This window comes from Lepidochelys kempii, chromosome 9 (assembly GCF_965140285.1).
Source record: "Lepidochelys kempii isolate rLepKem1 chromosome 9, rLepKem1.hap1, whole genome shotgun sequence".
NCBI lineage: Eukaryota > Metazoa > Chordata > Testudines > Cheloniidae > Lepidochelys > Lepidochelys kempii.
The window spans coordinates 7,787,133-7,914,758 of record NC_136388.1 but is presented as its reverse complement, the minus strand read 5'-3'; the positions used below and the strand labels follow the sequence as shown (position 1 = coordinate 7,914,758).

Here is a 127,626-nt window from a genome sequence, read left to right as displayed (position 1 = left end):
CAGCGCTCCTGGTAATCCACCTCCAGGAGGGGATTAGCTCTGAGCGCTGGGAGAGCGGTTCCCAGCACTCGGAGCCTGTCTACACTAGCGCTTTAAAGCGCTCAGACTTGCTGTGCTCGGGGTGATTTTCCACCCCCCTGAGCCAGCAAGTTAGAGCGCTATAAAATGTGAGTGTAGCCAAGCCCTTAATCTTACTAGCAACATCTTCACCCCCTGTTATAAGGTAATATTTAAGTGTTTGCTAAAACTGTAAAACCCACAGTCGGGAGAAGCATTTAGTGTTAAATACTATTTACCTTACCTCCTCCCCAACAAAAGAAGAGCCAGACAAACCACAGTGGAACATCAGTGAACAAAAGACTTTGTTGATGGCTTCCCTCACGCCCATGAAGAGGGTACCTCATCCTATCATAGCTCGAATGCTGGGGGAAGGGAATAAAAATCCCTGTTAAAGAGAAATTATCATCCCTATGCTGCTTGGCATTCAGAAAGGGCAGTATTTCTAAGCATAAGCAAGGGATCCCCAAGCTGTTTAGTTTGGGTTAGCCCTAAAGAACATAGAGAGCTTGCGTATCACCTTTTGGAACCTAAGACTAACTCATTTGTGTGTGTTACGTTCCCCTGCTTTAATCTTGTAAATAACTCATATATTTTCTTAATCTAACTAAAGATTTATTAACTACTACAGGATTGACTGCCAGTGTTGTCTTTGGTGAGAGATCTGGGATGGAATTGATTTAGGGTAAGTGACTGGTCCTTTGGGATTGGGAGTAACCTGAATATTATTGTGAGTTTTGGTAAAAGGGACCAAGGCAGCCTCTCCTGGGTGGCAAGATAGACCAGAGCACCTGCTCAGGGGGACTATGTGTGACTCCATGGGAAGGTTGTTCTAGTGCTGGCAGAGTTCACACTTGTTACTTGGTGGGTGAAATTTAGTTATAGAACACACAGCCAATTTGGGGTTTGTGTCCTGCTTCTTGACAGTCTGCCTTGAGGTTGGCACCCATGTTCGTGAGCTTCTCCAGACATCTTGATTTCCCACCTCCCTTCCCCTGGACTCTGGGACAGCTCCCCACTCCTGAAGACACACAGCTCCCCCAACCCAGTCTTCCCAGCAGCCCCCTACTACATCCACCAGCTCCCTGCACCACCAAATACACATAGAGCTCCATCCGGCTCCAGCTTCCCTACAGTCCCCTTCTATAACCCCAGGGCTCCAGGACAGCCTCCCCCAAGACACACACATACCCACCCCCCTCAGCCCTGGCTTCCAGACAGCCCCCTCCCTTACACCCATCAGCTGCCCCACAGAGGGCTCCAGGACAGCCCCCACTCCTGAACACACATACTTCCCTCCAGTCCCGTCTTCCTGACACCCACTCCTAACAGAGCTCCAGGACAGCCTGAACACACACATACCATTCATCTAACCTGCTCTCAGGCTCCCCTGTAGGCTCCAAACCCTCTCTCCACCCCAGAGCTCTCTCCCCCACCCCAGCTTCCCTCCAACCCCAGCCCCCGCCAAGGGACACCTAATTGCGACTCCTGGTTCTCCTACAAACAAAGCCCCACATGTGTGCACGGACCCTGGGGTCTCCCAAGCTGTCCTTTGACCCCCCCACCCCCTTTCTTTCTCACCCCCACCCCTTTACGATCTCAACCCCTCGCAATCATGTGCCCCCCCCCCCCAGTTCTAACACTCCCCATCTCAGACTCCCTCTGCGTCTCTGACACCTCCCTTCTTTGCTTCTCCACACTCCTTGCGATCTCCTTGGATTTCCCCATTAGTGCCCCTGAGGGCTGCAGGGAAAACAGTCCCCTCCCAGCAGTAGATTCCTCATCAAACGCGTGCAAGTTGGTGGCTGGTTAGGAAAGCTTCTTTCTACCTGAGACCCGGGAACTCCTTTCACCTATGTGACTAATGTTATCCCTTTGAGAAACGGTCTCATTGACGAGCAAAGTTGTAAGGGAGCTGCTGGGAGCGTTAGCCAGTTCTACTGGAGAGGGATTCTGTTGCACTGTCTAGTACCCGCACATGAGGGTGCTGTAGGCAAAACAGTGAAGCCAGGAGAAAGCATCCTACTGCCAAGGGCTCAGCACAGACGAGACTCTGAAAAATCACCCACCGTCAGGGCTAGAATCCCATGTGTCGGGAGGATAAGCTGTTCCCCTTGGAGGGAACAGGCCAGTTTCCTTGGGTTCCCAGACATCCAGGGTGGAATCCCCACTTGATCATTTCCAGGCAACACTGACAAGTCTTGTGACTGTTGCCGATGGGCCTGGGTCACTCAGGCAGTGCTGCTGGCAGGGAGCTGCACTCGCTTGGCTGGGAATCTATTAGCCTGACATTAAGTTTAGCTCCGCACCCCCTGCCAAAAACAAACAAACAAAAAGCCTTCAAGAATAGCTCCTGAGGGTACGACGCCTACAGCAGCATAGCTCTGGCGGTGCACCTGTGCCGATGTAGTATAGATGTCTACTACGTTGACGGAAGGGGGTTTTCGGTCCATCCACCTCTCTGAGAGCCAGGAACTAGGCTGATGAAAGAATTCTTCCGTCGACCTAGCTATGGCTCCAATTTTTCACAGCCCGGCGTGAGGGAGATCAATCTAATATTTAACTGGAGCCCTAAGCACAGAGCAGGAAAAGTTGGCAAATAAGCAGCAGCTATAGGAGGCAGGAAGAGGGGAATGGGTGGTTTTTCCACTTCAGCCCTGGGGAAATTGCCACATGCCTTGGTCTGGAGTTCTTTCTGTAGACAATGGCCCTTCACGCAGAATAGTGACTGGCAGAGGAATGGTCCAACTCCACAGGGATCTTGGCAACAGTCCCAGCCGTGCAATGGTCTAGTTTAATGTGCCCCTTCTCATCGGAGAGTGTCATCAAGGCATGAGGGATCCACTGTAACTGCCCTCCTAATGCAGTGTTAACGCCTCAAAGATATTCAAGGATGTAGCATAACTCTCTCTTCTTGTGTTGTAATGCTCTTGGACATGTGGAGGTCTGCTGTAACAGCTCCCCTCTCAGTGTGTTTGTATCCCCCTATGGTGCAACTTCAGCTCCTGCCTGTCCAGCAGGCGATGCCCTGGGACCATACAGGGAGCTAATGTTAAAGATTTTCCTGGGTGCCCACAGGTGGGGGTGGCTGGTACTGGGAGGGTCATCCTTCTGCACTCCCAACTCCTGGCAGACTCTTTTCTGCTAGGTTTCAGAGTAACAGCCGTGTTAGTCTGTATTCGCAAAAAGAAAAGGAGGACTTGTGGCACCTTAGAGACTAACCAATTTATTTGAGCATGAGCTTTCGTGAGCTACAGCTCACTTCATCGGATGCATGCCGTGGAAACTGCAGCAGACTTTATATACACACAGAGAATATGAAACAATACCTCCTCCCACCCCACTGTCCTGCTGGTAATAGCTTATCTAAAGTGATCATCAGGTTGGGCCATTTCCAGCACAAATCCAGGTTTTCTCACCCTCCACCCCACCACACAAATTCACTCTCCTGCTGGCGATAGCCCATCCAAAGTGACAACTCTTTACACAATGTGCATGATAATCAAGTTGGGCCATTTCCTGCACAAATCCAGGTTCTCTCACCCCCTCACCCCCTCCCAAAAACCACACACAAAAACTCACTATCCTGCTGGTAATAGCTCATCCAAAGTGACCATTCTCCCTACAATGTCCTTTTCTTTTCTGCTAGTAAGGCTGCAGCACAACACGAGGGAGTTTTCAAAGTATTCTCTAGTGGCAGGCTCCTCAACGATAAGGTAGGTGCGGACAGGCCATGTAAGGTTGAATGGAGAAATTAGACTGTACGCACTCTGTAGTTGTAATGTTGCTCCAGCTCCATAGTTCAAATCCTGCAGCTCATATCATTAACAGACTCATTACTGCAGCTGCTTTTTAAAAATAGGATAAGTGATTAAATACTCCCAGCTGATAAACACCGACTTAATTGCTTGCAAAAGTCTTGTTATGTGTGATTCACTCAATGCATGGGAGTAAAGACCCCAGAGCCAAGGAAATTAGGAGTAAGGGACTAGGCTAAGCAAGCCAGTTCCAAAAGGAATCCTTGCTGAACAGACTGTAGGCTTAAATCTACACGAACTACGGGTCCAGGGGTGCTGAGAGCCATGGAACCAAACTGAAACCCTGGATATGATGGAAACCCCTTCAAGTCAGGTGTGGCACCTAGTTCCAGCACCTATGCTGAACTGCCACAGCTGCACCACTGTAGTGCATCATAAGAACATCAGAGCGGCCACACTGGGTCAGACCAAAGGTCCGTCTAGCCCAGTATCCTGCCTGCTGACAGTGGCCAATGCCAGGTGCCCCAGAAGGAAAGAACAGAGCATGTAATCATTGAGTGATCCATCCCATCGCCCATTCCCAGCTTCTGGCAAAGAGGATAGGGACACCATCCCTGCCCATCCTGGCTAATAGCCATTGATGGACCTATCCTCCATGAATTTATCTAGTTTTTTTTTTTAACTCTGTTACACTCTTGGCCTTCACAACATCCTCTAGCAAGGAGTTCCATAGGTTGACTGTGCGTTGTGTGAAAAAATACTTCCTTTTGTTTGTTTTAAACCTGGTGCCTATTAATTTCATTGGGTGACCCCTAGTTCTTGTGTTAATCATAGAATATCAGGTTAATCATAGAATATCAGGGTTGTTTATAAGGAGTAAATAACACTTCCTTATTTACTTTCCCCACACCAGTCATGGTTTTATAGACCTCAATCATATCCCCCCTTAGTCGTCTCTTTTCCAAGCTGAAAAGTCCCAGTCTTATTAATTTCTCCTCATACGACAGCTGTTCCATACTCCTAATAATTTTTGTTGCCCTTTTCTGAACCTTTTCCAAGTCCAATATATCTTTTTTGAGATGGGGCGACCACATCTGCATGCATTATTCAAGATGTGGGCATACCATGGATTTATATAGAGGAAATATATTTTCTGTCTTATTATCTATCCCTTTCTTAATGATTCCCAACATTCTGTTCACTTTTTTGACTGCAGCTGCAGGGTATTTTCAGAGAACTATTCACAATGACTCCAAGATCTCTTTCTAGAGTGGTAACAGCTAATTTAGACCTCATCATTTTATATGTATAGTTGGGATTATGTTTTCCAATGTGCACTACTTTGCATTTATCAACATTTAATTTCATCTGCCATTTTGTTCCCCACTCAGTTCTGAGAGATCCTTTTGTAGCTTTTCAGTCTCCCTGGGACTAACTATCTATCTTGAGTAGCTTTGTGTCATCTGTAAATTTTGCCACCTCACTGTTTATCCCTTTTTTGAGATCATTTATGATCCTATGTTGAATAGGACTGGACCCAGTACAGACCCCTGGGGGACACCACTATTTACCGCTCTCCATTCTGAAAACTGACCATTTATTCCTACCCTTTGTTTCATATCTTTTACCCAGTTACCAATCCATGAGAGAACCTTCCCTCTTATCCCATGACAGCTTACTTTGCTTAAGAGCATTTGGTGACGGACTTTGTCAAAGACCTTCTGAAAATCTAAGTACACTATATCCACTGGATCCCCCTTGTCCCACATGCTTGTTGACCCCCTCAAAGAATTCTAGTAGACTGGTGAGGCATGATTTCCCTTTACAAAAACCATGCTGATTCTTCTCCAACAAATTATGTTCATCTATGTATCTGACAATTTTGTTCTTTACTATAGTTTCAACCAGTTTTCCTGGTACTGAAGTCAGGCTTACTGGCCTGTAATTGCCGGGATAACCTCTGGAGCCCTTTTTAAAAAATGGCATCACATTAGCTATCCTCCAGTCATTTGGTACAGAAGCTGATTTAAATGATAGGTTACAGACAACAGTTAGTAGTCCTGAAGATGCTACCACGCTGATGGGAGAGCTTCTCCTGTTGGTATAGTTAATCCACCTCCACGAGAGGCGATAGCTAAGTCAATGGGAGAAGCCCGGATCTTGACATAGCACTGTCTACACCAGGGCTTAGGTCAGTATAATTGTGTTGCTCACAGGTGTGGATTTTTCACCCCCTCTGAGTGATGTAAGTTTATACTGTAAACACCTGGTCTAAAATTTTGTAGCAGCTAGTGAGCACCACTGCTTCCCATGGTGTAAACACCTCCATAGTCTGGCTACAGGTATTTTTAGCACGTCATGAAAACCTGTTCAGACCAGTCTGTGATGACATAGTGGTAAAAATGGTCGGTCTTGAAGTCTTTAAATCAAGACTGGATGCATCTCTGAAGATATACCCTTGTTCACACAGAAGTTACAGGCTTGCTTGAGGAACCAGTGGGTGAAATTCTCTGACCTGTTTTATGCAGGATGTCAGGTTAGATTATCATAATGGCCCCTCCTGGCCTTAAAAAATACATGAATCTACCACTTCCATCACTCCTAAAAATGGGTAGCTAATTTTACAGCACAGTCAAGACCTCTAAGAAAATTTTTTGCATTCCACCTAACTTCTGATACTAGACCAGAGAAAGCACTAAGCCTCGTCCGCTCTTCAGCATTGTAATTAACTCTTTCATAAAATATATAATTATCTGCCCTTTAGAAGTAAGAGTGTCTGTACTGCACTATGGCTGTCCCTTGGAGGAGGAGATCAAGTATGTTATTTTGAGAAGCCTCCTTTGTGTAAAGCACAGACCTGGAGACAGGAGTACAAAAAAAATCCACTCAGAAGAGCCCTGAAGGATTAGGACAAAGTCTGGCAACATAGGAACATTCTACCTAAATCTCTATTGTATGTGCCTATAACCCCTGGGTGAGAGAGAGGCTCACAACAGTAAGAAATGGGCCACTTTAGCACAGAGAATTCAGGCTGTGAAATGCAGAACACAGAAAGCAGAATTGTTTGTTCCTTGGCACAAAGAATCCAGATCCTCTGCTCAAAACAAGTTAGTTATGCAATTACAAGCAAAACCCATTTGTTTTAAACCATCTTTATACTATTAAAAAAATACTCAAGACATCCAGGGAAATTTTAAGCTGCCTGGATCTTGCAGCTGGCTTGCAACCACACTTGAAAAAGGGCTTTGTTGCCACCCTCTGCCCCTCAAAATCACATAATATCAGGAGGGCATAGTGTTATATACACTTTGTAACTCTCAGCATTGGTTCATTGAGATTTAAGATGCATCTTTGTAACTTAATTCTGAATAAAAGGGAGCCTCTCCCGGCTAGTAGAAAACTGAAGTGCAGGAGTTCTAATCAGGTAAACTGTTCTCCAGCTCCTATCTTAGATGGTGGTATTGCTGGACATGGTTGAACAATTATCCCAATTCCATATTGGGCTGATTTCACATCTGCATATTATAGGCATACTTGGATCCTGTTGAGAAATAAAGCTATTACATAAGTCTCTTCATTAGACTACGTATGAGCCCTGCTCAGGCTTGTGCCATGATCAGAGACATCTGTTCAAAGTAAACAGAGGAGAGAGGTCATTGTTTACACCAGGATGTTTTTAATCACTCCCTGAATTAAATATTGGCAGATATAGAAAGTTCATATATCAGCTATTTTCCCCAACATTTACAAGACTGGGTTCCGTGATGCCAGAAGCCGAGGGCCTTCATGCACAGTCCTGGCAACTGACCCTGTGAGTTCTCAAGTTTGCCCCCTTCCCAACATCCATCTTTAAGAGGCAGCATTTTCTGACCCGCCCTCCCGCACAGATCAATGTCCCCTCATTTAGAATATGTGGCATCATCCAAAAAAACCTTGAGTGGGCAGCTTCAATGTATTCCCCTCACAGAATTTATTCCAGATCCCTCCTAAAAGGACAGTGGCATGGTCAGCATGCTTAACATATGACCTACCTATTAAGGGTCAGCTGATCTGCTCCATTCTTGGGGGAGAACAGGGGCGGGAAGTGGCACAATGACATTTACAAGAATGCTGCTCCCGAGGGCTCTATTACCTGCATGGAGGAGGATGCAGTAGAGGGATGGATGGAAAGGACACATTCACTCCTGCTGCATACCCATGCATTACCCTGCAATTGCTGACCCATAGATTTTTCCCCCAAAGGAGAAAAGCAAAGCTAGCTTTTAAAAAATAAATAAATAAATAAAACACCTGGTTTGAGCTAGTGTGTCTGTCGCTAGCATGGGAAGCAGGATGAGAGAACATCTGGTGTCACAGCTTGCATGCTCAGAACCATGCAAATCCCTGAACCAGGGGCCTTAACAAGAGTCAGGCATCTTGTTCCCTTTTACAAGTTAAAATAAAACCTCACCCAAAGAGCCAGCAACTAGGGTGACAGAGAAGGTAGGTCATATCTGGGGCATAATCCTCTATACAGTACTTTATTCACTAAGTGTGTTTCTGTTATTAGCTAGCCCTCCGTGAGGTAGGAGAGTGAGTATTAGCCCCACTTTACAGAAAGGGAAAGACGCAGAAAGGTTACATGGTTTTGCTATGATCACAGTGCAAGTCCATGTCAGACCCAAGATTTTAACTAGCCAGGTGTGCCTGATGGTAAGAGGTTCTCCCTCCTCGAAAGACAGCACAAGTGCCTCTTTTCATTCCAGGCTGCCAAATGCCTTGGGCTTCCTCTGACAACTGTGCTTTCCCCTGCCAAAGGAGTTCCTGAGGCCCAACCCTGTGCTTAGATCACTAAGCCATGTCTGTCCACCTGCCCTGCCAGTGTCCCTTCAGAAGGGGCTCTCCACGAGTGGGAATGAATTGTCCATTCTTTACAGCTCCAGGAACGTCAGTAACTCCCAATAACCAGGCCATATGACCACATTTACACAAACCAGAAATGGTTCAAACCCCAAGAGTTAGATTTACATGGAATTCGTACGTATTTGCCTGTCACCTCTACATTAGGAGTGAGTGGCTCCCTCCCAACGGATAGCTTATAATACATCACAGACAGGGCACAGAAGGATCTTGGACATTGGTGTCCTGCTTTTCCCTTGTGGGTCTCATGCTGTGCTGTGACTATCCCGCGTAAGATGCCATTTCCGGGGCTGGGAATACACAACAATTAATGCTGGGATTGTCAGTCACTTGGATTTCAGGTCCCACACCTACGCCCCCTGCACTGACATTGCTCTTGCTCTGCCCCCCTTGCCAGGCAAAGCCTGGCCAGTAAGAGATCCCTCCCTCCTCCTCTAAGGGCGGCAGGAGTGCCTCTTCTCATGGCAGGGGGCCAGGTCAGTCTTGGTCGCCCTCGGACGACTCTTCTTCCGCCTCCTTCAGCCACTGGATGAACTTTTGAAGCTGCAGGGACAATGAAATGTAATGAGGAAAAATAAACCCCTGAAAACACCTACTTTAATGAGACAACTGCAGTTTCTTGGCATTTGACCACCTCCACATTAGATGGGGGGGCCGAGGAACAAGGAAAACAGACATAAAAATGGACACTTAAATCCAGGTGGTGTGGGCAGTACAGACTCTTTGGAACCCCCAAAGGAGGCCTCATGGCCAAGGTACCCCCAAAACCCTAATAAAAAGAGGCAAAGTCTGCTTGGGAGAAGGGAAGTTTGGACCCAGAGTTGTTCCATCAAGGGCTCATGAGAAGGAGGCATGACAGCTCCACCTAATTTTCAAGCCCATAAGAGGGGCAGTGCAAGGAAAGCTGCTGCTAGGAGAAACCTACTCCCTGACGGGCTGCTGAGGGTATGTACTTTGCTCATTTTGCCTTCTGAACCCTGTTTAAATAAGCAGCTCCAGGCACGGACAGGTTTTTGTAAAGAGAGTTGACTTCATGTGGGCTCTAAACTAAGCAGATCTGGTCTTTTCCTCAAAGAGGGTTTTCCTTCTGTACTGTTTGTGGGAAAGGCTTTGGAACTGGGCTTGGCCACATCCAGGTACAGAGTTCCTACTGATGGAGAGGAGCTTTATGCTTGTTGCAGCACAAGCCAGTTATAGAAGAGCTATTCTGATATCAAGCCGCTCAGCAGAGCCAGTGCTCAGCGAACCACGCAAATGGATGAGGAGAGAGAGCCAGGTACAGCAGCTTCAAAGGAAACATGTAAGGAGTGATAGTTCATTTCCGTGAAGCCCATTTCAAGTAGTTGCCTAGCTTAGAGAGGCTTCTTCATTACTCAGAGCATAGGGTGCTCCCAGCAGGTTCTCGAACACCTGTCAGTAAACATCTCCCTCTCCCACTTCCTCATCCTTCACCCCAACCAGAACACTCTGGTTACCGCAGAAGAACATGGCAGAAAGCCAGGCTGAGCTGCTGTAAGCCAATGCATTGTGTGTTTCATTACCTGCCCTGCTGAGAACCCAGCTTTACCAGAACCACCCCTGCCCCAAGGCTGACTGCAGCTGCTAGTGAATCCCTCCAGGACTCGAACTTACCTGCTGGTTTTTACGAAGCTGCCTGCCCTTATCAGATGCATCCCGCTGAGAAAACCAGAAGAGAATCATCTCCTCTGCCAGGATTTCCAGCTGGTAAAAGGTCATCAGCACCTGGACCAATCAGAAAACCATAAATGGGGCAACAGAACAGGCAGTTCTTCTGGGACTGGTTCACTTAATAGCCAAAGGCTGTGTATGACAATCTGGGACGCCCACCGCAAGCCTCAGTGGGCGAGAACAGGGTGTATATCATTGTGCTTTTATTGTCCCCAATACCAACACTTTCCCTGCTGACACTGAGCCCCTGAAGTGAGGTAGCTCTGATGCACCCAAGGTCCAAATCACAGCTCCCCTCACGGCTTTCAACTCCAAGGATGCAGGGAGGGGTATTTAGGAGTTGAAAGCAACGAAGGACCCCAAGGGGGCTCCACAAAGTCATCTTCCGCTCCTTGGTAAAGTACACTAACAACAACCACCGAAAGGGATCTTTCAGGAACCCCTTGTGTCCGCAGATCCAGATGCACATAATTCTGGCAGCTGCAGTAGGGAAGAGCACTAACTCTGGTTGTCCTAACCAGCCAGTCCTAACTCTGGTCGTCACATCTGCAACTCAACCCCACATGGCCTTTGCTAAACAGTGCCTTATAGTGGGCGTCAAATGCAATTGAACATTTGTAGAATCAAGCTCTTGCTGGACACCATGATGAGAGGAGGATGCTAATGCACTCTCGCTTGGGGGGACCTCATCACCCCTCTGTGCGCGGCCTGATGAGACACTTTGCAGTCAGTCTCCTCACAGCAGAGGACTGATAAAAGCTGGGCTACATGTGCCAGGTCCAGTAATGAAGTGTCATTTCAACTCCTGGCCACCAGGGAAAGCCAGGCTAGAACAATGGATACATGCCAAACAATCTCTGTCATTCAAGGACATGTTGGCTTACTGAGCTGAAGGCTTTTGGCATCAGTCCAGGCTAAGTGCTCATGCCATGAGGCAGAGGCACTGGTACCATGAGATAAGATTCCTCCTTATTGGGGAACCAAGGTGTAGGCGGGTTTTCAGGACAGCTCTCTTCTTGAAGTGACGGGTGTAATGCTGTGCAGGCACTTGCAGAGGAACTATTCACGGAAAGATTTCTAATTGGGGAGTTTAGCTGCAATTTTAGATGGCAGAAATAATCCATTAACACAGAGGGAGCGCGTGTGTGTGTGAGACGTGGGTTTAACACTTTCCAAGACTGACACCTACAGTGGAAAAGCAGATCAGCCACACACCACCTTCATTTTGTTCATTGATTTCCACCCAGTTCAGCCTGAATAGGAAATCCCACCCTCTTTCCAGCCTTGCCTATCTCCCATCTTTAAGTGTGACAAAAGCCATTTTATACCCCATCGCTTTTGGGTCCAAGGTGGTGGGTTTGGGTGCCTTCAGAGTGTGAAACTGGCTTCTCCTCCACTACAGCACCATGGAAGGGGTCCCTCTGGGTTAGATAGCTGCTAGATAGCAGCTCCAGATTTCATGTCAACCAGTATCCTCCATAGCAGGGCTCAGAGGCCTGGACAGATGCAGAGGAGAGATTTTAATCATGTTCATAGATGTTCTTTCACCCACCCTTCCCAACAGACACACTAGCTTTCCTTTCCTGATAGATGACAAGCTGATGGCACCAACAAACCACAATTCACCACTGAGCTAGTGGAAGAAGAAGTCCTTGCTGCTGTGAGGAACTTACTTTGGCTATGGATGTGTGGAGGCCATCATGTTCCAGGAAGAACTCCTCAATGGCAGATAAGGCATCCAAGTGATCTGATGCCCGCTTTATGTAGTTCTTAAACACCGGGGACCAGTTCTTCAACAGCTGCAGGAGGAATTAGGGTAAAGAACAAATGCTCTTGGATTATGAGACCTTTAAACACAGATAATGTGCATGTTCAATGCAGTTCCTCAGTGGGAACAGACTGGTCTGGGGAAGCAAAGCACTGTAGAAAGCCACTCGCTCATCACTCAGACCACCTAATTACATACACAACACCTTCCCCAAGAGCTGAGTGATGTTAAGGGGGCAGCTGGGGTTATAGCACAGGACTACGAGGTGACAAGGCCACTTGTGTGTCTGTGTTTTCCTGTCTGTAGCATGAAGATGACGTGTAACTATCTTGCTGAAGTGCTTTAGGAGCTATAGATAGAGTGCTAGGTATCACAAATGAGTTCATGGGAGCAGGGAACTCAAAGGATGTCACTTCACAGCAGACAATGGCGAACAGAGGTACATCACTGAGACTGGGACATGATCACTCCGCAGAGCAGCTAGAGAAGGTCTAACTGAAAAGGAGTAACTCTTAAAAACAGAGCAAAGACTTAAGTTATGTCTACACTAGAGATCTTACAGCAGCGCCGCTGTACGGTCTCCTGGGTAGCTGCTCTGTGCTGACGGGAGAGAGCTCCCTCGTCGGCATCATTCAATCAACGAGCAGCAGTGCTATGTCGGCAGGAGACCCAGCGCTGTCCACACTGACACATCTGTCGGTGTAACTTATGTCGGTCAGGGTGGTGTTTTTTCACACTCTTGAGTGACAAAAGTTTTACCAATGAAAGTGCTACTGTAGACACAGCCTTAGTAACTGTACCCTGCACTGTCCGTCCCCTTTAGCTGAGCCCAGACAGACACAGCAAAATGGGCTGCCTCCAGAACAAATGCACCATAAGAGATATTCCCAAAGGCTCAGTCTCCATTTGCTTGTGTTTGTCTGGAAGCTTCGTAGGACACTGCAGCAGCTACTAGAATCTGTTACAGGTAAAGGGGAGGAGAGATGAGAAGCAGGAAGCTGTCACATTACTGGCTGATCCCTCCCCAAGGTTTATTTTTCATTAAACCTTTCGCGTAGTGATTTTGTGCTGCATTTCTAGCTGAGAAACGGGAAAGTGGATGCTGCCTAATGGGGGTCTGGGCTTGGGGAGGAAAACTCGAGGGCAATGCAGGAGGTGCGCATCCTGATCCCAAACCACAAGATCTTTTACAGCAGGGGTTTTCAAGCTTTTTCCTTCCGAGGCCCCCCACAACATGCTATAAAAACTCCAGGGCTCAGTGGCAGGCAGGGGAGCTCCAGACTTCTGCCACCAGGCAGGTGGAGTGGGCCCTTGGGGCTTCAGTCCCATAGTTGTGCCACAGCTTCGGGCTCCAACCCCACAGCTCTGGCTTCAGCCCCAAAGGGGGAGCTGGGGCTCTCCGTGGCTCCACTCCCAGTTTCAGCCGCACGGGGGTGCCAGGGCGCAGGCTTCTGCTGCAGGGCCCCGCAGCCCCCAGAAACCAGCTCACAGACCCCTCGTTGAGAACCAATGATTTATAGCACTAGAATAAGAGAACAACTGAACACGAAGTTGCCTGATTGATAGTGTGATGAGCCAGGGTGTGCAGCTCCCATTAACATGCTGTGGGAAGCAGGATGTTTATGTCAGTGAAAAGAAAAGGAGGACTTGTGGCACCTTAGAGACTAACCAATTTATTTGAGCATGAGCTTTCGTGAGCTACAGCTCACTTCATCGGATGCATACTGTGGGAAGTGTAGAAGATCTTTTTATACACACAAAGCATGAAAAAACACCTCCTCCCACCCCACTCTCCTGCTGGTAATAGCTTATCTAAAGTGACCACTCTCCTTACAATGTGTATGTGCCAGCAAGGCCCCTCTGCCATGTACATTGGTCAAACTGGACAGTCTCTACGTAAAAGAATAAATGGACACAAATCAGATGTCAAGAATTATAACATTCATGAACCAGTCGGAGAACACTTCAATCTCTCTGGTCACGCAATCACAGACATGAAAGTTGCGATATTACAACAAAAAAACTTCAAATCCAGACTCCATCGAGAAACTGCAGAATTGGAATTCATTTGCAAATTGGATACTATTAATTTAGGCTTGAATAGAGACTGGGAGTGGCTAAGTCATTGTGCAAGGTAGCCTATTTCCCCTTGTTTTTTCCTACCCACCCCCTCAGACATTCTTGTTAAACCCTGGATTTGTGCTTGATTATCATACACATTGTAAGGAGAGTGATCACTTTAGATAAGCTATTACCAACAGGAGAGTGGGTTTGGTGGGGGGGGAGGGAGAGAAAACCTGGATTTGTGCTGGAAATGGCCCAACTTGATTATCATACACATTGTAAGGAGAGTGATCACTTTAGATAAGCTATTACCAGCAGGAGAGTGGGGTGGGGGGGAGGTATTTTTTCATGCTTTGTGTGTATAAAAAGATCTTCTACACTTTCCACAGTATGCATCCGATGAAGTGAGCTGTAGCTCACGAAAGCTTATGCTCAAATAAATTGGTTAGTCTCTAAGGTGCCACAATTACTCCTTTTCTTTTTGCGAATACAGACTAACACGGCTGTTACTCTGAAATAAGTCAGTGAGTTCAGTTTCTTTTTACAAGGGTTAATTTAAAAAGAGAGAAACCAATGGCTAAGTTCCCCTGCATGCCCATGGAGCTACACGCACTCTTTTACCATGCTCCAGGGATAGCAGCTCCCTCAGAGAATGAATGGGTCTGAGTGGAGATGACACAGCAGTAATAGGGATTTCTCAGGAGCTTTGGGCAAAGACCTCCCACAGCCATATTCCTGGCTAATCAATACTCACTTCTCCCATCATCTCCTGGGAGGAAGCACCTTTGCCAGCTGGAAAGCTCAGACCTCTTCATTGTCACTGTGACACTGGCAGACCAGGTGCCAGTTCATGCCAAGGCCCTTTAGGCCTCACTGAACACTGACAAATGCAGAGCAGGAAATCAGTCTGGCTCACCTGTGTGTAGGATTGTTAAGACAGGTATTGGACTTATTTCAATGTGTAGAGCGTTTAGACTTTATGAAATGCTTGTATGTTGCCACATACATTAATCTCACTTATAATCTCTATATCCCATGCTACAAGGTAATACTTAAGTGTTTGTTTTATAATTGTAAAATGTTTGTTCTGAAACTACGTAACTTACCAAACAGGAAAAAAAACTTCACCTAATGCAAAATGCTGGATTCCTACAGAAGACGTTGTCTCCTGCCTATCAGGAAGGACTACTGAATCCAAATGGGCCATTGTGGAACAAAGACTTTCCCCCACAGCCCTGAAGAGGGTAAGTGCCCAATCCCTCATCCCATCACAGCCTGAATGCTGGGGGAAGGGAATAAAAATACCTGTTGAGCCAAATGTATTATTCCTTTGCTGCTTGAACTTTGAGGGGCAAGGATTTCTAAGCATATGCAAGGAATCCCCAGCTGTTTTGCCTGGATTAGCCCTAAAGCAGTGGTTCTCAACCAGGGGTCCAGAGCCCCCTGGGGGTCCCTGAGCAGGTTTCAAGGGGTCTGCCAAGCATGGCCTGCATTAGACTTGCTAGAGCTCAGGGCAGAAAGCCGAAGCCCCATCACACAGGACTGCGGCCTGGGCACCGAGCCCCACCACCCGGGACTGAAGCCCAAGCCAGAGTAACTTAGTTTTGCGGTGCTCCCTTTGGCGTGGGGCCCTAGGCAACTGCCCTGCTTGCTACCCCCTGACACTGGCCATGGCTTTTACATACAGAAAACCAGTTGCCGTGGTATAGCCGAGCCATGGAGTTTTTATAGCATGGTTTGGCCGGGGGGGGGGGGGGACGACGACTCAGAAAGAGAAAGGTTGAGAACCCCTGCCCTAAAGGATACAGAGAGTCTGCTTACTATAGAAGTTGCTGTTACCTTTTGAAAACCGACTAACTCGTGTGTGGATGATTACTTGCTTTAACCTTGTAAATAAGAGTCATTTATTTTTCCTAGTTAATAAACCTTTAGTTAGTTTATTACAGGATTGGCTACAAGTCTTTGGTCAGAGATCTAAAAATGCAAATTGACCTGTGGTAGTGACTGGTCCTTTAGGATTGGGAGTAACCTGAATATTTTGTAATTTTTGGTGTAAAGTGACCATCCATCACAGAGTACATCTTGCCTGGGTGGCAAGATAGAGTGGAATGCCCAAGGTGACTGTCTGAGACTCCATGTTAAGGCCGTATAGTGCCTGAGGAGTTTACACTTGTTACTTGGTTGGTGAAATCGAAGTATTTTGAACTCACAACCAGTTTGGGGTTTGTGCCCTGCTTCTTAGCAGTCTGCCCTGAGCTTTGTATTCTCACTCCTGAGCCCCTCCAGGCAGCATGACAGCCACACAGGGGACCCTGGGCAAGTTTCCAAGCCTGCAAAGGCTGTGAATACAGAGCACCCAGAGCAATTCCCAAGGCATAAGGCAACACTGAATGGCTCCGGAGTGCCACATTCCATCTCCTCTGCTGGTGGCAAAGTTTACTACAAAAAGAAAAGGAGTACTTGTGGCACCTCAATTTATTTGAGCATAAGCTTTCGTGAGCTACAGCTCACTTCATCGGATGCATCTGATCAAGTGAGCTGTAGCTCACGAAAGCTTATGCTCAAATAAACTGGTTAGTTTCTAAGATGCCACAAGTACTCCTTTTCTTTTTGCAAATACAGACTAACACGGCTGTTACTCTGAAACCAAAGTTTACTACGACGGAACACGTTCGGGTCTTTGTGACTTCAAGCATCCAGCAGGGGGGAGGAGAGGAGATAGCGTGGGAAATACAAGTAGGATGATTTGTATATCAATGACGATTGGCTCACAGGACAATATCTGTAATAGTGCACAAGGGTAGAGTGGTCCTGATGTTGCAGCTTCACAACTTAAGGCGCTACTGTACTACAAACAATCATCATCGTGGTTTTCTGATCATTTTCCCTCATTGCAAAGCTAATGGAAAAACCATGGGCTCAGCCCCATTCTCATCCACCAGCTCCTCTGACAGGATGCTGCCGTGACGCTTCCATGTCTCTCACTTGCTGGACCAGCAGCTCACTGCAGGATCCAGCAAGGAGCGGCGCTGTATCTTATTCAAACTAGGATCCCAAACAGCAGCAGACTTCAGGCATCCAACTCTCCAGTTGTGTTGCTTTCCACATACAAGGAGAGTCTAGCATCTGCTCCAGTGTGCGCCCCAGTACTCCACTTTCGTTAGGGTACCTTCTGGCCACGAGGAATGGTACATTTTCAATTAAACCTTATAAGGAGAACTGAATTAGTATGAACTGAATTGTTCAACTGCTGCACATTTCCAACAGAAGGCATCTCCCAAAACTGAACTAAGTCACATGTCTGGATCCATCTGGGGAAATGTCTTTTCCCCCACCCTCCCCACCCCACACAATCACACTGCCCCACAGAAAACACAGGAGCTGCCCATTGTTGCTGCCCCTATCCCACAAGAGGCAGAACAATCCAAATCAACCCTTTGCAACTAGGAGCCAGACTTGCTTCTTCTAAAACATGCATCATTGCAAGCACTAAAGGGTCACTCAGTCCAACACACACATGCATCAGAGGCCACAGCAGAAAAAGCGGGAACCTGTCCACCTCCTCCAAACTGAGACCAGAGGTCCTGGAACAAGCTCTCACTGAGGGTCAGCAGGTAACATGGCAGCCCCTTTTACACAGCCACATACACCCAGGGCCTTTCTAGGGGTGAAGCAGTGCCCTGCATCTTACTCAGAGGCAGCCAGGTCCTGCCTCTGTCTCTGCAGTGGACACTGGAAAAGTTACCAGTATTAGATCTGTACTGCAGGCAAGTAGTACTCCTGGTGACTGACCAATAGGACTGTGCCTCTTTTGGATCTATTCTCTAAGGAAGGGATAATATTTCCAGTCCTCACGCACAGGAGACAGAAAGCAGCATATGCTACTTAAACAAAAAAGTCTCTTCCAAGCCAGACACCCAGCTGAGCTTTGTCAAGTGGAGTTAATATTGTTGATAATTTTACTGCTTTAGGAGAATCAAGGGAGGCTCATGAGCCAGCAAGTTCCTTGAATTCCCGACAGGCCAGTCCCTAGGCTCAATGATCCTACAGCCAGTAGGTGGCTGGAGGACCCAGACCCACTCCTATGCACCAGGAGAGAAGTCCCAAGAAAGAACAGATAAGAAGTCGTCTTAATTTTCCATTCCCCTATCTTTTAGCTGCTGCTGAAGCCTCCTGCTCTCTGGCTTTCTTGACTCTCATGTCCCTCCAGCCTCACCAAAATGTACTTTCTCAGGCTCTTTATTTCTTTGTCTTCACTTTCAAGATTGTACCATTCTGAACCGACCTGTATCTTGCCTGCTGGCACAAACTGAAGCCCTGTGCGCTATTGAGTCCTTCTCCCACAAGTGCCTGCCCCACTTACTGCCATGCTGTTGTGTACACTGGGAATGTTCTCCCTGCTTCCGCAGGCCATGCAGCCTCCCAGCTCCTTCAGATCCCACTTCTGAACCCCACACTCCAATGCCACTTTACTAGAAGGGTGTGTCCAGTGCAAAAACCAAGAGACTGCCAAGTGCATAACTCTCCATCCCATCCCCAGCCCTCTTTTAAGGTTCATGTTCAAGTATGGTGCTCAGCACAAAGGGGAACATCCATCTGTTGTTCCTGTAATAGTGCCTGAGATTAGTCTGATTTAACTCAGGGGCAGGGACCAGGGCTCCTCTCTCTAAAACACCATGTCACAGTCAATAACAGAAAATATATGCAAACTGAAAGGAGTGGGGAGGTATACTCACAGGTATCAGCATTACACAGTAGTGTTGGGGGTCTAACTCTGTGCCGAGCTGCTGCAATGGGAACTCCATGACCACCTTACTGAGCACCTGCATCACCTCCTTCAGGCCAATGTTATAGGCATATCTGTAAGGGAAAGGGGAGGGGTTGTCAGACTGACACACCTTCTACAACCATAAATCTGTGCAATCTGGCATCCTGCCTCCAGCCATGGCAAACCACTGAAGTCTTTTCTTCTATTGCAGGACAGGAACTTCTAAGAATTCAATTCAATTTTAACTTCCAAGCCCTGGGCCCAAGTCTTTTTTTAAAAAAAACAACATGTTTAGTGTACACATGCAGTCAGAAACACAGCTGCATTGCAATGGGTCTCATGAAAGACCACATTCCTAAAGACCAAGTTTCAGAATGTAACATGCTGCCTGGACAGGGACAGCACACTCACATTTACTGGTATGATGCAGGAATATGATGGGGAAAACAAGAGAAACAGACTTGTACTTGAGAAGTGGTAGGTAGAACACACCCAGTTAGACCCTGCGCTCCAACCCTCACCAATTTGATAGCTTTCAATGTGAGATAAGCATTACTTTCATCACCCCTACACAGACCTGGGAGACAAACCAGGTCCACTGCCATCTGTGCTCAGGAAAAAGTCAATTGGTTTGTCTGTGTCTCTAGTTTATAGTCTGCTCCCAGTAGAGAGAAGACTTTAATGAGGCCCAGCGGGTTTGTTCTGCCTAATTATTCTCAGTGACAGCAGACAGTGGAAGGTGAATTCTAAAGCATGGACAAGCTGAGGTTACCTAAGCATGTTAGCAGTGGAGATGCTAACAAGAGCAGACCAGAATATCACGAAGGCTAAAACCCACGAGCTGTTGTGTAAATAAGATGGAAATGCCACACCACACACAGATTCTTGGCTCTGGACTTGCTGGTTGAACGTTGCAATGTATGGAAAGCAGCAACACCCTGGGTAAACTAACGTGTGGCTTAGCTCTAAAAGGACTGGTGTCCTCCCATTCCCTTCATAGGCACCCAATGGATATTCAGTCCCTAGACCAAGAGCTCATGGAACAACAGCTAACGCTAGCCGGGGAGGTTATGGAGCGAGAGCACTCTCTTCATCGCCTCATGTCACTATCTTCAGTCATCACTAGCTCTTAAGCCCCACTGCTGAAGAAACTAACTGGATACTGATCGCCACATGGGCTAGTCACATGGTTCCCTTTCAAACCTCTTAGCATCATGCTCATTAGACAAAAGACACTTCAGAGTCAGGCACTGCAGTCCCAGGTGGAGCACTTACTTGAGAGAGTTGATTTCCAAGACCAGATTATCACAGGAGATGTTCTCCTCTTCACCCCTCTGCAAGGTACCCAGAACCTCATTCTGGAAAACTGTCACCAATGAAAGAATAGGCCATTAGATAGGAGAGGGAGAAGTCCAGCATACAGCACCTCTCACTTCAGAGAAACCAGCCCCATGACAGGAGCAGGGACAAGCCTACTAAACAGCTCCTCATTCCCCTCCATAACCCAACACATGCCCACAGTTATTCCACCTGTAAGTAACTGCAGAGTACGAGTAAAAGTAAAGACCTGCCAGATCCCACCAATTTCATCCTTAGGCACCAGTACAGGACTGTCTCCTACTGCACCACGTGTTCTCCAGGGTTGTATGCAGACCTGTTTTAAACGATTCAGGCAACAGGGCTTCTACAACTCCCTTGACAGGCTATTCCATGACCTAAGGGCTCATCTACGTGGAAAGTTATACTGGTATAAGCTAGGGGGGACTTTAAACTCATGTGGCAAGACTGGCATAACTCCCTAAGTGGATGCACTTAAACTGAAAAATAGCCACTCATACCAGAACAACAAACTCTTTCCAAGTCACATAGGCTAAACTGAAAAAGCACTCATACCAAACTAAGAGTGCCACATGGGGCGTAATTCCAGTGTAACTACATTGGCTTAACTATACCAGTAAAACTTTCCCATGTTGACAAGTACTAACACATCTTGTGGCTTCTTGGATGTGCAGCAGGGGGAGAATTACCACAATAAGCTGCTATGGAAAGGGAACAGTCTCTGACAAAGACAGCCTCAAACAACCTTTGGTCAGGAAGAGCGAAAGTCCTTCTCAACCTTCCCACCTGGGCCCCCTGTGCATATACTAACCAGCCAACGGCACGGAAGAGAATATCAAATAACTATAACAGGAACAAGAGAAATGCTGGCCAGGAAGATTGGGGGCCTCTCTGAAGAGGGAGGCGTGAGATGGAGCAAGGCAGGAACTTTCAGTGCACACAGTTACAACAGCACAGGGCTCACCCCACTACCCACAAGGTCAGGGCCCTTCCCTGCCCCTCACAGAATTCCCTCTAGGCCCAGGCCTCTCACCTTTCACGTCATCCAGCTGAGGAGAAACAGTCCGACTGTCTGGTTGCTCAGAGCCCAGGCTCAGGTCACTCTCTGTCTCACTCTCTTCCTCTAGATTCAAGGTGGGGCCTGATAAACACAGGAAAATGTAACCTTTTAAGTGGGAACCCCGAAAGCAGAGGAGCTGCAGTAATTCCCCAACTGACAAAGCTGGAATCCAGGCAGGTTTGAACAAGCTATCCTTGTATGGGATTTGCTACTTACAGATCCAGACATCCACAACCATTGAGTGGGTCCTGCCACTAACTTGACTGGGCTTTGCTAGATCCCTAGAATCAGGCAGCACAGGTCAGTGATTAAAGCAAAAGCATCCCTCCCAGCCAAACTGCTCACTCGTTGCAAGGCAAGCAATGCCAGCAGCATGGGACTCTCACTTGAGCTGGAACCTTGCAGAAAAACAGATGCAGCCTCTGAGCTGAGCAGTTCTGGTGGAAAATGATGATAACATACATGCCTCCCCCATCCCGAGGGGTGACAGCAGCAGCTTGGTGCCTGGAATGTAATGGGCTCCCTTCACCATTTAGACACAGGTTTGAAGTTTGTTATTGTGAGACAAAAGGCTGGAGCAGAAGAGGCAAGATCCGCGACCATCATTCAAAGAGCAAAGAGGAGCGTTTGGTCAACACAGTGCATCCATATACACCGTACTCTACATGGAGCTCAATGGGAGACTTCATGCCACCCAATCCCACACCTATAACTGAGACGCCACGGACTTCGCTGTTTGGCAGCGATGGAATTTGCCACGAGATCCATCCCTGTTGTGGAATTGTGCTCCAGAATCTCAGCTGCCCTTTTTTTTTTTTTTTCCTCTCTTCAATAAAATGTATCTAGCCTTTATGGCTGGGAAGGAAGTTTTCCAAACATGTCCTTAGCAGAACTGGGGGAGTGACATCTGCCTGCGTCTGGAGGCAGTCTGAAACAAGGGCTCCAAGAGGGATGGGATTTCCCCATTCAGCTGGAATGTCAGATTTCTAACCCAAGGTTGTTCCCCCCACTCCCTCTTCTCCAGGGTTTTGTCTAATCTGAGTTTTGACATCTCAGTAATGGACTTCACACCACTTTATTTGGGGAGACTTCCTCAGCCTGGTTCAACACATCACCTTCGATGACCTTAGATACTAATTATTATTTGTATTACTACAGCATCTTGGATCCCCTGTGATGGACCAGGACCTGCCTGTGCTAGGCGCCGCACAAACACAGAACAAAAAGATGATCCCTGCCCGTTATTAATGTCCCACTCAGCAACTCGCTGAAATCGTGTACATGCGTTTCCACTCCCAGCAGTCTACATCAAACCTTTCCTCACCCCAAAGACTCTGTCTCTGTTCTTCCTCATCCGCTTCATTCTCATCATCTGCTTTCCAGAGGTAACCTCTGCCCTCTGACCCCACCTCTGCTTTATTATAACCTGAAAGAAGAAGATGGCGTTTAGAAGGAAGGAAGCACACTGGGACAGCCAACCAACCTGAAATGGATTGGCCTCTAGTGGGGGACTGAGGGTAGGGTCAGAATGACCTGCACCAAGCTGCGTCCCAAATACTTAACCCACGGGGGGAGGGCTGGGTCTCCCATCCATGAATACAGGGTGCTGCTCTCATTAACCTAGCCCAGTAGAAGACGACCATACTGTTCTTTCATCTCGCCCTATAGCAGCATGGCCTGGCTGGCTCGACACACTGACTCTCACACTGAATCCTACACAAGTGGGGACTGACAGAACCAATATCCCATGGGGGAGGAGGATTAAGATCCAGGTACTCCCTGGGGTGCAGTGGAAGAGAAATGAGGGCCAGATGTCTTGGCATCTGTCCTGAATTGAGTAACTGTTCAAGCTGTAGCCTGTCATCTATAGAGAGCTCCTACCCCAAGACAAGCGTCCACAGATCTTTATGATGAAACAGGAGGTTGGATGCTAGAGAGGGCAGGTAGTCACCTGTTATTTGACTTGACTATTAGCTTGGTATACTGGATATCCCCCTTTCCCCACTAAATGGGCACAGATGCCAAGTTTAACATAAGACTTTTGCTACCAGCTTTGCATTTCAGCAAATTGGGACCACAGGCTGGTCCCAGAGGATGAAGCCCCACAAAAGACAGGACCAAAGTGCTCAACAAAAGCTCATGCACCTTTCAGCTTCACTTTGTTCTCCTCCTTGTTCACTCCAGAATCATCACTGAACTCATCGTCGTCCTCCTCCTCCTCATCTGGTGAGTGCAGTGAGATCACTGTGCCCGCAGGGAGGCTGATTTTAGGACCCACCACCACCTAAAAATAAAGGACGTACACATTTCTATAAGGAACAGAAGCACAGCTCCCTCCACTGCCACCTCTCATTCCCCTCCTGTCCCCCCCCCACCCCCAGGAGCCGAGGGCTGCCTCAAAGAGTCTCTCCTGGAACTGCTTAACATTGAAACATATTTGGAAATATTAGCGGTGCCTGGGCATGTAGCCTGCTAAATAAAACAAACTCCTTGCAGAAGGGACAAGGTGAAGGCAGTAGCCTATGCCCCAACCAGAAAAAAAGGCCTGGAGCACCCCTCAATCTAGCTGCTGGCCAGGTCCTCTCAGTTTCATACATTCAATGAGCAAGTCTAATAGCTCTCCAAGGGCATGTGGAGAACCTTGCAACTCACCTGGGAAGTCAGGACGCAGTGAGGATTTAATTTGACCTTCTCCTTCACTTCAGCCTCATCGCAGACAATAGACTGCCAGATCTCCACGCGGTCTGCTATTTGGACACCATTCCAGAGGAATGCTCCATCCAGGATAACTTCATCCCCTATTAAACGCCACCACAAAGATGCTGAGCAGGGCAGATCACAGCTCTCACCCCGGGCTAGCACTTTCCCAATGCTGAATGCACCAGAGAGTATCCAACCCATTAGCTCCAGAACTAGAGGGTACCCTTGTGGCTCAGTGAAGGTTAGACGTCATGGCAGAGCCAGCCTCAGATTTCAGCAGCCACTCCTTAGGCTAAGCCAGGGAAAATAAACTGAGTTAAGGTTTCTGTAGAGATTCAGCAAATGCTGCAGTACCAACAGGCCTCCCACCTACAGTAATTCAGCAAACCAGGGAAAAATGAGACCAGCGGAGCTGTATTCAAGGCCATGAAGCTGGGACACTAGGAGGTTCATGGGGATGAGCATGGGATACAGAGATTTTCATCTCTAGAATACTGGTCTGAGACAAGCCCAGTAAGTTATTGTTTTAACATATGTACACGACCCCTCTTTCTTTTTCCTGCGTGCCAAGTGCCCTCCCTCTCACTTAGCTTGCACTCCTCACTATACTCCCTGCTGTGGCATTAGCTCCCACCACGCAGGCCTGGACCTCTTTAAAAATTAAACACTCAAAAACTGTACAATATATACTAGCTTAACTATTTGTAACTCCTCTCCTTCCACTTTGGTTTCCCTAATAATCCCATTTCACCCACTGCCTCCACTCCTCTCCTCCCACAAAAAGTACCTTCGATCAGAACTGAATTCACTATAATTCCAAACAACATCAGGCTTCTCCTCCCCACACCTCCCATTTATGGCACTCACCTATTTTGCAGTTTTGACCGACGACACTGTTGGTAATGGAGCAGTTGCTGCCAATGACCGTCCCCTGCCCAATGAGGACGTTCTCGTCCAGCACGCTGCCGTGGCCCAGGCTCACCTCTGCCCCTCGGTAGATGTTGTGCTTGGAATGGGTATAGCTCTGTGTCTCATCATCAGTGAAGTTCATCTCTGGAGTCATAGGATAAACCCAGCGCCGGATGATATCGGAACACACAGCCTCGTACATCAGCAGGTTGGACACACGGGCACCATACTCCTCTGCTGTCACATGCATATGGATCTGGTTCCCCAGGACCTGGGAAACAGACAGAAGCGTGTCAAGGGATTCTTTGCAGAGGAAGGCTCCCTGCACCTTAGCAGGGTTCTATGCCATGTTAAATGTCACCCACACACTTTCCCTCCACAACCCACCCCTCTTCTTTGCACTCTTGCTTCCATAAAGACGCCTCTGCTACCATATTCACTAACCAGCCTTTTCAGACACGAAGGGCATTGCTTCCATGACACACTCAGACCCCAGTGACCTAAATCACATCCCAAGTACTCCCAAACTCCAGCCTCCCAAATGCATTACAAGCCACAGTCACTATCACCCCAGTGGCTTTAGGAAGGCATCTCATTTGCACAAGCCTGCTCATTTGTTTCCAAAGACACCCACTACAGAACCAATATGATTAGCGAGGACTGGTATACAAGGAGATGCTTCAGGTCGGGGTGAGGGACATTGGCAGAGCTATATGGGAGGTGGTGGAATGGGAAAACAAGGGTGGTCTTCAAGTCAAGACCCAGGGGCATCAGCAGAGCTCCGTGGAGGCAGCTAGCACACATCTGCTGACATGACGCCTATCTCTAGCCAGGACTTTCAGATCCCCTATAATTGCTGAAATTCAACCAAACAGTAAGTCTGGAAAGAAGAAAGGTCAAGAGCAATAAAGTTTTGTTATCGTTATTTGTATTATGGCAGTGTCCAAAGGACCCAAACAGGATCACAGCCCCACTGTGATGGGTGGTGCCAAACTCAGGAGACAGTCCTTGCTCTGAAGAGCATAATGTAAAACATGGCACCATGTTGGTGAAGCAGTAAAGGCTGTGTCAGTTTCTAATTTAACAAGACCAAGCCTTCATATTTCCTTCCGCATACAAGCTAAACCAGGAGCTGAGAGCAGGTGCTGTTGTGAATCGCAGGAGATCTAGTTCCTAGTTTAACAGAGAACTGTTCCCAGCTCCCCAAGAACTTCCAGTGCCTATCACAACTTAGAACATGTTACAGCCCAGCACGCACAACTAGCTGCACTGACATGGAAACACCTCATCCCAGACAGCACACAAAAAGGTCCCAGCCACCCACTGAAAAGATAAGGGATAAACCAAAGGCCCCTCTCGGGTCAGACAGAAGTGGGTCTCCCGCAATACCCCTCCTTACCTCCTCATTCACCAGCAGGCCACGCACAAAGTCATCCCGAGTCTGATAATCAAAGTTATCTGTGAACAACTCAGCCACCTGGAGACAATGTGAGGGCAAAACTCAGAGGACATTGCCAGGACAGCCCAGTTATTAACCCCGACCAGCCACTCCCAGGGAGCTCAGGAAAGTACAACACAAAAAGACACTGCTCTTGTCCTTCTCCTACTGGCATGAGAAAGGCTCAATCTCTTCCATGGGAGGTGCTGGGGCTTCCCATATCCCCTTCCATAGTGAACATTAGTAGAGTCTGGCTTTCAGAAGGGGTGGGATATTAATTCCAGCTGGTTGGCCCAGTCTAACTTTGTAATTTTGCTTAGCATGAAAGACTGAAGATCAGTTCTCCTCCTGACAGTGGAAGAACAGTTACTGAATCTAGGACATAGCAGGGAACACCCTGAACATTATTACCAACAAGGTACCAGCCAGCAAGAACTGACACTTCACTTGGTCCCCTGCCCCCAGAGATGCCATCTCTGCTATTGCAGCCTGTAACAAGCTCAGCAAGATCAGTTACTTTTCACCTTGTTTAATCTTGGACTAGTTCCTCCATTCATCTCAGACATGGACACACACAGAGGCGCTTCCTTTTGGACCTGTTTCCTCAGCAACAGACACCAGACGCTGAGAGAGCTGGGGCAGCCCAAGAAAGTATCATACTTCCTGTGTCCATGACATGCTCCATGCATGCAAAGTAGCAAAGAATGGGACCGGGGCTCTGGAATCCACTCTATGCTGTAACAATGCAGTGTGCTTCTACCATGTGAGCAGCACTAAACCAGCTACTCAGAACACTTCAGCCCTCCAGAACTACAGCAACTCACCTGTGGGGAGCAGATGCTGATATGGCAGTCCAGCAAGTCATGGCGCACCTCAACCGTCTCAATATTGCTCTGGAACAAGCTCTGGAAAGAGAAGAGAACACAGTACAGCTTGAGTGCTTCTCATGTGGGAGTCAATCCAGAACACCTCTGCACCAGCTGAGGACAACATACTAAGAATGCACTTCAATTGGTTGGAAATCTGGAGAACACTCCACAAGTCACGGCCAGCCACACACACTGCATGTACCATGGGAAAGCGAAAGCGCTTCAGCTCCTGGGTTCTTTGGTAGTGCAGGACACGGTTCGTAGTGCTGTCCATAGCAAGGATGATGTCATCCTCCTGGCACCTAGCACGGTGACCTGGTGAGGACTCTTTGAAAATCATCGTCATCACAGACACGTTCTTGTCCAGCTTACGGCGCATCCTAAACAGGAAAGGAAGAGTTTAAACAATGCCTCTGAAAAAGTGACACCAACGAGCTTGAACAAGCCAGGCCGGTGCGCCTTCTCTCCAGTCACCCACCTGTGCTCCTCCAGAGCTGTGGAAACATTGATGTTGGACACCACATCTCCAGAGACGAGGAGGAAATCAGAGCGGACTAGGGACTTGGCATCGACGTCCCTTAGCACATCACCAAGAGAGCGGTACAGGTCTGAGGTCACAATGCGCACCTTGTTGGGAGAGGTGCAGCGGCACCATTTGGACTTACTGGAGGGGAAGAAAACAGGCCAGAAGGAATGAAAAGGATGATCTTCTACCTTAGGCTAGAATATGGTGCTCCAGTGTGAGGGGTTGTCTGTCCACACATATAAGAAGCAACCATGTTATGATGGCTGGCCCACTGTCACATTTAACCATAGTTATTTCTGTAGCACAGACAAAAGAGGGTAATGCTCTGAGACGATAGCTTAGAGGACAATGACTTTCTTGTGGGCAAGATCTTGTGTAGAGATTCGTAAAAGAAGGGGAAAGACACGAAGCATTTATGCAAAATCAAAGAGAAGAATTTTAACCTGTAGGCAACAGCTGAAACAGGGAAGAGATGAAGCTGTATACTCCTCTTTAGCACACAAGCCTACAGATTATGGAAGCTAAGAACATTGTGTAGCAGAGAGTTGACCCCAGCCTGCTAAGTGCACTTAAAAGTGTTACAGAGCAAGGCCATGACTCCTCAGTGAAAGCCAGTAGTTTAAGGACCATCAGGTATACAGTGTTATTAAATATCTAACCAGGAAAGTTCTGCCTTTAAATACGAAAAAAGAAGACAGTCAAGACCTTCATGTATGCAGTCCTCAGAGAGATATAGCCCACTTACACTGCTACCCACATCCTGCTCTCCAATGGAAGAAATGTTCTCTCTTCACATGTTATTTACCCTGCTGTATTCTCAGCTATTAGCAACAGCTGGTGAATAAGGACATGCAACAAGTATGCTCCCAGGACCAGCAGAAGCTGCTAAAGAGACATTGCTCAAATTATCTCCTCGGGACAATAATGGGAGTAGCATCCAGCTTTCATTAGCCAAAGGGGTCACTGTGATATAAGACCTTGGAAAACATTCCTTTACAGTGAGCCTCAAAGGAAGATGAGGTGTTCCTTACTGTAAATGCTCCTTTATCTCAGCAGACTTCCAGCAGCAGAAGACAAAGGTTTCTTCCACTCCAGTTGCAGTTAGGAACTCCAGGGTGTAGTCAATCATGGCCACGTTTGCCAGAGGAAGGAGAACCTAGGGAAACAGGACAGAGTTAGCTGAACCAACACTGTACACCAAACAAGGTCAGCGACAAGCCAGCTGCAGGAAAGACGACTCAGCCGTGTTGGAGTAATACGGTCACGACTCCTTGTCTCATGCTCTAACCATTAGAAAAAAAATGCCAGACATGAGAGATGAAGCCACAGGAACAATGGTCTTCAGAACAAAATTTAAAAAAACAATTTTTTTTTTTTTTAAAAAACCACAGAACACTTATGCAGGTAATGTCAATACATTCCATCAACTGGAGAGTCAAGTGTTTTCTTGAAGGTAATTTACAACTGAAGGATCACTTATCAATTGTTTTGTATCCATCATTTTCAAAAAGCATCTTTTTCTGACAGTGAGATTAAAATGAAAGAGGATAACTGTTCAACCCCAACTGAGGTACTGCTGTCTCCTATAGCACCAGAGCCTTAAGATTTGGGCAATTAAAGTACTCTCTTCTTTCATTTGCTGATGATTTCATGGGAAACATTGTTGCTGCTCTGGGCAGTGGCTTAGCCTCTTCCCCATTTACCACAAAGGCATTTGTCCCTCCCGTGAGAAAGGCAGCTGCAGTTCCTATATCATCACTAGCAAATGCAAAGCAAACAACCATAATGCTCTCTAGTCCCCAGTGTTATAACTGTTGTAGTTTGGATTTCTGGTTTATTTTTCCTCATTGTGGGGGTGAAAAAAACCCAAAACATTCCCGCAGAAATAGCTGGTATGTATACGCTATGTAGAGTCAAAATCTTTTCACACACTCCCCCTATTTATGACTTACTATAATTCCCCAGGGTCTAGACTGCAAGAGGGCTACAGGAACATTTATTGGCAATGTAGTTCCCTCAAATGAAGCACTATCTTTCATTCACACCCAGGAGAGGCAGCACAAGATAAGAAAACAAACAGCTGCTGTTATTGCATTTGAAAATATTCCCTCCAAATTGTGCACTTCGAACATGTTGTATGTATTAGCTATTACTGTCACCCTTGTCTTCTCCCTCTCCACATTGTGTTCTACCAACCTGTCATGTCTTGTCTGTAGTTAAGACTGTAAGAGCTTTGGGGCAGGGAATATTTTGTTTTAAATTTGTACAGTACTCAGCACAATGGGAATTGTGCTATAACTGAGGCCTCAGCATGCTACTGTAATACAAATAAGACTATTCAAAATAGTTTCAGAGCTGAGTTTGTCATTCTTCACCCACTCTCCTTTCAACAGTTCAGAAATTAATGCAGTGAAATCCTTCACCCCCATCACTCTCCTTTCTCTTTCAGAGTTGAAAGGTGTGCTTTTTGATCTGGAAAAAGGGGGCACAACATGACATCAGTCACATTAACCACTGGACTCCTGTTAGATTGCCTCATTTGAAAGCCTCCTCCATTCATCATAAACTGATCTTACAAGATATTATACATCAGTGTGTGCTCTACAGGTCTCTTTCCTCTCAAGCAGTTTCTTGCTGTATTTGGGTACTTTGCTTCTTAATATACTAAAATCCCTAAGTAAGGATTTAAAAAGAAATTCACAGATTCACCAAATATAAAGCAAGATAAATTTAATCCAGTCACTCCTGTATTGAGCCCAATGACTTGTGTATGGCTAAAGCATGTCTTCTAAAAAGGGATCCAGTCTTGATTTTAAGACATCAAGAGATGGAGAAGCCACCAGCTCCCTTGGCAGTTTGTTCGAATAGTTTATCACCCTCACTGTTAATGTGTGCCTTATTTCTCATTTTTATTTCTCTAGCTTCAACTTCCAGACATTGGTTCTTGTTCTGCTTCTCTTCTCTAGATGAAAGAGCCCTGTGAATGTGCTTATATGCTGTAATCAAGACACCTCTCAGTCTTCTTTTTGATAAACTAAACTTCAATCAACTAAAATTGTCTCCCATAGGTTCCAAAGGGACTCTAACAAATATTTTCTTGTTGGAAGATGTCATGGCAGCTTTCACCTCCAAGACCTGTCACTCCACCAGGAAGATCAAATGGGAGATGGTAATAGCATGCTTTGCATAGCAGGGCCTCTCCAGAACTCTGTATGAGCCTGGACACTTTCAGCACATGATGCAACATCTCTTTATTTAGCTATTTTATTAACTCACAGTGGCAATTAGTCCTTCGCTGGTAAACTACCAATTTCTTGTTCTTCTAGCAAAGCCAGTTAGATTGCTATCAGAGATGCAGAATGAGTGTTCCGGAAACATATTCTATTGAATTAAGGTACGTAAGGTACGTAATCTACAATGGCAGCGCTTTAATGTGGCTTGTGTGGCCGCAGCGCTGGGAGAAAGGGTTCTAAAAAACCCACCCTCATGAGGGGCATAGCTACCAGAGCTGGGAGCGCAGCTCCAGGTGCTGGTCCACTGTCTACACTGGCGCTGTACAGTGCTGAAACTTGCTGCGCTGGGGGGGGGGAGGGAGGGGTGTTCACCCCCCGAGCAAGAAAGTTGCAGCGCTATAAATTGCCAGCATAGAGAAGGCCTAAGAAACAACCAGATTGGAGAATAGTGGGCGCTTTATACTTGCATATAACAAATCAGTATCTCCCCCCCATCACATGCTGTTCCCAGAGAATACCACAAACAGGTATCTCTCAAATTGTTGTCAAAGACCTTTAGGGATACTCCCTATCCTTCCCCCTGGGTATATCAGTACAATTACCCCCCATTTTACAGACAGGGCAGTTGAGGCTTGGATTGCAGAAGGCTTGGGTTGGCCCAGGTTCCACAGCAAAGCAAGGAAAGCGCCAGGAACAGAACCCACGAGTCCTGCCCTCTGATCCCCTGCAGTTCCCTGGGGCTCTCCGGGGCGGGGGGGGGGGTCGCCTTCCTCTGCAGCTTTTGGGGGGTTCGGGAGGATTTTCCCCACAGGATCAAGCTGGCTGAGGCAGCAGAGTTGGAAGAGAAATCAGAGCTGAAATGTGGGCTAGATCCCGGGAGGGGATGGGGAATTCTGCCTTCCCTCTGGTCTTAGGAGGGGCAGCAGCAGCCGATTTGCCCTTCCACCGGGGCGGGAGAGGGGAGGGGGCCGGTCTCTCCAGCTGGGGGGAGGTCCCAGTCGGTCTCTCGGGCGGGGCGGGGGAAGGGTCCCGGATTCTCCGTCGGGGAGGTAGGTCTGGAGTCTCCGGCTGCGGCGGGAAGGGGTCCCGGCCGGCCCCGGTCTCTCCGGCTGCGGCGGGAAGGGGTCCCGGCCGGTCTGTCTCACCCGGGGCCGGTCCTTAGAGACGGGGAAGAAGCGGCGATTGAAGCTGTCCGCGACCAGCACGGCCTGCAGCGGGGGTGGCGGCTCCTCCTGCGGGTCCGGCCCCCGGGCCCCTCCAGACCCGGCTCCCCGCCTCCCAGAGCCCCGGGCCGCCATCATCCGTCTCCTCAGGCACGCACGCGGCCCCTCAGCCGCGTCCGCTTCCGGGCTGCCCCGAGTTCGGATTCCGGAAGGAGACGGCGCCTCGGCGAGGACACACCGCCCCGCGCAGAATGCGAAGGGGGACTCCTGACACGCATGCGCGTGTTCTGGCTGGGTGCCCCTCAGGCAGGCTGCGCACGTGCCCTAGGGGCACCACGTGGGCAGGCCTCCTGGGCCCTGGAGGTGTGCGGGCAGCGCCTGGAGTGAGTGGGCGCTGCTGTTCGCATGGCTGCTCCTCCTGGCTGTGTGGAAGCCTCCAGCCCAGCCCAGCTGGGGCTGCCTTGGCCATGGCCGTGCTGGCTGCTTGCAGGGCATGTCCCCCAGGGCAAGGCCAGGCTGCCTTGGTGCAGCCTCCAGCTCAGCAGGTCCCTGCCAAAGGGGTGTTGTGATTTTCCTCAGTTTCCTCTCAGGGCCTCTCTTGGGGACCTCTCTATTTAACCACAGTGGTCCCAACTCTGGTGATTTTGTCGTGAGTCTCCTGATCACTGTTGTTTTCCTTAGAGCTCCAGCTCTCAGAGTCCAGCGGGTCTGTGTGGATTTCAGCCTTCATTCTTCAAGACAAAGTAAGTTTCTAGCCCTGGTGGCTGTGGAGGAAGCTTCAAAATGTGACGCCAGTGCACGTTAGAAAGCAAAAGGCAAATGAAAAGAACGCTACAGCCATTACTCTTGCATAACTTCCTGATTTGAGAGCCAATCTCCTGCTTTTTGGTGAGCCTGACTCATGACTTTTGAACATAAGGGGTTGGCAGTACTGTGACCACCATATAGGAGGAAGTTGCGCTGTATGTGCTGGGCTATGAAATGCAAACCGTATTGTCGGTGTGCGATGGAAAAGGGAGCACCCCAAAATAAAGGTGTGTGTTTATACACACGCACGTGGACACAGACACACGTGTACATACTGGTGTACAGTCAGTGCTACCTCAAGGCTCATTCATAAAACTGAAGGCTTGTGTATGCCGTGGAGGGCTTTGTTCTGGATTTCTTTCAAATGGTCTATCTATGTTTATGTTAGAGAAGGCAGGTCAAAGAAGTGCACCTTGCACTTGGAGCGGAAGATGGTGAGATTTGTGATGGTCCTTAGTTCCTCAGGGAGTTCATTCCACTGTCTTGGCCAGCCCCAAGAAAGTTCTGTACCCTGCACAGACAGGCTTTACCCTTGTGGTAGAAAGGTTCATTGTGCCAGAAGAATGAGGTTGTGGGAGCCAGGAGCATGGATACTGCCTCAAATACTGTGTTCATTGCTAATCACTCTATCTCAGAAATGATATTGCAGAATAAAGGGGGAGTCAGAGACCTTTGGCAAGAAGGTTAAGGACCTGGAACAACTCATAATGAAGAGTGACTGAGAAGACTGGGTGTGTTTACCTTAGACAGGAGACTTGATACAAAAGGGGGCAAGATATGTAAAATAATCCTAAATGGTTTAGAGAGGGTAGATCAGGAACTTACACCCACTTTGATTCAAAAAACAAGAACTAAGTGATATTCAATGGAATGAAGTGGTGGAAAATTCAAAACTGATAAAAGAAAATACTTTTAAAGATAATGGGCGACAAGGAATGGATCACTTGATGATTACCTGTTCTATTCATTCCCTTTGGGGCACCTGGCATTGGCCACTGTCGGAAGACAGGATACTGGGCTAGATGGACTGTTGGTCTGACCCAGTATTGCCATTCTTATGTTCTCATAATCATCCTATGGAACTCGCTGCCACCAAATATAATTGTGGCCAAGAGTTTAGCAGGATTAAAACAGGGACTGGACACATAGCTAAAAGAGAAATCCAGGTTAAAACAGCAAACTCTAAACAAACAAGAGTTTGAGAAGGGGCATAAACCGTCCTGCTTCGGGACATGAGCTAGCCTCTGACTTGGGGGTCTGGAGGAAATTTCTCCTGGGGACAGGTTATCCCATGCCATCAGCAGGGTTTCTTATACCTTCCTCTGAAGCACCTGCTACAGACCACTGTCACTGACCACTAGATGGACCATCATTCTGATCTAGACTGGCAATTCCTGCATTGCTATGTGGAGGCCTCGCATTGTTTCCCAGTGATTCTGACTGATCACAAGGGGCAATGATGGGTACTGAAGGAAGTTGTGATCTCCTTTGTCAAACTGCTGTGTCTGGGACATGGGCCTGGGGGATCCTCAAGCTCCACCAGAGACATGAAAGTCTTAATCCCACTACTCCTCACTCTGCTCTTTACCATCCCATCACCTGCGAAAACTGAGGGGACCATGGAATCTCCATGGAGCAGCAGGTCTGGGATAAGGAGCAGCCACAGCAGGTGGCAAAGGGGTCTCCTAAGCGCTCTCATATATGTATACCAGTGCTGGTGTGACCTAGTGAAGAACCCACACTCATCCTTGTGCTCGTCACCAGAGCTGGTTTGGCAGCCAGTCTGATGCGAGCCCCAGGTAGGAAGTGGTCCTAACCTCGAAAGGAGACAGGGAGATGCCCAGCAAGTGGGCTCTGACAGCTGGGAAATCCTTTGCTTTGTTGGATGCCATTGTCTCTTTGGTCACTCTGGATATCCTGCAGCCTTCCAGGCCTTTATCAGGCAGGAGGTGTTGGCAAAGACCAGTGTGAGGACTCCTGGGTCCTGTGCCAGCAGGTGGTTCAGGGCCTTGGGGGATATCACTGGGTCAGAACATTGCTGGGCATGTTCTCAATGGAATTAGCAGCATACTTGTACAGCTATGAAGCAAGTAGCAGCATTCAGTCAGGTTTTGCTTTGCTGGTGAGAGAAGCTTCATACAACAAGGTGCTGGAGCGTATGAGTAGCACATCAGGCTCAGAGCTCTGGTGCGAGTAGCCCACGGCTGCTGATGGCCTTACCTCACCTGCATTAGCTGAAACTTCTGTGGGTTCAGATCAATAGCGTCTCGCGGGCATTGGGAGTGAGGGCTTTGTGATGAAACCAAAGTGCTGAAGCACCCACTCTTGAAGAATAGAGACCCAAAGTATATACTTCAGCCACCACTATGGAACAGCCATTTCTGGGGTGAAACACAACAGCTGTTTAATAGCTCACAGTAACACTACACAACAGTTTAGGGCAAGAAGTAAAGAAGAGTATTATATCCAATTGCATTTGCAGGAGGATGTAGGGAAGCAGAATACAATAATCAGAGTTGAAATTTGGCTGTGACCCTGTAGTTAACATCACAACTGTTATGAAAGTGTTATGGGAACTTTTGACGGCTACGGATGGGCCAGAGACTTGGGTTTATTTCCTATCTGCCAAACTCCATGGCATCACCCTGGCACCATTCTGGAGAGAGCTAGTGAGTCCTCCCTTCTGAGTCCTCAGCAGTACTTCCTGCAGCACTGGGTGTTCCTTGGATTTTCAGTGCTGGTTAAAATTTACAACTAGAGCAATAATTAGAAAGATCATTTATTTGTTGCCATCCATCTTTGTTAACGCTGCCAGGATTGCAGCCCAATGCTCCACTGTACATGCTTGGGAAGTTGCTTGACCTCTTAGGGTCTGTCTGCACTGTAATTGAAAACCTATGGCCGGCCCATGCCAGAACACTCTGGTTTGCAGGGCTTGGGCGAAGGGGCTGTTTAATTGTGGTGTAGCTATTTGGGCTTGGGCTGTAGCCCAAGCTTTGGGATCCTCCCACCTTGCAGGGTCCTAGAGCTTGGGCTCCAGCCTGAGCCCGAATGTTGACACGGCAGTTAAACAACCCCTTAGCAGGAGCCCTGTGAGCCCAAGTCAGCTGTTGTGGGCCAGCTGTAAGTTTTTAATTGCAGCGTAGACATTCTCTTCATGCTTCAAGTAAGGATGCTGGCAGGTAGAAATAAAGCAGCGAGGAAAGATGTAGCTGAGAAATGAAGTGCTCTGGAGAAATAAATCACCACCCCTCCTACTAAAAATAGAGGGGAGGCAACACAACATCAGCATATGAGCATCGGCTTGGAGTGAGGCTGCCTCAGCAAACAAACTGCGGATGGAACAAAGGGTCCAGGCTAATGTTAGTGCCAAGGTTACAGCCTTGGGAAGTGATCTAGAAAGGAAAAGGCAGATTTATTGTGACAGCCTTAGGGCAAAGACATTGTCTTCCTTTTTGTGTGTACACCACCCAGTATACAGACAGCTGAAGAAATCTGGTCTATCCCAGCTTCCATCGATATGAGGATTGGGCCCATACAGATTCACAACCAAATTATGGCCCAATTTATGAATTTATCTATTTATCTGTCTATCCTAGAACCCCAGCCATGGGCTAGTGCACCATGGTGTTAGGCGCTGCACAAACCCGGAACAGAGAGTCTCTACCTGCCCCAAAGATAATTCCATCCTATTTTCCTCAAATGCAGCCAACACCTGAGTCTCCAGGTTGGCGCCCTGGAAAACTGGCAGGGGCAGGAACAAGCCACTTCTGAACTAGGGGAAGTTACAAGTAAAACTTTCCACTTGGGGCAATTAGCTGTAACGCCAAAATGGCTTGACAAATCCTCCTCAGACTTGGCCAACCTGTTTTCCTGAGGCGCCAGAGTAAATTTGTAGGCCAAGCATATTTTCCCAAACAAAATGATAAGTGGGGGAGGGGACAGTATTGAGAGAGCTTTTTAATGGAAGCTGGCTGCAGCCTTAACTATGGAGCTCCCAAAAGCTCTTCAGAATAGCAAAGGGTTAAACTGCTGTCATGGTACAAAGTGTCAGCTGCCAGCCAGTTCTGCCCCATGTATCCACTGAGTCACTTGTGCTCTTGGGTTGCCGCCCAGTGGAGGGATAACCTCTGCTCCCGCTCCTTTGTGCTGCTATGGTGGAGTACAGTGGCCATGAAAGCTTCTGGGAGAGAATCCCCCAGCACAGGGATCTTGGTGGACAGCTGTAGGCTGTCCCATGCAGGCTCCCTCCCACTCCCTGGCTAAGGGGGTGCGCCACAGACAGGCTGGGGTGTGTTAGAGTGAGAGGGGATGGGGCTGAAGTCCATGCTGCTGTGGGGGTTCTGGGGAGCTCTAGGTTGTGGAGCTGCCCATAGGTAGCCCTCGGGAGGCTGGTGTAACTTAGAGCTGCTCCCTGGAACTATCTGAGTCATACCACGGGCTATTTCGGTCCCCAGCCATCCTAGACTCCACCTTTGCACCCCACCCCTGGACTGCAGTTGTGTGTGCTGTGCTTCACCCCAGGGTTTCCCTTCATTTGGCCCCACAAACTCCCGAGAGCCACACAAAGGTGGGCTGGGATCTATCCACCTTAGGCATCAGCTACAGAACTGGCAGCTTCATGCGAAGTCTAGGATCGTGGTGGCTGGGGCTGAGGAGCATGAATCTAGCTGGATTGTCAGGTCCCAGGCTGAACCTGCCATCCTGTGCCTTAGAGAAGTGCCACTCTCCTGCCTGGAAATGGAGGAGTAACATACCTTTGGGAATAATTGCCGCTGCAGAGGGGTCAGAGACCAGCGTGAAATGGACTCCCCCAAGCAGGACTAGCAAGGCACAACGTTCCCTGACCAGGAATTCTGTTCTACTCGTCGCGAGCCAGCAGAGTTTAGCTGTGCGACTTCCAATGAGGTCAGTGGGGATCACATAGTTTAAAACCCTGCTGGGCACTTGGAAATAGGGTCAAACTTTTTGAAAGCCCCTGGGTTCCATGTTTGCCATTGGAGGGCCAGGGCTAGGTGGTTGGGAGTTTCTGGGATAGCTGCTAGGCATGGGTGTAGTTTGTGGGAGCATGGGGGGCATTGCCCCCCAAATTACAAGCCTCGAGCAGGCACGGAATTTGCCCCCCACGCACAGCCCCATTGGCCTGGCTGGAGGTGCCCCAAACATAGAAGTCAAACTACAGCTATGGTGCTAGGGGGACCTGTACCAGGCTGTCCACAGGGTGCTGAGTAGATCCAGAAGAGCAGCATGTCCAGCATGATCTCAGTCCATTCAGTCTCGGCCTTCGCTTGCTGCTCTGGATGATTCCCGGTGGCTCACAGACCTCACAGAGCCCCCTCACGTGCATCTCCACAGGGCTGGTTCCTGCACCTCCGGCACAGCTGTCTGCTTTGTGCTGTCTCTTACCCCCATGTTTCCTGCACAAGAAACGGGATGAGGCAGTCACCTGTAGCTCTCCAGATCAGGAACCAGCTGAGTGTAAACTAACCCCTGCCTGGAATTTGGGGCCTGCAGTGTGTGAACTGCCAGCATACACCACTGCAGAGGCATGGTGACTCCTGGGACAAAGCTATCCCCTCCATCCCCTGCTTAGAAATGGAGGGTTACAATTAACAAGCTTTCCCCAGATCTGCATGGAACAATCTCTCCTCCACCAAGGCCTCTCCCCTTCCTTCCTCACCCCTCCCCTCCCTGGGCTGCTCGCTCTCCTCACCCCTGTTGTCTCCACACGCTGGGTGGCTGAACTCCTGTCCTGTCAGGTCTGTGTTCCTTTATGAGCTCTGCAGGGAAAGGACCTTGGGTTGGATTCTCTGGTCTGCTAAGTCCACTCCCATAAGCAGCCCAATATGGGTTTAAAGTGGACAGAGATGGCCTGTGGCGACTTTGTGCAGGGGAACTCTGCCAGCATAGCCGCTTCCTGGACCAGACACCCCCCAGAACCTCTGGCGTAGAAGTGCAAAGCGTGTTGGGGAATTCCAGGTGGGTGGCAAGGGTGCGGTGAAGCAGAAATCTGCTATGCCCAATCCTCCACTGGCATAAGGTCCCTGATTCTTCACCTGCTTAGCTGACAGTGTAATCACTCAGTTCTCTATTCACTTAGGCCTTGCTCCACTCAGAGTAGCTTCCTGGCAGGTCTAACTTTGTGATCCCCACCTGTCTTGGTCCCAGTGGAAGTTGCAGGCTGCTTTCTGATAACCCCTGTCTCCATTGTACCAGAGCAGAGCTCGGGCAGCAGGGCGGATCATTTGCCCTGTAAATCACCACGTGCACTTACCGTGGTCTGGCTAGCATGGAAAGAGGCACACAGAGAAGAGGTGACTTGCCCAGGGTCACACAGCCAGTCAATAGCAGAGCCAGGACTAGAACCTAAGACACTTGACTCCTAGCCCAGCGTCCTCGCTAACTAGCCCATACTGCCTAGCCACAAAGAACCCTGAAATCCCCCCACCCCAACTTTACCTTGTACAGAAGGCCAACCTGGAGGCAAAGGAAAAACTCACAGGTTTGGAGTCCCCCTCTCCCCATTCTCTATTAATCCAGCTATTCTTCATCTTCATCCTCTCCCTTCCTTGCTGCCCTCCCCTTTGCACCCTGGCAATCCTGGGCTAATGGTTTGCCAGCTCCTGCCAACCCCAGTGTCCTGGCTTTGATATTGCAGGTGTCAGCTGCCCTGATCTGCCTCCCTCTAGTGCAGGGAAAGTGAGAGTGCTGCAGGAGAAAATCACACATCCTGCTTGGAGCCGGATGTTCTTTTGAGTCTGGGTGACAGGCAGGAAGAGGTACCCTGCAAATCTGCCCCAGGCTCCAGCCAGGATCTGCCTGCAGACAATGGTCTCCACATTAGTGAAAGCAGCTTGGTGTAGTGGAAAGGGTGATTTCACTCTTACTCCCTATAGACTTTATTTCACAGCTCTGCTGATTCTTCACCTGCTTAACTGAGTTTATTGCTGAAGCATCATTTACTGAGGCCATGTCTCCACTCAGAATGCCCTGCATCAGCAATCAACGTAGCTGCTTCTGCGTGCTGACCCACACAGGGGCAAGTGTGGGCAAGGACAAGCCAAAGTTTGCACTAATTCAGCTGCTGGGGTTTACCCTGACTACACAAGCATGGGGAAAATTCCACCACAAGGTATCTCGGCAGCTCTCACATCTCTCTTCCATTGACCCACTTGCTGATCCTCTCCACTACTCGGCTCACATGAATTCAGCTACCCATCAACTTGCCTCTCTGCTCCTGACCTATGTCTCCAGACCTGCATCTCAACACAGAGCTAGCTGCCCCTGCAGCTTTCCCAGGAAAAGGGAACCCAGAACGGCGTGAAGGGCCGCCTGCCCCAGAGTCCTCTCATGCTTGTGTCTGGCCTTCACAGCCTATGCACTTGGCTCTGCACTAAACCTTGGCAAACCAGGCTTCAGCCTGAGAGCCGATTTGTTTGCTTTGTTAGAACAATGCTGAATTAGCTGAAAGCCTCTGTCTGTCTCTGACCCCTGAGAATTAGAGATCCTGGATGTGTCTCCCAGTCCAATGAAATGGAGGGGGAAAGAAGGAGGCAAATGTCCCACTATAACACCAGCTCAGCCCCCTGTTTCTTAACTGGATAGGCTCCGGGAGCATGGGCGGCAGGTATTATAGGCCAGGGCGGGCTAAGCCTCCCCTGACCCGGGCTGTGGTCCCACCCATGTTGCATTCCGAGGCCCCAACCTCTCTCTCTGGTTGAAGCCAGTGTCACTGGGGTGGAGGGAGTTGGGCCAGCAGCACAGACCCGCTCTGGAGCTGGCCTGGCACTCGGTGGGGTGGGGTTGGCTGGGACTCCTCCAGCCACGGGGGGGTTGTTTGGGGCTCATGTCTGGGATAGATTGTGCCAGCAGGGATTCTCAGAGTGGGCAAAAGGCCTCACTGGTGTGCTTAGAAGAACGCTCTCTAAGCAGGTGTGAAGAAAGCACTGGGGAAGTTTGGATTTCAGGAATACACAATGGCCAAGGAGAGGGGATCTTGAGGTCTGGGCCAGGGGGAAAGGAGACATCATTAGGAGAGCCTGAAAAGACACAAGAGTCTGAGCTTCCAGAGGTTGGAGCAGCGGAAGATGGTGCTGGCACCCACAGTTGCTGCATCCTGAGAGAGGACAGGGGTGTCCAATGCTAGATACACTGCATGTGTTCAGCTGCTACAGGTCTGCAGAGGATTAGAGCAGTGGTTCTCAAACTTTTGTACTGGTGACCCTTTTCACATAGCAAGTCTCAGTGTGACCCCCCCTCCATCCATTAAAAACATTTTTAAATATATTTAACACCATTAGAAATGCTGGATGCAAAGCGGGGCTTGGGGTGGAGGCTGACAGCTCGCGACCCCTCATGTAATAACCTTGCGACCCCCTGTGGGGTCATGACCCCAGTTTGAGAACCCCGGGGTTAGAGAAACAGGAAGGGCAAGTCTGGGCTGTCTTTCCCATTCAGCATCATCAGAGCCAGCCAAGCGGGGAGCCAGAGGAGTTGTCTGAAGACGGAGTTGTCTGAAGACAGGCTTGTCTGGGACAATGACAGAATTGTTCCCTAGAGTCTGGGAACCAGCGGCAGCTCTCTCCCAGGAGAGCCTGAGGGAGCCAGGCTGTGCCCCTGTAGCAGACCCCGCTCGGTGCAGCTGCTCTCCGGCCCTAGCGCCCGTTGTAATCAGCTGGGACCTGGGGACTTGCCTCTTACTGCCTTTTGTCAACCCCTGGCTATCCCCATGGCACATCTTTATCTCACCCGACCGCAGCACTCACCCTTTGCCTGCCAGCCGCTTGTTGGAGCTATTGCTCTGCCTCTGCTGGCCTGTCTCAAAGGCAGGGCTGTTTCACTTCCCCTGTGGGAGGAAGCAGCCCTAGTAGTTTTCTTGTTTGGGGGAGCAGAGGATCCTCCCTGGCTCTGCCTGCCCTTTAGCCCAAGGAGCGAGGCCCCAGATCTCTGAGCGGTCAGTGATGCGGAGGACAAGAGCAATACTTCCCCATTTACTCTGTTCCAGCAGCTGCTGGCACCTGATTTGTCAGTCCAGGATGCAGGCAGCAATGCGCCCTGTCCTTCCTGCTTTTGTCACCTGCGTAGCAGACACCAGGTGGCAGGGCTTGGTCAAGCCAAAGCTGTCTGGGCGTTTCTGAGCCCTGCAAAGTCCTGGATGCTGCCTCTGCTGCAGGGCACCTTGTTCAAAGGAGAGGGTGACTTGGCACCAATATCAACCCCCCCCCCCCCCAGTAATCCCCAGCATTGTGCTTACAGGGCTCAGAGATCTCATTCCAAGGGGCCCAGAACTTAACTGCAGAAGAAGGCCTGAAATCATGATTTTTCAGTAGCCAGGTTGAGCAGATGTTGTTTATTGTCTTGGGACCCACTGAGCTGTGCCCATTATTCGCCTGTGTAACCACTGACCCTGTCACTGTTACCCTTGGCCTCTCCGCCACACCCCGTCTATTGTTCATCACACTCACTCATGCCTCATTTCAAAAGAGATTGTTGCCCCATGGGGCAGGGACTGTGTGTTCCTGTGGGTTTGTGCAGCACCCAGCACACGGGGAGCCTTGTCCTGTACAGGGCCTCTAGGTGCTATGGTAATACAAGTACAATAAATAATAATAGCAGTAAACTTTGATCCTTCGGGCTTGCAAATAGCCATGGCTGGAAACCTTCCGAGCCTGTGTCTCCCTGCAGCAGGTATTAGCACCCGCACCTGTGCACAGTGGATGTAATGACACCCCCATCCCCAGGAGGGAGTGGGGAATTCTGAGTCGGTGGCATCTGACACCTACTTTGCACAGGTGTCAGTGATAACATGAGGTGCAAGGAAGGGCAAAATCTGGCCCACAGACACCAATAAGCATATTAGGTGACATCCAGAATAGAACTCAGGGCCTGCAGCTGTAAAAATGCTAGCCTGCTTAGTAAAGAGAACGGCATCCCACACAGGCAGGGGCTAAATCTCCTCCATCCTGTAGGCAGGCAGAAGTGGTGCACACACAGAGAGGCCCAGCTAAGAGGATGGTCTAATTTTGTCACCCATGAAACAGGCTGTAGGGGTAGAACAGCCTGTGGCTGCAGTGACATAAAGATCACTTGACAGGCAACAGCCCGGATGGAGAACTGGATTCAAACCACTTTTTGCTGCTTCCCTAGCTCAGGTGCGGATGCCCAGCCTGTGCAATGCTGAGTTGGTCCTTTGTCTACATGAGGAAGCCTGAGGTGCTGAGGCCCATACTGCTTGCTGGGGGAGGGGCAGATTTCTCTGAACAGGGCCTGCAGAGATTTGGGACCCCAAGACACTTTTTGTAGAACAAGACTAGATGTCTTGAACCCTCCCATCCAAGACTTCTCCGAGCATGAATGAATTGGGCTTCCCAACCTCCCTGCACAGCAAATCAGCATCACTAGCTTTACTTTGCAGATGGGGAAACTGAGTCTTAGAGAGGAGCCGTGACTTGTTCATGATCAGAAAACAAGTCAGAAGCAGAGCCAGGAACTGAACTAATCTCCTGGCTCCCGGTCCTGTGCTTTAACCACACAAGATTAGCCTTGTCGTGCCTTTATGGCCTTGGTTTTAATGTCCTCCCTGTCCCCAGGCCATAGGGCTATGGGTGCTGGCTACTCCCTGCGCAGTGCCATGCGGCTGGGTATAGCTGTCCTAGTAACCCTTGGGGAGGAGGGGATGCAGAAAGACACACTCAAATGGTTTGATTTTTTTAACACTATAAACACTGCAGGGGCTATTGCTTATTTTAATCTGTCTGGATGCTTCTAGGATTCTCCCCCCTTGCTAAGGATGGGTAGCAGGCCTCATCTTCGCTGCTCCCAGTGCAGTGACTCCTAGCATGTTATAAGTGAGTTGAGAGGGAGCTGGCGATGAGAACCGGTAACCAGAGAACTTTGCTACTAGCTGACCTGGCTAATCCCAGATTACACACGGGGCTTTTTGTGTTAGTGGCTGAAAAATGCCCAGAGGGCTTTTTTCCCAGCGGTATAGCATGTGACAGGACTGCACAGCTCAGCAACATACAGATCCTACAGACCTATGTTTTCCCCATTGAGCTGTTCCTGTAGACTTAACAAATGGTCTCAAGGGCTTGGCCTAATTGGTAATTTCTCTTTGGGGTCTCTGTTCACTGGAGAGTTAGCTGGGGCTCTTATTCAGGTGTTATTCCTATGTCCCCTCCTATCCACACACAAGATTCTGTCAGGTGAATAGGGTGGTACCTTCACTCTGAGCTAGCTGGTTGGCTAGGGGGTGGATTAGAGCAGGGGGTCTGCTTGCATGCTGATAATACACGCACGTTGCAGCAAGTACACAAGCTAAGCACCTGAATGCTCTAGTCCTCTCATGCCTTGTGCCCAGATGGGCAGACAACCTCCCCTACAAGTCACTGGACGCCCGCCCTTCCCTAGCTCCTCACTAGGTACAAGTCACGGGGAAAGCACCATGAAGCAGCTCAGCTCAGCGCAGAGTTAAGGACAATGGGTTGTGCCCTCGGAAGTCCTAGCGACACACACTAGCGAGTGCAGCAACAGTCAGGGCCCGGTAGCTCAGGTGTAGCTTTGCAAGGGCAGCCACTCACACCTGGCCAACCCTGGTCCCACCCTGGGCTATCACTGCAGTGACTCTATAACCTTATTCTCTCCCCCCCCCCCCATCAGCTCCTTGTGAGAGCAGAGAGCTGGGTGACTAAAGAGCTCCCCTATCTCTGACTCAGACTCAGACAAGACTTTGGTCTGGTGTGGAGCTGAGCACAGGTGCTGACAATTGGCCCTGCTTCAGCACCCAGCCACACATGCTTTAAAAGGGCAGTGCACAGAGCCCCTTAGGGCTTAAGGAGACTATAGATAGCGGCTGCTGTTACAAACCTTTACAGACCATTCTACTTGTTCTCTGGAGCCCAGCAGTTCAGAGGCCTGTAGTGGGGGAAGGCAGATGCTTCCCTTTGGCAGCCAAACAAAGTAAGTTTTCAATTGACAGTCCTGTGATTCATTGCCACTCCCTTAAGCAGCTACCTTGTAACTTGTTCAAGTAGCAGGACAGCCCTGGCCATGCAGCCATATGTGGGGAGAGTTGCATCCCTTAAAGGTCTTGCTGTGACCCCAGAGACCCAAGTGTACTTGGGTTGTACCTGTAGTTACAGAACCAGACATACCGTTGCTCCTTTGTTCCTCCCGCCCAGCTATGTGGGGCACTGTTTCCCCCAGGATTATCTTGCTGCCCTTCTGCTTTTTGTCCTGTTTCTCTTCTCCCCTCCCCCCCCCCCATCTTAAATTCAAACTGAAGCTATGCCCTGGCCTGAGAGAGACCGGCTGGGACTTAATTGGGTTCTTCCATCTCTTGTTCTCCTGGTTTTGTGAGTCACACGATGTACTCACCTTATTCTATAGCACCTTGGCTACCTGGCATTCTGGTCCGTTAGTTTGTGCTAGTCTTACAAGAGGCCCCCGTCTGGATTGGGGCTCCATTGTGGTAGGTGCTGTATGAACACATAGCAAGGTCTGGTCCCAGCCCCAAAGAGCTTTCAGTGTAACTAGATGGAAAAAGGATGGCATCATTCCCACTGAAGGACCTTCTGATGAGAGACTAAAGATGCTTCAACTATTAAATTTATCCCAGAGATAGACTTGATCAGTCAACAAGTACCTAGGTGTGGAGAAGATTTCTGATCACAGACTGCTCTTTAACCTAGCAAAAAAAGACATTCTGAGGTACAGTGGCTGGAAGCTGAGGCTAGGCAAAGGCTAGCACTAAGGTATGCATTTTTAACAGTGAGGGTAATTCAAGGTTGGAGCCACTTGCCTAGGGTGGTGTTGGATTCTCCAGCATTTGCAGTCCTTAAATCAAGACTGGCTCTTTCTGAAAGCTCAGCCAGAAGCTATGGGCTGGATGGAGGAGTTACTGATGAAACTGTCTGGCCTGTGTTATGCAGGAGGTCAAACTAGATGATAGTAAAAGTTTTGTAAAATCTCTGAATCTCTTTCCATCCCCCATGCCTCAGAGGTGGCATGCTAAGCCAGCCCTTTTGCTGGGGCTGGACACTGGGAGTGGGCTTGAGCTCTGGGCGATCCTAAGGGTTGGGGGGGTTGGAAAAGGGAAGAGTTCCTGGCTCTAGTTCAAGAGTGGGGCAGAGCATCTTTTGCTCATGGTGGAATGGCCATGCCTGCTGTCCATTTTACCTCAGCAGCTTTGTCCTTGTTCTCTGTCTTTAGCCACTCCCATTCCAGCTGGGTTCCAGGATAATGGTACCTGCTGGTCTCCCAGGACCACTTCTCCTGTAAAATATTTTGCTTCATGTAAAATTAATGTTGCTAATGCAGACCTGGTTTCTGCCTGTCCCTGCCCTGAGTGGAGCTACTGTAATGCTGCTGTGGGTTAGCAATGGAGGTAGCGCTCTGGGAGCTGCTACTGTGGTGAACAAAGAAACCCACCTGCTCTCTCTGGAGGTACCTTCCCGTTGTCCAGAAGCTTCCTCTAGGGGGGTCCAACAGTGCCATGCTGAAACATCATCCCTGTGTCATGGGGGGGGACAGTGAGTTGTCCAAGGTCACGTAATCTTGGCCAAGTTGGGAATAGAACCCAGATCTCCTGAGTCGTAGCCCTGTGCGCTAGCCACTAGACCATGCTGTAGCAGGATTAGATATGTGTGCCGCCTGCCAGTTTGGGGGTAGGGGGAGACTGTTCCGTGTGCCACGCTGGGACTATTCCATTCCAAGTCCTTGTGGCCCACCATCTGACCTACTCCCCTTCTCAGAGAGTGGATGGACAGGTCCTCCAGCTGCTACATCTATTTTCCAATTTATTGCATCCTGTAGCCGTGGTTCTATGTATATTTTAAGGTCACGGTTTCTGACCATCTCTGCTTTTTTGCTGCACAGGGAGGATGAGCCAATCCAGACACCCCACCCCCAGAGCCACATTGCTGCTTGCACCATCACAGCTGTTAACTTCACTGCTGTCCAGTGTGCCTGCATGGAGAGGGGGTGACCCGTGGCTGGCTGCAGCACAGAGGAATGCGGCTGTCAAGTGGTTAACCAGTTGCAATGGGAGGCACATTAATTTCTGCTCTACTGTGAGGAGGAACCCTGTTTATTAAATGGAATGTCACCAGGCCAGAGGGGAAATGTCCTTGTCCAGCCTCAAAGAGGGTGTGCTGGTGAGTAACAAACCCATGCTGACTTGCAAGTGTCCTCTGAATCCCAGATGAGTGGCTTGTCTAAAGCCTTCTGGCTGCTCTGGGTAACTGCACGGGCCAGAGCTTTTAACACTATCCTGATCAAACACAAAGCAACTGCCTAGCTGCAGAAACCTCTGCTGAGATGAGTCTTGTCTGAGTGATTACACCAGTGGTTTTCAGTCAGGGGTACGCCTAGGTCTTCCAGGGGGTACGTCAGCTCATCTAAATATTTGGGTAGTTTTACAACAGGCTCCATAAAAAGCACTAGCAAAGTCAGAACAAACTAAAGTTTCATACAAACTATGACTTGTTTATATTGCTCTGTATACTCTACACTGAAATGTAAGTACAATATTTATATTCCAACTGTTTTATAATTATATGGTAAAAATGAGAAAGTAAGCAGTTTTTTTCAGTAATAGCGTGCTATGACACTTGTATTTTTATGTCTGATTTTGTAAGTAAGTAGTTTTTGAAGTGAGGTGAAACTTGGGATACGCAAGACCAATCAGACTCCTGAAAGGGGCACCGGTAGCCTGGATAGGTTGAGAGCTGCTGACTTACACAGCTGCTGGCTGAAGCAGTGAATTCCAGACTGTGCAGCGATTCAAACACCCCTCCAATAGCCCTGGATGTTGCCGAACAAATCCACATTCACCCAATCTGAGCTCAGGGTTACACCTCCCAAGCAGCCATTATTGGGGGCGGGGGAGTGAAGGTGCAAAGTGCGGGGAGCCCTAGCTGGCACATGTGATCTTTCTGTGTAACCGTCTATGACTTCATGTATTTCCTCTTAGCTGATGCCACCGACTGACTCTCCTGACAATGTTTGTGATCCTCCTATACAGCCCCATCAGGTTCTCCTCCCAGTTACTGGGATTGCTCCATGGCACACTGCTGTTACGCTGCATGCTATGATGGGGCTCCTAAGTCTGGCTGTCATGCCAAGCAGGACTACCTGGAAGAACCTGCTCCTGCAGCTGAGTTACCAGACTGGGAAAATGGAAGCCCCTGGATCCCTAGATGATACAAGAGCACAGTTAAGCTGCTGGGCCTGCCTGGCTAGCTGTCCTAACTTTCCTCCTTCAGGGCAGAGGCATCTCTTTCAGGGCTGGCTCTAGGATTTTGAGGCGTCTCTGCAAGCACCCACCCCATTCCATTCTGTGATGTTTGTAGGGAGGCAGTGGTGCAAGGAGAACCCAGACGTGCTCGGGACTCCAGTGAGTGGGTCAGCACAAGAGACCGGCAGAAGGGGCTCTCTGGTTTTGCTGCTGTCCCTGTGAACTGGCAGCCTTGGTAAATTATGAGTAGAGCCCCACTAAATTCACGGTCCATTTTGGCCAATTTCACGGTCATAGGATTTTTAAAATTGTAAATTTCATGGTTTCAGCATTTAAATCTGGAATTTCATGGTGTTGTCGTCATAGGGGCTCTGTCCCAAAAAGGAGCTGGGGGGTGCAAGGTTATTGTGGTGAGGGTTGCAGTACCGCTACTCTTACTTCAAAACAGCTGCTGGCAGAGCTCTGCCTTCAGAGCTGGGCATCCAGCCAACAGCCGCTGCTCTCTGGCTGTCCATCTCTGAAGGCAGTGCAGAAGTAAGGGTGGCAATACCGGGGCACACACCACCCCTGCCTAATATAACTGCTATCCCCCATTTTGGGTCAGGACCCCTAATTTGAGAAATGCTGGTCTCCCCTGTGGAATCTGTGTAGTATAGGGTAAAAGCACACACAAGACCAGATTTCACGCGGGAGACCAGATTTCATGGTCCGTGACACATTCTTTATGGCTGTGAATTTGGTAGGGCCCTAATTATGAGAATCAGGCTTGTGCTATTTGAGCCTATGCATTAAATTAAAGAATCTGCAAAAGATCCCGTAGCATCTTGGTCTGACCCAGCCAGTAGCTTCTGAATTAGTGTGGAATTTATTTAAAGGGTGCTGGTCTATTTTACACTAGTGTGTGTTCTCCTTACCCCCAGAACACGTACAGGACTGGTAACAGCAACGCAAACTCCCCTTCCTTCCTCTGCCCTGCCAACGTGGTCCAGCTCTGACTTGCATCTCTAGGGGGATGAATTCAGTATCCAAGGTCATTCAGTTCTTGGCTTCTTTCTTGAAATATCCAGCCAACGTGTCAGTTCGTGCCGTTTGGGATGATGGGACATATTTCCACTGCCCAATGAATGGAGACCCACCAAACTGATCTAATGTAGGCTGCCAACAGATGGTCACTGCCAGTGGCACCTGAATTAATTTTGAACAAGGAGCCTGGAGCTGAAAGGCTCTGTATCCTCCAATCACCCAGCAGGTACCAGGACATCTCTGGCTCCTCCTGGGCTTCCCCAGGTACAAAATGCCTGCATCAGCATCTGTCCATATTTGACTGGAGTCTGGCACTTTCCCTTGCAGCCCTGGGGCCTGAGTCACTAAAGATATTGACTCAAATGGCTTCGTATGTGAAGTCTGACTGGCTGCACGGCTACCAGTATCGGCGCCTTGTCTGACGTGGATCAGACACTGATGATGCATTCCTGAGCTCCTGTTCCTCTTGTGGAGCTGAGGTTTCCCAAGGGATCCAGAAAGCTGATTTCGTCCCGCTCCGATCCTCTCAAAGCTGAGATCGCTTTCCAAAACCCAGGCCGGGGTCCCTTCTTTGGAGCCTGAGCCCAAGAGTCTGATATTTCCCCTTCGTGCCCGGGGTCCTGTATGACAGCCCTTGGTTACAAGGTGAGCAGGTGGGGTGAGGGGTGTGACATCCATCCAGGGGTGTGACAGCCATCAGTTTCTGTAAGATGCCCTCAGGAGTCTGACAAAGGTATTAACTAAACAAGCCCCTGATGGATCCCTCCTAGTGCTAAGAGCGCTGTCTGATCAGAGCAGCAGAGTCTCTCTCAGTGGCTCACCACCCAGCCTCATAAACAGAAGCAAAAGGCCCCCTGAGCCTGGGAACCTCCGCTCGATCTGTGGGAAAGGGGCAGGCTGGGGCTGTGCTCAGAGGAATCTGGAGGCACATTGGAGTTGGTAGGCAGCACTGACCAGGCCAAGCACTAGCTACTAGGCAGTCTGCACCCCCGTGGAGGGTTCTAGCCAGGCTGTGGGCTGAGTGAGCAGGGAGAAGCCCATGTGACCTACTGGCTGCAGCTCTGGATGACCCTGAGTGGGGCAAGTCCTGGTACTCTCATAAGTCTTGAGAGGTTAATCCTTTGGGGCCTGTACCCCATCCTGCTGAATGCTGTCTTAACGGTGCTGCACATCAGCTGCCGGGAGTGCTGGTTAGTGACAGGTGAGGCTTCCTTCTGTGCCTTTAGGGTATGTCTACATTGCAAGTAAAACCCCACTGCTGGTCTGTGCCAGCTGACTTGAGCTCCCAGGGCTCGGGCTAAGGGGCTGTTTAATGGCAGTGTAGATGCTCTGGCTGGAGCCTCCACTTGAGGACTCTGTGTGGTGGGAGAGTCCCAGAGCTCAGGCTGCAGCCTGAGACTGAACATTTACACTGCAATTAAACAGACCCTTAGCCTGCATCAGCTGGCATGGACCAACTGCAGGCTTTTAATTGCAGTGTAGACATACCAGCTGAACAAGCCACTAAGGGTAACACCAGTGCTATCTAATAGGATTTTTTGGGCTCTGCCACTCTACTCAGAACCCAGGTGCTGGTTAGGAGGAGGTCCAGAAAAACGTTCTCGTGGTCTCCAAAGTGAACCAGGCCAGCCAAGAAAGCATGGTGCACTTCAGATGTAGCCAGTGAAGAGTGCAAGGCAGGTGTAGGGCCGTCCTGGCTGTTCAGCCTGGGAAGGAGGCAGCAGCAGCTGCCTCCTGCACAACCTAAAGTTTTTGCTGGTGGCTGCTGTAAAAACAGGCCTGAATTTCCAAGAGGGCTCAGCACCCACAATTGGGATTTGAGTTTCAAAAGAGCCTGTTTTTTTCTCTACCTAAAGAAGTGGCTGGATTTTTCCAAATACTCAGCATATTGGGTATAGGTGAGGTGCCGAGCTCTCTTGGAAAAACCTGGCCTTAAGTGTCACAGTGGGAGCTGCCAGGTGCTGAGCACTTGGCCATGAAGCTCAGGTAGGCCTTAATTTGTGCTGGGGCTGAGCCCCGGGGGGCACCTCTAGGCTTGCCACATCAGTCATGGTTTGGTTAAATCTGTATTTTATTAGTGTTTTTCCATAACTTCTATCACAGCAATTCTCAAACTAATGGGGTCACCAGGGTTGGCATTAGACGTGCTGTGGCCCGGGGCAGAGGTCGAAGCCCGAGCTTCGCTACCTGGGGCTGATGTCGAAGCCCAAGCCCCATTGCCTGGGGCAGAAGCCCCCTGGCTGTGGGGCTCAAGCTTCAACTTCCGCCCTAGGTGGTGGGGCTCAGGTTACAAGACTGGGGGGGCTTTGGCTCTGCCCCACCCATCCACCTGGGGTGGCAGGGCATGGGTGGGCTCAGGCTTCGTTTCCTCCCTCTTGAGGTGGTGTAATGAACTTTGAGAACCCCTGGTCTATCACATTGATGGGGCCTGGTGAAGTGATTCTCCTGATTTGAGGAAAGCAGCTGTCAGTTACAAAATCACATGCTGACATGACCTAGCTAAGTAAACTAGCTGCTGTTTTGATTGTCCCTGTGCACCTCCAGAAGCATGAACACCCCTGGCTTGTCTAACCATGGACTCTTGTCTTCTGGCCCTGCTGGAAAAGAGTATGCTGGTACAGGCAGCAGGACTGATTGTAGGAGTCAATGGAAAGGAATAGTCTCTTGTACCATTATCTCTGGCCAAGGATTCCAACTGCTCCTCAGTCTAGAGACTGGTTCTCAACTGATAGCAGCCAGGGCTTGTATTTAGCAATAGTGAGGGAGTTGCTTAGGCCTGAATTGTTTTTTGGGCCCTGGCTGGTTCCAGTGCAAATACAACCTGCCAGAATACAGAGCTGAAAACAAATCCAGGAACATGGCCTCTGGGGACCTGTCTCTTGACATGACCTTTGTCCTCACAATGTAAATTTGCCAAGTGAAAAAACATAGGCAGATCTGGGAGGGATGGGGGAGGTGTGCCCTATGGTTTGAGTGCTAGATATAGGTCCCAAACCAAAACTTCTACTCCACATCCCAGAACCACGGGGAGTGGGGGGAAGGGAGGAGGTAGGGTTTGAATCAGAAGCATCCAATCCAATTTCAAGACCAGCATCTCTGTCCCTTTTTGCTTCAGCCTTGTTAGACTGTAATTCTGTTCATTTACTAACCAACAGCTAGAGGTGGCTAAGCCTTAACTCTTGTCCATTCCTTGCCTGTAAGAACGTGCAGACATCAAACTCTAGCTGTGGAACAGACTTCTAATTTAGCCGTCACTCTGGATCTGGCATGAGCAGTATTAAATACAGGGTCAGCTATTGTTAAGAGGCTGATCCACTGCTGTTGTTTAACATATGTTTTGTCCTTGAAGATATCAGGTTTCCTAAAGATATCAAACAGTCCCACACTCAGTACAGATTAACTGCTCTGGGCTTGTTCCATATATTTAATTTTACTCTTGACTTTGCAATAGTTGACCTTCTGATTCCATTAAATCTGATCCCAGTCAAAAATAGTTTCAAACTCGTGGCTGCTGGATTTAACCAGTGCATTATCTCTTTCACAATAAGGAAAGGGCTCTTGAGGCAAGGTAAAGTTAGATGGAATGCTCTGTCATGTTCCTTACTGCCTGACCTAAACAATAGAACAGGGTGAGCTGTAATAGTGAGGTTCCCCTTTACATATTCACTTTAAACTGGAAATCTCACGAAACCAAAGCTTTCTAACACAGACCTGATTGATACAGTGAGAATAGCCTCTTGCAAGACTTCTGAGCTTGGCTAAAACCAAAGGCACAGAGAAATATCCCAGTAATATGAGGTAAGCAGAGCCTTGTGCATAATGTGATTGTGACTTACATTGCTGCAAAATTGTGGATTATTTTAAATTGCCACATAAACTTTGCTTCAGAAGCTTAACTTTCATTTAAGCAAAAGTAGTAATCCTTGGCCTTTATGGTTGGGGAAAATACTAAACTAATGCTGTGATGTTTGCCTGAATCTGCAGCTCTGAAAAAGTGTGAGCTGCCCAGTTCATTCCAGTGGGGGTTAATTCTGAAACACAATGACAGTTTGAGTGCTAGCATGAACTATTTCACATGGCTGATCACTTTTGCAGAAACATCCAGCTAATGTATGTGTGTGTCAATTTTGCATGTAGGGGCAGATGTCAGGGGAGGTACGCAGTGAAGCAGCAAGTTGCGAGGGTGGGGAACAAGGAATTAAAACTTCCTCCAAGTTTTAGTTCCTCTGCTGCTGCTCGAAAGAGAGGGAAAGAGGGGGTAGATCCCCTCCCCAGCTCCAAAAGCATCACATCCCTCTTGGACACCAAAACCAGCTTCCATATCTTCATGCGTGTCAAAAACCCCAACTGCTCCATGTCCAAACAGATCCTGCTTTCCCGCCCCCCTGCCCCACCTTACACAGCATAGCTACACTGATCTGCAGCATAAGGAACGTTGGGAGCAGCATAAAATAAACTGAATATTGGAATACACCAGTCTCACACACACACACAGAGCCCTGATTGGACTGGGGGGGGCAGTGTAGGAGAGAGAGCTTGGAGGAAGTAGTGATGCACTATTTGGGGTCCCTGGTGCATAATTTAGATCTCATGTGTCCTCATAGGACCTAGGGCCTTGGAAATCCGTTGAATTAACCCACCTTTTATTTGTTTAGAGAGCTCTGGGTTGGTTTTCAGTTGCGAGCTGAGGTGTAGATTGCTTCGATCTGATCCCATCCCCTTGCCTCCACACGACACTTGGTTTAACAAGGGCTTGGGGCAAATCCCAGTTACCGTAGCCCACCAGCTTGCAAGGTGGCTAGCATAGTAGGTAATACTTCCCATCTAAGGGGTGCAAGTTGCAGGGACCATCAGGTCCCTCATGAAAAAGCTGAGCTCCTGAAAGATCTTAACCCTGGCATGAAACTGGAAACTAGCTTGCTGGGAAAATTCCACTGGTGGGTGGGTGTGTAACTGTTTTTCTGCCTGCCCCACTGGGACTTCGTATCTGTCCTGCACTTATCCCCTTAGTACTGGAGTGGCTTACATGAAAGTTGATTGTTGTCTCTGCTGGGGAGAGTGATGCATAATCCTCTTTTGTGTTTATATATTCTTACTGTGAGAAAGTTATGGGGAAGGGCAATCTCTTGCACTCTGTTCTGAAAGCAATGAGATCCATGGTCATTCTAATCTCTTACAGAAGATGTTCTGCATCTGATGGGGCCCTCTGCAAAGAGAGCTCAGATCCCAGTTTTGAGCTCCTGAGACGGCCAGTGTAGCAGAATCTGGCTTTGCAAGGATTTGAAATGGTTAATTTATTGTGAATAGCATAAAACACTTGTGAAGTGTGTTGGTAACTCTCATTTCCCATTGCAAATGGCCCATTAGTACAGTATGTGCCACAGTTTTTCTTAAATTGAAATTGTGACTGTCCCGTTTCCTACCATGACAAAACTGCCACCTTTGTAATGACTTCTTATCACAAGGTTATCCCTAGCTGTTAAACTCGCTGGCTTGTAGGAAAGCAGAAGTGACCTCTGTCACTTGACAATTCCAATCCAGCCTACACTGCACACACACATCCTTTCCAGTGCTGCACTTCAATTACAGGACCTGTTGATATCTGGGTAAATCAGACTGGTGTTCTGGTATTGGCAGATCTGACATGGGTGAGAGTTGAAAAGAACATAAAGTCCCTAGCGTGCTGTTACAACTTACTGAGTGGTGTTCCTGAAACAAGCTGGATAATAGCCAGGACTGGTTCTTGGGGGCTGAGAGATTGATCGGGCACCCCTCTATCAGTGAGCAGAATCTAACTAATAGCAGAAGCTCTGAGAAATCTTCTGTGGAATCAGAAGGGTCAGAAACTGAATGTATGTTCAGGTCTAATAAAAGATCAGCCACCATAAAGTGGATTTAAAAAACCAGGGAACAAGCTGATTGCAATCCCTTCAGCTCTCCCCAGGGCTTGTGCTTTTTATTGGAGCTGGTGGGAACTAGGGTGCCTCAGGCTAGACAGATGGTCATAGGACTCCTGGTTGACGCAAGGAAAAGGAAGTTAATTTCTCAATCCTGTTTGTTTTGTGGCTGAACGCACCACTCGGTGAGAAAGCAAAAGCACAAACTGTTACCGGAATCGAACCTGGGGTCTCCAGAACTGTACACATGAGCCTCTGCAGCTTGAACTGAATTCCCTACCTGGGAGCTGCTGTGGCAGAGTAATAGCCACTGTGGACTGTGCACACTGGGGCCGAGTAACTCACTGAACAATGAGTTGCAAAAGAACAAAACTAAGCAGAGTGCAGGTGGCATCTAGCTTTTAAAGTTGTCAAGCAAGATGCACTCTCATGCATCGTCCTACCTGAATGAAATACAGGGATTGAGCATCCTATTGGCTAATCTTGCAGGATGGGGAGAGGCTGAGACTGGTGGTAACTGTTAGACTAGGTATGCACTAGAAGTGCTTCATTATGCATCTCTGCTATCCTGCAGCATCTCCTGCTATTCCAAAACTAGGTCTCTTGATAGACACTGTCAGTCAGCCCACACTTAGTTAAATTACATTGTTTCTCCTTTGTGGACAAACTTCCTTGGACTAGGAGCACAGCCTCCAACTCATGTCCACTTAGGGCCTTAAGCAGAATTTGCAGTTAGTCGTGCAGCAGAGATAAATTATTGAACTAACCCACTGTCACATCTCCTCCTCTTTTTGTAGCTGATGTTGCCTGGTTTTGTCCAGGGTCTGGACAACATTAAAACTGCAGTCCAATTTTATTTTTGTGCAATTGTGCATGTTACTAGGCTTTCCACTGGTGGGCTGTGGTGTGCTTCTAAAAGGAGATACCATACTGGTGATCCAAACCACATTTGCAGTAATGCTTAAACTAGCATAGGAGTTTTAATTGGGAAGAACTCCTGAAGCACTCAGCAATGTCTGCTTGTTTCTACCCAAGAGACTGAAGTAAGTCTGGTAAGTTCAGGTAAGGTAACTAAGTAATTCTCTGCAACATGTGCTCTGATGCAACGTGCTCTTCAGTGGGTGGATGCAAGTGCTCAGATACAATAGTGATGGATGTGGTGTAAACAGCTGGATAAAGGCCATCACTTCCATACACTGAATGTGGATTTTCTGGGTAACTTGGTGACACTCCACTTATCAAATCCAAATGGCTTAGATCCGACAGTAACTTGGTTTGATTTAAGCTTCATCACCCTCCCTTCTGCGGCTCTGGCACACTTCTACTCCTGATTCTTTCTGCATCTTTGGAGGCCAGCTGTTCTGAGCTGACTTTGCTCCTTCTCTGCACAAGTTCTCAGCTTTTGGCTTGCTTACAGGGTTGGTTTCTTGTTAGTGGGTCTCAAGACATTAAAATAGTGTTTACATTCAAGTGGCAAACAAACAGGTTGGTAATCAGAATGAGGTGATCGTTAAGGTTCCGTATCCTCTAATTGCCAGGGCTAGAAGCAGATACTTTATGTACTCTGAATCCCAGCTCTGATGGTATCCCACTTGTCAGATGATAGCAAACATTTTCTAGAGTTGGTGATTCCTCAGACACAAGTCTCAAAAGCTGTCACTGGTCCCTTGGTTTGGCTATGTCATTTTTTAAAATTCCTGTTCTGGGACTGAATATAGAATCAGTGACATTTTTTAATTCCCTACGTAAAGTCTATCGTTGGTCATTATGAGGGAATGAACCTAGCACTAAAAGCATGAATTTCTGCCACTGGAGTTAAATAAAATAACTCCTCTAACTGGTACATGCATATCCTCTGGACAGGCCACTAGCAGAGACTCATAATGCAGACCTACCAGTGGGTTATGTCTACACCAGTATTTTTCTTCAAATTTCCTATCATTGCACCAGCATGGGGTGTCTATAGTTGTAGGAATGCAAGTGTGAATAGGCTGCTGGTGGTTCAACCACTGTTGCCTTGACCTGACCTGAGCAAAGATAGGTGATTCTGGTTAAAATGTCAGCACCTGTTCTTCTAGTTTTCCTACTATTCCTCCCACCAGTGGAGCCGCCCCTGTGCTAGTGGAAAGGTGGCGGACATAAAGGAAAATGCCAGATAGTCACAGCCAAGCACGCTCTACTTCTGCTTCATTTATTGGGATGACCTCCTCCTCCTCCACTTGTCTTGTCACCATCTCATTTTCAATGGTTTTGGTGTTTTTGCTGAATGTTCAGTCTTTCTGCATGTCTCCAACCAGATGCCACAGAATTGTTGAGCGCTCTCATTTCTTCAACTTAAAAAAAATAAAATTTAATTCTTTTCCTGTTTCTTCCACAATTCAGGCTCCAAAGACTCACTTGAAAGCTACTCTGTGCCCTTCTGGGGTCAGGAAGGCTGAGAATTACATGCTGGATCCCACTGGTAACAAGACTGCAGCATGCAGATTTGTTTAAAAAAGCACAATGCAAGCATTTCTGGATCAAGGGCTACTTCCCCATTTTTGTGCTGGAGGACGAAGTACACTTGTTCCTGGCCTTCTTAGAATTATGACCTTGGAATGAGACTCAAGGCAAACTCCTCATTGGGAAGCCTGTGTAAGGCCCACACTTGGTACAGGATGCCCAGAACTCACAGCTGTGTTAAAATATTTGGCAGGTATTTTATTCTGGTCAAGATGACTCATGTCAACACACTATAAAATAAATTATTTATATTTAATTTAAACCATGCTGGGTTCTTGGATTATTTCTCACCATCAGGGGACTAGAGTAGATGACCTCTCGAAGTCCCTTCCAGTTGATTCCTCACACCCTGTACTACTTTGGTTGTGCTGTTTAATTGCAGCTGTGTGTATTTTTATACCAGAACTTGTGTGTTGTTAATAGGAGTCCAGTTTTATAATTCCATTCAAAAGCGTTTTAGGTTCCCTTTATCCTTCTGGCTCCTGTCCAGATATCTGCCCTTGTTTATAAAACATGGAGTGCACCCTGTCACTTGGTATGAAATAATCCCCAAACACAATAAAATTCCAACCAAACCAGTTTGAAATTGCACAGCTGAGTTCTCAGTGGAATATTTTAAGGGAAGACACATGATTACCCAACATATTAGCCCTGTGCTTTCATGGCTGCCCTGCTGTGGTCATTGCTATTCTTCTTCCTTTGGTCAGTAATTGGCTTGTGGTTCTGCTGTTCCAATATATTAGTGTGTCCTCCATGGAGATGATTCTCAATTTTGCCAGAAATAGTACAGGCTCAGAGTGATGTGAGTGTGCTCATGAATGCTCCTGGGGTTATGTATAGGATGACCCGGAAACATCTGTCAGTGGTGCCATTATTAGATAGAGGCTTGGAAGGATTGACTGATAAAGATCTAATGTTGGTAAATGTCAACTTCATAGGCACAACCAGTGAAAAAATATTGCTATTGATAGACTGAAATGTACGAAAAGGCAAAGAGGAATGGCAATTGAGAACTTAGTCTGATTTAAGGATATTTGTTTTTTTTGACATGTGACGTTGACTATATGTATTTAACCTTTTCCATTTCAACGTCTTCATTAGATTCTGGTCTCTCGCATATTCTCACACAACTGAACATTTAAACAGAGACCCATTTATTAAGCATTTTATCTAAAGAATTTATTAAGTAAGGTTGGCAGAATTCAATATTTTTTATCTGTGCTCTTATATTCTGGACCCAAAACAAACATTCAGGGTCCAGTTTACTTGTTGGTTCCCACATGCCAGTTTTACAGTGAGTCTGTTTCAGCATCCTGAAAAACACCAGCTTTGATGTAGAAAGTTTACTGACAGGAGAACAATTGCTATACAGATGGGCACCTGTTTTATATAAATTGTTTACCTGCGACATCAGCCAAGATTAACTTCTGAAAGTAACATAGAATTGCTGGGCTGGGGTAAGGCTTTTTAAAAACAGAGGAGAAACTAGAGTCCCCTTGTTTTTAAGGGTCTTTGCTAGTGAAAAGCTGCCATCTGTTTCTTAGTGGATGAAGTGTGTTTAGGGATACAGCTGTATTCTTATCTCTCAATCTGTTAATATCCATGAAGGATGTGAGGGGAGAGAAGGGGTTAGTCAGGATGTGGGCGCCTGAAGGTCTGGCTGTGGTAACTGTACCTGTCCCTTATTCATAGGGTCTGTTTCTGCTGCATGTGGCTATGTATTTTGCTATCCTAGGTTGCACTCAGCCCTGGCTGAACGATACTCCAAATGAACACGATGAGACTGCAGATCCTCCTAATGCTTTGTCTGGATGGCCTGCAGCAGGGTCTTTCCCCATGAGACACAACCTCCAGTGGAATCTGTCTTTAAATTTGTGTGTGTGTGTGTGTGTGTGTGTGTGGGGGGGGGGGGGGTGATGGGTTTTTTGTGGGTCTCTCTAAGCTGACCCCCTGCAGCCAGGCCTAATGCAATGTAAATGACCTGGCCTGGGTGAAAGAACAAGGGCAGTGGAAGCCAGGGGCCTCGCTCCAGCTGTGTCTGCCGCCAGAGAGACACATTTCCCCCCCCCCCCCGCTATGGGCCTGGCCCTAGTCCCGTTCTGTAGGGGCGCGCGCCGCCCCGCGGCGAAAGGGGGGGGGGCGGCTCCCGTTTGCAGAGCGTCCTGCCCCCACCCCAGGTCCCGCAGCGGGGTCGGACCCTCCCCCAGGTTCACCCCTCCCCCTTCAGCTCGTGTGGGGGGGGCCCCAGGACCGCGGAGAACGTTCCAGGCCCGGCGGGCGCTGCGGCACCGGCCGGGAGAGTGCGGGAGCCGGCCGGCGCGGGGGCTGCCGGGAATTGTCGTTCCTGCCCCCGAGGCTCGGCTCCGCAGCCTTACCTGGGGGGACTACGCTTCCCGTCGTTCCCCGCGCGAGACTCGGCCCCGCGCCGGCGCAGTGGGGCCGCCGGCGCCGCTATAAGGTTGTGGTTTGGCTGCGGGGGCCGCTGAGTGGCGAAGCCGCAGCAGCGGGGCAGAAGCCGGGCGAGGTAACGGCCCGCGGCGGCGGGGGGCGCGCGCGCGCTTTCCCCTCACACCCGCTCCCCCGACCGTGCGCCGGGGACTGGTGCGGCCGGGCCGCCCGCAGGGCGGGAGCGGGAGGCCGGTGCCCTGGGCACCCAGGCGGCGACCGGGCTGGGAGGGGGCATTACCCCCTGTACCGGGGGGGAGACCCCCCCCCGGGATCCATGGGACGGGACGGGGGGGCGCGCACACCACCTCCCCCCCGGTCCCATGGGGGTGCAGAGGCAGTCAGGGCCGCGGACCCCTCCCTTGTTTATGTGGCGGGCAGGTGCAGCGGCGCGGGGGGGGGCTACACCCGCCCTGTGTTAGGGAGCGGGGGGGGGTGCACGGTGGCTTTGGGGCGCGGGGGCAGCGCGATGAAGAACCGCTCTCGCCCGGCGCAGACAAATAAGCCCCAAGGCAGGCAAGGGTGGGGGCAAGGCGGCCCATGTGTGTTCGGTGGATTCCTGCTCCAGTGGGTGGAGCTCTCTGGAGGGGCATAGTGGGGAACCGTCTGGTTCTCTGTGAGTAAATAGGTTGCGTGGTGGCCGGGGAGGGGTCGCGGGATATTAGAGAGGCGAGGTGGGTGAGGTGATACCTTGTCCTGGACCCGTTTCTGTCTGTCTCTCACCAGCAAAAATTGGTCCAATGAAAGATCTTACTTCACCCACCTTGTAAGTCAATAGGGCCAGTTGTAAATATGAGGCAAAGGGCATGTTACAGAAATAGCCTGGATGATGATCTTTATGCAATTAATATGGGAGGCTTCTGGTCCATTGCACCAGACCAGACCTGCTGCTACATTTTTCTGGCTGCAGTATGATTTAAGCTGACCTTTTCACAGTGACTTGTTTTTTTTAAATCAACAACTATGGAGATATAAAATGTAATGCCGTGGGACAAAGTGACTTTAAGGCCAGCAGCTTTATGGAGAAATTTGCTATTCTAACCTGAAAGACTTAACAGTCTGAAAAGAACAGCAACCCAAAGCGTTTCTTTATAAATAAATGTACAGGCAGGCATGTAATCTAATGCAAATACATTTTAATGCTTGTACAAATTTGTAATGAAGATGAATAGTACTTGTGTGGGAGAAAAAATTATCTTTTTAAGAATAGGCTTTTTTCATAGTGTCTGTGGGCGCTGTAGAGAAGACTGACAATATCTTGTGCTAGATTTGCAGAGATGCATGCTGTATGTCCTATGGGTGTTGAAACTAGCATACTATTTTGAAATGCTAATATGTAAAATTACACAATCAAGAAAATAGAGTTCTAGATGTTTGATATTAAAACATTTTTGAAAAAATTATAATTTGCTAGAATCAAATGACTGATCTCTAGCAATTAAGATTACATAAGGATACAAATACTTGAAAATTATAAGTAGGCTAGATATTATAGTGGCGCTTCCGCACTGAGTCACTTTAGTCTCATGGTTACTTATGGATACCCTTTAACTAGCTTAGCAAGGGGTTCATGTGCTCTTGAATCAGTTCTCCACAAGGCACTGTGGAGTAGTTTGGTCACATGTTATAATAGGATTTCAAAATTGCTGCCCAAGACCTTTGGGTAAAAAGCTTCCTATTAATCATATAGGGTTGTTTAGGGTGTAGGACATATGTTTTAAGTGGGATTTTAATTCTCTTTAGATTTTTCTGAGGTGAAAATACAACTGTAAACCCTGGCGTTTACGGAAGGAGAAGATGAAAGACATCGACCTAGGAAAAGAGTATGTTATACCCAGTCCTGGGTATAGAAATGTGAGGGAGAGAGCCGGCTCGGAGCAGTTCCAAGAGCAGGAAGGGTTGAAATTCCAGCAAGCTAAATATAAGGTCAGTTTCTCTTTTCCACTCTCCATGTCTCTGTGTGGCTGCTTAATAAATTACATATAGCAACCCCTATTTTGCCATGCCAGCTTTGTTACCTTGAAGGTCAATGATGGACATTCTGCGTCTTGCATAGGAGAGGTCATTTGAAGGAACGCTGTACATATATTAACCTCTAGTGCAAAATTGCACTAGTGAGGGAGACTAGTGCTTAACAGATGCTCAAAACTGAAATACATTTTCTCAAGAAGTACTAAATAAACTAAACTGAATTATGCCAAATATTCTGACAGACAACATTTTCTGATGCACATTTATCAGGCCATCTGTATAATTGTGGTGATATAAAGCCAAGAGAAATCTGTAAGCACAAGTCAGGTTTAACCATTGGAATGATGCTTCTGAACACAGAGGCAACAGAAATGACATGAAAACATAAAGAGCTCTTGCTAATCAAGCTTCAGTCAGAGCTAGCAGCTTAAAGATATTCTTAATCATGCACTGCGTTTGTTCTGGATTATTTTCCTGAAGCAGATGTTTAACTTGCCTTAGTAGGAATTGTTTGTACTTAAAGGGATGAATTCGAATCTTTATTATATCCCGTATACCACTACATATCTCTAGTTCTTTACTATTTAGTGCTGATTGTGTTTCCTGTGCTGTACACTGAAGTAGTTAACTGTCCCTGCCAGTTAAGAACCAAACTCTGGCATTGGCACTGCCATTCAGCTGCTGTGCTAGTGTTCTCCAATGTTATCTGGACTGGTGAGTTTGTGATGGGTTAATAAGAATGGAGTTATGCAGATGTATAGCTAGCGGTAACCTTAACAGGAACATAAACACTGCAAGACAAATTGGTGTGCAGAAAAACCCAACTACTCAATAAATCTTGACCATCATGATCCACTTTTGTGAAAGGTGTAGCTCAGAACCAGTTATTTATGCCAATTCAAGTTAGATTAGGGATGTTTACTATAACTACTGACGCTTTTGGAATCTATTGGGGCATATCTTTTTCTCAAGAATTTTTGTATCTAAATGCTAAGGAAGTAAATACTAGTTTAAACAACAAATAAAGTAAGTGATTAATACTGCAAATGTGTCTTGCTTAGGTTTGGATTCTCTGTTATTTGTATATGCACACAATATGAAACTCTAGTAAACATGCTAATTTGTCAGGATTCATAGTAAACACCTTAGAAAGATCAGCTGTCTGAAATCCCCAGTATGAAAAATAGTTACCAGTTACTTTTTTTTTTTTCACGAGAAGTCTATGAATGTTTTAAAGCAAGTATTGAGAATGTTGTTGTAAAGGCAAATATTAAATGTCAGGTAATCTGAACTTGTGTTTTTACATGTAAAGTACCAATAAAGTAAGATAAATGGCAATAAAGTTGTGTTTTGGCAGTTGGTTGTAACCCTGGCTAAAGCATTGCAGTACTAGAGGCTGAATTGTTATAGAATGGTCTGTTCTGCAGTGGGGCAGAATGCCGAGTGTACTTGCATTCTCTGCAGTTCTCTTAGTTTCTGCACAGTCTCTGTGACTCAGCATAATATTGATAACAGACATTGTTCAGGGCAAGTCAGAACATCTGACTTCTGCTTTAATGCGGGCAACGGTAATGAAGCAGGGCCCCTCTGAAGTCATGGTGCAGCGTCTGAGCAGCATTGATTACATTATTATGATTGGCTTACAACCCAATATACATTATCCAGTAGCAACTCTTCACTGTTGAATTGGTGGTGACAACAGTGTTACCATTGGTGGGGAGCCTTGTTTCTTTTCTAGCCAATGGGTTTTTAGTCCAGCTGAAGCCATATTAGGATGGTTCTTCTGATTGGCCTGCATCCTAAGAACATGCTCCTGCATAGGGTAATTCCTGCAGTGAGCCTATTAAAGCTGCTGGGAATGAGCTGCTGTTTACCTCCTTGTAAACTGCAGTTAGTACAGTACCCCTTGTACTGATGGGGGTGTTGTGCTTCAAATTATTCTCTTGGAACAACTGAGAAGAAATAAACTTCATGGTCATTTGCTTTGAAATTCACTTTTGAGCTACATTCAGGATAGTCTTTGGAGATGCACCTCTACGCCTGGTCCCACTGAGGAGTTCCCTGCTGTGGATGGTCAGGAAAGGCCATGCACCCTCTGAGTGTTTGGAACTTGAGGGGTGCCTGCTGTGTGGAACACTCTCTACCTTTCTCAGCCACAAGTGCGGAATTCTGAGTGGAAGGCTGAGAACAAAGGTGGGATGAATCGTCCAGGGCTCCAGGCTGGACAGGGAGCAGTAGGGCTGGGTTTATGTATTTATATATGTTTAAAAACACAAAAAACCCCACGGTCGAAGGGTTAACCGAGAAGGACAAAACAGGAAGCTATGGTAAAAAATCAGAAAACAGGTAAGTCTCAAAGAGGGGACAATAAGATTTAGAAAGTTCTGGTGTAGAACAACAGTGTAAAAAACAAAAAAAACCCACAAAAAAACCCTCAAGTCAGTTCTTGTTTAAAAAAAAAAAAAATCTGCTGGTTGCTTATCTATCATTGTTACTCTTTTTTAGCGTGTGAGAGCATGCGTGTGTGCATGCAGATTGCCTAGCACAGTGGAGCCTGGGCAGTAGTGCCCAGAAGACCCAATCAGATAGTACAAATAAATAACGTGAGGGTCCTGGCAGAGGGCGCTCAAACAATTTTGGTCAGTATTTATTAAATGTAGAACAAACAACCTGTACAGAACACTTTGCTTAGTTTAAAAAAAAAAAGTCAATTTATTTTACTAAACTGCTAAATGTTGCTAATGCTAGCTGGATTGCTCAATATTTGTAGTTTTGTTGTTCCTAATTACAACACAGCTGAAAACGTGAGTTGTGTGAAACTAGAGTTTCTGTTCAACAAAGTTGCCGCTACAAAGAGCTGAAATGAAAATGCTGAAATGTGGACATTCAGAGCTGTACTGCATTGAAACCGAGCCTCAAATGTACCACAGTACACTTGTTGCGAAGTGTGATGCCAGAGAAGTGTTTGCACAGCTTTTTTTTATTCTGAGAGGAAGATGGGGTGTTAATTTCCTCTTGTCCATGCATAGGAGCATGAAGGCATGTGCCTCCTCTTGTCCTGGGGAGCGGGGGATGTCCTCTTCAGTGGCTCTCATAAGTAGTGGGAGCTGCAAAGTAAGTGGAGTGCTGAGTAATGACACTTGGCCTCCTTTTGTAAAGTGCTCTGAGATCTATAGATGGAAAAATGCTATGTAAGAAGTAGGTGGTATGTATGTACGTATGTATGTATGTATTTTTTTTATTAGTCACCAGGTTCTCATGCTTCCAGGCAGGGCTGTAGCTGCATCAGACCAGACTTGCCTCTGAGTGTGTCTTCCAAGTTCTGGTTTCTGCATTTCTCTGTGTGCTAAAAACTGCTTTTAAGAAGCAGTAGTTGTGCACATCCTACTTAGTAAATTGAGATCAGCAAAATGTTCACTTGTCTCCTAAATTAGATCTTTCATGGGTGAAAGGATGGCGTATGAGCCATTGCATAGCCAAGACCCTAGAGGCTACTGGTGGATGTCATGTCAATCCTGGGTCGCTCTCCAATCCCGAGCATGTGAAGATTCTGTGTTGTTTTGCCCTAGGGAGTTCCCACTCATATGCTACTTATTCCATCCGCTCCCAGGGCGTGGCATTGTGGCCTCGAGTCTTCTGTCAAAAGAAGGCTGAAAGGGCTATTCCTAAATCTCTAGGGATGGCTGATACGGGGTAGGTATAGTATTTGCTGAGTGAGTTGCTCCTTTCATGAAAGCTAAGGGTATCATGCTCACAGCACTATCAGATCTTGGCTGTGTGGATAAAAAGATATGGTATTTATCTCAGGCAGGATTCCTGAAATATTAACTCTCAGTGCCCTGTCATACAGGTAAGAATAATCCCCAAGGAAACCTGATGCTACCTGATAGAGGCATTGTCATAGAAACTTGGACCTGTGAAAAGTGTTTTGGGAAGCTAAAAATTAAAAGCAGTATAATTCCAGTGAAAATCTTATTGACCCAAGATGGACATAATAACAATAACAAATAAAAATTATACATGTGCTTTTGCCACACTGGATTTTTAAAAGCCGTGTTGTAGAAGAGACCTTAATATTCTATTTTGTAAGATGCATTAAACACTTAACTTTGCTCCTGTATAAGGAGATGCTGTGCTAATTAGCACCGTTGTGTTTTATAGTGTTTAATTTCCTGATGAAAGATGCTGCTCTCTGGTGCTAACAAATCTAAAGGTAGTTGCAGGGTTCCACAAACAATCCTTTTACTGATGCTAAAAAGCCAGTGTGTTTTACCAGATTAAATATATTCTGCATGTTTCAAAACATCCCATTAATATCTCACCAGAATTTTAATACATGCGTTAATATCCTTTGTTCTCAAACTTCTTAACCATGTACTTTAAAGAAGTATATCAGAAAGATTGCATTGCTTATATTTCCTTAGCTGGGACCCTATTGGAAGTTGTGTCCATGAAGTCCACTGCAGAAAGAGAGACATTACAAGGAATGGAAAGAATTTGACATTCCAGAAAAGCTTTAAGGGCTATGGTAGGAAGTAATTTATCAGAAAGGCCTAAAAACCAAAAGCATTTTGAAACAGTGATATGTAATACACCAGACCCTCGCTAGAACGCGCGTCTATATAGTGCAAATTCGCATATAACGCAGTTGCAGCCATGGATCCCAAATTTAATTACTTCAATTGCAATTCATTTTAATGTGGTCCCTACTATAATGCGGTTAACGCGGTACTGCGCATGGATCCCAAATCCCGCGTTCTAGCTAGGGTCCGGTGTACTCCTGGAAATTCCTGAATTTGCGGTGTCAGTTTTTAACTTGAAGCAGTAATTAGGGGGTGTGTGTGTGTGTAAGTAATATAGGTTAAAACACCGTAATTTATCTCCACCCTGCCCCAACGCACTCTGCTCAGGCTTAGGGTACACAGCAGCTGGGAGTGTGCTTCCCAGTGTGGGTAGACAAACACTAGCTCCACTTCAGTTAGTGTGTTAAAAATAGCGTGACCAGACATCCTGATATTAGGGACTTTGTCTTAAATGGGCAACCTGTTTATCCCCCTGTCCCATTCCGATTGGTCACCCTAGTTAAAAATAGCAGCGTGGTAGTGGCTCAGGCCATTGGTATATACCCAGAGGGTGGGTTGGGTTTGTGTTCGGGTGGCTAGCTTGAGCCACTGCTGCCATAGTCATTCGGCTGCCTGTAGTATGCTAACTCGAGAAGAGCCAATGTGTGTCTGTCTACCTGTGCTTGGAGGCATGCTCCCAGCTGCCACACAGACATACCCTTAGGGTCTTTGCCACGGGACCTGGATGTGACCGCCTCCCAAACGTGGTGCAAACACTGGTGATTGGTGCTGCACCCACATTGATTTCTTTCTGATCACAGTGACTCATCAATTGAATCAGGTAAAATCCATGTTGTCAAGTTGGAGTGGGTGGAGCCCTAGTAATTCTCTCTTCAGTCTTCTCCCATTCTCCCCATTCCTACTCAGGATTACTTCCTGAATGCTCTATTGGGTGAAGACCGTTTGCCTAGGTAGGTGTGTTTGCAGGCCTTGCAGGGATAGCACTGAACATTCATAAGGCTTAAAGGTCTCAAGAGGGCTGGGATTCAGCACCACATTTTTAGGTCCTGAAACAGACAAAGGTCCTGCCTACACTAGGAAAACTCCTAAAATTTCTCACTGTTGTTGGCACCCATTCACCTCCACCATTGGGCTGGTCTATAGTATTGGGAGCCTGAGTGTAGACTGGCTGATCAGCAATCCACACAATTGCTATTGGACATTAGTAAGACTCCTGTTACATATGCTAGGAGCTCTACAAATGAATCTCGCTGAGATTCAGGTGCTGGGGGGAAAAATGACCAAAATCTGTGGAAAATACTGATACGCACATTTTCCAGATAATCTTTTAAATAGTCAAGCGCTCTATAAAACCGTCTCTGTTCCCATGTAGTCAGTGGACTCAAATGGGCTTTAGAATTTGTTCTGAGCTGGCATTTTTTTATATCTGAAGACGTTCCTATGTGTCTTTAGTTGTAGGTGATGTTTGAAGCTAATCCTGGTGGATTAGCTGTAGAAATAGGGTGAAGCACCATTGGCGCCATTTATCAAGATGACATACTTGGCACAAAGTTCTGAATTTGTTTGCTTAATTGCTGCCCAAGTGAGCAGATCCATCAACATTTGGCTGTGTTGCAGGCGATATACAGGGGCAAAGTAAACATGGCTGTGTTTACATGTATGCTTTTTGAAAACTTGATGATAGCAGTCTGTTCTGCTACTTTTACAACTGTGCTCACCAGCTTGAGGCATTTGTTTGCACATGTAAAATCTCTTATCACATTGGAAGGTATCTTTGTGCATTAACTTGATCCATTTAGCAAGTTCAGATAGAAACTGTTCTAGGATTTGGCAGTTTTACCTTCTCTTCATCTTCTACTAAAGTAAAGTAGAAGTCGAATTCTGGTCACTGTCTCATAGTTCAGTTTACTACGCTAATGTGACCCTTCTGCCCCTCAGAGTTGGCAGCAACAAGGGCCGGGTTCAATATCTAGGGGATCCATTCCAATAATACAATGCAAAACCGGCTCGAGCCCCCACCCAGGGACCTGGGACAAATATATACCACCCCCGCTGGGCGCCTCCAAGAGGCAATACTTCCCCTCTCGCAAGCACAGAGTCTGAGTGTGGCAAAAAGCCTTTTAATAACAGAGAGAAACAATGTGGCATTATGTTGGGTAAACGCCACCAACAGAATTCATAACACAACCCATGAGCAATCCTCCCCCCCCCCCCCCCCAGCAAATTGGGTCGTGTCCTTTCCCTTTGGTTCTTGAGTGCAGCAACCCGAAATCACCCAAAGTCCCATGACGCAAAAGTCTCTGTCCCTGGTCAGGGCAGCCCTAGAGTTCGAAAGTTTATCTGCAGAGCTTTACCTCCCAACCTGGGTGGAAGAGAAGTAAGGGGCACCTTACATGATCTGAAGCTGACTGCCCCGCAGCTCCATAGGGCTCCGCTCCGCCAGCAAACTGCTCCATGTCCCACAAGCAGCTCCCGCCGTCCTATGAACTGCTCTGCCAGCCTGTCCACAAGGCACTCCAGCCGTCCCGCAAACTGCTCCACAATATATCTTCAGGCTCCCCCACTACTTAACACAACGCTCAGTGATTTCAGCTCTTAGTCTGTTCAGCTCTTTGGTGAATTCAGCTTGTAGTAGGGGAGCCTCAGTGCTGGCACCATTAGCCCAAAGTGAGCTTAGCAGCCTGTAACTAGACTCCTAATGGAATCAAAATTAGCTCTGATAATCCACAGTGGAGAGAGGAGGAAGTGCAATCAGCATGTAAGGCCCTCACCAAGAGGCCCATACCACCAAGCATTAATACTTGTCCCCAGTCTGTCAATTCACAGTTTTGGAACCCATGACTCTTGCCTAGCGAGTGCTACTTAGTTGATGGTGAGTCCCTCCATCATAACAAAAGGCCAAGTACAGTTCCAAGCACAGTTCCCATAATCAGGGTAATAGCAATTTATTCTTCCTGCCCCAATAACAGAGACACTGGGGATCCCACAACAGCCAAAGTGACCATTTGGGCAGCTATGGCCTCATTCTAGGCGGGGTGGGTGTGCCTATGCAAATGAGATCGGCCCCTGAAGTTCTTTTCCACAACTTGCCACACCTCACCACCAGATGACAGGGTGGAGCTCATCCTGACTCTGCTTACACTAACATAGAAGAAAAACTGCATACAAGGTACACAATCCCCAAAACCTGCCACCAGAAATCTTAGACGTCACATCCCATACTGTAATAATTAAATTTCTGGGTGTTGGAAATTAATGATTGCATTTTTTTCATTCTGCACTTGGAGATTCCGGGACTGCAAGGAACCATTCATTTTATCTAATCATGCAGTAGGATACTGGGGGATCTAAAGGTATGTCTACACTGCAGTTAAACACCCAAGGCTGGCCAATGTCAGCTGGCTCAGGTTGTGAGGCTGTAAAATTGCCGCATTGACCTTTTGGGCTTGGACTAGAGGGTCGCAGCTTCCCAGGGCTCGGGCTCCAGACTGAGCCCCAATATCTACACAGCAGTTTTACAGCCCAAGACCTGCAAGCCCCAGTCAGCTGACAGTAGTCAGCTGCAGGCGTTTAATTGCAGTGTATACATACCTTAAGAGCTTATCAGAGTGTTGTTAATTTTCATCCATGAGTGGAAAAACACTCATTCTTAAAAACCCATCTTTGCTTCTGCCAGGCAATTAGCCTACACCTCATGTATTGGAGGAGAAATTCCACTTTTGTGCTGTTTCTGCTCTGCTAATGCTGTGAGTAAATTGCTGCAGTAGAGGGGTGCTTACTAGAACAAACATACACAGGGAATCCTGTCACTGACAGCGTGTGTATGGGGAGGAGAGAAAGTGGTTTCTGTGGTCAAGAGGAGGGAAATAAGATACCATCTTCAGAATTTTTATTCTTAAAGCTGTGAGCGTTCCTCTCCCCTCTGATAGAACTATCCCACCAGCCTCTGAGCAGACACAGTAATCTAGGAGGACCTACAGTGTGGATCTCTGAGGCATAGGCAAGTGGGGAATGAGCGCAAGATTATTCAGTTTAGATGTTTGTATTGGCTCAACAAAAACAAGCAACAGACTAAGACACAATCCCCCCCACCCCATTCTGGATGCACTCTTGTCCACTCACCTGCCATATGATATATGGACACAACAGGCTTTGTAAATTCTGTTGAGCCTGATTCGGGACAAGGACCTTACTGTCTTCTGATCAAACAGATTGTTGAGCCTACAACCCATATTATCCAAATTATTATTAACCTCCTGAATCAGGCAACAGATTACTCCCAATCCCAAAGGATCAGCCACTTACCCCAGGTCAATGGATACTCTCCATCTTGTGCCAAAAACTGGCAGCCAGTTTCTCTAATAAACTAACATAAAGGTTTATTAGTTAAGAAAAGAAAATGAGTTAGTGAGAGGTTAAAGCAGGTAAAATACATTAACAGGTGAGTCCAAGGTTGTAAATCAAAAGTGATAGCAGAGATGTAGTGATCTGCTAGTTTTCCCTAAGAGTCTCAGAGTTACCCAAAATAACCCTTTGGAGATCTCTGTCTTGCATCTGGAATGTTCTCTGAAAGTGTCCAAACAGCTCAGAGAGACAAGATCATTCCCTGGATTCATTCGTACAGCTGTTTTCCCTTGAAAGCAATCTGGCAAGTGTTTTCATCACAGCATGGGCTTTTCCTTTGACTAAACGCATACTGGGTCTGTGTGGATTTTGCACTGTCAAACCCAATGACCCATGCTTTGAAGTTAGCATGCATTTACAATTACAAAGTTCCAATCTCGTGATGAGCAATCCAATTACAGAGATGTACACAATGTGTTTAGTTACAAACAATCTTTCATTAGTTTTCATAAAGCTTACACATAAAGTAAATTTTTATCTTTACTCTAACATATACTTTTGATCTAGGTTTAATAAAGTATGGGATAGATGTAATGTGGTGATAAACAGATTATAGGCAAGTGAAGACAAGAACATTAACATTTCTTTGATATTCACATACAAGTGAATTGTCCTATGGATTTGATTTGAGCTGGCCTGTCGGTGTCACAAATAGGGCTGTCAGATTGCGTGGTGAAGCACTCCGTTTTGAAAATGCAGGTTGTTTTATGTACAAACTTAACTCTTCCTCTTTGCACATATGTATTTTTGCCACATTCTTTAGTTACACAATCACACACTACTACTCAAATACAGTGCGTCATCCATTTTTTGCAACTTCAGCCCTTACACAACCGCTAAGGTTTTTGCTGGTTTGCAGCTAAATATTCACAAACAACACAGCATTCCTGAGCTGCATCTCTCAAGTTTAGCAAAATATCTAATCTGTATGTCCAGCTTGACTCCGTGCATCTAAAGGAGTGGTTTTTTACCCACGAAAGCTTATGCCCAAATAAATCTGTTAGTCTTTAAGGTGCCACTGGACTCCTTGTTGTTTTTGTGGATACAGACTAACACGGCTACCCTCTGATACGATGTCCAGGTTGGTGACTTCCTTTTCTCCTGGAGGTTAATAACTTAGTCAAATCAAACCACTTTCCTACAGAATAGGCAGGACTACTGCTGCTCAGTGAGAGATGTTACCATACCAAATTGAAATGTTCAACCCACAGCGATTTTGACAATATGGGGGAGGGATAGGTCAGTGATTTGAGCATTGGCTTGCTAAACCCAGGGTTGTGAGTTCAATCCTTGAGGGGGCCATTTAGGGATCCGGGGCAAAAATTGGAGATTGGTCCTGCTTTAAGCAGGGGGTTGAACTAGATGACTTCCTGAGATCCCTTCCAGCCCTGCTATTTTATGATATACAAGAATGCTAGCAACTCTTTTGTAACAGGATAAACTTTCTTACTCTCTGTGCCAAAGAATGGCTGAACTGATTTTGCTCAAACTTGTGAGGGTAGTGAATCTAGTCAGATACGCCATGAAATTTCAGCCTGGAAACTGAGCTGGCCTGTCGGTGTCACAAATAGGGCTGTCAGATTGCGTGGTGAAGCACTCCACTAATGCAGGTTGTTCTATGTACAAACTTAACTTAACTCTTAACTCTTCTTCTTCTTGATGGAAAATGGGTTACAATGGAAACTGTTATGAAGTCTTAACTATAATTGCTGCTCTCGTACTATATGCCCAAGTGGTTAAGTTTAAATATTAAAACTTGATCCATGCAAATTGTTGGAGACCTAGAATGGAAATATAAATGTTTGGTTTCAGAGCTAAGATGTAGCTTCAAATGTTGTTTTGGGGGGTGGTTCCATAAAATATAATGCTTCCCACCAGTAATCTGTAATTGGGAATGGAGCTGGTCTACATCTTCCTCTCTTCCCCATCTATTTTTTTAAGACCTGGAATTTTAAAAATATATTCATCTGTGAGGCCTGTGTATTTTCTTTGTATCCGTGTTACATAAATTAGTGATATAGTGAATGTTATGGATAAGTCTGGTGTCAAAATGTTTATTAAAAAAAATCGACTTGTCTCTGATTATGTATGTAGTGGCCAGGGCCTAGGTATGTATTTATACTTTTGGTTTAAAGACCCTGTAGAAAGCAGTTAATATTTAAAGGCCATTTCTAAACACACTCAACTCACAAAAAAAACTGGTCAAACATATTACAGCTTTAACTTACTCCCTGATTCTTAGCTAGTATGATGTGAAAAATCATTTGTTTGTAGACTCCTGCAGTACCTATGTATAGAGTGGGTGTGTTAACCTAAACCTGCATTTACATGTCCGTAGTTTAACATCGGGTGTGTATGGTTTTGTAGTGTAAGCTTCCACTTAGCCAGGCTCAGAAAATGAGCAACCACATGTAGGAAGAGGCTTTGTGTAGTGATGGTGATCCCCAAATCGCATGTACTGGCAGTGTGTGGGATTATAGAGGGTGATTGGATTTTCAGTAGCTGTGTCTCGGGGGAGCTTCCAGGCAAATCAGAGTTAATCAGTTCTAAAGTCACTCGCTTGGGTAGAAAAGTCACATTTGTCTCTGAATTGAGATGGGTGGTGGAGCAGGGAGGAGCTGTTTTTCATGTCTTCTGCAATGGAGCAGCTCATACTAGGAGGGACCCTGAAATTTTCATGCATTCTTCCATTACATGTCACTGGCAAGGAAGTGAAGTGAAAACCTGTTTCAGAGTAACAGCCGTGTTAGTCTGTATTCACAAAAAGAAAAGGAGTACTTGTGGCACCTTAGAGACTAACAGGTTTATTTGAGCATAAGCTTTCGTGAGCTACAGCTCACTTCATCGGATGCACATCACGAAAGCTTATGCTCAAATAAATTTGAAAACTTGTGTAACCAAAGCTGCATCTGTCAGAGGAATTGCAGGTTATGTGACTGCTATGATGCCTAGGACAAACCAAATCAAGGAATGAAAGTCTGTCTCCTCCCCTTTCATACATACCATTAGGTGAATGAGGTGTTCCTGTGAACTACCAAAAACATGCAAACATTAAACTCACACCCATTGTGTCGCAGCACCTTGCTGTGAATGTATTGTGGGTTGATGGGGAAGTATATGTGCTTGAGTGGCTAAATCGCATGGGGGAGGGAGGAAGAAGAGGGAGGAAACTGGAAACAAATTATTTTTAAAGTGCCTCCCCTTTTTCCCACTGAGGCACTTGGAAGTGGGCTATACAGCAGGTTGATCTTTTTACAAATATATAATTAAATACAAAGTATGCAATGAGCCTGTTGAAACCATCCTGTTCTTATAGCTACAGCATATATATACTCAAAGAAAATTGGCAGGGAGGTGAGGACAGACTGATGCAGATGTAAGCTTGCACAGTCTGGACAAAGAAGGAAATCCAGGCAGGGGAAAAAGTGCAGCATTAATCTTAGAAAAATGTAATTGAAACACTTCTCTGCCCTCAGGCAAAACAAACTAATGTTGGTTTTAAACCATAGCCAAGTAAGGCAGTGGGCAGTAGGAGCTTCTGTTAGTATCCTACACTTGAAGCACTGTTCGTCTCTGAGTTCTGCTAGTACACAGGGTACATTTAGAGTACAGTCAGGGCTTATGAGTCTGATGTCGTACGGGCAGATGAACCATCCCATTCTGTTCCTTGCAGTATATGCTGCTCTGCCTGTGCACTTAATCCTGAGCCATAGTCTTGCTGCTCTTAGTCCTTGTTTGACCCCTTTTACGTGGACTCCTGGTGCAAGAGTGAGCACACAGATGTCTCTCCTTTTGTGTGAGAACTGGTTCAGGGGAATGCTACTCATATCCATTCTCGTTTCTTGTTAAAAACGCTGCTTGATACACCCTTGGTTCTGAAAAAATAAGGGAATTGCATTCAGCAAAATATCTGCTTCTTCCTGTTACCCTGGAGCTGTCCTGGGGACAAATTAATTTAAGTAACTGACTATACCTGTAAACTATTCAGGTAAAAGCTCACATATTCCAATCTCTTAACTGCAGAAAAGATCCCAGAAGAATTCTGTACGCAGACTAGTTCTCCATTTTGGCCAGGAAACTCCCCCAACTTCTTTCTAACTTTTTGGGTCGCATGTATATTTGGGTTTTTATATACATTTAAGCACATCAAACTTTCTTCTCAAGCAATTTATATATCGGGGTTCTGAAACTTAGGTGACCCACCAATTAAATTTTTTTTTGGGTGACCCGCCACTACATCTATGCACTGTCCACCCTGGCACTGCAACCCCAATCCAAGACTGGTGTGCAGGGAAGGCCCAGGATGGGCACGGGGGAGACGTTTTGGAGAGCAAGCCTTCCCTACACTCACTCTCCAGTGGTGGCTCATGTTCCAGCCCCTTCTGAGGGTTGTGACTTGGTGCCCGGCTGTCCCAAACCAGAGTGATACTGTGATTCCAAGCACCAGGTCAGGAATGGGGAGAAGATTCCTGGGCTGGGCTTCCCCAGCCCATAGGGGGAATGGGCCAATGGGGCTATCTTGGGGAACCACATGGGGCAGGAGCTCTCTCAAATCTAGAGGTGAAGAAGAGATCAGGCTGGGTTTCCCAAACCCACCACCTGGACCCAGTGGTTCATCCTGCTCTGAATCCCTCACCCCCTTTCTGGAAAAACAGCCTTCTCCTGCTGCCAACTTAATGTAATTAGTCCTGTAGTTCACGTGGTAGTAGTCTGTGCTGCAGTGTTGAAGGTTCAGGTTTCCAAACTTGGTGTTTAATTTTGAGGGGTGCTGTTTTATTACAGTTGCATGTAGTATAATTAAAAAACACAGCATCCCCCTTGCTGGGAAATTACATAAGTTATCTTATATATATTTTTGGCTGCAGAGTCAAATACCTGAAAGTTGGGAAATGCTACACAGAAAGGGTGTCTGTGCAATCTTAATTTGTCTCCCTTGTGCATATAGATTATGATACTTTCCTTAATTATTTGAGAACATATTATCACAGGTCCCACTTTACTCAAGTCACAGGATGGATGTGCAAAGGGCATCTATAAACCTGTCGTTTCCTAATCTTTGAGTGCTTGACTTTGCAATCTAGATGTGCTTTTATTGTATTTGTATTTTAATATTAAATAACCCCCAATGCTGCATTAGCAAGATAGTGAATTAGAAAAAGTGTGGTAGGAATTGCCCCATTTATTGGCATGCATGCGTGTAGAGAGTGTTTGTCGGGGCTCGTCCCTCTCCGGGGCAGCAGGGAACCACACCACCTCCCTTAGTCCCTGCACTGGCCCCTGGGGAATCAGTCATGCCACAGGAGTCCTGGCTCAAGCCAGCCGACAGGGGATGAGCAAACACAGGTAACAGCAGTTAACAGGCCCAAGCCCTAGGTCAGGGCAGTAAAGAGTCACAGCTCAGGCCCTTGGGTAGGGACTGAGAAAACACAGGTAGCAGTTAACATGGCCAGGCTGTAATGAGCTCAGGCCCCCAGGCAGGGGCTGAGCAGCGCACACGCACGCAATGAGTCTATGGGCTTGGCTACGCTTCCAGATGTAGAGCGCCAGGAGTTAAACCAGTCTTCGGAGACTGTAGCAGGGAAAACGCTGCTGTGTGTTTACACTGTCAGCTGCAAGTGCACTGACGTGGCCACATTAGCAGCTCTTGCAACACCACAAAGAGCAGTGCATTGTGGTAGCTATCCCAGTGTGCAAGTGGCTGCAGTGTGCTTTTCAAATGGGGGTGTGTGTGGAGTATGATGGAGAGTGTGTTGTGTGTATGTGCGGGGAGAGACTGTTTTGGGGGGCAGAGTGTGTGTCAGCATGCTGTCTTGTAAGTTTAGACATTAGCAGACCCGCCTCTCTCTCTCACACACTCGCAAAAGCAGCATTTTCACACTAATGGTTGCTTTGTCCCAGAGCAGATAAGCATGCCGGCTGTCAGAAATGGAGCTTTGAAAGGGAATATCCGCATGCCTGCAGCCAAGTTCAAAACAATGACAAGAATGGCCAGCTGACTTCAGGGGATTATGGGACGTTTCTAGAGGCCAATCACAGCGCAGTAATGCAACACGTTGTCCACACTGATACCCGGGTGTTTCAGCCAGGGTGCAGCAAGCTTTATGCTTCTCGTAGAGGAGGATTACCAGGAGCGCTCCAGGTGCAGAGTCCATGCGCTCTAGGTGCCTTGCCAATGTGGACACCTCAGGAGTTAGGGCACCCGGGCTGATTTAATGCACTCTAACTTACAAGTGTAGCTAAGCTCTCAGGCTCAGACCCTCAAGCAGGGGCTGAGCAAACACAGGTAAAGAGCACACCCAGGCTTCAGGCTCTAAGCCGCCTGGGAGAGGGGGAGACTGCCACCCAATGCGTGGGTGGCCGGGGGAGATTCAGGCCCTCCACTCCACTGCGTCCCTAGCAGCAGCCAAAGGCCCACTGCTGCGTCTGGGAATCCTAGCTGCAACACACTGACGTGGGTTCTGGCAGTGTTGCAGCTAGACTCAGATCGGCTGCCTCTGGGCTACTTCCCAACTTCCCCTCTGGAGATATCTTGGTCAAGGTGGTGTCCTCAGGGAGGTCGATCACCATTGGATCCTCGGGGTAACTGGAGAGGGGCAAGCTCAGCGACTCTTCCGGGTAGCTGGTGAGGGGTAGGCTTGGCAACTCTCCTGCACACTGGTCCGCGTCAAGGATCAGCTGGTCAGGCCAGTCTCCAGATCTGCCACTGGTTGCTGGAGTGTCCGCAGTGGGAGCTGGGCCAGAGACGTTTGTTCCTCTTGAGTGAGTGCTGGGGTTGGGCTCTTATACTTCCTATCTGGCATCTGACCCTCTCGGGGGTGAGCTTGGAGTGCTCTGGTTCCACCCACTCTGGTGTCCGGCGGAACTCGTCCCTCTCCGGGGCGTTGGGAACCACACTGCCTCCCTACAATGCTTACAACTTGGATGTCATTGAATCCAGTAGATATGAGTTGAAGCCTGTTATTTTATGTATTTTCTGATGTACATGCTAGTTTACTTACCAAGTGAAATAAAAGAAACCTATGCAACAAGGCGAGATCTGCACACTGTCAGTGCTGGACAAATGATAATATAAACTGAGAGCTCAGAAGCCTTGGACATCTGAATTTGATATTCACTAAAAACACTGCTAAGTCTGTTGCTGTGCATTGATGATATAATCAATGTGTGTGTGTTGTAGAAGTCTCATTTCACTGTGGCCTTGTCTACACTGGCAGAGTGAAGCTGTTGTGTGTTCACACTGTCAGCTGCCTGCGCAATAGCATGTTCACACTTGTAGTGGCATTCAGAGTAGTGCACTCTAGGCAGTTATCCCACTGAGCATCTCTTCCTCTTCTGCCGCTAAGAGTTGTGGGAAGGTGGAGGGGGTTGTGGGGCATCCTGGGTCCTGCCCAGTGCCCAATGATGCATTGCTTCGCATCCCAGCAATCTCTGTGCTACCGTCTGCATTTGGCACCATCTTTCAACGTTTGTGTACTGCACGCTCTGCATCTTCGGTCTGCAGGAATGGATCCTGCACTGTTGACCAGTATGCTGCTCGCTCTGACTAACGTTGTGAGTGGCAGTGGAGTTATTCCTTAAACTACAAAGGCAAGAGGTGTCCGACATTGATCTCACCACGCATAGTAGCAACAACATGAGATTGCTTGTGGCATTCACGGAGGTGCTGAGCCCAGTGGAATGCTGCTTTTGGGCTCAGGAAAGAAGCACTGGGTGGTGGGATCACATCGTCATGCACATCTGGGATGATGAGCAGTGGCTGCAGAACTTTCAGATGAGGAAAACCACGTTCATGGGACTGTGAGCTTGCCCCAGCCCTTTGGCTCAAGGACACGAGAATCAGAGCTGCCTTGCCAATGGAGTAGTGTGTGGCAATTGTACTGTGGAAGCTGGCTACTCCAAACTACTACCAATCGGTCACTAACCAGTTCAGAGTGGGAAAGTCGACTGTTGCAGGGCCATTAATCTAATGCTGCTCCAAAAAATCATGACTCTGGGCAATGTGCATTTCACTGTGGATGGCTTTGCACAAATGGGTTTCCCTATCTGCGGAGGAGTGATAGATGGCACGCATATTCCAATTCTGGCACCAGACCACCTAGCCACAGAGTACATTAATTGGAAGGGGTATTTCTCTATGGTTCTCCAGGCACTTGTGGATCACAGTGGGCATTTCACAGACATTAACACAGGCTGGTCCAGAAAGGTGCATGACTCTCACATCTTTCGGGACACTGGCCTGTCCAGGAAGCTGCAAGCAGGGACTTTCTTCCCAGACCAGAAGATCACCATAGGGGAAGTCGAAATGCCCATTGTGATTCTGGGAGACCCTGCCTACCTCTTAATGCCGTGGCTTATGAAACTATACATGGGGCACCTTGACAGCAGCAAGGAGCTGTTCAACAACAGACTGAGCAACTGCAGAATGACTGTTGAGGGTGCTTTTGGCTGTTTAAAGGCCCGCTGACGCTGCCTATATGGGAAGCTGGACCTGGCCGATGACAATATTCCTATGCTTATGTGTTGTACGCTCCATAATACTTCTGAAGGAAAGGGTGAAAGCTTCACTCAGGGCTGGACCGCTGAGGCTCAGCACCTGGAGGCTGAATTTGAACAGCCAGAGACCAGGGCTGTTAGAGGGGCACAGTACAGGGCCATAAGGATCAGGGATGCCTTGAGTCAGCAATTTGAAGCTGAAATCTACTAATATTTGTTGCTGTGCTCAGGAGTGCAGTGCTTATAATGCTAGGAGGTGATTGTGATTGGTGCAGATGATGCATTATGAAGGTTTAAGAAAATTGCCTTTTGCTTTGCAGGGCTCTGTTTGCTTTCAATTAATGGAATAAAGATTGCTTTCAAACCAAAATTAATGCTTTTATTAAAAAATAACAACCGGAGGGGAGAGACAAAAAAACACATCAGCACTGTGGGGGATGGGGGAAGGGAGGAGTTGGAGTCCCGGGACGGTTAAAGATCTGTGTATGTCCAGGTATCATATTCAGCCTTGTCCTTTGGAATACAGCGCAGCAGGTACTGTACTTCAGCAGGGCCAAACTGCAGAGGGATGGGTCTTGAGTGCAGTGGGTACTGGGAGTCTGCAGGGCTGGACTGTGATGGGGCAGGAGTAGAATGCATCAGGTACTGACCAGAGCAAGGTTGTTAAGGGTGTGTTGGTTGTGTCTGGGGGGCGTATGGGAAAGAGTTTTGTGATAGCAGCTGCAGGGGAGGGAGCTTCTCGGTTTATAGTGTTAGGAACGCCTGGAGCGTGTCTGCTTGGCGCTCCATAACTTTTAAGAGCCCCTCTGTGGCTTCGTTTTGGTGCTGCGTTCTCGTTTTGGTCCCTCTTTTCGCTGTCCCGCCACTCCTTTAATTCTTGTTTTTTGGCCACGCAGTGCATCATGACATCACGCAAAAAGTCCTCTTTAGTTCTTCGTGGCTGCTTTCTAATTGTGCGCAGCCGTTCAGCCGGCGATAACAAAGCAGGAGGCTGGGCTCCCAAGGTCATATCTGTGAAGCCAAAATGCAACATTTTACAGAAGCAGTATTTGCAACACACAGACCACTGATTCTATTCACATACCTGTCACTAATTGGCTGACTTCAGACAAGCACACACGGGCCACAAGACCCCCAAAATGTTGAGTAACTGCAGGGGCAGGGGAAATGAATGTTCCAGAACCGTACTGTACACTGGCACGTGGCTCCTCTGCCTCTGGGATGGTGTTGCCACCGAGTATTGCGTCCAACTCTTCGTAGAACCGGCAGCTTGTGGGCACAGCACCGGAGCGGCGGGTTGCCTCCTGCGTCTTGTGGTAGGCGTTCTGTAGCTCCTTCATTGTGACCCTGCACTGCATTGTGTCCTGATCATGGCCCCTTTGTCATGCATCGTTAAATCTGTCCGTAAGTATCATCATTTCTATGGCTGGAGTGCAGCTGAGACTGCACAGCCTCCTCTCCCCAAATGCTGATGAGGTCCAGCAGCTCAGCATTGCTCCAAGCGGGGGATCGCCTGGTGCACGAAGCAGGCATGGCCACCTGGAAAGATACGCTGAAACCACTGCATGCATCACCGAGCAAACAGGAAGGGGACTTTCAAATTTCCAAAGGAATTTAAGGGGTGGGGCTGACGGTTGGTCACCTGAGGGCAGGGCAGTAGAGTTCAAACTGATGACCAGAGAGGTGAGAACAGGCATTGTGGGACACCTCCCAGAGGCCAGTCGCAGCGCTGTAATCGACCAGGGTGTCTACACTGGCACTGCGGCGCTGTACCCCGGCGGAGAAATCTCTACATCTCTCATCGGGCTGTTGGTTTCTTTGTTTTGTTTTAACAGTGCTGCAACTGGGCAGTTTCTGCGCACTAAGTGGCGTGGCAGTGTGTACATCTCGGGAGTCGCACTATAGAAAGCTGCTTTCCTGTGCCGAAACTTGCCTGTGTAGATAAGACCTAAGGCTTTATCTACACTTCAACTGCTATAGGGGCACAGCCGCAACACTGAAGTGCTTCAGTGTAGCCACTGAGTACAGTGACTGGAGGGGTTCTCCCGTTGCTGCAGTTAATCCGCTTCCCTGAGAGGTGGCGGCTAGGTCAGTGCAAGAATTCTTCTGTCAACTTAGTGCGGTCTACACCAGGGACTAGGTCAGCTTAACTACATCGTCCAGTCCACACCCCCTGAGCAGTGTAGCTGGATCATCTTAACATTTTAGTGTGGGTTTGGCTTAAAACTGCATGCTTTTAATGGCTTTTTTTAATATGACACAGAGCTGCAGACCTCGTTATTATACAGCAGTGTGGTGCACTGCTTTCTGGTGACTCAAATCTGGCATTTACAGCAACTCATCAAGCTTCTGTCTGCTGTGCCAACACCATGAGATGCATTCTCCTCTTGCTGCCCAGGGGTTTACACACACCTTTCCCCTTGTGTATTGAGAAGAATATAGACTCCTTTCAAAACCAGTTTCCTATTCATGTACCATTCAGTCACTTCTAGGCATGTGAGAGAAATTCTGTTGAGTGGCAGCTCAGGATAACCAAATTGTTTACATAGGGTGTGCTTTAGAAAGAAATCTTTGGATTGTCTAAAAGTTGAGAGACCGGGGTGGGTGGGGCGAGTTAATTTGGACCAATTTCTCTTGGTGAAAGAGACAAGCTATTCAGCTTACAGAGGCTCTTCTTCAGGTCTGGGAAAGTGTCACAGCTAACTACAACGTGGACCAGAGTGTTAACTCCTTATGTTTAACACATGTTGCAAGAGGCCGTTGGAGGCAGTTACGACATGGACAGCCACAGGACAAAGGAGGGTTAGTGAGTTAGATTGTTGTAATGGGCCATATATACAGTGTCTTTACTGAGTCCGTGATTTTTAGTGTCTAGCTAAGTTCTGAATTTAAGCTCCCAGACTCCTCTTTTGAAGGTGGTGTGCAGGTTTCCTTTGGTAGAAAAACTGAGAGATCAAATAGGCAGTGATTGTTTTGCGAAAAGTGTTTACCCATGATTGATATGGTGTGTTTTGTCATTTGTGATTTATCTGTGTGAGTTCATTCGGAAGCATGAGCTTTATCTGCCAAATACAGCTTCTTTGGTTTTATTTAGATTGTTGAATTTTAAGTGATTGGTTATTAATATTTGCTCGTTACAAGACTATCCAGCTTCCAGGTGTATATTGCAACTGTGGCCAGTACATTCTAAACTCTCCTCTCCTTGCCAGACCTGCTATTGGGGCAGTATACGGTACATTCTCTGCAGCACTGGCTTTACCTTGGGGCTAGTCTACACTGGGAATGCTCCACCTCCACGAGAGGCATAGCTACCAGCCCGCTCCCAGCGCTGGTGCACTGTTTACACTGGCGCTTTACAGCGCTGAAACTTGCTGCGCTTGGGGGTGTTTTTTCACCACCTGAGTGAGAATGTTGCAGCGCTGTAAATTGCCAGTGTAGATAAGCCCTTGGAGACAGCAGCTAACTCTACAGTGAGAAGTGCTGGTCCCGAGAATTTGATCAGTGTTGAGGTGCTCGGACAGCTCTGTCTGTGTCTTGGCAAACAGAGGCAGCAGGGCATCATTGGCTAGGGATTGCACTGCTGGATCCAGTTGGGGAAACTGTGCCAAAATGGTTCCTATTGGGATCTAGGAGCTGCCAACTCAAGTCAAATCTTCTTCAGTGTTCCATGAGATGTTTGCTCCTGTAGAAAAGCTTCTGTGCCCAGTGCATTACACCGGCTAGGCTTGTGTCCTCTTCATGTCACGTGGGCCACAGAGAGGGGCCCAACTGTCAGGTCTGTGCTGATAACTGGAGGATGCAGCGGTAAGGTGGGTCCAACAGACCTACTTGCTTGGCTGTCACTTTTTAAGCGAATGGTAAATGTTGATTTGGGTAGGCTTAGTAGGAAGGCATTGCCCATAAGAAGTGAGTCAGTTACATTATATTAAATAAAATCTTAATTCAGTCTTCAGTTTGTACATATGCCTGAGTCAACGCACATTTGTTTAGATTTAGATGGTAAGCTCTTTGGTGGTGGGACCGTGTATTTTTGGTTTTCTGCAGGGTGCCTGGCCTACTTTGGGGTGCTATTTAAATAAATGAAAGGTGAATTTATGCCCCTCTGAATTTGTCCTTGTCTCTTGTACACATTGGGGTATATGGAGGCCTAATAATACCATAATGCTTTGCATGTTAATGGACTGTGAGCCTGAATCCCAGACAAATATCAATACTTCTAACACAGTCATATAACCAGAGAGAATGGGAATCAAATACTTGGTATTGATGGCCTTTTAGGACCTTTAACCCAGAGGGCATCATGCTTCAGGAGACTACTAGCTAGCTACAGCTGATATTTTCAGAGAAGTAGAATAATCTCACCATTGATAGGGCAGTTAACGGGGAAATGTTGCATGTTGTATCCGTGTGAAAAGTGGCAAAGATTTTAAAGTCAGGATGCTGTACAAAGCATACTGGTCTCTCTAAGACCTAGAATATTCAGTATCACTTTTTTCATGTAAACGGGCCTAATCCTGCTCCCATTTAAGTTATTGGGGTCAGTACTGAGCACTGGGCTTGTGTACACTTTGGTACTATGTCGCCTGGTACCCTTGCTATGTCTGGCCCCTCAATAAAGGGAGTTTCATGAGACTCTCTGACATGTTGTATGTCCAGAGTGCTACTTTCTCCTCCCTTCTTTGGAACTCAATTCCATCTTTTCAGACAGCTGTGAAAATATCTCTTGGCCAAGATGAGGGTAGCGTATTTGCTTCCTCGGGAGGTGCCATGAAGCAATGGGAAAGGGATTTTCTGCTCTCAGGAGGCTCCTCTGTGAACAAGTGTAATTGCCTTTTATTGGATATCCCTGTTCTGTATTATGAGAAAGTAAATGGCAACGGTTGTGAATATCAAAGGAAATACTTTTTCACACAATGCATATTTAACTTGTTGAACTATTGTAGGGTATTTTTGAAGCTTAGAGCTTAATAGGATTCTGAAAATGATTATACCTTCGTATGGATACAGATATCTTGAATTACACTAAATAGGATACAGGTTAATAAGGTATGTTAGCCTTCATGTTTCAGAACATAAGCCAATAACCAACTGCCTAAACTTTGGAATAGTCCTCTCCATTGGGCATGGTGTTACCTAATTGTCCATCATGAGCATTCTACATCTTTCTCTGAGCATTTGGTACTGGGCCAGAGACCAGTCACAGGGCAGGATGGACCATTGTTCTGATCTAGTCTGGGAAGTCTATGTACTTAATCCTCTGTAACCCAAAACATATGGATACCATGCTACTATTTGAGCTCCACCATTCTAGAAATCCAGAGAGCTAAAGTGGATCTAGACTATATGGGACCCCCGCGTTGATTTGCTGCCCCCAAGCTATCAATTTGTCCCCAGAGATCTTTAGTTACAGTGATTGCTCTACATTATCACAGTGATCAACAGCAGTAACAGGTATGAAGTTGCTGGAGACAGAAATGATTGATTTTAAGACTATCGTGGGACTCTTGAATTTCTGACTCCATTGTCTTGTTTGTAAAAGCAGGTGGAATGTCAAGATGCCTTGGAAACAGCAGCACGGGCAGAAGGCCTTGCGCTGGACATCTCCGTGCATTCCCAGCTGAGAATGTTGGATGAGCAGCATCACAAGGGCAAATATCACCATGGCTTGAACTTGCTAAAACCCATACGGACTACTTCCAAGTAAGACTTTGTGCTAAAAAAGAACTGATCTGGCAACCTCAGCCTTCTTGAAAATAGACTGTCAGAATGTGATTGCAGCTCTTAAATTTGTTGGTTGATGCTGAAATGTCATCTTTGAAAATGTATTTAGCAAGTATTTATTTGTGTAGACCATGCAGAATTCTCAGATGATGATTGTATTTGGAGGGGATTTTGTTTTTCTTAAAGGTTATTGCAATAGTTTCTCTTTTTCATTTCATTGTAATTTCTCCCTCGTCTTTTAGACACCAGCACCCAGTAGACAATGCTGGACTTTTCTCCTGCATGACCTTTTCATGGCTCACTCCTCTGGCCCGCACAGCGTACAAGAAAGGGGAGCTGTTTATGGACGATGTGTGGCCTTTGTCAAAGCATGAGTCTTCAGATGTTAACTGTAGAAGGTAGGGATATGCTGGTCCATATTATTTCCCTTGTACTCTAGCCCTTTGCAGCCTGGTATATACTGTAGTCTGGTATTTTTGAAGATATTTGCATGTGCTAATATTGAAAAAGCAGCTCTTAAATCCTTTCTATCAGAGGAGGGGATCTTAAACTTATTTATCCTGGGGCCAGTTTCTTCTGAGATACACTGGTGTTTCAACCTCACTGACTTCAGTGGGGTCGCACTGCTGTAACTGAGCAGGTTTTATCCCCATGGGTGTTTCATAACTGCTTTTCCGCTTTTGCTCCTTATCAGAACTATTTTTATGTTTTTAAACAAGTTCTGGGGGTCTCAGCCCAGATTCTGAACATGCAATGCTGAGTTAATGACCAGATAACAATGATAGTAACCGAATATGGTCTGATTACAGGCCAGATCCTGCAGTCAGGCTAAACTGTTGTGGTCAGTGAGATATTTGCTCAGGGCAAGAGCTATAAGATTTAGCCCCAGGGTTTTATTGCAGGATAGAACAGAAAAGGGGAGGAGGTGGTGAGATTTGTGTTCCTAATAGGACTCTGGATAAAGTAAAAAGCATTCTAACTTTTTCAGTTCTGCTCAGTGTAGAAGCCTCTTTGCACAGAAATTCAGGATAGAACTATTTTCCCTGGCTGTGTAGAAGATGCTATCCATGTTATGAAGCTTGATGGTTTGTGTTGCTCACAGTCGTGTGTCTAATGAGACGTTTATCAGAGAATAACCTTTGAGATATAGCATCTGTTGTCCAGTAGAAAGATTTGTAACTCCTGGTTTGTGCTTCTTTTAGGTTAGAGAGACTATGGCAGGAAGAACTGAAAGAAACAGGACCTGAGGATGCTTCTCTCCGGAGGGTTGTATGGATCTTCTGCCGCACCAGGCTCATAATTTCCATAGTGTGTCTGATGATCACGCAGCTTGCAGGCTTCAGTGGACCAGTAAGTAATATCCATCCTTTTTTTAACAACCATAGAGGGCTCCATCCCATGGCCAGCTCTAACATGTTAAGGTTTCATTGCAGGGTCACTGACACAGTATGATTAGTTAGAAATATTGGTCCTTACAGTTTGCTGAGAGAAGATGATGTTTCCAGAACGAAACAGCAATGCAAGATAGCTTTCATACGGCTGGTGGATCATTTACTGATGGGGCCAGGTTTCTGGAGAGGTAGTGGGTTTAGGTGTCCTGAAAGAAAAACACACTTGGCTTTTCTCTCTCGTTTTGAGTGTAGCTTAAAGTTCCTCCTTAACTGGTGTGATCATATTGCACTAAATTCTTGCCTAAAGTTTTTTGCTTTTAGATAGGTAATTATTTTGGAAGTAAAATTCAAACTGGCAAGACATCACTTTGTAGAGCATTCGCATTAATAGTGCAGTCTGCAAGAAATGAAACTGAGTGGTGGTGTTAGATCATTATTTAAAAACCAAAGGAAATGGGGCTCAGGAGAAGTCTGCAAACGTGGGTATCGATGCTACAAGGATTGATCAGGCGGGTTACGTTTAGAAGCATTAGAATATGGAATTGCCATTAGGAACTGCTGCTGCTTGCACTAGTTAGTAATGAAGATTCAACGTATGGGCCTTGACATTCACACCATTTTCTTGTCACCTGTTTGTTGCACATGTTGTGCAGATTTACAGTTGCGATCTTGACTAAATTTATTCTCTACAAATTTCCCTTGAGGAGTAGGAGCAGTATTACTGCTTGTAGTACATGTTTCAGTGTGCTGTTAAGATGGAGGTTCATTACTTGGGTAAGTACAACGGGGGTGTGTTGTTAGGTTTAAAAGTCTTCTAAAAATGTTTTTCTTGCTTTTTGAACCTTTTAAAAGTTTGCCTTGTTTCTTGTAATAGGAATAACAATAATTGTTCTCTTGGTATTGTTTCACAGTAATAACTAATTAATGATAATAGCTTGTGGTAATTATGAAACACTTGGACAACCTGTTGAGTGCACTGTTGATTATCAAAATGTTGAAGTATTAAGGTTTTAACAGAACCAGGTTCCCCCAAGAAGAGCTTCTGTCATTGTTTCACTACAGGGCCCAATAGCTGCTCTTATCTTTAGCAGAGAACTTACAGCAGGGTTGTCCCTAATTTCTTTAGAATAATTGTATCTATTTGTCAGAGCCAAACTGCTGAGTGGGAAGAAACTTCAATAGGTTGGGTTTTTAGGTTCCAATTCATGCTCAGTTTGGATGCTTTAAAGTTATCCTTCAAACATTTGCCTATATCTAGTCAAGATTGGACTGCTCTCTGAATAAGGAAAGTGCCCTTTTGGGTTCCATCACTTGGAATGAAAGATGAGTCTTTACCACCCTCCCCATAGTGATACACCTATGCTGTCTCCTCTGAAGTATCAGTGCTTTCTTGTACTGATGCACCTTTTCAGTCACATTGAAATGAGAAGGGAGATCTGGAAAAGCACTTAGCTTGTCCACATGTATTGGTGAAAATTACCAAAATGGAGTTAAACATTTTCCCAAACTTGAAAATTCTGAATTGAACTTCCATGACATTGGAATGCTAGTGGAAATGGCGTAGTGGTGGTCTCACTAATAAGCATTGTGATGGTTATAACTGAGGGGGTGCTTATTGGATTTCATATTTGGGCTTTTTGATATCCTTCAGGAGTCTTGCACATCTGGCACAATTTCTAACCTTGTAGCCTGTTCAGAGACTGCTTATTTTCCTGTGTCAGAATACCTTCTAATAACCATCAGAATGCACGAGTGCAGGTGAGATACTTCTCATCTCCAGTTGATACAGTTGCTGCCATTTAACCAGCTGCTAAACCTTTTATGTTCAGATGGAGGGGAGGGGCAAAGAATATTTCTAATTTACTAAACAAAATCAGTTTAACTCCAGGCCTGAACAATTTGTATGTTTGCTCAGAACTAGCCTTCCTGTTTGGGAGATGGGGAAACTTGCTATCTTAGTGGAGTACAGCTTGACCGTTCAGACAGTTATTGGAGGGGGGAGTGGTAAGCCGTTTGAGGTAAGTTTCCCACTCTTCTAGTTCCGCTCCAGTCGCAGCTTGCTTTGTGCTGTCAGATACTGGATGTGGGTGGGGAATCTTTCTCTGTAGTGGAACCAATGACAGAAGCTGTTCTTTAGAATTTTCAGGATGGCTGTATTCTGCGATCAGAATGAGACAGTCAAGCTGGTCAGAATCCAACGCCAAGAGTAAAGGTAAGGTAATGTTTATTCAATGGGAATGCTTAAGACAGCCGAGCAGCTAATACCAATTACTATGGTAACAATCGCAGGAGTCCCTTTCCCCACTTAGTTTAAATTAAAATTTTTAAAGCTTTAACTCCAATTTTGTAAAGAACTTTGCTGGATTTCTTTTTTTCATTAAACTTCTTCAAATGGAATGTTTTGAAATGTAAATGCTAAATATTGTGACTTCTTTTTCCTTTTTCAAATTCTTTAATCTGCTGTTTCCTCTTTTTTTTTTTCCGTTTGAAATGTTTTTTTTTTTGTTTTTGTTTGGTATAATGTAAGCATTGTCTTTTATCTCACCACGGGAGATGCTGATTCTATAGAACAGTGCTGAAAAATTGCACTTAAAAGGTTTTGGGAGGAAAGAGACCCCAGGAAACATCTGCTATCTTTACACACCTTCCCTTGGAGACTTTCAGCAGTGCTGTGGGGTGCGAGAAAATGCTTGCTGTGCTGCGATCATGCTGAGTTACAGCTCGTGAGGAAAAGGGGGGCTTTTGACTCCCACTACTCAGTGACTCAGTTGTGTATGTTGGATTGAAAACAGGAAAAGAAGCCAATCTTCTCATTAGTAACTGCAAACCAACTGTATACAGTTGTGGCCAAAACAGTTGATGTAAAGCTAAATGTAAGTGAGGAAAAAGCTGGAATACAGTAGTTCTGTGAATGTGAGCTTCTCACATTTGATCAGGGACTAGTGTGTAAATTTCTCGATGGGCCATTCCAGAACCTGATGGACATCTGGCTTTAATTCACACTTCGAAAGTGAATAAGCAAAACTATATACAGCATGTTTCCTTGGTTCTGGGATACAGAATCAGCCACTTCAGGACAAACGCATTCAGCCTCCATTTTTATCTGTTGTTCGGTGCTGGGCTATAGCTGCTGTTACCTTTGCTGAAGTAGTGCCTTTTTGTTTTTCCTCCCTGCTCACGCTATGCAGAACTCTTATTTGCAAAACCTGTTTTAGCCAAGAGGACTTCAACAGACTGTGAAAGGCTTTCCAAATCATTTCTTTGATCTCACATTTTTGGCATTTTGTTGTGTTGTGGGCAAAGGTAATTCTCAGCTCTGTATTAAAGTACCAACGTCTAACCGTATAAACACCAGCGTCTTTAAGCATCTTTGTCGAAAAGCCTTCTTTAGGGAACCTCCATTTGTTAGCTGTGAGGCCTTACTGTAGCATACCTCTTAAACCAAATTTAAGAATCCATGCACCCTCGGGAGCCTGCCTGACTAGCACTGCAAGTTTCACTTCTTCTCGGACTTTGTGAACATATATCGGTTCTGTTTTTGTATCTTTAATTTTGTGTGTGTAGTTTTAACTTAGTTCGCGTCAGAGGCTAGACTGTTTGTTAGATTCTAGCCTTTTATAATTCTCTTGTATGTTCAGATTGTATGTTTATGCGATGCTCTTCCTGTTGTACAGTGTTTGTGAGATGTTACCCATTTTAACATGGCACTTGATTGTTTTTAAATAAAAGACTGTTATTTCTCAGTTGATAGTATTTAATGCTGCTGATGAATGTGATTTACATGATGATATACTATGCTGTTGGCTAACACACAACTGGAGGTGGGAATCAGTGGTTCTTGGGGCTGTCCTGTCTTTCGGCAGGTGATGTTTGAAATGTGATTCCTGAGGTAAAATATTTTTGTTTTTGGAGGGGGGAGGTGGGTGGTGGGGCAAAGCATTTTTTTTTTTTTTTTTTAATAGTCTGGTATCACTTACCTGTGTTTTCTGCATGTTCTTTTCTTTACTATTAAACTGCTGATGTTTATTTTCAGGAATGTTTTGCAAATGCCCTTCTCACTCTTCCCCAGTACAACTGTAGGTACATTGTTCCTTTTTATCAAATAAGCACGTTTGACGCAAACAAAAAAGGTCTTAATGTCACATAAAGGAATGTCTCTTAATGTGTTCAAATGTATAAATACAGACTATTTTTAAAAACTTTTTTGTATGATAAAGCATTGCTTTCAACTAACTGACAGATTTATGTTAAGTTAGAAGACCTAAAGAATAAGAAGTTTTTATTGCAAGGAATAAGATTCCAAATTTCAATTCCCCATACCTGCTAAATTTGACTCTCTGCTCTCAGCAGGGCTTTGTGTAACAGTACTGTGTGTTTTGACCATTTTTATTTCTAGAAAGAAGATTCCATGTAATACAAATCGCTCATTGACAAACGAAGCAGCCCACTCATTTCTAACTTAACATAAGTTGTTGCATGGTGCCTCTGGTACATTGGGGTGTTCATGCGAGTTTGCATTTCTTCCTGTAGGCTTTCGTTGTGAAACACCTTTTGGAATACACGCAGCAAAGTGAGTCCAACCTGCAGTACAGCTTGTTGTTAGTTTTTGGCATCCTAATGACGGAAATAGTGCGCTCTTGGTCTCTGGCCCTAACCTGGGCTTTAAATTACCGCACTGGGGTCAGACTGAGGGGAGCTATCCTGACAATGGCATTCAAGAAAATTCTCAAGCTGAAGAATATCAAGGACAAGTCTCTGGGGGAGGTGAGCTACAGTACCCTGTTGGAAATTACCGTACAAAAAAGGATACTTGTTGATTACCTCCTTCTGAGGATAATACTTATGTTGTTTGTATTTTTCAGCTCATAAACGTATGTTCCAGTGATGGGCAGAGAATGTTTGAGGCTGCAGCAGTTGGCAGTTTGTTGGCTGGGGGCCCAATTGTTGCCATTCTAGGCATGGTTTATAATGTAATTATTCTAGGCCCAACAGGCTTCTTGGGATCTGCTGTCTTTATCCTCTTCTACCCGGCGATGGTGAGTAAGCGGCATTCAAACTCTTATACAAAATAGTTTGGAAATATTCTTGAAATGTGCTTCACACCTCACTCCAAGAATATCCGTGTCTGTGTACTGAACAGAAGATGTTGATAGATACTGGACTAAGTCCCTTTAGGGTCCTGCATGTAATTTAAAAGACATTGAAAAGTAAAAGTTCAGAGGCAAGAAATTCAGATAATAAAGGGAATTAGAAATAATAATAGAAGTGACTGATGGAAATAAATTTTGGTGAGATGGAAAATTGGCAACTAAATCATGGAGTGATACGCTTCCAGGCTGGATTATTGTAATTCACTGGATTTGGTACTGAAGGTGAAAAATGCAGGGTGTCCAGCTTGTTCAGAACATGGTGACTTACCTCAGCAGCAGGCTGGGAAGCCAAGAGCACACCACTTCTGTGCTCCTCATCCTCTGTTGGCTTCCAGATCACTTCTGATTAATCTTCAAGCCTATGGTTCTGATCTTTAAATACATGAACCGATCAAGACCCAGTTACATCAGAGACAGTCTCTCCATCCATGAACCACGAATGCATTTCCATTCCTCTGTGACAAGAGAGCTGACATAATTAGGACAAAGTGTGCTGCACCTGGAGAAAGAAGTGTTATTGGCCAAGGCGGGCGGTTGGGGAAAGAGCCACCAGGAAAATAGACAGAGCCAAAATCTGTTTGTCTGTAGACCACACTGCAAGACTGCTGTAATTTTCCCATTATAATAAAAATGTATTTTTTTGAAAAAGTTACTCATGAGTGAAGGGCAGAATCCTGCGAGATCTCCTATGGTCTAATTTATCTGCTCAATAGTAAGGGAATAGTGATGAGTACAACAGGTAAATAATTGGATTGTGACGGAAGGGGTGGAATTTAATAGCCTTGACCAACTATTTTCACTATTCACCTCTCTCCTCCTTACTGCTTTCTGTATCTGAGAGGGATTAAAAAAGGAGTAAGGATGCTTAAGATGGGACAAACAGTTGAAAACTGTTTAGTGAGGTGGGTTTTCTTCTGGGTTTTAGGAAAGAGAAGGGGTAAATGTCACTGACTGTTGACAGAGTGAGAAATGTCTATGAGGACATGGCTACCATCTTGTCTTAGACCTGATTAGTAAAGGTGCAAATATATTGTTTTACCACCCTTATACAGTAGTGTTGCTGTAAGATTTGGTATACTAAAGAAATTGCTCGGCATGTGCAAGGCCCATCTCTTTCTTGGGCCTTAGGGGGGGAATGAGTATGGGATGTGGATATGTTGGGTACCTTGTATTCTTCTGGTGTGAGGGTTCGTTTTATTTGAGGCTAGTCTGTATTTTTACTTGAGGGATTTTAAAGAAATCTAGTTTGGTTAAATATTAGTAAAAGCACTGAGAGCCTTTTGGAAATCTGAATAAAACTAACCCAGTTGAGAATAGAACTAGAGAGAGAGCCCAGTGTTCAGTGCATTTATGCTTGCTAAATGAAGTGTGATGCTCTGAAGGGGCGTTTCCAGCTCATCACTTTGGCCAGGGAGGGTATCCGGTTGTCCTGTCGTTGATGTCCCTTTATCAGACTACTTGCTTTCTTCTATAGTTAGTGGAATTGGATGCATTTGCCATTTCTGAGTTGCTGCTAAGATGTATGGTGCCTCTTCTTGTTTCAGATGTTTGTATCACGGCTCACAGCTTATTTCAGAAGGAAATGTGTGTCAGCGACCGATGAGCGTGTGCAGAAGATGAATGAAGTTCTTAACTACATTAAATTCATTAAAATGTATGCCTGGGTCAAAGCATTCTCTCAGAATGTTCAAAGTGAGTACAGACACTCTGTAAACGCATCTCCCTTTAAAAAACACGCCACCCAGCCACATCCTGCTGGATCCTCCTAGTTCACTTCGGTAGATGCTCTTGCATGTGTGGTGTGCTAGATCATCCATCCCTCGGACGTCCTGCTATTCTTCTTTACAATGGGCTGGCATGGCAATCTCTGTTCCAAAGTCTCACCTTTTAGCACAATGCTTCCCTCTAACTTTTGGGCTTAAAGACCTTTATTAACATTGGAGTGGCTTCTACTATGAGTACTAATCTTGACTGACCTAGTACAAATTGGTCAGTTTTTAAATGTAATAAGAGTGATCAGGATGCCAGCCTCACTGAGTTACACGTACGCTTATTTTTCTACCCTCCTGTAAAGGTAGCTCTTTCTAGAACATGAGAAATGCTAAAGCAGAAGAGGGTAATTCTCTCTTACTCCTAGTGTTCCCAATGCATTAGTTGTGCCTGCTGCATTTGTATCTGTCTGAATTGCACCTCAGATGTGGTGGTGGTTTTTGTATTTCTAGAAATCCGAGAGGAAGAACGTAAAATCTTAGAGCGTGCAGGTTACTTCCAGAGCATCACTGTGGGAGTGGCTCCAATTGTTGTGGTTATTGCCAGTGTCGTGACGTTCTCTGTCCATATGATCCTTGGCTATGATCTCACAGCAGCTCAGGTAATTGACTGGCTCATCACAGAATGTTGCTTTATAATATCACTCCTGCAGTAGCCTTTCTTGGTTAAACTGTTGTAATCCTAAGTGGGTGCAGTTCAAAATACCCCAGATCTGTGAGAGTCTTCTTTATTTTGTGGCTTGGCTCACAGAAGTGAGTATTTGATGGCACAAAGTAGAGGCAGGAGTTACGCAATCTTCCTGTGCACAGGTTGGCCAATGCTATTAAGTCCTGGCCTCCCAAGAGCAGGGGCTCAGGGCCAAATTTTCATCTGGGAAGAAGACCCAGTATCCTCGTTTGTGGGCATGATCTGCACCTGTGTTCTCTTGGCAGAAACAGGCTTCTGCAAAAAAGAGACTGGGACACTAGAGGTTTTTGCTGAAGTTGTGCAGCTGGATGTAGGAGACCAGTTTATCTTCCCTTGTGACCTAAGGTAGAATTTGAACCCAGGTCTCTAGAAGTGAGAGGCTAAAGCCGTAACCTGCAGCACCCTGTAGGTCTTCTGGTTATGTCATTTCCAATGGAACTACAAACACTTGGGCTATATCTCCCCATTTAGTTTATTCTAAAACTCTGTGATGGGGAGGAACCTGCCTTTTCCTGTATCAGGTTAGAGTATGTTATATTTAAATGGCTCGTCTGGAATTGCAGACCTTTCCTTCTCAAGTGGAATGGTCTTGAGTTGCTGCTGTTGATGGAACTTAATCCTTGGTGGTTTGGAATTGTTAATGGCTACTGCCGCCAAAAGCTTTTTGTTTTGTGTCTGTCCTGTGTTTAGGCTTTCACAGTGGTCACAGTCTTCAATTCCATGACGTTTGCTCTGAAAGTAACCCCTTTCTCCGTGAAGTCTCTATCTGAGGCATCTGTGTCTGTTGACAGATACAAGGTGAGTGGTCTTTTGGCCATATAATTTTATCCTTATGTGTGGAGCATCTCTTACAATACATGAATGCAGTTGACTATGCTAAGGAATCATTTTAATGCCAAGGATATTTTGGAGCAGGCCAGAGGTTGTTCTCTGGTTATATGTGCAGCTCTTACTCCCTGCAGAAAGGGTATAAAACCTCATACTCGGGGCTTAAGCCAATCGCAAACTATTAGGGGTTAAGATGACACCTTCCTGAGGAGCAGGCTGTCTCACATCTGATGACTGCAGGATTTCTTGCACCTTGCTGTGAAGCACCGGTGCTAGACACTATTGGAGACAGGATACTGGACTAGGTGGGGACCACACATCTTATCTAGTACAGCAGTTCCTATACTGTCTTTTAAGAGCAGTCTCATAGAGGAGAATTCACTGTAGCTAGAACTCAATGGTATATTTCCTCAGTGAAACCCAGCATGTGTTACATTTGTACTTCTGCAGACTAACTTTCCAAGAACTGGGAATACATTTTTTTATTTGTAACCAAAAAAGGTTTGTGGTATTGGAATTCTGTTCCATTAAAAGAAAAGGAGGACTTGTGGCACCTTAGAGACTAACCAGTTTATTTGAGCATAAGCTTTCGTGAGCTACAGCTCACTTCATCGGATGCATCCTTATCCTCAAATAAATTTGTTAGTCTCTAAGGTGCCACAAGTACTCCTTTTCTTTTTGCAAATACAGACTAACATGGCTGCTACTCTGAAACCTGTTCCATTAAAGCATCTGAAGAGTAATCTGTGTCCAAGGTGTAAGTCTTTAGTGAGCATATGAGTCTTTGTCACTATGATCATTTTTGAATTTTAATTTCTTGATTTTTAAATTATTTAAGGTCCTTTTGATCACTTCTTTCTCTGCTCCTTGACCACCAGAGATTGGGCCCAAGCTAGAATATCTGGACCTGTATACCTGAAGTTCAGGTGTCCTGATCTGGAATGCTGATTTTGATCCATCTGTACATTAACATACATTTAAATGGCAGAGAAATGGGAGAATTCCTAACCTATGTGTATATAATAGACCTTCTCTAATATCCAGTATTAATCAGGCCAATGGTCTGTCCTATCAGCTATCCTGTCACCAACAATAGCCAGTATAGCAAGTGCTTCAGAGAAAAGTGCAAGAAAGTCCATAATGGAGAATAAAGGAATGTTTCATCCTAACCTCTGGCAGTTATTGGTGGCCCTATCGCCCTTCTGTCCCATGATATATGTAGCCCAAAATTGCACTGTTTTTTCAGCCATATGGTACCACCAATACATGTCCAATTTGCTTAGGTGGTTGTTCTAAACCTATGTTAGTGGAGGTTTGCAGCTGCAGAGCAGAAAATGTAATGGATGCTAGAAATGTGTGTGGAGGGGAACAGAACAGGAGAGAGCAGTGACTTTCAGTTTCCTCACATACGAAGTACATGTAGTTGTCAGTGACAAAGCCTCAGACTCTCTACTCTTGCTTTAACTCTAACTGCCAGAAAGAAAATGCCTAACCCAAGGTGGTTGTTGCTTAGATAGATGTATATTCATGTGGCATGAAGAATTTTGGGAATAAAATGTAACATTGCAGTCTGTCTAAACTAAATCTAAGGCAGTAAACTTGCAGTTCAGATCACAGAAACACTCTTCTCTCACCTCTCAATCTCTGAGAGCACACTTGTGTTTGTGCTCTCCCAGTGCAAACTCCCTGGACAAGCCAGTGATCTGTTTTATCTCTTAGATAGTTCTAGGCTTTTAACATCTCACTGATGTTTCCAAACATGACTGTGTATCCTGAAGTCTGCATACAGGTAATGTCAGTTAGATGGACTTCATGTAATCAATGGCATGAAAGAAGCCTGTGCCTAAGTACAATCAGACAGCGCAATCTACAGTGGAATACCTGGGAAATCCAAAGGCTCATGAGGCACCTTCTTCATTTGATCCTAATTTTGAATCGCCCTAAAATCAGACTTCTTTAAATTCAAAAACACTGAAGGCAGTGTCTTTGTGACGAGGGGAAGGTGTGAGGTAATATCCCTCAAGTTCTTTGAGGCTCCTACTGTCACCTGTGCAGAGGGTAATGGGCTGGCTGTGGTGGTCGGTAATACTACAAATAGAAACGTAGCTGACTGCTTGGCTCTCTCCTGTGTCTGACGCTTTCTTGCAGGTGCATGATTTAGAGGGATGACTCACGAGTACTAGAGTGATTCTTGTTGGCAGTTTAAAATGCTCCTAGTTGAAAAGTGCCTGTTCAGTTCAAAATGCAGGTTGTCTAATTGAAAGCTGTTTTATCGTGTGGATTTGGTAACTGAACTGTGGGGAAAACCTCTACAGAATCTGTAACTGTGGTCTTAAGGAGAGATGGATGTGGTGGAAAACTATACAGTGGACTTTCTGTGTTAGTTGTTACTGCTGCACATTCCCAAGACTTCACAAATGAGCTAACTTTGTCTCAGGTGGCTTTTTCCAGCAGAAATTATACCTCTTCTGCATGTGGGTGCAACAAGCCATCCCATCCCTTCTAGTTATGGGAAAAGTCTGTAAGGAGTTGTTGTGCTAGGCATGTGAGCATCTTTCCTTCATTCTCATGCCCTCTGCTATTATGCCTTATATTTGGAAATATAATGCAAGCAACTGCAAACATCTTTAAAAGTGCTAACCTCCCCTCCCACTCCACCCTACAGCATACATATCCGTGTCCAAAATATAATAATTCTGTGAAAGTCTTACAGTATCTAAGAGCTTCCACCTCATTCAGGAATGCTCAGGCCCCTTAGCAGGCCTGGAGTTAATTTACACTAATGAGCTACCTTTTGCTCTTCAGCTTCCTCCTACTGTACAGCCTGATGTGTTTTGCTGCATGAGTGTGCCATAGGCTTGTCCCCAGTCTTGACCAGGTGTCTCATCTTTACACCTCTCTCACAACTTCTATCAGAGTTTGTTTCTAATGGAAGAGGTTCATATGATAAAGAAAAAACCAGCCAGTCCTCACATCGCGATAGAGGTGAAAAATGCTACCTTGGCTTGGGAGTTCTCCCACGCCAGTGTCCAGAGCTCACCAAAGCTGACCCCTAAAATGAAAAGAGACAAGAAGGTCACCAAGGGCAAGAAGGAGAAAATGAAGCTACAGCATGAGGGACCGCAAGCGGTGCTGGCTGAGCAGAAGGGCCATCTTCTAGTGGACAGTGATGACCATCCAAGCCCTGAGGAAGAAAACAAAAACATCCATCTAGTTAACTTTCGGCTTCAGAGGACTCTCTACAATATCGACCTGGAGATTGAAAAGGTGAGGAGAAAAAACTATAGCATATCCCAAGAACCCTCCTGACCTGGCATTCCTGTGGAAAAGGCTGTCTTAATTCGTATTAAATGGAGCAGATCACTGCTGCCATCTCTCTCTAATATGCATGTGCAGCCCATGACAACTGTAAATACCAGTATGTAATGTCCCATCTTGATCCAAGCAGCTGTGCCACTTTTATCCACCTGGATCATTGCAAACTGGTACCATTAGTTGCAGAACTCTGGGCTCTATCACCCCTGCCATGGGCTCAGTGAAGGTTTTGTTTGTTTTCAGTATGGTATCTATCATGAGCAAGCTATTAAGTATGCAGAGATCTTAACATTGCAGCAAGGGTTTTCAGCACAGGACTTATTTCTACAGCTGTTTGTAACTTTGCAGATATTCAGTTAAACTGAGGACCTTGTGCAGGTGCATTTGGAATGATCGACATTGCTGTGGTTTAGCATAGCAGAGGTGTTTCACTGAAGAATGTTTAGTCCTCAGTACTTCTTTAGAAGGATCCAGAGGGACTTATAGATGCTACAAGCACCTGGAGTTTAGGTGGATAAAAATACGATAAAATGTTGAACAAAAACATCAAGCTTAATCCAGAGCATATTTAATAAAAATGTTTTTGTACGTCCGACTACCAAGTTACTTGTTGGAAAAACTCAGAAAATCTTTTGTATAGTCAGATGGTGGTGTATTTTAAACCCTGTGACTTAAACAGTGTGACCACATAGTCATAGGAGTTTTCAGGAACCTTGAAAGAAGACTAAATTCATGTTTGATAGTATAAAGCTACATTGTTGTAAAAGCAGGAAAAACTTATGTACAAGAGCCCAGCAGTGTTCTTATCCGGTACCAGCAGCTGACACCTTTTTTTTAACAGATGCTTAATTTTTTTGGTTCTTTCGTAATCAGAGTAATTCTGATAAATTCATTGGGCATTTAACGTGGTGTCAGTAGGACTTTCTCTGTTAAGTACCATTCAACACTATTGTTAAACTGTTGACTAGGACTCAGACTACTAGAAGCTTAGAGATTGTGATTAGAGATGGAAAAGACTTCTCGGATCCCATCCCTTCTTTCTAATTGGGAGCCAAGGCAAGATTGGCAAGGAGCAGGGGTTGTTTAGCCTGCAGAAGAGAAGAATGAGGAGGGATTTGATAGCTGCTTTCAACTACCTGAAAGGGGGTTCCAAAGAGGATGGCTCTAGACTGTTCTCAATGGTAGCAGATGACAGAACGAGGAGTAATGGTCTCAAGTTGCAGTGGGGGAGGTTTAGATTGGATATTAGGAAAAACTTTTTCACTAAGAGGGTGGTGAAACACTGGAATGCGTTACCTAGGGAGGTGGTAGAATCTCCTTCCTTAGAGGTTTTTAAGGTCAGGCTTGACAAAGCCCTGGCTGGGATGATTTAACTGGGAATTGGTCCTGCTTTGAGCAGGGGGTTGGACTAGATGACCTTCTGGGGTCCCTTCCAACCCTGATATTCTATGATTCTATGATTGCTCCCTATTGCCCTATTTCCAAATGTGTTGTCCAATCTGTTGGTAAAAGTTCCAAGTGATATGCTTCTAGCTCTTCCCAGAGAGGCTGTTCCTAAACCAGAGCCATCTCACAATCAGGAAGGTATCTATCTGATAGCTGTTCGGTGCAATACGTAAGGATATAATCAGGAATAATGGAAATGAGAGAGATTTAGGCTATCTTCACTCTTTAGTGTTAAAACCTTAACATGTCTTGGGCTGTTACCTTTCCTCTCCTCCCCCTTAGCTGTCTCCTAGACAAACTGTGCAAAGTTAATCTTTCCTCATAAGTCAGTCCCTTCACTCCTTTGGTCATTTTGGGACTGATCCAAAGCCAATTGAAGTTAATGGAAAGACTCCCTTTGGTTCAGGTAGCTCTTCAGTGCTCTGTCCAGTCAGGCAATATCTTTCTGGTATTGTGGTGCCCAGAGGTGAATTCAGCATTTAAAGTTTGGTTGCATCAGAGCTGTATGGAAAGGAATTGGTCACCTGTCTTTACACAGAGGAAAGCTTAGTGGCTCAGCGGGTTAGTGAATCTGCCTTTCACCTATCCTGTTCACTCTCAGTTTTAGTTGCTGATGGAAAATATTCACCAATTGTTTTCTTAGGCTAGACTTGGTCAATGTCTCATTCTTTCTCCCATTTGATATACCCCATTTCCATTAGCTTTAGTGTTAAATCCCCTTTCTCTGTTTGAGATACTGCAGATAGTCTAGGGGGATTGATTAATGTGTTACCAGAACTTACATTTTTTTCTGTTTTAGGGAAAACTTGTTGGGATTTGTGGCAGTGTGGGGAGTGGAAAAACTTCACTTATTTCAGCCATTTTAGGACAGGTGAGAATTTATATTTTTATGGTTTCTCCCTTTTTCTCTTCTCTGCCAGCAGCTGCATTTGTTTAATTGGTCTCACTCCATATGATGATTAATCTGACCTATAATTTAGATCATACACTGATCAAATAGATCACATTTAGGTTACAAACAGTCTTAAAATTGCTATAATCCATTAGATGAATGCTTTCTGGACTGTGGAACAGATTTTCATAAGGGCTCTGTATCCAGCAGCTTCTTCTACTTTCCTTGGGAATTGTTCGTGTTGAGCAGTTCTGAAGATCTAGCTACTTCATTTAGGTGCCTATCTAGGGCCTGAGCTCTTGTGACAATCTATCCATGTATGCCCAGTATTTGAAATTCAAGCTTTTGTGAAGTTCAGAATAAACACACGGTATTTGTGTGGGACCTTCAAAAAGACAAACACATACACACACTGGATCTTTGAGTTACATTGTATGCTGGTTCTGCTTCCTATGGAGATTTCCAGTGGGGTCTGTCTTGTTTTATATAGGGGGATTACACACAAACCCTTGAAATAGCATAATTTCAAGACCTTCTGTCTTGTCTTCTAGATGACCCTGCTGGAGGGTAGCATTGCAGTGAATGGAAATTTTGCCTATGTAGCCCAGCAGGCCTGGATTCTCAATGCTACGCTTAGAGACAACATCCTTTTTGGAAAGGAGTTTGATGAAGAAAGGTTTGTCAAATAGAAACTTTCATGAGCCTGAAAGCTTAGGGATTCTTCGGCCAGCATCAGGAAAGCTGATGCCAGATAGACTTACCCCTCCCTGCCTAAGTCACCTGCACCAGAAGGGAAGTTCCATCTGGCAGATGGTAGTTGGTGTTTCTGCACCCATCCTCTCTAGGATGGCAGCTTTAACTCTCCTAAGAACACTGAGGTCTGATGGTAGCTGCTGCTGTGGTGAGGCACTGGCTTGGTGCACTTTGTGGCTTCCTTAGCCATGCCCTCCTCCTATCCAGTGCAACATCTGTTCCTGCTGCACGGGTCTCTTATGTGACCCTCCCGACATACAAATTTTCCACCCCAGGGATCTCTACCAGAGTCTGTGCTGGCATAGCCTCTCAAGTGAATTTGGCTTCTCTTCACTGTGCTTCTTGTAATGGTTCTGAAATTGGTCCCAAAGTTCTATCTGCAGTTTACTGATGAGGCAGATCAGTAGTTAATTGCTCAAAGCGAGAAGATTGTCTGGTGTTTGTGTGGGAATAAAAATAATGCTCCATTAGCAGGGTACCCTCATAAGTGCTAGTGCTCACTGCTTGTCTTATCCATATTCTTTAGGTACAACACTGTGCTGAATGGCTGCTGTCTGAGACCTGACCTAGCCATCCTACCTAATGGGGACCTGACGGAGGTAAAAATCCTGGCTGTGATAACACAGAGAGTAGGATGGGTGGATTGAAGTGTTAGCCTGACATGCTGTGGTGGGGTAGGGAGGGCATCAGTCTGGTGTGCTTATAAACTGATGGGAAAAATCCTCTTCATGTAGATTCTGGACTGTATGGAGACTGATTACTCCAGGCTTTTTAACTCTGTAATGTGGGAATTTTTCATTGCACTCGGAATTAGTTTCCTTAGAGAGACCTTTTAAAACTTAGATTAAAAATAATTAATAAAAATCATAGTATCTGCTGGCTGTTTAATAGGAATGTTTCAAGCATGTTAGCATTAGGGGTATTCACTATAAGTTTCCTTTTACAATAAATAAGTCGCCTAAATTTTAATGTGGCCCATTCTAATTCTCGCTGTTACTCCATTAACTGTATTAGTTACACCAGGGATCTCCGGCTTTGTGTTAAGTGTTGCAGAAAGAAACTCAATAACTTTGCGTATATTATACAGATTGGTGAACGAGGGGCTAACCTGAGTGGAGGCCAACGTCAGAGGATCAGTCTTGCCCGAGCCCTGTACAGTGACAAGAGTATTTACATCCTTGATGATCCTCTTAGTGCCTTAGATGCACATGTAGGAAACCATATTTTTAACAGTGCAATAAGGAAGCATCTGAAGTCAAAAACTGTCCTGTTCATCACCCATCAGCTTCAGGTACAGTATCCCTTACGCTTCCTTGCTTGGATCTTTTCTAAATGTTCAGATAGAATGCTTTTTGGTTAGTCACTTTTGCCTCTTACTGTAGATTCCCATGCTCTGGTCTGTTACAACATGGCACCCTGAGGCTGTGTAGTTTAAGGGCTTGCCTACACTGGCACTTTACAGCGGTGCAACTTTCTTGCTCAGGGGTGTGAAAAAACACCCGCCTGAGTACAGCAAATTTCAGCGCTGTAAAGTGCCGGTGTAGACAGTGCACCCCTGGGAGCTGCTCCCCTCGTGGAGGTGGTTTTTTCCTCCCAGTGCTGTGCCGTGACTACACAAGCCACGTTAAAACGCTGCCAGTGAAGACGTGCCCTAAGTTTTATTCATCTGTGTGTTGTACACAGAGCATTGGCAGTGATGTAAATAGCCTATGCCAGGGCTGTCTGGTAGGTGGCTAATAGGAGCTGGGAATGCTTGGCTGAAGATGGGTCTGGTAGAGGGATGACCCGGTCAAAAGCAGTTTTTCTACTAACCTGAATACTGAAGTGCATAAAGCCTGTTTATCATTTTAGAATATGTGGGATTTGAAGTCGGTGAATCCAGCCTAGTGTTGTAAATAAATGTACTCTGAGACTGGGGTCTTGTCACCTGTTCTGCTGATAAAACTCATTGTAACTGGTATGTCTTAATTTTTAGTGTTCAAAGCCGCCTGAATGCATCTCCCCAACATTCTGCAGAAAGTCATTGTTAAATCACGCAAGCTGTGTTTTATATGTACTGTAGAAGTAATCACAGTGCTCTAATCAGTACAGGGTTCTTAATCAATCAGGTGTGCGCGGAGGAGTACTGACTTTCATGTCCAGAAGGCTATTTACTGAGAAAATTCAAGTGTGTTTTTTCTGACAATCTGAGATAATGAAGCCATGTTCTCACTCTCATTGTCTCCAGTATCTTGTTGACTGTGATGAAGTAATCGTTATGAAAGAGGGCTGTATCACAGAAAGAGGAAGCCATGAGGGACTGATGAACTTAAATGGCGACTATGCTGTGATTTTTAATAGCCTGCAGCTGGGAGAGGCACCACATATTGAGGTACTCCACTCCATTTTTTAAAATATTCTGACCGATGCCTGTACTTAGAATTCAGATGAACCACGTTCTTAGTCACTTGAAAGAAGTTTGGAAAATGACTTGCTATGATGATTTGGCAGTTTGAATCTGCTGCAGGCTGTTTTCTATTGGAGTGCCTCTCTCATGCAGTACTGCCCCTGAACTAGTTGATCTAATATGGAGGAAAGGTATTGGTTTATGCTGTCGTGCTCACAGGAGGATACATATCCCTTTCTTCAATGGGCATCTCATTTTTAGATGGTATCTTCCCAAGTTAGCTCAGCTCAGTCCAGCTCTTGGTTTTATATTTCTTCCTGGCTTCTTACCCATTTTTCTAACGTGAGATGACTGAGACACAACAGAAGTAACATTACTTGTCCAAAAGTCCTACTCAGCAAAATGCTGGAATTTAACTCCAGACGAGTCGTCATCTTCTGATTGAAACGGGCCAAAAAAAATTTTTTACTGGGGCCTGCTGAGGAGGAATTGCCGTAAATGAAACTGGGATTTGTGTGCTGCACTTCAGTCAGCTGGCCACCCTTTAATGCAATTACCGAAATGGCTTCAAGCAGGAACCATTCAGTGGGAGATTGAGTTTGTCTCTACAGTGTTAAAAGTGTGACATTTCACTCTCATCCTCTCCCCACAGTATTTTCCTCAACAGCCATGCCTGGGAGGTAGCAGTGTTCTTGCTTTTTATTGGAGAGAGTTTTCAGAATTTTGTTCTGAATGTTTAACAGAAATCAGTGCCCTTATCTTAATTGAATTAGATTAGGAAAATAACCTGGTGTGTTTATCAAGAGACAAGAGGCCGGTCATTCATGGATTGAATACATGCCTCTTACAGACATCAGACCCAAGACATGCTGGCGAGATGGAATCGTGATGTGGTTGGAGATGGGTTTAGTGGTAGGAGGTGCTTGATTGGATTTTCTTCTTGGTAGTGCTGATGGAAGAGGCAGAGGAATGAATATAATCAGTTACCTCGCATGGTCTTTCTCAGTGCTGTGACGAGTGTGGTGCTGTCATTTTTAAATTAAAGCAATCCTGGTTAATATGAGATTCTCCAACCTGCTTACTTGGCTGGCCTCCATTACCTCTCCATAAGCACGAGCGCATGGAATGGGCAGTGGATTTGTAGTCCGTATGGAATTGGAAGAAAGGGCTCAATGGAGATAGATATTCTCTCTGGTTTGACAAGTGTGAATGATCTCTTTTTAGCATAAAGCCTGGGAAGATGGTCCTGAAGACGTATAAGGGTTTCAGTGGGGTTAGCCTGAAAATTGAAATATACATTCTGTTCGCAGATTGTAACTTCCTTATTTGGGAGAATGACCCAGGTTTAGAACAGTAACTCTGTGTGTGCTTCTCAGAGGTTGTGCGTTCAGTGTCTGGGGATGTAAGGCTCTCACTTTGCTCTGTAATGCCTGCTTAGGCTGTCTTGGGAGCAACACTGTATCTGGAAGAGACTATCAGCTCCTATGTACCTTCTTGGAAGGGAGCTTGGGGAGGTTTCTGAGAAAGATGTCTTGATTAGACTGTAGACTCTCTTTGAAAGAGGGATTGTATCCTCCCATGTGCATTGGCAGCACCTAGCACAGTGGGACTCTCATCCTGATTGGGGGGCCTTTGGACATTACCACAGTACAAACAGATAACAGCACAGGACAATAGGAGGGGAGAACTTACTCTGTCTGTGGTTGTCAGTCAGTCTTAGTGAAATCATGTATAGTGGACAAGCATTCTTTCCAGTGAGTGTCCTGTCTGGGTATGTACACTAAGCTACTGGAACTCAATATCTGTCTGAAAAAATAGATGACTCTCGTACTGTAGTTCTCAACCTGTGGCCCAGTCAGGACACAGCTGTGGCCCATGTGACCTCCTCAGGGCCATATAGGTAATATATGTACTGTGTGGATGCACCCTACTTAACCCCGAGAGAGCTGCAGACACAGCCCACAGTGGTAAATAGGTTAAGAACAAGTGCTTTAGTATGTTTCAGTGTAGCTTGTTTTCTACAGATTAATGTAAAGAAGAGCACAAGCAGTTCGTTAAAAAAAAACCAGGATAAAAGCGCCAAAGCCGGGTCTGTGAAGAAGGAGAAAGTGGTGAAGAAGGAGGAAGGTAACCGTGGAATCAGATTTCTGACTTTTTTATCATAGCATACATTGGTGACCCTGAAATGTTCACTTTTTGAAGCTCAAAAGTTCTGAAAGCTGCCCTGCATCTTGGTCACTTGTCTTGCCGATAGCACATAGTACCCGTGTATTGGACGACCAGTGACCATCCATTAGAAATACGAGATGGTCTGTTCAGCACTATTCCAGTTTAAATAAGTTGGCACAGTCAGCTGTAATCAGCAAGTGACATGTTGCTGGCTTTAGCTATCAGCATCCCTACCTCCCACACTTCTCTTCCCTGCTGTTGCAAGAGGGGCATTTGTGTTTACCTACTGGCATGCTTAATTCTGGGGAGGAAGCAGCATCTGGGCATAAAGAATGGAAAGCTCTGATCTTCCCCATCAGCGTCTTTTTTGTTAACAATAAACTGGTGAGGATCAAAAGATGCTGATTTTGGCACCAGTCTCATGTTGTTTGAGCCCTCACATACTTTCCAGGCTGTTCATGACTCTGCCATTGAAATGTCTTCTGTGGCTTTCTTCTATTGCTTGAATCTTTGAGTTCTGTGTGCAAAGTAACAACTAGGCTCTCAGAACTACTCTGTACAGCAGTGGTCCCCAAACTTTTTCTGTTGTGCCCCTCTTACCCATAATGGAATCTGTCCATGCCCCTCCAGAAGCTGGGGCCGGGAGCTGAGGCCGAGTCCATGGCTGGAAGCGGAGCTGTGGCTGGGGGGGCAGGGCTGGAGCAGAGTCGCAGCTGGGGGCAGAGTGGAACATTCCTTTGCACCCCCTAGGAGGGCACACCCCAGAGTTTGGGGACCACTGCTGTACAGCGAGTGTTTCTCCTATGGGTCTATGGTGATACAATCCCTTATATGTGAAGTAAACAACTTTTTAAAGTCTTATGAAGCAACTCTTCTCCCCTCACCCTTTTTTTGTCCCATTGTATTTCGTAGGCCAGTTGATGCAGTTGGAAGAGAAGGGCAAAGGCTCTGTCCCCTGGTCTGTTTATGGCACCTATATCCAGGCAGCTGGAGGCCCCGTTGCATTCCTGATCATCATGGCACTCTTTGTGCTGAATGTGGGCAGCATGGCGTTCAGCAACTGGTGGCTGAGTTACTGGATCAAGCAAGGCAGCGGGGTAAGAGAAATCGGAACTTCTAACTCTCTCTAATAGGCGGGGGGGATTACCTTCCTAGGATTGCTTGGGGTAGTCTAGGACAAATCTAACTCTACTTCATAAAGGAAGATAGTTAGGAGGGCTCTTCGGGAGATGATCTCATCTGAAAGAAGCTAGCCCCCGAGCCTTACAGAAATCTATGGGGGGAAAAGAAAATAGTCAGCAGCTCATGCAGTCTGGTGTTGGCCCCTTCTTCCTCGGCTCTGTCGACGTAAGGAATGGGAGCAGAGCAGTGCAGTGGGGGGTGGCTACTTTACAGTATTCAAGCAACAAGTGCGATAGCTAATTTTGTCCATTGCTTTGCTGTCACTGTGACCTGGACATCTGGTGGGATAACACTTTTATATTGTCAAAGGAGATGACTGTTAAGTAAAATGAGTATTGGGAATAGTTTGGGAGATGGGGATGACAACCTAGGATGGTGCAGCATTTTCTCCATTGGCGGGGCTTAGGTTGAGAGTGGATACATTTAAAGATCTGAAGGTCATTTATGACAGAGAAGAACCTTATTAAGTGAAATAACCTGGTGTGCGTGTGTGTGTGTTAGCAAAAAGCCCGGTTGGTGAAACTAGACTGGCATTTAAAGAGGTGGTGGAGAGGCAGCTTGTGTGAATTATATAAAATTCATCCCTGGTATACTGGTAATCCTCATTGGAGTTCCAGCCTGGATGTCCAAACTAGTGGGAATAAATGACCAGTTGTTCTAAACTAGCTGCAAGAAAAAAAAAACCCTGCACTTTTCTTTTTTTAATAAGAAGCAACTGAGGGAAGGTAAAGTATGTATTCACATGACTAGGCGCAGTGGAGCACAACGAGCGAGGGTTGTTAAAGTAAACAATGGGGTGCTTAACTACGATGGAGGACAGAAAAATGAGAGGATCAGAAATAAACAGGAAAAAGCCTACGTCAATCAATCAATAAATAAATAATATTAACAGTAAACAAATGCAAACTTCTGGGGGGAAAAATGACTGGCTAAATAATACTAATAGCTAATTACGTTAAATTGGACAATTTACTGCATTCTGTTTTAAAATTAGCCATTTGCACATACCAAAAAGACCCCGAAACAACAACACGCACACTCCCTACTGTTTAAAACAAAATAAACAACCGACCAAAACTGAAGTACACCTTTATTCCCTAGCCGCTAGAGCCCATATTTCCATTCCATCAGACCAAAAGCCAATCAAATGCATATACTCTGAAAATTCAAAACATAGGTAAAGCTGTTTTGTTGGCGGAGGGGATCACTCTTCCTGTTACTGTTGTTCACCTCCATGAACCAAAGTCTTTGTTCAAGTAACAAAAGCAGTTTGGCTTTTAACTAAATGAACTGGCAATTAACACAAAAAAAGCACAAAATAAATAAAGCACTGCCAAATGGAGGTTGGGGGAGGGAGAGACGGGACAACTGTGTGTGCGTATGTGAGAGGGTGTGTGTTGCGTGCTGTCCCTTTAGCCTGAGCGCTTGTTCAGTATAGCAACAGCTGCAGCTCCCACTCCTGAGCCAGAGCCACCAGCACAGATAGGCTCCCAGTCCCCCCTCTCCAGCTCAGCAGAGACCCCCTTGGGCATGGCCACCTTGAGCATGGCAGTGGGTGAGCTCCCCAAGCGCCCCACCAGTCATGGATCAGGTTCCCAAAGAAGGGGCGACTGTCACAGTGGGAGCTGCGTGCCCAGTTCTGGGGAGGGGTGGCTCAGGCAAATTTTGGGGTGCCTATGACCCCCACAGGCTCCCCCCACCCTCCCTGCAGCACTGCCCCTTTATACAGTGACAGGAATGCTTTGCTACTAAGGGACAATAACTTTGTATTTGAGGAGAGTATTAACAGCCCGCTCCTGATGCATGTGCCTGTGTAGTAATGACTAAAAATAGGAGCCTGAAATTATTGAGCAAGTATCTGGCAAAGATGAAGGTCAGTAAAACATCAAGTACCATATGTGAACAAGACTAGATTAGGGCTCATATAGTCAAATCGTTAACCATTATTTTTAGGGCGACTTTGATACTGCAGAAGTACCCAGGAGCTGGAAAACAGCAACTGTTGTCCCAATGTGATTAGTTTGCAAAATGAAATGTGGGTCTAAAGTAAAATTCATGGTGATTGGGGGTTTATATGTGTAACAGGAGTATTCAGCATTATAACAGTTAATACAAACAAGGAGTTTTGGAGGAATAAAAACCTCATGCTTCAGGGTTTAAGAAAGTCCCTTAACTACTAGGGATTAGGGTGAGTCCTTCAAGGGGTGAGTGTGGGGCATAGATTATTTCACATTTCCCTACTGTAGGGTTCTTGCTCCTTTTTGGGAAGAATCTGTTTGCTGTTCAGTGTTGAAGACAGGATACTGGACTATATGAACTAAGTATCTCTGGACTTTTCAGGAAGTTCCTAGACAAAATTTCACATGAAACCTTAAATACCCCAAATACAGCTAGAGAGATTATTTCAGGAGACTAAAGAACTAATGCAAAAGAGGGTTGGAATTAGTGTGTGTATTTCATGGACGTTTGAAGAGTGGTTTTTATTTTAATCAGTATGCTCTAGTATTGTATTAATGACTGAGATAAGGCTAGAACGTGTAAAGTTGTTTCATTTACTGACGATAATAAAATGGGGGGATGGAGCTACAAATTGAAATGCCGTGTGCCTAAACATACACTGGTGCACTTGGGTGGAAATAACACCCAAGAAACCTATCGTTAAATGCCACGGAATTAGTTAAGAGTAGAGAGAGAGATCTGGGTGTATTGATAGACCTAATTTATAGATTAAATACTCAGTCCAGAGTGCAGCTGCAGTAAAGATTAAAGGGACATTGGCTTAAATCAAAAGGGGTGGATCATCTTGTGTTCATACAGTGCCTTGCATAAAGGAGCACTGATCCTGACTGGGGCACAGCTGGAATGGGTTTGTAGGTGGGTACATAGGCAGACGGTGGCTATGTAACTGAGTCAGTTAAAAAGATCTTCGCTTTCTACTCGAGCTTCCCTTTTAGGGTGGGTGTGAGAGGATTTGGATTTCTCTGCTACTCCAGATTGGCCAGGTTCTTTTTTCCATGGAAATTTTTTTTTAAAAAAAGAAGCCTATTTAAAAAAAAAAAAGAAAGTTTTAAAATACTTAAGAAAGAGAGTCATCAAATTGCCCCAGCCACAGTGAGCCTCTGGCCTGCTCTTGTCTTCTACAACCATGTAACTGGGATCTTGGATTTCACACAGAACACCACCGTGATGTTGGGAAATGAAACTGTTGTGAGCAACAGTATGAAAGATAACCCTCACATGCGCTACTATGCCGGCATCTATGCGCTCTCTATGGGAGTCATGTTGATTCTGAAAGCTGTTCGTGGGGTTGTCTTTGTCAAGGTACGCACCAAGGCCAATTGTGTTTCCCTCCCTCTCTTTCTGCATGGCTGGGGCCTTTGGCATTCTGATTCTCTCCTCTTGGTATTATTGTGAGGAGGCTGCCTTCAGCTCCCAAGAAGGACTTCCTGAATTTGGGCCAGCCCAAGCATGAGTTGGGTTGACTGCAACCTTCTATCACCTGGGGCTACTACCTTCTTCACTGTTAAAACCTCTTTTGGATTATTATCTTCCTTCCAACGCATAGCAGCACAGACTCTGTAGCTGCCTTCAAGACTGCAAGAGCAGAGATTTGCTTTTGGGTCGTGGCTGATGCGAGGTTCGGCCCCTTGGTCACAGTAAGCCAGTTCAGTTGTTTGGCGGTGGGCGTGATGTGAATGACAGCATAGCCAGACATCCCTACACAACCCCAGTAACCTTTGCTGTGTTACCAGGGAACACTTAGAGCTTCCTCCAGGCTCCATGATGAGCTCTTCCGACGAATTCTTCGCAGCCCCATGAAGTTCTTTGACACTACACCCACTGGGCGGATTCTCAACAGATTCTCCAAAGATATGGATGAAGGTGTGTCCCTCTCTGTCCTCTGTAACACATCACAGTCTGCATTCAGACCTTCCAGTTAACTCACTTGTGCATGCCAGTCACTGGCTGCAGAGATGAAGATTAGAAGCCTTTGGTGCACGTGGCATATTTGAAATAGACAAATCAGTAATTGGGCCATGCCAGGGTTAGGCTATAGGCTGTCTCCTGTGAATGGAAAAGCCCCAAATCAGACCAACCCAAAAAGAAATATAGCAAACCAATTTCATATCTAAATCCAATGCATATGGACACCCACCAGTCAGTGCTGGGGTACTGCTAGTAACTAGCCCACAGGTTTACTAGGATAAAATTGATTTTATTGCATGTTTTTTTTGTTATGTGTTCATCCCCAAAATAAAAGTAATATTCATTTCTCTGTGCACTAGAAGCTCTTAAATTGTTTTGGAAGGAAGGAGACTGGCAGGCTTTGAAGGCTCAGCCATGCCCTGTGTAGTAAGGTTGGTCCTGGGGACTCCAGTCCAGTCCTGATGCTCGTGGTTGCTACCAGACCTGCCACCTTATTGTTCCCATCCAAACCACCTTGATGCCTTTTTTTATGGCAAGTTAAGAGCAAAGAGTTTAATGGCCAATGCTGCAGCAGTGACCTTACCGGTGGGGTGGGAACGGGAGGAGCAATTACAAAGATCACTAGCATTGTAGAAGACAAAAACACTCATTAAAGAGCAAGGCTTTATACCTAAATTAGTCTTGGAAACCAGTATCCTGGACTTCGTAGAAGCTGGACTGAATTGCTTTATTTAGGTTATTTGGCTCCCTGTTTCCAAGACCTCCCTCTTTCTCTCCCATCTTTTCCAGTTGATGTCCGTTTGCCATTTCAAGCTGAAATGTTCATTCAGAATGTCATCCTGGTGTTCTTCTGTGCCGGGGTGATCGCTGGGGTCTTCCCATGGTTTATGGTGGCAGTGGTGCCCCTCACCGTCCTCTTCACAATCCTGCATGTTGTATCTAGGTAAGCTCACCAGTCGCTTTAATGGGTCAGAGCCTCTCTATCTTAAATTAATTGGGCAATGTATTCTTCAGGCTGGTGTAGTGTAGTATGGATGGTTGTGTGCGTCCATCAGAGTTGCTCCTTCCTCTCTTCCAGAGTCTTTATTCGTGAGCTGAAGCGCCAGGACAACATCACGCAGTCTCCGTTTCTGTCTCATATTACGTCTAGTATACAGGGTCTCTCCACAATCCACGCCTACAACAAAAGGCAGGAATTCCTGCACAGGTCAGTACAGCACTCCGCCTGGAGTTCGTTAGCATGGGATAGGACTTGCATGAACCACTGTTTCAGGACCTGAAAAACTGGCAGCTGATCTTGTGAGCCCTTCAAAACCATCTTCCATTAATTGCATTTCCTTGGTTACACAGAGCTGGAACTACAAATCCGATGCTAATATCTGTTTTAATCATCTAGTCTCATTAAATCCTATCAATGTGCTGTAATATCTCTTGAAATAGTACTTGTACGCTCAGTGTTCTGTGGCACTGTAGCTTTTATGGGATTAGTAGCTTGTAGCTATTGGGTTTCTCCTGGAAGATGCTGCTCGGTTTATGTGGGGAAAGGAGTTGCTATAATGTTAGTGAATGCTGAGGCATCCCTTGTGGTTTGCTGTTGTTTATGTTGGCTTGTTCTTGGCTTGAGAACCACAAAGATCAGCAGATCCCTTATGTGATTTAGGGGCCAGAGGATAAAAGGATTTGCGAATCCCCTACCCCTAGGCCTGGTTTGGAGTGTGTTCTGCATGACAGGCAACAACCAGGATTAGTCCATCCAGATGAGTTCTGATATTAGTCTCGTGCAGCAGTATTAGAAGTGTCATAGTTAAATACAAAGCTTCAAAGTGGTGCAACTGCCCCTCTAGAAATCTCTCCCTTACCTGCTTCCAGGTACCAAGAGCTGCTGGATGACAATCAAGCACCATTTTACTTGTTCAGCTGTGCAATGCGCTGGCTGGCCATACGACTAGATGTTATCAGCATCGCCCTCATCACAACCACCGGCCTGATGATTGTCTTAATGCATGGCCAGATTCCTCCTGCATACTCTGGGCTCGCCATCTCTTATGCTGTGCAGGTGAGGTGCTGTCCACATCTGTCTTCTAGAATCTGTCTGAATCTCTAACCATGGTGCATCTTGGTGTAGGTAACAATAATGTCTTACTGAAAAGTTTTTGCTTAATGCAGTGTTGTGGGAGAGGGCAGAGAGACTGATGCTTCTGTTGATAATGGAGCAATAGTGATCAAGGATTAGGGCCTTTCCAAGTGATTAGGGACAGGCTGGGAGGGGAGTCATGCTTGAGATTGTTGCTGTTGGTGGCTGAATTTCTCTCTTTTAATGTTAGAGTGGAAGCTGTTTTGGGCACTTGATAGAATATTTGCACATTTTTCTTTCCTGGATATTTCTAGAGAAGTAACACGCACGTTAGCCAATCTGATGGCTTGATGAGGTGTGTTACTGTGACCTTTAGTTTATGGTAGTGCTTAGAATACATAGAGGTTAGTTCCATTGTATGCCCCCTTCTTTTTATGCCCCCTTCTTGTAATAAGGTGAAACTACAAAATGAAGAGCTTAATATTATGCAATGTTGTAGCCATGTTAGTGCCAGGATATTAGAGAGATGAGGTAGGTGAGGTAATAAAGAATTACTGATGGGGACTGTAAGCCTTCTAAAATTAACGATTAAGCTACCACAAGTGAGGTTATTTTGCATCAAGGCATCCAAGTTCTGTGGGGTATTGATTATGAAAAGCTCTTAGACATGTTAAGAATGAACAAATCCAGTAGAATTCTGCGAAATGAATGGTTCAGTTCCTGTCTCTTCCCCCTCCCAGTTAACAGGGTTATTCCAGTTCACAGTCAGACTGGCCTCAGAAACAGAGGCTCGCTTCACCTCAGTGGAGAGGATTGATCACTATATCAAGGTAAGGCATCAGTTCACCTTCTCACTCTCTTGTGCAATTCTTTGTTGCTGTTCATGCTCTTGACATGAGCGGAAGGAGAGCTGGCCTGTATCTGCATTGGAACCTGCTTTAGAATAGGAAATAAGGCACTGCTCCTGCAAACATGCATGTGCTTAAAATTGACTTCACCGGGGGCTAGTGCTGCACTTAGTTAAACACATGCTTAGTGTTTTCAGGACTGGGGCCTAAGAATTCATTTGCTTGGTGAATAAATTTACAGGGCTTCTGCCCGGTTGCAGTGAAGCGTAATTACACTCTGAATGTTTGCAAGGAGTCCTGCAGCAAGAAGGAAGGAAATGTGGGGGTGAGAAGGGCTCACTGCAGGAAATCCATCCAATATTTTAGGGCAGCTGCATAATACCCACTCTCTGGCATGTTTGCGTCACTTCAGGGTCTGAAAGGTTTACTTTATTAGTGGCTCTTTTAAGACTTGACTCTACTTGCTCGGCGTTTAAAGTCACTGTGTCCCCATTGAGTCACTCTTGTTTTCCACACAGCTGTCTGCTGTAAAATATATTTTGAAAATTGTGGAATCCTTTCCAGAATTGAAGTTGGCAGCTGAGAACCTTAAGACAGCTGAGAGGGGGAGATGGACGGGGATGAGTCAGGACAGCGACTAAACAACATGCTGTCCTTGTACAGATGTGCAACTTGCCATGCTAAATGTATAGCAAGTTACTGTTGCTCAAGGTAGCAGTAAATCCTGCTCCACACCTTTTCCTACACTACAGTGGGCTCTCTGTGTTGGTACTGTGGGAAGAGAGGGGTCCCGGAGAAGCTTGTACAGTGGGTCTGATATGTGGGTTTGCAGACTAGCCTCTTTTTCAGGTCCACAGACACAGGAGTCGCAGAGTGCAGCTCCCCTTGTGCCGTTTGAGGAGTTGGTCAGCAATCTCAAACAATCGCCATAGACATGTATCCTCTGGAAACTCCAGGCCTTTAAGCAGTCCATATGTGGGATAGTTTATCCTGTTCTATTCTAGAGACTGCATGTGCAGGGGAAAGAAACATTAGTTTAATTTTGTAGCTACACAAAGAAACAAAAGGAAACTAGCAATCTTGTGCAGCCATCCGAGGTGACTCTTTCTACCTGCAGAAGCTGAGGGAACCATCCCAGGTATTTCTGTACCTTCCCCCTGTGAATGGCCAAGTGTAGCTCTCACTGAGCGGTGCTGTTTTTGTCATGGCCATGTCTTCAGGGACAAAACCCAGGCCTTTCATAGGGTTTTGTAAAGTCATTGTTTTTGTCACCCTGGACGGCTTGCTACTGAGCAAGACAACTCTATGATTTCCTACCCTGTTGGCTGTCTGAATGGTCATTGTATCATGAACTTGTTTAAAACTGTTTTGATTGCAATATAAAGCATATTTGACTTTTGTTGTCATTTCCCATCACAGTTTTTGCTGTGTGCTAGCCGTGGCTTTCTGTATCTTTGACCATAGCAAACAAAGAGCCTCAGTTCTCCATCTTGGGGATGGCATGGGTATCTGTGTGCTAGAAAATAAGCTGCCAGCAGCTTCTGTGCCCCATGAAACCCTAGGCTTGGCATCTTTTCAATGTGGCTGTTCAGATTTCTTTTACTAGCACCTAGTTCAAGGAAATACAGTACTACGGTCATTGAGCAGCACCCCTTTTGAACACCAGTAGATCTACTGTGTCCACTAGCCAAATCTCTGCTTTCTAGCAAGAAGATGCTCTTGGAAGAAATTGGGGAAAGTGGCAATTACTCACATTTTGAAACGTACCAAAGAGAAATGTGCCATCACATGGATTGCATCTGATTCTTAATTTTTGTTTTCTATGGAATGTGATGTTTATAACTACTTAGCAAGGGCTCTGACAGGGTGCCAAGTGTAGCAACAAAAGGAAAGGGCAAGGAGCCAGCCCGGTGGGTTGGCAGATGAAGTTTGAGGGGAACTACTCGTTGAATTTCATGTTTTATCCACCTTGTAAATGCAGATCACGCTTGACCCATGTGCAAAACTAATACGTGACCCTGGCACAGCAAATGTGGGTGAATCAGCATTTCTATGGCACTATGTAGCATTGCCGTAAAATTGTGATTTGAAGATAGTTGCTGTGTCCCATTGCTGTGTCCCACAGCCATAAAATCTCCCTGCAGGCTCCCAAGAACTTCATGGTTTCTGTCTATAAACAGTATCTAGCTCTTAGCATTTTCCATCCGCACTTTTTACAAAAATAAAGCTTGAATTAAAAATAAAATGTCCCATTTTACAGATGGGAAACTGAGGCAAGAGGAGGGGGAAGTGACTTGCCCAAGGTAACCCAGCAAACCAATAGCAGAACCAGAAGCTGGGAATGGGTGATCGGGATTGGGTCACCTGATGATTACCTGTTCTGTTCATTCCCTCTGAAGCATCTGGCATTGGCCACTGTCGGAAGACAGAAAAGGAGTACTTGTGGCACCTTAGAGACTAACCAATTTATTTGAGCATAAGCTTTCGTGAGCTACAGCTCACTTCATCAGATGCAAACTGTGGAAACTGCAGAAGACATTATATACACAGAGACCATGAAACAATACCTCCTCCCACCCCACTCTCCTGCTGGTAATAGCTTATCTAAAGTGATCACTCTCCTTACAATGTGTATGATGATCAAGTTGGGCCATTTTCAGCACAAATCCAGGTTTTCTCACCCCCCCCCCCCCACAAGCTCACTCTCCTGCTGGTAATAGCCCATCCAAAGTGACCACTCTCTTTACAACTACAGTACCCACCTGCAGAAGTGAAGAAACAGATTGATAGAGCCAGAAGAGTTCCCAGAAGTCACCTACTACAGGACAGGCCTAACAAAGAAAATAACAGAACGCCACTAGCCGTCACCTTCAGCCCCCAACTAAAACCCCTCCAACGCATTATTAAGGATCTACAACCTATCCTGAAGGATGACCCAACACTCTCAAATCTTGGGAGACAGGCCAGTCCTTGCCTACAGACAGCCCCCCAACCTGAAGCAAATACTCACCAGCGACCACATACCACACAACAGAACCACTAACCCAGGAACCTATCCTTGCAACAAAGCCCGTTGCCAACTGTGCCCACATATCTAGTCAGGGGACACCATCACAGGGCCTAGTAACATCAGCCACACTATCAGAGGCTCGTTCACCTGCACATCCACCAATGTGATATATGCCATCATGTGCCAGCAATGCCCCTCTGCCATGTACATTGGTCAAACTGGATAGTCTCTATGTAAAAGAATAAATGGACGCAAATCAGATGGCAAGAATTATAACATTCATAAACCAGTCGGAGAACGCTTCAAATCCAGACTCCAGCGAGGAACTGCTGAATTGGAATTCATTTGCAAATTGGATACTATTAATTTAGGCTTAAATAGAGACTGGGAGTGGCTAAGTCATTATGCAAGGTAGCCTATTTCCCCTTGTTTTTTCCTACCCCCCCCCCCCCAGACTTTCTGGTTAAACTTGGATTTATGCTGGAAATGGCCCACCTTGATTATCATACACATTGTAAGGAGAGTGGTCAGTTTGGATGAGCTATTACCAGCAGGAGAGTGGGGTGGGAGGAGGTATTGTTTCATGGTCTCTGTGTATATAATGTCTTCTGCAGTTTCCACAGTATGCATCCGATGAAGTGAGCTGTAGCTCACGAAAGCTTATGCTCAAATAAATTGGTTAGTCTCTAAGGTGCCACAAGTACTCCTTTTCTTTTTGTGAATACAGACTAACACGGCTGTTACTCTGAAACCTGTCGGAAGTATCCTGTCAGATACTGGACTAGATGGACCTTTGGCCTGACTGAGTGTCGCCATTCTTATGTTCTAACCAGGAATTGAACTCAGGTCTCTTGACTCCTAATCTGGTGCCTTTGCCACTAGGCAACATTGCCTTCCTCAAATGCTCATTAAGGTGGCATTTAAAGCAGCATGTGGGGCTGACCCTGTAGTGGGGAAATGCAGAGCACCATTCAAGGGACCTGGGATCAGTTTTGGGGGCACAGCTTCCCTCCCCAGCTTAGCAGTGAGAAAAGAAGGGGAAAAATCTACAATACAAAGAAACCAACTCCCGTAAAGAACTGCAGTAAACGATTTGCCATGTTGATGCATTTTGCTGACTGGAAACTAGACTTTTCGGTCTTGTTTTTGTTTTTAAAGACCCTTTCTCTGGAGGCTCCAGCTCGAATTAAGAATAAAGCTCCCCCTCTGGACTGGCCCCAAGAAGGCGAAGTTGTCTTTGAAAACGCAGAGATGCGGTACCGAGAGAATCTCCCACTGGTGCTTAAGAAAGTGTCCTTTACCATTAAACCCAAGGAAAAGATTGGCATCGTGGGGCGGACGGGGTCAGGTGAGAAGGAGCTTTGGGTGGAATTAAATAACTTTGCTGGCAGGCTTGACGATATAACTGGTTAGCTCTTATTGATGTGAAAGCCTCTGCACCACTGTGAAGATGCTTCCTTCAGGATCTGAGCTGAAGGCATTTGAATGGGATGCAAGATGTCCAGCTGGACAAGAACGGTTTACTTACCTTATGTAACTGGTTCTTCAGAATTGTTTGTGCAGATCCCATTCAAGGTGTGCCATGTGCCTTCTGTGTGGATCCCACTTGCACACCTTGAGTGGGATCCACACGGACGAAGACTTGAACAAAAAATAATCCCTCTTGAAGAGGGAAAACCCAGCTACGTTCTGGCCAACACAGTACTAATTAACCCCTCTTCTGTCATCTACGGCTGTTGCCCAGCATTGAGTAGCAACTATTTTTGTCTACTCAGCCAACATATAGCTATCCAACTCTTTCTTTCAATGGCCAAATTGTTCCCCTAAAATCTGCTTGTTGTGGTTTTGCTGGGAGGAGTTTGCATAGATATGGCAGCCACATTTGGCCCTAAATCTTCTTAAGAGGCCTGTAATGTGAAAGATGCTGTTCGTTTAAAACGGCAGTTGAGTAGGAAGATATCAAATGAATAGCTAAGTTTCAGTATTCTTGTTTCTAAATGAGGAATTGGTGTTTAGGATTTTAAAGATTTTGAAGCCCAGCCTGGATTAGACCCACCCAGAACTGTTTGGAGGCCACTTTGTATCAATATTTTGAAACACTTCTTTTAAACTGTCTCTGTCCCTACAGTACCAGCTATACGGAGCTGTTGCTCCCAAAAACCACTGGCTGACTTTTTTTTTTTTTTTTCCTTCCCCCCCGTCCATCCATGCAGGGAAGTCCTCACTTGGAATGGCACTCTTTCGTCTCGTTGAACTGTCTGGAGGCTGTATTAAAATCGATGGAGTGAAAATCAATGACATTGGTTTAGCAGATCTCCGCAGCAAACTCTCAATAATCCCTCAGGAGCCTGTGTTATTCAGTGGAACTGTGAGGTTAGTAAAACCATAGACAATGGAGATCGAAAAGTGCCATTAGATTGACATGAACCTTGAAAGATTATTTCTGTGGTGTATTGTTCAGTCTAATTTTAAATGTCCCAAGCAGTGGATCTCCCCCCAGAGCACTAACTAGAGTGACTCAATAGTGTAGCATCCAGCAGTTCATCTTGGCTGATTCTTTTGTGGCATACACATCCCTTCTCCTATGTTCATTTTCTCATTACATTTTGCACCATGTGTGGATAGCAGGAAAGTGAAACTGACTAAAATCCTGATCCTAGGAAACAGCAGAAGCTTCAGAAATCTGGGTGCCACGGAATTGCCATTTGCTGTTGTGTGTGGTACCTGGTGCGATATGCTGGTTTGGGAGCAGAAGCTGGGCCTTCTGGCACTGGCCTGCTCCTGCCATCGGTGTGTGTAGTGCAAGAGCCTAGGAGTGGTGGTCTAGTTAGAACGCTTCCAACCTTTCATTTTAGTATAACCGTTCTAACAGGCTTTTAAAACTATAACAAGCTTGTGACACAGAAGCAAGTGAAATCTGAGTTCAAGCTGGGTATTGGTAGAGACTCTGAGTTGGGCATGATCATTGCTTTGTGTTGTCTTACAGGTAGCCTCCCACTTTAAATCTCCCTTAGATTCTTGCTTTTTTGTGGGTTTTTTCCACCTTTTTAGTTTTTTTGGCCATTTTAACCGTGGTGTGCCAGGAGTGCCTGACTTCTGTGGTGTGAATTCTGTTGCTGCATTGGGTGGATACGAGCTGTCCATGCTGAGGGGTTAGAACTCCACAGTTTTGCCATTCAGTGTTGAACTGGTGAGAGATTCTTGTTATATTTTCTCCCTCCTCCTCTAGATCAAACCTGGATCCTTTCAACCAGTACAGTGAGGAGCAAATCTGGGATGCCTTGGAAAGGACTCACATGAAGGAGTGTGTAAGTATGATGCACAGTGGGAGAGAGGAGAAAGGGTATGGTTATGTTAGAGAGAGAGAGAGAGAGAAAGATCTTACCTGCGTATCCCACTAGTAGCCACTGCTGCTTTAAAGACTTGCAGGTAAAGTTCAGTCTGTCCTTGCAGTCTCTTCTGCTTATGGGAAAGGCTTGTGTCACTTTTCTGGTGATGTGATGAGGGTGTGTACACATATAGTGAACTCTAAATCTGCTGTGTGTGCTTGCTATCTGCCGCAAGTCTCATTGCCACTTCGCCTTCAGCTCTTTCCTTTTCCCACAGTGGATCGGTCACATGGCATTAGGCTGCCTATTTGGCTCTAGAATGTAGGAACTTGCACAGCACAGGGCTAGGTTCAGGGTTTGCTCTTGATGGGGGAGGATGTCAGGAGACAGGGTATTCATACTGATGTGACTTCTGAATACGCTGTAGGCTTTTATGAATGAGACTTGTTCACTTATTTTAAGCTAATGTCACTGCAAGGTTACCTCTTGAAATCATTTGGGTATTCTAGTCTAGCCCTACATGTCCAGAATTCTAGTGTAAATTCACAGTAGCATTATCAAATACATGAGGCATTTCAGACAGACTGACTAGATGTTCAAGCTATCAGACCTGCTTAGTTTAAACAGGTTCTAGTTCTGTAGGTTCTTTAGTACGACCTGTTTCTTCGGGAAGATGGAGGGAGTGGGAAGCACTTGGACGCCAGGGTGAGGGGCACGGGATGGATGGAACTTTTCTTAGCCCCGTGGTGGGATTGAATTTCCAGAGAAGCAGCAGTGCGACTTGTCCTGTTCACGTGGTGGTGGTGCAACATCTCAGTACAGTGGCTTCAATCTTCCCCCTGCTTTCCCTGCAGGTTGCTCAGCTGCCCATGAAACTGGAATCGGAAGTGATGGAAAATGGGGAAAACTTCTCTGTGGGGGAGAGACAGTTACTGTGCATAGCCAGAGCCTTGCTGCGTCGCTGTAAGGTGAGTGTCTGCGGGAGGGGAAATAGCTGGAGAGGTCACAGTCACTGCAGCATGAGAAGATGGCTCTGTGGGCCAAATTCATCCCTGTTCTAATTCCATTGATGTCAAGGGAGTTACACCAACAAGTAATGTGACCCACAGAGTATATGGGGTCAGGAGAGTGGGGAAGGCATTCCTTAGGCAGATGTTAGTTCTTCAGGACACCCTACGATTCATAGGTCTCCCAAATACTGTATCCAGAGATTTGTTGTTTAACAGCTAGAGTCTTAGGCTGTGCTTGTGGCTTTGTCCTGTTGCATGACAGCACTAGGTGCTGTCTCCCGCCCCCCGCCTTTGCTAGTGCTCGCCAAGATTGTTGCAGAGCTGATATTTTACATTGCTCCATTCATCCTGACAGTATCGAAGTATTTTCTTTTGGTGTAAGGATCACTTCCTCTTCCACTTAAATGTAACCCCTAGAAGTGGAACATGGGACCTATGCTGCCAAAAATTATCAAGGTTTTTGTTCCTTTAGGAGGGGAAACTGAATAATAATTTAAGTGAAGAAAGGATTTTAGGTAGCTCAGAATGGATGGACCCAAGTGGAACTTGACCAGGACTCAGGGTTAAACTGCCTTTTTCTTTTTAAAAAGTGGCTCTCATTGAGTTTTCTCATCCTCAGTTTTTATATCTCATCAAAAAATGGCACCTCCATCAGCACAGTGCCTCCCCACCCCCCCCTTCCCACCTTCACCCCATCACTCAGACCATCAGATTCATTGCAAGCTTGGAAGGACCTGTGGTCTCATCTAAGATCCCCACACGTCTCTCTGCAGTACCCTGGGTTTTTCTTGTATCACATGAAATACCAGCGATGCCCACCTAGCTTAGCCAATGAGATTTGATGAGCTGCCATTCCAGTAGTGTGGTTGTCTGGATCTGGAGAGAAAGAGGGTGTCCTTGTTTAACAGCGATCCCCTCCAGGTTACTAAGGAGCAATATTGACTAACTCTAGATGGGAGTGGCAACATGGAAGCTTGAGAGAGGGGGGTATTCTCAGAAGTCTGTAGAGGGGAATAGTGTCTCTGAATTGTAGTTCTGTGTATGAAAACTTCAAAGCGGAGACTAAAGAGAACAATAAATACTATGTGAGTTGCAGTGTTCAAGCTATTGTCACCTATCTATGGTAATGCGGGCATGGTCTTGAGCTAAGCAAGGGCTGGATGGTGGGAATCTCTTCCTTTCTCAGGCTAGCTGTATGATATAAGCTAGTGAGAGCTGCTACAAGGTAGACACCAGCATTAATGCTGTTAAAGGAGCCAGCAGTCCACAGCACAGTGCTTTTAGTCCTAGACAGCTGATTGATGATACAGACTTCCTAGCCTCCATTCATCTCCTTCTCTCTCCAAAAGCCTTCTCCTGAGAGTGCTGAAGGTGCTTGTTTCTTCAGGAATAGTTCACTGGTTAAAGCTCAAATCTGAGATTCAGGTGCGGAATATAAAACTGAATAAGGTTGCTGTCTGAGCCCTACGCGACGGCCCCATCTGTTATAGGGCCATGGGACAGGCGCTCGTAAAATGCTCCCAGCAAACAAGGCCCAGGGAGTGACTGCGTCCAAGGCAGTTGCACAAGATGCCCTTCTCAAGTGCAAGAGGCATTATTAGGATTATCAGTCACCCTTGTTGTCATGGCAGTCAGCAGAATTGTCTTCAGACCACGCTGTGTGCCTGTGTACTTGGGGGAAGTGGGTTAGCTAGAATGTAACAGCCTGCATTATGTGCCGTTTGCAGGTTTTGATACTAGATGAAGCAACAGCTGCGATGGACACGGAGACAGATGTACTGATTCAGGAGACTGTTCGGGAGGCATTTGCAGATTGCACTATGCTAACAATTGCTCACCGCCTGCACACTGTGCTGGGCTCTGATCGGATCATGGTGCTAACACAAGGGCAGGTAATTAGTAGCACTTTGCCTTTGTGGCTGGCATTCTTGTAGATTGCTTTGGCTCTAGGTATAGCCTGCTTGCTGGTGCTGCTTACATAGCCAGGCTGAGCTTGTCTCTCCATAGCATGGAAAGCCATGGTACTTGTGGCTGTATGTTCTTTCACCCCTGTGACAGTAGTTCTCTGTGTTGGAATAAGGGACTGCTCCATCATGATGAGATCAAAGGGGATGAATGTTCCTTCTCCCGCTTTTCCTTAAAAAACACCAAACCCATCTAGAAGCAGGTATGTAGGAGCAAGCTCATCACTTGGAAACTCCACAGACAGATTAATTCTAACCGGTATAAGAGCTGCCTGCATCTCGGTAGGGTTCAGTGCCATTTGCCCTGGCGCTGTTGTGCAGCCCTATGGTAATAATTGGCTGTGAGAGACATGCTTCAGATTTTCATATAGGGGCTCTATACAGTAAACTCCAAATGTGAAGAATATGGTGTGGTCCTAGAAGTCAGAGAAGGAAAGACCTGTTGGGTCCCACCAAGTCTGTCTGTCTCTGAGCCAGTGCAGGGTTGCTCACTATTGTACATTCCTAGTGTTTTGTCCAGTCTCATTTGAAATGTTCCCAGAGACGGGACATATGCACCCCCGGCCCCCAGGAGACTATTCCACAGCTGGATCAGTCTCATCTTAGGAAACTTTTTTTTCTTCCTAAAGTTTAGCCTACATTTTCTTAATTTTTCCCCATTCCTCCAAGTTACACCCCTGTCTAAGTAATTCCTATCCCTGCTTGATGTTTACACCCTTCAAATAGGCATAGACTGTTACCATGCCACCTATCATTGTCCTGCTGCTGGGCGTCAGAGTTCGCTCTTGCACTCTGGGCTGGTAGGGAGCTGGGAGAACTAATTCTCATTAAAACTCCAGCTGGCACGTGGAGCAGGAGCCATGTCTAGGTTTTTAAGACTAATTTGGTGAAGGCACCAAGAGGCATCTGTGCCCTCTGAATAATTATGCGCTCTTATTGTTGCCTTCATCCATTACTGGGTGCTCTTCATTCCTCTCTCTTTATCCTGTGCCGCTCATTTATGTCAGAACAATGCTCTTTGGGGAGGGACTCTGTCTTCCTGTGGGGTTGGATGCTAGGAAAAAAATAATAATGGAAACTCTTGACGGTGGTAAGAAAATGAAAGGGGGAAGGTAAAAGACGTTTCAGTCCTAACAGAATACAATCTAAAATCTTAAAGCAGATGCCATTAGTAGGCTAAAGCCAGATCTGCAAAGGGAGGCCTGGATAATGAACCAGGAGGCTGTCAGCTGTTGAAGTCTTTCTAGCATGTGGGCATCCATGGAATGATTTGAAAAAAGATGCTAAGCAAATAAGGGGTGCTCCAAACTTGGCATTATGCAGTCTGTCTGTGTGGCCTCAGGAGATGATGTGGGCAGGGAGTCGGATTGGGACCTGGAATATAGCTGCCCTGGGCATAGTCCCTTGCATTGAGTCCCCTGATGCATCACTATGATGTTAGCATACCCTCTGTTGTGGCAACCTGTTTAATGCTGAATTTCATTAATGAAAACTCCCCACCTTGTTTGTTTTAGGTAGTGGAATTCGACACTCCGCCTGCCCTTCTGTCCAATGAGAACTCGCGCTTCTATGCCATGTTTGCTGCTGCAGACAACAAGGTTGCGGTCAAGGGCTAAAATTCAGGATACAGTCACTTTAATTTGGAGGTTTCCAATCCCTGCCTGTGGCAGGCCTGCTCCTCATTGTCAAAGCAGATTATTGCCTTTTCATCTTTTTAATTTTTAGCACAATGTGTCAAACCGGAGACTTTTTAAAACCCTGTAAGATTTCTTCCTGTTTTTATTGTATTTATTCCATATTCATATTACTAAATTTTTTTGTTACTAAATGCACTCTACAAGTGGCTCAGGGAGCCATAGTTATAAATGTATCAGAGGCCTATAATGAAGCTTTATACATGTAGCTATATCTATACATAATTCTGTACATAGCCTATATTTACAGTGGAAATGTAAGCTGTTTATTTTATATTAAAATGAGCACTGTATTAATAACAGTGCATATTCTTTTCTATAATTTTTGTACAGGTTACGGTACTAGAGAGCTGGCTTTATCAGACTGTATCAGACACCATTTAGTCTCTTACAGCTGGTCTTTTCATAGTGCCGGATTTTTTGCGTGTCTGAATGGAAGTGAAGCTTTGCAGTAGTGTCCTTCAATGTCCCATCGTTGTCGTCCTGCACAAGGGGGAAGGGCTCTGTGGTGTAACTCTATTGCATCGTAACTATTGTTAAAGCTGTTTGGAGCATCACTAATGTTCATGGTGGCAGCTGCTTCCAATGATGCTTTCCCAGGGTAGCTTTTTTTATGATTTCCTGAGTGGTTCAGGGAGAAGACCACTTCTGGGTCACAGGAAAGTTCCACGATCACTGTGTCCTGGTGCAGTGATGGGAATGCAGCAGCTCTTCCTCGTGCAGTGTCCTGGGGCAATTCCCTCATGTATCAATGGAGTTTGGGTTTTGTTTCTATTAAAATAACCGAACTCCTGCTTTGCTGATCTAACTGGTGACTAGGATCTAAATGTTTATAGAACAACCTATAGTAAAACAATTGCTCTCTGAAGTTCAAATCCAAACCCTGGGTTGCTGGCACTAAAGTCTTTTCTTTCCTGAGCTGCTCCAGCTGAATCATTTATCCTGAAGCTGCTAATGCTCCTTACAGGTTGAGGTTGGTTCTTATAGGCATACATAACACTCACCCTTCGAGCTGTTCACTTACACTAACCTTATAATACATCAGCATTTCTCGTTTTGGTCTTGCACACATATTACCTTAACACTTAACACCCCAAAGTCTTCTGCAACTTTGAACAGGTTCCTGCTGATCAGGGTGTGACACTGGAAGGAAGTTATTTTCTTACTGTAAAGAGACCTACCTCAGGTTGCTGAGTCCTGTGTGGTACGTTACCATGATTACTGTACACCATCCCTGTTCTGTGGGCCCCGGGGCCCAGGTGGGTGCGGTCACTCCAGTTATAGCCGTGACTTATTGAATGCTCAGCATTGCATGTCTTTGTCAACTTGGACATTTTGTAGCCTTAGCATGTTTGCAAAATGTTTCGTCGAGGCAAAAATCTGAAAAAGTGAATAAAACTATTTTGGGTTTTGTAAACTCTTGTTGTGTGAAGCAGTTTCTTTGAGGCACACAAATCGCTGGCTGAGCAGCAAGGCCGTTGCGGCCGTTGGCAGAGCTCCACTGCTGAATAGTTCTCACCGTCGGTGCGGTTTTCGTGATGCATCAATCTGGAGCTGACTTTCCCTTTAAGACAGATCAGTTTCTTTAAGAGTACAGCAGATTATTTCCACGTTGCCCGGTACAGGATGCTACAAGTTTAAGTGCTGAGCAGGACAGGGAGCATGGGGGACCCCAGTCTCGCATTAATGAGATTCTGCCCTGTAGTAGGAGGGAGGCCTGAGAGGGGAGTGTAGAGCTTACTTAACCCCCCTATTAGCATAGACTGGATCATGTTTATGCCCATGTCTCCTTAAACACCCATCCTCTACCCACACCAACTCTTGTATTTCTGGTCATGTCACATACAGATTTGCAAGATCTAGGCCTGAATATAATAGCAAAGAACCTGGTGCTCGCAGCCCAGCCATCACTGCCACAGGGAAACCACAAAAGTAGAAAAGCTTTCTGGGTGTTGGAATGCAGATGAGTAGCACAGAAAGCATTGTTCGCTTCATGTTTCTTTGTATTTAATGATCTACTTCGACCACAAGTCGCAGATTCGTTAATGAAGAGTGGGTTGGAGCCTTTCACCCAAATCCATATTTTGGACAGTTCTTGAAAATCTGCTGTTTTGTCCCACCCTCAGCCGCAATGCAATTGCCAAGTTCAGATCACATCAATGAGCTAACACCAGGGCTCCTGCCTTCGGTTCCTAAGCAGAAAGAAAAATATGGAGCTCCAGGGAGAACTTGGCCAGAAGGTGCAGCTGGGCCCACCACAGGGCTGTGGAGGTTTCTCCAAGCTGCTGTCACCAACCCTGCTGCCCCTTGCTGAATAGATGTCTTCAACAAAAGGGGGAGTGGAATTTGGAGTCAGCATGGGTCAGAGTCAGGTTTCCTGTACACCATCCCTAGAGAGGTAGGCCTCAGGCTTTGAGGGATTTACTTACGTTTGGATCCAGCAAACCTCCCTCTTTCACCTACTTCTTTCCCCTACCACTG

The 127,626-nt window shown here is 46.1% G+C and overlaps 2 protein-coding genes across 9 annotated transcripts; one reads left to right on the top strand and one right to left on the bottom strand.

Annotated features, from left to right (window-relative positions):
- Positions 1 to 7,468: 7,468 nt before the first annotated feature.
- EIF2B5 (eukaryotic translation initiation factor 2B subunit epsilon) lies at positions 7,469 to 32,473 on the bottom strand. The gene is made up of 16 exons (XM_073359178.2): positions 32,222 to 32,473; positions 28,875 to 28,999; positions 27,796 to 27,981; positions 27,520 to 27,697; positions 27,273 to 27,353; positions 26,410 to 26,487; positions 24,969 to 25,281; positions 24,054 to 24,199; positions 23,547 to 23,685; positions 22,726 to 22,827; positions 21,375 to 21,482; positions 20,279 to 20,369; positions 18,972 to 19,095; positions 12,077 to 12,202; positions 10,347 to 10,457; positions 7,469 to 9,257 (listed from the first exon to the last, which is right to left on the bottom strand). Exons 1-16 carry the CDS (start codon positions 32,375 to 32,377, stop codon positions 9,192 to 9,194), a joined length of 2,130 nt encoding a protein of 709 aa, XP_073215279.2. The 5' UTR covers positions 32,378 to 32,473; the 3' UTR covers positions 7,469 to 9,191.
- Positions 32,474 to 52,976: 20,503 nt separating this feature from the next.
- Positions 52,977 to 126,562, top strand: ABCC5 (ATP binding cassette subfamily C member 5). 8 transcript variants are annotated; one of them, XM_073359170.1, is made up of 30 exons: positions 52,977 to 53,102; positions 61,892 to 62,074; positions 85,139 to 85,299; positions 85,563 to 85,718; positions 86,523 to 86,670; positions 91,242 to 91,475; positions 91,574 to 91,747; positions 93,406 to 93,553; positions 94,084 to 94,232; positions 95,009 to 95,116; positions 98,063 to 98,413; positions 100,707 to 100,778; positions 101,351 to 101,475; positions 102,079 to 102,151; positions 102,640 to 102,843; positions 103,780 to 103,923; positions 105,963 to 106,065; positions 107,020 to 107,204; positions 110,464 to 110,610; positions 111,042 to 111,171; positions 112,006 to 112,159; positions 112,295 to 112,423; positions 113,086 to 113,272; positions 114,031 to 114,120; positions 118,307 to 118,496; positions 119,362 to 119,521; positions 120,378 to 120,456; positions 121,332 to 121,445; positions 123,215 to 123,379; positions 124,966 to 126,562. In XM_073359170.1, the coding sequence occupies exons 2-30, from the start codon at positions 61,946 to 61,948 to the stop codon at positions 125,065 to 125,067; spliced, it is 4,311 nt and encodes a 1,436-aa protein (XP_073215271.1). In that variant the 5' UTR covers positions 52,977 to 53,102; positions 61,892 to 61,945; the 3' UTR covers positions 125,068 to 126,562. The 8 variants fall into 8 exon arrangements, with proteins under 8 accessions (XP_073215271.1, XP_073215273.1, XP_073215269.1 ...); XM_073359172.1 differs by lacking the exon at positions 52,977 to 53,102 and adding an exon at positions 60,126 to 60,227 and having other exon boundaries at positions 85,142 to 85,299; XM_073359168.1 differs by lacking the exon at positions 52,977 to 53,102 and adding an exon at positions 60,126 to 60,227.
- The last annotated feature ends 1,064 nt before the right edge of the window (positions 126,563 to 127,626 follow it).

Excerpts from the sequence above, each read along its gene's own strand:
- EIF2B5 (XM_073359178.2), bottom strand. The coding sequence starts at position 32,377 with ATGATGGCGGCCCGGGGCTCTGGGAGGCGGGGAGCCGGGTCTGGAGGG. Across the intron at positions 29,000-32,221 it reads TCTCTAAGGACCGGCCCCGG|GTTCTCCTTCCTCTGGCAAA; the intron begins GTGAGACAGACC and ends CTGTTTCCCTAG. Across the intron at positions 25,282-26,409 it reads GCCTGCTGGTGAATGAGGAG|GTCCTGGGGAACCAGATCCA; the intron begins GTAAGGAGGGGT and ends TCTGTTTCCCAG.
- ABCC5 (XM_073359170.1), top strand. The coding sequence starts at position 61,946 with ATGAAAGACATCGACCTAGGAAAAGAGTATGTTATACCCAGTCCTGGG. Across the intron at positions 111,172-112,005 it reads CTCCAAAGATATGGATGAAG|TTGATGTCCGTTTGCCATTT; the intron begins GTGTGTCCCTCT and ends CATCTTTTCCAG. Across the intron at positions 120,457-121,331 it reads GGACTCACATGAAGGAGTGT|GTTGCTCAGCTGCCCATGAA; the intron begins GTAAGTATGATG and ends CTTTCCCTGCAG.